Here is a 144,179-nt window from a genome sequence, read left to right on the forward strand (position 1 = left end):
GTTATTAATGAATATATTTTTAAAAAGATCAGCTGTTGTGTAGTACCAATCCTTGCAGCATTCCATGGTTAACTTTTTGGCATGTTGGACATTGATCACTTATTCCTACTTTTTATTTTCTGTCTCTTAGCCAGTTTCTAATCCATGACAGAAGTTTACCTCTCAATCCCTGACTATGACAGTTTCCTTAGTAGCGTCTAGCAAGGGCCTTTATCATAGCTTTCTTAAAAGTCTTAGTAAATTATATCTACTGGTTCTTCTTGATCTACAATTTTGTTGGCATTCTCAAAAAAATCTAACGGATTAGAGACCCACAGTTCTTCTTTTGAGAAGTCAGGCTGGTTTGTTTCTTTCAGGCCACATTCATATAGGTCAGGGGTCAGCAACCTCAGGCATGCGGCTCACCAGGGTAAGTACCCTGGCGGGCCGGGCCAGTTTGTTTACCGGGCACATCGGCAGGTTCAGCCGACCGCGGCTCCCACTGGGCGTGGTTCACTGTCCCAGGGCAATAGGGGTAGCGGGAAGCTGTGGCCAGCACATCCCTCGGCCTGCACCGCTTTCCGCAGCCCCCATTGGCCTGGGACAGTGAACCATAGCCAGTGGGAGCCGCAGTCGGCCGAACCTGCCAACGTGGCAGATAAACAAACTGGCCCAGCCCACCAGGGTGCTTACCCTGGCGAGCCGTGTGCCAGAGGTTGCCGACTCCTGATCTAGGTGTTACAGAATGCTGTATTTCAGTTATTGTTTCAAATAGTTTTCTTGGTGATGAAGTGAGGTTCACTGGACTATAATTACCAGGATCAGCCCCAAACTGTTTAAATATAGACACAACATTTCCTACCCTCCAGTCCTGGGGTGGTTCTAATGAGAGATTGTATATTGTTGTTAACAGCTCAGAGGCTTCATTTTTAAATTCCTAATAACTCTTAAGTGAATAGTATCAGAGGGGTAGCCCTGTTAGTCTGGATCTGTAAAAGCAATAAAGAATCCTGTGGCACCTTATAGACTAACAGACGTTTCCCAGGATAGAAGACTATGGAGATCTGTTGTTGGCGGCCCATACCCCGGTTGGGGTGACGGGCATGAATGATGAATGATGAATGATTTCGTGGGTGAATACCCACTTCTTTGGATGCAAGTCTTGCATCCGAAGAAGTGGGTATTCACCCACGAAAGCTCATGCTGCAAAACGTCTGTTAGTCTATAAGGTGCCACAGGATTCTTTATTGCTTCTTAAGTGAATAACATCCGATCCTAGTGACATGTTGCTATTTAATTAAGCAGTTTGTTCTAGCACTTCCTCATTTGATACTACAATCTTCAACAATGCCTCATTATTACATGGAAAAAGGTAGGAATCTCCTCAGCTTTCTTTGTGCAAATAAATCATTGGATTTCTCCACAGTGTCCTTATCTCCTGATCTGTTGTTACTCAGTGTCACCCAGCAGACCTACCAATCTCTCTCACGCTTCCTGCAGCTCATATTAGCTCTTTAAGTAAAAGAGAAAAATATGGTCAGATCTGACTGCAGAGGCCATCAGCAATAATGCTGCTTTCAGTATCTCTAGACATTACAGTAGCTAAAAAATATGCCTGAAAATTGACTGTGTGCATATTTATCAGCAGATACTTAACTATAGGCAACTGTCTGTCACTGTAGTGGATTAGGGTGGGGATAAAAGAACTAGCACCACTCCCTTTTAAGAATAGATCCTAAAAGGTACTAGGGACTATGTTTATAGAGTAAAGATTTCAAATGTGTCTAATGGTCACATGTTATAGATTCCAAGGATAGAAGGTTATTGTGCTCATGAATTGGACTTCGTGCATCAGACGGGCCATACCACTTCCCCAAAATAATTCCTCGAGTGTATCTTTAAAAAAACCCAAACAAACAAACAAAAAAACTCAATATTGATTTAAAAATTGCCAGTGACTGAGAAAGCACCATGACCTTTGGTAAGTTGATCCAATAGTTCATGACTCTCACTGTTAAAAACTTGTTTTTTAATTAATCACATTTAATTTCCAGTATGAATTTGTCAACCTCCATCCATTGGATCTTGTTTAAAAGTATTTAGGTGCATCAAGATGTGGATAGATACCCTCTGGGATTTTCAAAAGTACCTAAGCAAGTTAGCTGCCTAACTGCTCTGAATACCTTTGAAAATCTGGCTCTAAGTCACTTTTGAAAGTGGGACTTAGGCTCCAGAGTCACGTCATCTCTTGAAAATTTGACTCCTGGTGAGCCAAAGGATTTCTTTCTTCAAAGGGTATGTTTGTGCTGGGAAAAAAAAAAAAAGGTGCACTCTTAACTTAGTTCAGCTAACCCACATTAGCTAACTCTGGTTAAAAGAGCAACCCATAAAATGAGGCCTCTGAGGAGTTAAAAAGGGAATGACTACTCAGATCCTAGAATCGTACTGTTATAGTGTATGGGACCTGCTCAGCTCCCTCTGTTACCTTAAGATTTGACATTAAACAGAACATATACATATATTTCTCTCAAAATATTACTTATTTCATTGAAACCTTTTCAAAATAGGTAATTAAACTGGTCTTTACTTAGATTTATAACATTAGTAGGTGCATTTACGAAGGGCATGTCTACCCTACAAAATTAAGTCAACTTAAGTCAGGTCAACCTACAGCCACCACAGTAATTAAATTAGCTCTTTGTGTGCACACTATGTTCCTTCTGTTGACGGTTTGCATCCTCACCAGGAGCACTTGCAATGACTTAAGTGGAGTATTATGGGTCACTGACAGCCAGAACCCAGCTGTTCTGGGGCTGACAGCTGGTGCCTCGCCACCCTGGGCGGACAGCTCGGGCTATTAGCCCCCAGGCGGCAAGGTTCCCGCTGTCAGCCCCGGGGCAGCGGGGCTAGGCTGTCAAAGGCAGCAACGGGAGATGTAAGCAATGCAATAGCTACATGGACACTGCATTGACCTAACTGCATTGACCTAACCACTATGGCTCTCACGGAGGTGGAGTTATTAGGTTGGCGTAGCAGGTGAGTTAAATCAGTGGGAGGAACATTGCAGTGTAGACACTTACATAGTTAGCTTGACATAAGCTGCCTTACGTCGACCTAACTCTGTACTGTAGACCAGGCCTAAGTTAGGCACTCATTTACTCTGATTATACAACAACTACAGGGTATAGTAGATTATAGCCAGCAAAATGTGCCCATTTATAGTCATAAGAACATAAAATGGCCATACTGGATCAGACCAATGGTTCATCTTCCAACAGTGGCTGGTGCAAGATGCTTCAGAGGGAATGAATAGAACATGGCAATTTACTGAGTGATCCATCCCTTGTCATCCAGTGTCAGATTCTGGCAGTGAGAGATTTGGGGACAGTGAGCACATGGGGTTGCATTCCTGACCATCTTGGTTAATAGCCATTGATAGACCAATTCTCCATGAAGAATTTCTGTTTTTAACCTAGCTGTATTTTTGGCCTTTACAACATCCCCTGGCAATGAGTTCCACAGGTTGACGCTGTGTTGTATAAAGAAGTACTTTATGTTTGTTTTAAATCTGCTGCCTATTAATTTCATTGGGTAACCCCTGATTGTGTTATTTGAAGGGATAAATAGCACTTCCTTATTCACTTTCTTCATACCATTCTTGATTTTATAGCCCATTATTATATCCCTCCTTAGTCATCTCTTTTCCAAGCTGAAATGTCCCAGTCTTTTTAATCCTCCTTTCCGAAAAGATTCCCAGTTCCTAATAAACCTAAATCTCCCTTCTGAACGCCATTGTTTCATCTATCCATTGAAACACTGCAGTTCTGCCTGTCTAACTTGCCCTGCATGTGGAACTGGAAGCTTTTCAGAGAATGCTACCATGCAGGTCCTGGACTTTAATTCTTACCTCGCAGGCTAAATTTGGCCTTTAGGACCTTTCTCCTACCTTTTCCTATGTCACTGGTACTTACATGCATCACAAACATTGGTTCCACTCCAGCATTGCACATAAGTCTGTTCAGCTGTTTTGAGAGGTCTGCAACCTTTTCACCCACCAGGCAATTTACCATACAGTTCTCCAGGTCATCACAAACGTAATTATCTATATTTCTAATAAGTACATTCCCCATTACTGTTACCTGTCTCTTCCTAATAACAAAGAGGTATCCTCAGTGTGAGAGAATGCCGTGACTTCTGGAAAGCAACTATGGGACCATTTCCCTTCACTCCAGCTCAATGTTTTCTTTGCCCAAGGCTGTCAGCAACACAACATAGAGGCTGTCACACTCTACTGTGTCCCAGAAAGGCTCATCTATTTACCTCTGTCTCCCTTAGCTCCTCCAGCTCAGCCACTCTGGTCTCAAGAGCCTGTATTCTGTCTCTGAGGGCCATGAGCTGCTTGCACTGAATGCACACACATGTTACCTGCTCAGAAGGCAGGTAATTATACATGCTGCATTCATTGCAATAAACTGGATAGCCCCCACTCTGCTGCTGGACTTCTGCCTGCATTATTATTTACTCTTGCAGGGGTTTTATTTGTTCTCTCTCTCTCTCTGTGTGGGGGGCGGGGGGAGAGGAATGCAAGTGCCCTAAATTTAGAAAATGTTTATTAGGCATACTTGGCTCTCCCGCTCCCTCTATAAATCCCCTTCCAAAAATCCTGTTTGCTACTCATCTGGTTATTACAAACTGGCCTTTTAAACCCCTGTTCTCCCTGAGTTAGCCTCGCCCATTTGTCAAGAGATCCTAAAGGGATTAGGGATCAAAGCACAGCAAGCTAGAACCTCCTTAAGAATCTCTCAGCGTTGCCTAGCAGGCCACTAGACTCAGCAAATAGACCCTCCAAAACAGACCACACTATAAACTTCAAGCAAGCAAACACATGGCAAGCAAGCACGCAACAAGAAACAAACTAATCGACAAACCCCAAGGTTCACGTAGTTGTTCCTTCTTCTCCCGCAAAACTCTCCTGTTTCCTGCTCCTGTTTGCTAGCTCAATGTGCTTATCGACAATACTGCTAGCCAGAAAGTATTACAGAGTAATTATTGAATTAAGTTTCTTCACTATCTTTCATTTTTTGGTATTTAGTGTAATAAATGACCCAGCTGATACTCTTTTAATATTGCATTCACTTCTGGCTACTTAATATAGTGGGAAAAGTGATTAGCTTTAATTAGCCTTCATTAAATTCATTCTACAGCCTCAATCTCCAGTCATTATAAATCCTCTTCTGCAATTATGTTTAAATCACAGTTACATTTGAATGTAAATGATAGAATTTTATTTTATAAAAAGAATATTTCATTAACCCAATAAGCTGGAATGTGTGGGTTGCTATTTTGGCAAAGTAGCACAGTGCACCACCACACAAAAGTTAAATAAAGAATTATTTCTAAATATATATTTATGATAGCACCTACCATGTATTAGGCATTTCCCAAACAATGAAGGGATGGTTTCTGCTCTGAAGAGGCCCCAGTTTAAGGACAGACAGACAAGTAGACGGGTTGGAATGACAAAAGGCAATTTATATTCAAATTAAATCAATTCACTATAATCAACATGGCAATAGTAGTTCTGTAAGAGAGGCTTCAAGGGGACCCACCTCTGTGGTACCATTGCTACCTGCTCCATACCCTGCAGAGGAGCATCTGTGACTCCAGCAATCCATGCATGGTAGGGGAAGGGAGACATGCATCGTCCATCATTGCCAACGCTCAGCAGGAAATCTCTATGTTAAGTTTTGTACTGTTGAGACCTCTCTGTGGTGGGGAGTCCTACCTAAGAGGGACCCCGATGTGAGGCAAATGGAGATGTGGGAAGTCCTGTCAACAAGGGTCCAATGAAGCAGGAAGTCTCGGGCACCAACGTGACTTCCACATAGATGGACCAATGTATGTCTCTGGCAGTCTTCCTGAGTACTGCAAGCTCTGTTGAATACCCATCTCCATTGTTGGAGGACCACGGGAGGTGTAGGCCCCATGTTCCACAACTTCCCATCCCCTCACTCCTCCAGGATAACTGTAGTAGATCTCCTCACGGATGATCTTTTAAGGGTTCTGTCACAGGAGTGGAAAATTCTCTTTGCTACTTTAGATGGAATTACTCTGGATTTACAAAGCACAGTTTGGCCAACATTTTTATTTCTTTGCCAAATTCTATAAAGCCATGGCTTGGAAATTGCTTCTAAAATAAAGCAAGGTATAGAGGTGTGAAGTCTGGTGCAATCATTGTCACAACAATTGCTATTCATTACTGTAAAATGAATGCAGTTCTGCTGTTAGGCAACATCCTGGTCAATGGATTGGTGGGTTTGCACTAGCAGCCACAAATTCAGCAAACAAAGAACCACATCTATGTATTACTGGGAAGGGGTACAGAGGTAGCCCTCCTCCTGCTGCAAGCATTGCTATTAAAAATCTGTTTGCCTCTCTCCAAGAGGCAGGAAGGACGGACACATCTGTAAACTTCACCCTGGAATGACTTTCTGGGACAAGGAAGCTGCCCTACCTTTCATGGGCTGTTCACTGGTATGCCGAAAAGCACCCACACACTGCACATAACAACTTTGTTACACTCTGTTACAAGAGAAGAGTTAAGGAATGATTTTTTCTCCTTTGTTCTGTTTCCCCCACCACCCCATCAGTGGAGGGGTGTTAACAGGCCACTTCAACTTGAATGATTCCTTGAAATATATGTTAACTACCTATGCTAAACAAACTGCTCCACCTTGTTTTTAGCCCTGACACTCAGATTACATTTCCCAGACCAAAAACTTGTCTCTCACCAACAGAAGTTGGTCCAATAAAAGATATTACCTCACCCATCTTGTCGCCCAGAAAGGAAACATTTTTATCCACCACTAAAAATTTAAATAACTTATTTTAAGTAATTATAAATAATAGATTTCTTTGAGTGAGGCCAACAGCATCCCACTAACATCTGTCACTGTGCCATAGCCAAGATCTGTGTCAAAAATACATATTTCTTTGGTTCTTTCTATCTTTTTGTTGACCTTATACATTTCATCTACTAAAAGTGTTGAATTAATAGACAAAAGCATAACCTACCTGCTTTCCATAATTGGTACAACGTAGCCAAACCATAGTACCTTTTCAATCTGACATTATCAAACAAAAGATATGCATTGACGTCACTTGTTACTGCAGAGCACGGGAGGCTGAACGACAGGAGGGAGAGAAACAGATATGACAATTGCACCATCATAAAAATATTGCAGCAGGAGAGAAAGGAAGGCAAGTATGCAGACTTAACCTGGCACCACTAAAATGACTCAATCCTACCCCACAGTTTTGAGCAGATGAAAAGTTTTAGCCCAAGTCATCCTGCAAAGTTTAATTCGTAATATGTGACACTTTGGTACTACTGCAAGACAGAGAGTTATGCAGGGAAAAGTGGCGCTAAGGAGAAAAAATAGTCACACTGCAGAATTCATTTGCCATCACATACTATTACAATGTACTAGTCTAGCATTGTAAGGCAGTTTGCTTTGATTTATTTACCTGGCAACTACTAACTCATAAGAATGCTGAAACTTGTGATTTATTCTGATCACAGGAAGTTACTCCATATCTTCAGGCAGTGAGATGACTCTGGGCTTGGCTACACTTACAAGTTGCAGCGCTGGGAGTTACAGCGCTGCTCATGCTGCAGCTGTGGGGCCAGCAGCGCTGGAGTGGTGGCACACAGCAGCAGCCAGCGCTGCAGTGTGGCCACACTTGCAGCACTTTCCAGAGGTGCATTTGGGGCATGCAGGGCAGCACAGAACACCCCACACCCTTTTTTTTTTGCTGCTGGTGCTGGGGGAAGAAGGAAGGAAGAAGAAGGGGGGTGGTCATTCCTTCCTGTTCCTGTTTGCTGCGCCCGTGGTGCATCCCCAGCATTCATTCGGCCATTGTTTGCGCCATTGTGAGTGTCTTTCTGTCTTTCTGTCTCTCTGAATGATCTGTGGCAAATGGGCATTCTGAGCTGAGTGCTGAGTGCTGCTGACACGTGCTGAACACGTCAGGCAGAGCAAGCAGCTCCTCAGTGCTTCTGTGAGTCCGTGAGAGTCGACGAATGTGATGATATGGGATGATATCATTATGGACGTGGCGAGTGCCGCGTGCGGCACTCAGCACGGCACTGCAGCACCGCGCACGCCGCTGCAACAAGCGGAACAACTGGGTGAGCAAGCATCGTCTGGAGGGATGGAGTGGCTGCAGTGGCTGATGGAATGGCATGAGAACTTTGTCTTTTCAGCCTTTTTCATTTCTGCCTGTTCTGGCTTCTTCGCTGCACTCACACCTCTGCGAAGATTGAGGAAAGTGGGGGTGATTGCGGGGTGTGGGGAAAAATCTAGGGGGCAAATCAAACAGGAAGATGTCGGTCGGTGTGGGGTGGTGTGGAATGGGAAGTGGTGGAAGGGAAGGGAAATGATGCAATGTTAAGCGGCAATTGCTAAGAAGACATAGCAATCTGGGCGTGCAGAACACTTGGGGATGGGGGTGCACATGGGGTTTGGGGTGGTGGGCTTGGAGTATGGGTGGGCTGGGAATATGGGGGACGCCCTGGGCATTTGCATCAGATCTGGTTGCGTTAATGGATGGCTTTCTCTCCTCGGGTCTCTAGGCGCTTGTTCTGCACAGTTCATTGTGGATTTACACAGGCTGGCCTGGAAGGTGCATGATGCGGCATCTTTCCATTACAGCAGTGAGAGGAATGAACAGTGGCGACAGAAGGAAGAGGCAGGAAGATTTTCAGACAGGGCAGGATGACCACTGTGGGGGATGATAATACCACCCTCACGTACCCACTTTGCTCCTTGGAACCCTATACAGGAAGCTGCTTTGAGGCTACACAGGGAGCACAGGGAAGCACTACAGGAAGAGCCTGTGCAGTGTGACTGTGGGCGTTTGCTTTGCGGGCTTGGTTGTTGTTGGCTTAAGCTGCTTTTGGGAAAAGCAGGATCCCCTTGGGAAGCTAGACTTGGGGAAAGCATCATCCCGCGGTTATAAGAAGGGTTGGAAGAATATGTGAGGCATTGGAGAAGGGGTTGTGAGTCCTGGAGGCTGAATATGCACAGCCAGAGCAGAGGAGGGAGCTTATAGGCAGAGGAGAGGCAGAGGGAAGGAAGGAGGGGGAGCAGGGGGGGGAAGAGAATGGTGAAAGCTTGAGGGAAGAAATGCTTGCTGAATGCCGTGAGTATGCTGCTCTGCCTGTTATTAATATTATTAATAATATTATATCTTGCTTATTAATACTGGTTCTTAATTCTTTATTTGTCTTAACTTTCTTCTTATTTGTTATCAAAAAGACTGTTTTAGAAGAAAAAAATTGTGAAAGAAAAAACAAAGACACAGAACATTTCAACACAAGACACAGAGACACACACAGACAGCAACACACAGGTTGGTGACACATACAGTCACAGGTGGTGCATGTTTGTGTCTGGATTGCTGTTTACTGATTTGGCATGCATGGTGCATGCACTTGTGGGTGGATGGGGGCAGTGGTGGGGGGGGGGGTGGTGGTAGGGGTGGGGGGGGGTGGTAGGGGCAGGTGGTGGTGGGGGGTCAGGGGTGGTGGGGGGGGAAAAGGGTGGTGGAGGGAGGGAGGGGGGGTGGAGGTGGGGGCACAAGGCGGGTGGGGGTACACGGGGTGGTGGGGAGGGCCACGCACTGGCTCTGGGGCGTGGCTCTCGAGACTCGCTCCAGGCTCAGGACTCAGCAGGCAGCTCTTTCTTCTTCTCTTCTCCAGCCTCTTTTCTTTTTCTTCTTTCTTTCTCTTCTCTCTTTTCTTTCTTTCTTTCTCTCTTCTCTTTCTCTTTTCTCTCTCTCTTTTTTCTCTTTCTTCTTTTTCTCTTTTTTCTTTTCTTTTTTTTTCTTTTGAAAACTTTTGTGAACATCTTGGCAGTCAGTCAAGGTCAGTCAAGACACATCACACACAGACAGTCACACATTTACAACACCACTCACTTCACTCAGACAACATGTACACTCTTGTCTCACTATCCAGAAAACTCTTGCAGTTCTTCTTGCTTTCTAAGAAAAAAAAGGAAAGAACACAGAAAATGGTGAATGGGTGAGTGGGAGTGGGGGAGTGAGAGAGGAAGGGGTTGGGGTTGGGGAGTGATAGAGCTGTAGAGGTTGGTGGTGATGCAGGCATGATCTAGGGTTCTATCTCTTCTCAGATGCAGGGAAACTCTCTCCCTTTTCTTTTCACTCTTAGATGTTTCCCCATTCCTTCCACTGGATCACTGCCAGCGGGGCAGCGGGGCCATGTTTCATAGGGCGGGACGGGGCCCTCCCCTGGCGCGGTTCAATGTGCAGTGGACGGGAAGGCTGGCGGCGGTGGGCGCGTGGTGGCCACACCTACCGGCCACAGCCGGGCTATGACTCGACCTTGGCACTCATGGCCTGTGCGCTCAATGAAGCTGCTGAAGCTAATATAACTGCATGATTACCATGGCGTGATAGCCCATGAAACATGCATCCACATCCCCTTCCTCTCCCACATGCTCCATCCATCCCCCATAACCTTCTCCCCCACCATAACCTTCCTGCCGCCTTCTGCAAAGCTCCTGTGCTGCTGCCTGCTGCTGCTGCTGCTGCTGCTGCTGCTGCTCTCTGCTGCTCCCTCTGCACCTGCTGGCTGCCTCCTGGCATGCCTCCCTCCCCTCCCGCTCTTCCTCCTCTCCTCTCCCCCCCCCTCCCCTCTCCCTCTCCCCCTCCTCTCTCCTCCTCCCTCCCTCCTCCTCCTCTCCCCCAGTGCCCATCCTGCTCCCCATGGCCCCTCCTGGGGGGGGCCCCCCAAGGTAGTTGTCCTCGGATCTCAGGGATTAGTCTCCCGATTAAGTGTGGGGCTCCGTCCATTACTCTCCTCTCCCTTTCAGGCAGTGCTCTGCCATTTTCAGCATGGCCTGCCCTGTCCTGCATGTCCACTGATATCCAGCCAAACCATGATGAGATCCTCTTGATAGGAGCCAGGCGCCTGCTGTGTGCCGCCACCTGAACCTCACCCCAAACACTGAAGATTCCTGAGCTTCACCTGTGCCTGCACTGATGAGCCTGTGCACCCAAGTGACTGATGCCTGTAACTGACTAACACTGCTGCAACTGACACTTAGACTGTAACTTGCTGCACTGATGCAACAGGAGCAACATTTAAGGCTGCAAGGCAAGAGAGGCTGAGGAGGAGCAGGCAGGAGCAGAGTGAGGGGCAAGGGCAGTTGAGTCCAAACTGAACCTGCTGATGGCGCTGAGGGTCAGTGGTGAGGCTGGCTGCCTGGGTGACAGCTGCAGCTGCTGAGTGCCTGGGCGCTGCTGTTGCCGCTGCTGCGCTGTGCACAGCCTGCAGCAGGCTCTGCAGCAGCGCTGGTGTGCCCAGCCAGCTGCTGCAACGCAGGGTTGCCAAGCCTGGTTGCAGGAAGCTGCAGCGCTGCCGCAGGTGTTAATTGCAGTAGTGCCTCTGTTATCAATAACTATAATCATCAGGAGCACCAAGAATATTCTCTGAATGCACACTTGCAGATGAGCAGCTCAAATAATAGAAAATTGTCTTGGTGAGTTTTGGCCAAATCACTCACTTTTTTCTCCAGCAAGATACAGGATATAGAATATAAGCCATATTTAGTTTAAAGAGAGAGGTGTATTTTATAGATTATGTGTTCAGCTGCCCAGTTCATTTGTCAGGTGGTTCAGAGGAGACAAAATGTTTTGCTTGCCCTGAAAGGTAGATTGGTATTGAGAAGAGCTACTTGTTTATCTGCAGCCTTATAACTGTAAAGACCAAAACCCAGACTGACCCCTCCAGGGAGTAACAATAACTGTCAGCAAGAGAGACAGGAAACATCTGTCAGGATACACTCAAGGGGGGTGGTTTGGGGACAGCTGAAAATTCCCATGAATGGGGCCTCCCAGATTCTGAGGATCCATGGGAAATGGATCATGTATACATGGATGGTTCCTGTCCATACTCTTCTCCACTAACCCTCTGTCTTCTATCATAACATGTCTCCCATTGTCACTGTATCTCTCCATCTGCTCAGTAGCAGCCACTAAGGAGGCTCAGAGGGAATGAATATTCCCTCAGACACTCTAACCTTCTCCTTGAATATCCACTGGGCAATCTGTGATGTTAGCACTGGACTGCGACATGTAGAAAATGAGACTGACTATACTCTTCCAAGTTACCTCCAAAATCATGGGGAACCCCTTCTGCATAGAAATTCACTGGAGTGGCATTCACCAAGTTCTGCTGATTCTGTTGATACAGCACTTTCCACTTGATTGGTGAGATGAGCCCATTGCAGGTAGATATTGAAGAGGCACCAGAACTCCAATAAATATCTGTTTGACAAGTGAAAACAGATTTAAAAAATAATGCATTATATGTACAGTTTAGCAGGTAGAAGAGCTGAGTGGCTTGTCCTGTGATGTCTGTAGCACCAATCTGCCTCTCTAAAGTTCTGTGGATACCACTCTGAAGGAGCTCCATAGAAAAACATTGCAAGAATTTGGGGAGTGAGACGTGGGGTGGAGCAGGGAATATGTTTATGTTGCACACTTCTAAGCTGCTGGATATTCCCCAGTGAATATTAAAGTATGAGTTACAACTGATTAAAGTTCTTCTGAGTCTCTTCCATGGTTGCCAGTGAGCAGCTGCAGGGGTACCTAGCCAACATCAGCCTGGCTGCAGCAGTAACTTTACTGCTGAGAGGAACATAGAAACAGTGGAGAACTGAGAAGGCAAGATCCTATTTCGTAGACATGATATAAGGAGACCGTACCCCTGCAAATTCCACAGCACCAAAACTCTTCCTCTTTGACAACTTGACTGCCAGGATATATGTCGTGGAATAGACAGGCATTTATTTAATCAACTACCCACATACATTCAAAACATTTAAAAAGAAACAAGAATGTAAGAGAGCATTTATTAGGAGCCTAATCTCGTACCTTAGTTTTCTGAAAACTATTTTACTAGACTTTCCACGAGGAGTGCATATGTGTATTATTTGCTTTATAACACTTTTCCCTTAGGCTGACAAGTTGCTTTAGGAATCTATGAGAAAGATGAGAGGCTCTTAAGTACTAGCATTGTTAACAGATCCACTGAAAAGGACTGGAAGCTATGACAAAAAGGACTGGAAGCTATGACAGATGTTTTTCCATTATTACCAATAGCAACATGCTAATGTTACACTCTGATCGACTATGTGTTCTAAACATGAAATTGTATGATACCTTCTTCCATCCTACTAGAATTTAGCCTACCATATTGCCTATCTTGATAGCATGTGTTGATATTTATTTATTTCATAGAGTTCTAAAATACATCTATCCATCCATGTAGAGAATAAAACTAAGAATAAATGATATGTCAGCTATAAGATCTGGCTGAGGCAAAAGTGTCTAATATAAGCTACAATTATTATTACTGCTTTACTGGAGGCCTTAAGCAAAAGATCTATGAGGCTAGTGTATTAATCTATTAAGAATTCACAGCAGAATGTACAAGCAATGGGCAAATACAGATATGTAGAAACAAGTCTCCACAATTACCATCTTTTCCTATATTTTCTGAAATTGCTACACTTCCAAAACCATTATTTCAAAATGCTTTTTGGCACTCAAATAAATACATTGGGAAGGAAACAGTACAAAAAACACCCCTCACGGCACTTTTCAATGCAAAGTTAATTTAAAGGAGTGTCACACAAACGTTACAAATTCAATTTTTAAATCAGACTTTAAGTGTTAATAATGGGCACGATTCACTGGTCCACTCTGGCTGCTTTTGGTTCTCCAGTGATGCAAAGTGGCCGTAAATGCACTTTATGCAGCCAATTAGCCTGGGGTTATGGTTGATTTACATCATCGGAGCAGCACAAAAGAGCCAGAACACCCCCACTGAATCTGAACTTTTGATTATAAGTGGTTTTTATACCATGAAGCATAAATACCACATCTTCTAAGACTACTACTATTTTGCTATTCCACTCCTCATCAAGAAAGGTACCTTTACTAAGGGAAAACCGGGACATAGAGAGGTGAAACAACTTGCCTCAGGTCATATGCATGACAAGGTACAGAACCTAGGTCTCTTGACTTCTATTCTGGTGACTTAGCAACTGGATCACACTGACTCTTACAGCAACTGGGCCAAATTCTGCTCCATTTACACCCTTACTTTCCTACTTCTAGCTCTGACATTTTCAGCAGATTCAAATATGAGTGAATGATTTCTGGCACAAAAGTAATAGGTCAGAAATATAGGCTGGCCTGTTACAAACAAATAATACCATCTTACAAAGGTACTGTGAATCTTTACTGGCAGCTAAAGAAGAGATTTTAAAACAGGAATTAGTATTAAACACCTCTGTAATCTCATATCTTTGCACGGTACTTTGTAGTGATTAACCAAAGAGATGCAGTCACTGTCTTGAGGAGTCAGACAAACATGAACATGGAGATAGACAAAGGAAGGTGTTACAGAAAGGAAGGGGAGGGTATGGTGATAGGAGCTATTTTACTCCTAGTAAGGAATAAAATAGCTTTATGGTGTAACGGGTCAGACTCACCCCTGCGGCACCTCCTGCTGGTGACTCTGGGAATTAGCTCATTCCAGCACTGGAGCGCCCTCTGCAGGCTAGTGATCCACCTGTCTTCAGGCCCCCTGTGTCTCTCCTTGGACCCGGTGCCCTTTTACATGGGGGTGCTGCCCCCTGGCAGTAACCCCTTTTCTCTCTGGGTTTCCCCTGCCTTGGGAACCCCCCACCCTACTATCCCCACTTCGCCTCAGTAGTGGCTACTGCCCAGTCTCTATCTAGCCCCCATTCGCTGGGGCAGACTGCAGTATCCAGTACTCATCATCGGCAAAGGGGGTTTGGACCTGCTGCCTTTGCTTACCCCTAGGTTGCCCCTTGCAACCCCCCAGTACCTTTAGCCCTCTGCTAGGCCGCAGCCTGGGGTTTTCTAGGCTGGAGCTTCCCCAGCTCCTCAGCCTTTCCCCAGCCCTGCTTCACCCTAGGTACCTTGTTTAGCTACTAAGCAGCCAGGCCCATCTCTCTCTGAAGGCAGAGAGAGACTGTCTGGGCCTCTGGCTTCCAGCCTCTTATAGGGGCCAGCTGGGCCTCAGTTTGGGGCGTGGCCTCACCTGTCACCACTTTCCCCAATCAGCCCAGCCTTTAGAGCCACAGCTCTCAAGCCCTGCCAGGCCACTTTTAAACCCCTCACAGCAGGAGCAGGGTCCACCCTGCTACAATGGTTTCATGAATGTGCTGCCAGGGAGCCAAGAGGGGACTGGAGACCTTTCTGGTGCAGAGGCACTGGGCTTTTTCAGACATGACCCTGGCCTCCCATTGATCCCTAGGGAGCCACAAGATTGAGGGTGGTCCCTGTGGTGGTGGCATATGTGTGTGTGTAGAGAACACTGTATTCCCAAATGATGTGTGTGAGTAGCTCCATGAGGAGAAGCTTGCAGACATGTCTTAATCCAAAGCTCGTTCTGAGGGGCTCTGGAAAGGGTTGATCTGGGTTTAGGTATAGTTGTTGCTGGAACACCTCACAACATTTTCTGGCTTCTATTATTATTCAGAAGTCACATCATTACGCTGTTACCCTATACTGAAAGAACACAGAATTTGTCACAGTTGGGATGCATGGGATTCAAGATCCTCATTCTGCATAGTCCCTCAATGCATGCTGAAATAAAACGTGACTTGAAAGTGGTCAGCACTGTTCAATCAGAGGCCTTCAGTCAACACAGGATTTGTCACAAATTCTGGTGAACTCATCAACTGTATTAAAAGTGCTACTCCCCATTATCACTCTGTTGCATAAAGAACTGTGATGGCACAACGGCGGAACAACCAGTACTGTTCATTGTGTGATATGAGAATTTTTCCTATATACATTCTATTTTCTTTGGGTATGTCTAAACTACCCGCCGGATCGGTGGGTAGCGATCGGTTTATCAGGGATTGATATATCGTGTCTCATCTAGACACGATATATCGATCCCCGAACATGCTCCCGTCGACTCTGAAACTCCACCAGGGCGAGTGGTGGTAGCGGAGTCGACAGAGGGAGCTGCGGCCGTCGATCCCGCGCCATGAGGACAGGAAGTAAGTCGAAAGAAGATACTTCGACTTCAGCTACGCTATTCCCGTAGTTGAAGTTGCGTATCTTACATCGACCCCGCTCCCTAGTGTAGACCAGGCCTCTTAGGATTTATTGCTGAAAATCATAGCTCTGAGCTAGAGTTAGTCTAAGTAGAGTAGAATAATTATCCTATGGAATTTGGCCTCCCTCTTTCAACAAACTGACCAAGGCTAATGAAACCTAATATTCAGTGAAAATTGTTCTGGCCCCATGTCAGATGTCATTAGCTGCTTCAATTGGTATTGTAAAATCACTCAGGTCTTATTTTGTATTTGAGAGATATGGCACCAATGGCCAACTTATTGTCTCTCAACTTGGTATGTATCAGTATGTGGCATGTACTGATTTCATAGCATAGAAAAATAAAATGAAGAGGTCCGTATCTCTCTTCAGCAATACAGCATAATAAATATAAAATAAAATGAGAAAAATAAATCCAGTGACTGGTGAAAACTATAAAACCTATATTTATGGTGAAATGGAGCATATAGAAGTACTAGAATGAATAACTCTATTCCCTGCCCCTACTTAGGGACTGCTTGACTTTTTGTAGGACATTTTCAGACCTTTTTGTGCAACTTCTGTGGGAAAATATTTCCATGATGGTATTTGCTAGCAAAGACTCTATACAGTCATGATATGCAACTCTTTCAATGATGGGAAAAGGCGGGAGGTCTACTACAATCATTTCTGCTGTGCAATAATTTAGAAACTATTGTCTTTAGATGGCTTGGAAGAAATTTGCTTTTCTTTCTCTATTGCTTCCCACAGAGAGAGTTCTTCTATAGTACATGATGTTAATGTTGTGGCCCATAATGTTAAGAAATCAGTATTGCAAAAAGCAGAACTGATGAGTTCAGCAGAAATTTTTTTTAACTGTGTGAATATAGTGCTCATGAAAGGGGACAGTTGCACAGTCCTAGAAACTGAGGTCTTTTATTTATCCATAGAATAAGTGTTACCCGGGGTTCTTTCAACCCAAAGCTCTTGGTAACTTTACTCTGTGCAAGGAAGTGTCAGGAAATAAATCAGGGGAGACACGGCCATCTGACCGATAGATGGCTTGCACAAACAGGACAACGCGAGAGTGCTTTCACTCACTTAAAGCTATACTTTACTAGTCTCAAGCACTTACACACGTTCGCAATGAGATTAGTAAAACACCCCCAACCCTTGATAATTACCAAAGTTGAGTGTGGCTTTCAAGTGATACAACGGCAGCCTGTCTGCCGCTGGGGAACACAAGATGCAATCAGAGGGAGAGGCCAGTCCCGAAACGAGTTCAAGCTGTCTCAAGCTTTTTCCTCTTATTTATACATTAGTAATTAAAGAAACCTTGTTAAGTAAGCAGTTTCAAGCAAGACGGTCCTTCTGATTATTGATTAACCAGGTGCGGTTTTTCCAGAACTTGCAGCCTTGAGACCTCAATAGACATTCCTGGGGCACATCCTACCCTTTGAAAACGCATGTATCAGCAATTTTAACACAATTCTTACCAGGAAGGATGCGGGATCAAGCTGCCTTTTCGGTGGCAACCTAAATCCCCCTCCCCTCCTGCCTTGGTCAAGCTGAGACTTGTTTTTAACAGCTTGCTGACTAGGCTGTCTTTAACAATAAGCCATAGTGGTTTCACGCACTTTATTGATTTGCCAAAGTCTCCCCGTACATAGGAAGCAGTGAAAGCTTCTTCATCATGCCCCACCACTACATCTCAGCTCTGATCTGGAGATACCTAGCCTAGAAGTGAGAGGATAGTTCAGTCTCCATGACTATTTTTATATCTCCAAAGATCTGGTCTATCTATTGAGTGCCACCGAGGGCCTATTTTTGATGTCATTGTCCACTAGGAACTGGATTCAATTCATCTTGCTTTTACTTAAAAGTGATCAAATGATAAAAGCTTATAAATAATCTTACTTGGATTGGAATCAGTGACCTAGAGGTGAAAACTGATCTGTGTCCTGTTTCCAGCCCCCTGGAGAACATTGGGCATTATCTTATTCCTGTTAAAATCATTGTCGAAATTCATATTTACTTCAATAAGTGCATAACTGGACTCACAGTGCTCAACCAGTATGTGTACATAATTTTTTTATATATGTGGGTATAGAAGTGTGGGCTCATCTTTCTAGTTTCTAAACTATGGCTTACTTCTTTGATACGTCATCACCTCAAGTTGGACAAAATATACTCAGAGAATATTCTTGGGGTGTAGTCTTTGAGGTTTTATTCCCTGCCTCTTTTATTTCAGTCAGATATCTCTCTTTGTAAGTATAGTGTCAATGTACAATTCCTTTTCTGTGGAGCAGGACTGCTCAAATTATGTGAGGACTGCACTTAGAAACTTGAAAGTTATCTAATTTAAATGTTAAAACAAAAGTATATGAAGACAATTAAAGTATGTTCTCAGACTTTGTATTCTTTGATAAATGAATATACACACTATTTTATGGCTAACTTATGCTTCAGCTACCTTATAGGATACTGTAGGTTTCTTACAATACAGCTGAATACAATGAAAGCAGCTAAATATAATGAATACAAGGCAGTGAATATAGTAAAGGCAAGCTAGCCCTATGGGTACAAATGGAGCTATTATTCAGAAGAGGGACAATATCCATTAAAGCAAAATCCCTTCTTCCTCCGTTGCTACCAGATAACACTGACCCTCAAATCTCCCATACAAACTGTACTGATTTTTTTGTTTTTTTTAAACACACTTTGAGATCCATCCTGGTCTCTTTTTCTTCCACTTAGGAACCTCTATGGGTGTGATTGGTGGAGTGAGCATTAGAGAGAAGGAACACATGGAGAGCCTTTAAGGAGGATGTCTCCATCCCAATCAGTTCATGGATCACAGAGGATGGAGAGCCTCTTTGTCCCTCTTCTACCCCCAGCCTGGCTGCCTTCAGTACTGGTGGAGTTCAGGTACTTTAGAAATCCAGCCAGCCAGCAAAAGTTTTCCACCCCTCCCCACATCTCTTACAAGCATATGAGAGGCTCAGATTTCAGCTAGTCTATAGTACATAGCAACATACCTACATGGAGAGTAAGTGTGACACCTTTACTATAAATTCAGCCCCTAGGAATGGAGGAGAAACTGAATTCAGAAGCTGCTTCCTAACATGCAATACATCCATAAATGGGTCAGTTGTCCTGTCAGATGTATCACTACTTTGGAATTACTTAGGGTACAAAGTGTTGTCTACTAGACAGCCCCGTGATTCTGTCAGTCTGTGGTATTGGCCCTATGTTTTTCTCATTTAAAAGGAGACAGAAAAGCTGCAGGACCACAGTGAAATAAGCTGCACATGAGCAGTACTGTTTTGCAGATGTCAGTGTATTCAGTGCACTGGCTGGTATCCAACTTTGCCCCAAACCCTACAGGGTTTATCCATATCACTACCTTCCTATAGATCAGATTGTTATACAGGATCTCTGAAGATTGTGGATCTGAAAACAGACTTCCTCAGTAGTGACTTTAAGATGACAGTGTAGTACATTAGTGGAATTCACAGTTCATAATGCTGTACATTTGCCAGGTTAAGTAATAACGTACAATACATGTCTCCGGGGAATCATCCCAATACTCACAGTAAACTCCACATCCCATTTTGGGGCTTTTGTCCAATTAACATGCATCTCTTCAGTGCAAATGGTCAGTCTGTTTTTGGCTCAGTTCTATCCAGGGTGCTATCATGTTGTTCATCAAAGAGAACTCACCATTTCTGAGCAGTGATGGGGAACTTATTGATTCGCAAACAAGTGTAAATATACAAGTCCCATGATTCTTTTTAATGAATCAGAACTTAAATGCTTACAGCTGCATTGAATTTGATGCTCTCCCTTTACAACACTCTGCATGCATATTCTAAAAATGGATGCTAATTAGTCCTCTACCAGAAAAAAAATACAAATAATTGTTACTCAAAAATAAAACCTTATTTTAATTATACTATTCAAAAATACAGTAGTGTGGACATTTAATCAAAAACCACATATATACATTTTGATATATTAAAAAATATAGGCCAGACACATCCTTCAGTTCCCATTAAAGGCCCCTGTGGAGGCGATTTACTTTAACCTCTGAATTCATTTCCTGTGTGCTATCTGCAGATTTTGCCTGCATTACTTCTCTTCTAGAAATTGTGTCAGAACTCTGTACATAAGCAATGGAAAGGATCAGCCACAGTGGAGAGATGAGATCAACTGCATGTATTATAGTCACACCAGTACGTTAAGCTTCTGTCAGCAATTCCCTTCTCTCACCCCACCACTATTTTTTTTTTTAAACCAGTGTTTTGGAATTGGCCATAACTAATTCATTCTAAACTGAAACTAAGCATGTAAGGTCAAAAGTCAGAAGCAATTCCTTTCAGTTAAATTTTCAGAACAATCCCATTTGATTGACTGTTGTTAATAGGGATATTTTAAGTCACTTATTTTAAGTGCTTTCTTTTGAAATCCTTTTGCTAAAATATATGGGCTTATTTATTTAAAATGAAATATTATAGATTGCTACTTTGTATTGTGGACCAGGGGATCTATTCTCCTCTCCCAGTATTTTTGATGGAATTCACACAATCATAACAAGGAAACAGTAGTCCCATGTGTCATTTAGAGGAGTCATCAGCAGATGCAAGTTTTGGCAAAATTGTGGAGATTACAGTTTCCATAAGTGCTCTGCTGAGCACCTTTGAAAATTCCCTGGCTAGTGCTTTCTCCAAGCCATGCACCCTTTGCCTGGTGAAGCTTCTGGCTTGCACAACTAAAAGAACCCCTATTATGTCCTCCCTTGAAATGCTCAACAGGCACAAACATGATAGCAGCCTGCTATTGCAGGTGCAAATATCCAGTTTAATGGAGCAAAACCTATGAAAATAGGTTTCATACTTTTATGCTCACATTTGAAAAAAAAATCAACCACTATGTAGGCAACTTCTTTCAAAATGGGTCAGATCCACCAGTATGCACCAGTTGTTTCTGGAAGCATCCAGTGCAGTCCACTGTCAGAGATGGACATTGGACTAGACGGACCTACAGTCTGATCCAGCATGGCAATTCTTACATTCCTACGCTTTTCATTGTTGAAATGCCACAAAGCAACAAGGATGAACAGGTGAGTGGCCCACGTTTTCTAGGGTGCATTTCCATAGAGTGGGACAGATCTCTCCTACTCACTGATACAAAATGGATATGATATTACCTAGAACAGAATAAGTCCTAAAAAGGTAAATCCAGAGTCTGCTTTGAAGCCACTACTAAGTGCCTGTGTTTGAAGTCAGTGCTAATGAATGGAGGTATTGTGGACTTACACTAAAGGTGCCTATGATTAAAATCTGGCCAGGAAGCTGAGTTACTTTCACATCCTTCAGGAGGGGTGCTCCCCAGTAGGGCTAGGGTACACTGGTCGTATGAGGGAACTCACATTGATGTGGTCTGTGCTGGACCTATTCTATATATAATGTAGGACATCTATTCCATTGCTGTAAATCCAGTTCTATTCACTTGTTGTTTTCTCGTTCAATTGCCAGTGTAGACATAGCCTAAGGGATAGTCTTCTCTGCAGATCAATCATTTCCTTCAGCAATAGGAGTATGTTGGTTCTTGCTGTCTGGAATGGTAAAGGATGGGATTATAATACTCAATAGGAGCAATAAGAGCAATGTTATCATTCACAAGTACACATCAGAATGTGGACTAAAGCTGGGTGAAGTGTGAAGAAACATGCTAATATTTCATATGCATGTCAGAGTGAAATTTGCTTCATTCATATTCACAACTAGAACTAGACACACAATGGAAAAAAAAGATAATTGTTGAGCAAATTCATAGTTGAACAAATTATCAAAGGATGTTTACGAACAATTCACCCAACACTAATGCAGACTAAGATACAACCTTGTAAGTGTTCATTTGCCTGAAAAATACCAGTGATGTAACGATTAATGCCACCAAGCATCTCCTTTGGCAGCACTGAACTGAGACCCACAAGAAAAGAAGGTACAGATTGTGTCAAATATCCTGAACAAATCTTATGGAATTAAGATTAACTTTATTGGATGAAATTAAACTTAATTGAAATTAGGGTTAATACCTTTGGGGTACGTTGTATTATAAATGCAATTATGTATGTGTTGTTGTGGCATTGGATGTACCATCTCTAGTAGGGAGAAGGGATGTTAATGAACTTCCCCTGTTATACCCCAGGGGAGAAATGCTAGTTCAAACTGGATTCTCTAGAGACCCGCAGACAAAGAAAAGACACTTGGAAAAAAGCCTGAATTTTAAATTGAGTCAGGACCTTCTTTCTGATCCATCAAACAGACAGGATCTCTGGTCCATGGAGATTACCAATCCTTAGGGGAAGATTGGAAGGACTTGACCTACTGAGGTTGAATAAAACCGTTTCTTTGTTCTGAGCTGAAGCTTTGATGAACTTGTAACCACAAAGAAATCCCTGGGGTGGGGTGATGCCTGGTAAATTTATTAGCATGCATGTAGGTTCTTTTGTTTTCTCTGTAATACTTTTTACCTTAAGAATAATGGTAAAGACTTGCTTAGAAAGAACTATGTGCTAACTCATATCTGTAGCAATCACTCTTATCAGTCTCTGAAGAGAAAGCAATCAAGTCTGTTTAGGCAGATTATCTTTGTTGGGAAATACACAGTGAAGACAGGAAACTGTGCAGCCTCCATCCAGAAAAGCAAGAACTGGGGACCTGGAAGGTGAGAATAGTGGTGGAACAACTGAGGGGAAATACAGGTGCAGTTGCCCTGAAGTTTGACATGGATTACTTCAGTGGTATTAAAAAAAATCAGAAGTCATGTGCACCACGTGAAAGACCTGGCTGTAATATGTAAGAATCAGACCACCACTGGTGTGACCAACCAAGAGAAACACTTCAGTGTAAGAGTTCCTTACGTGGCATACCCAGAAGTGAAAGTAAGCCGGTACAGTCCAGTACATTGTGCTGGACAGGACTGGCTTCTCCGGCCGCGCTTTAAAGGGCCCGGGGCTCCCCGGAGCAGCCAAAGCCCTGCGCTCTTTAAATCACTGCCGGAGCCCTGCTGCCGCTACCCCAGTGGCAGCAGGGCTCCAGAGGAAATTTAAAGGGCCCAGGGCTCCCCGCAGTGGCTGGAGCCCTGAGCCCTTTAAATCGCCTTCGGAGCCCTGCCGCCACTACCCCAGCCCTAGCCTGAGCCCTGCCGCCCCGGGGTAGCGGTGGCAGGGCTCCCACGGTGATTTAAAGGGCCTGGAGCTCTGTGGCGGCTGGAGCCCCAGGCCCTTTAATTCGCCCCTGAGCCCCGGGGTTCCCAGCCACCTCTGCAGCTGGTAGCTCCGGGGTGATTTACCTTTCAATTTAGAAAGTCCCTGCCTCTTCCGGTTGAGGCCACACCCTCTCAGGACTCCGGTGTACCGGTAAGTCCTTTAAGTTACTTTCACCCCTGGGCGTACCGCTGGTATTGTGGCTACTATGCCACCTCCCAGGGCCATCTCTAGCAGGATGTGGGGCCTGGGACAACCCCCCATCCAACTCAAGCCCCCCCCCCCCCCTTCTACCTCAGCTCCACCACTGCCCTGTCTCTTTCTGGCTTCCGCTCCCTTCCCCAAGTGACACTGAGAGCTAGCGGGGTGGGCTGGAATTGCTGCTGCTGCCTGAGTGCGGGCTTGACCCCCACTGCTGGGACTAGGCCCCCCGCTAACTCCCCATGTCAGCCTGCCCCCCCCCCCCGCCTTAACCCCACTCCCCCTGGGCCAACCTAGTGTCTCCTGCATGACATGCACACAGAGCCATCCCCAGGGTATAGCAATTTGGGGTGGCTGTTGCAAGGCCCCCAAAGTGCAGTGCCCACGGTGGCTGCTCCAATTCGTCGTACCCTAGGGACAGCTCTGCCACCTCCCCTCCCTGTAGCCAGCATAGGGGGCATAGCTAGAGAAAAGGGCAGTGGCCAGCAATTCAGACTCTGGCCTTCTCTAATTTATACCTGGGACCAGTCTGACACACAGCGACTCATGGTTCAGGGGGTGCAAATGTGAGCTTCATGGCTCCTTTCATCCTCCTGCCCCTCAACTTAAGATGTTTGCTCCTCAGCCATTAGGGCGACCAGACAGCAAGTGTGAAAAATCAGAATGGGGGTGTTGGTAATAGGAGCCTATATGAGACAAAGACCCCAAAATCAGGACTGTCCCTATAAAATTGGGACATCTGGTCACCCTATCAGCCATAGTTTAGGATCTGGCTTTAGTTTTCACTCACCTGTGTAGAAGGTTCATATATTTAGATGTTTTAAGAATTAGGATATAAACACCTAAAATATGACATTTTCCAGCACTCCAAACAACCCTACCATTGCATGTGTGTACATAAATGCAAGGGACAGATGCAGCAGAAAAAGGAGGATGCAGGCTAATTTGTGCAAAGGAAGACATTACTGTCAAAGAAATAAATGGTGTTAACTTCAGCTGCCATTGCACAAACATGAACAAGCTGTAAGACAGTTATAAGTTCTTCCAATAATGGTTTGAATGGCAATTATGAAATGGCCAAAATATATGTATATTTATAGACAGGGTATATATTTTTTCTTACATTGTTTATTGATCAAAGGAGGGAGAGAGAGAAATATGTTAGAACTACACTGTCATTGATCATTTGGTTTCATTTTCTGAAAATCTTTCCATGAAACGAAAGGGAGGATGAAGAAATAAAGGATATAACGCAATGGGCCAAATCCTGCTCAATTTATTCTTTCAAGTAGTCTGAAGGGTATGCTTGTGTTCATTTTGGATAAAATGTGGTTTGCAGGATGCTTATGCATAGGGAAGCATGCTGTGGCTCACCACTCTAGGAACATTCTAGAGAAGGCCAGGGGGAGAGGGTTGAGCTCAGCATGTGGAATGGAGAACTATGAGCATGTGATAAACAAATCCATATATGGAAAGGTTAAATCTGATTGGTTAGAGGTTTGTGTTATGTAACTTGTTATGTAAGTGCCATAAAATAGCAAGGGGAGGGAGGGAATCTGCCTGATTTTTGAACCAGGGGCTCTCCCTTTGTGCAGATTGAATAAAACCTTGTTGAATTGAACTGAATCGCATTACCTTGATTCTACCCAGCATCTGACTCATTGGGAACCACAAAATCCCAACAAGTCTCAGCAACATCCATGGGGTTACTCCCATGACTGTGGGCCTGGTCTAAAGCAAGTAGGATTTACCCACAATCACATTGTAAGGCCACATTGTGAAATAAACATCACAACAGAGTGTGATGTTGTTATTCTTTGACACGCTCCATTCCCATCCTGTAAAGTGGCTGTTCAGTACAAATTACCACTGACATGAAAAGCCTTTCAACTGAGATAGGAAACCAAGATCCTGATCTGTAGCATTCCAGTGCATTTTTCACAAGTAGGGATATTAGTGTAGCTCACAGGTGTGTGTGTTTCAGGGCCCCTTTTGTTCTGTTCACAGATGGTATGAGTTGTTACCAGCCCCAGCTATACAGCTTTAGCTCTAGATGCAGCAGCTTATGCTTCTAGCTGCAGAAGGCCCCTGGTTCAATCCCCACTATACAGACCTGAGGCTGGAGGGTTTAACAACAATTCAGGTCCTCCGATCAGCACAGAGGAGCACATGTAACACATTTTCACCAAAGATTACAGAAACACCACTTCCCCTGACAAATTTTAATTTGGGTACTTACAGGCTGACTAAATTCCCCCTTGAGTTTTAATTGGACACTATTTTTCTAATCTTTTGGACCTAAACTGTTGTGGTTCTGTATGCTCTTAACAGCTGTTGCCTTTTACCTCAAAAGTGGCTGCATTTCAGTGAAGGGCAAAGTGATTCACTGTTTGAGAACTTCTGGGATGAAAAGTCAGACAATTCTGCACTTGCTACTCTATGCCTCTTTGGGAAACTGCTGAGTGAACTGTTCCTAAAACATTTCATCTGTTCAGGGCAGGAAGGGTTAGCAGGGGCTGTACACAAAGGGGTTCCCCAATAGAGCTGCAAAAAGATAGCATGAGGTTCTGTCAAAGCCTGCGGCTGACTGGGGACAAGGGGTCCCATCCTTTTACTCAAGGTAGTACCATGATATTTTACTGCACCAGGAGAAATAGACTGTGCTCTCAGCACATCCACACAAAATAGGGCATACTTGATAATTATCCTTTAAAGATAGTTAAGAGCCTGATCTAAAGCCTATTATAATCAATGGGAGTCTTTCTGCTGACTATGAGATTCTGCCTTGCAGTTGTATCCCTTCCCTCTGTATTTTTCTGATGACCTAAGCACCTTTATAAAAAAGTAATTTCCATGCCATTTTTAGTATTTTATAGTATATTAAGTGTTAATACAGTATCAGAATAACTATACATTGACTTTTCTGATCCTTAATTCTTGTTGTCCTGTGTAACTACAGGTTTATTTTCCAACCAGTAACTACAGGACAAGGCTGCCTGTGGCGCTACTAACTCCACACCTTAAATTGGCTAGTAGAAATCACTGCTGAGCAATCATCATGCGCCAGGCCTTTCCTACAAGAGGTAGGTATTTGATTTCTTTATTTAGTTCTCAAAATGTAAATATAAAAATACTTTCCCCATGTTTTAGGTGCCCTTAATTAAAAATGTAGATCATCAAAGCAGTAGTAAACCAAAAGCATTTGTGTGTGTGTAAAGACAGCCAGTCCTCAAACCAACATTTCCAACCTCAGCGCCTACAAAATCTTAGTTGTCCACATAAAATCCACACTCAAATCTCCACTTTTCTAAAATGCCTGTCCAGACAGTAGGGCACATTGCAAAGCCCATAAGTTCAGAGTTGGGATCTTTCAGAGCAAGGTGGTGGATGGGGAGTAAATTTGAAAGTCAAGGAACTCTTCCAGAAGCTCCCTCTTTTATGTGTCCAAGGAACACTAGCTTGAGCAGTTCTAGTGTTCTCATCTGCAGCTAGAGACAGTCTGAAAATTTTCAACAGAACAATTTTCCATTGAGAAATGCAGTTTTGTCAAAATCGAAATATTTTCCAGGAATATTGATTTCAACCACCATTGAAAAATGTTAGGGTGCCAAAATATTTCATTTTGACTGTCAAATTATTTTGTTTTAGCTTTTCTATTATATTAAAAGAGTAATTTTATTATATAGAGAGATAACTAGATTGAGCTATATGAATAGATTTTAAGGTCAGAAGGAACCATGACATCATTCAGTTTGATCTCCTGTATTGTATATCATAATTATGTTTCATATTTGAATAGCTTAAATATATACATTCTATTTAATATTAAATAAGAGTCAAAACAAAGGGAACTGTAACATTTCAACACTATGAAAGCCAAATGTTTTCATGGTCCCAAATCAAATTCTTTTGAAATTTTCACTGTCATGGGAAATTTCTTAATTTTGATTTTTTGTTCCAATTTCAAAAGAATTCCCCCCCCCCCCTTCCCCTCGCAGGTGCTGTAATTGCCCATGGAATGGAAATTCTTTTTCCTGACCAGCTCTGTCTATGGCAGAGTTGCAGAGTGTTGAGACAGTCAAGCAGATAGGCAGATCCTAAGACATTTAGTGCCTTATAGGTGAGAACAAACACCTTCAACATCACCTTGAAATCAACTGGCCTTGAATGTAGAACCAGAGCACTAGTGTCATGTGTTCACAGTGAGACACATCACTTAACAACTGAGCCTTTGCCTCCTATAGGCGTCTTCAGCTTGGTTTAAGTTCTAGCCCCATAACAAGCATATTGCAATAGTCTTGAATTAGAGACCCACATACCAGAAAATGGATTGAAACCTACTGACTAGACACAAATAGGAAAAAAGCCATCCCGGTCACTGGTGTTATATCTGGGGTTCTCAAACTGGGGGTTGTGACCCTTCAGGGGGTCATGAGTTTATTATGTGGGGGTCACGAGCTGTCAGCCTCCACCTCCAAGCCCTGCTTTGCCTCCAGCATTTATAATATTGTTAAATATATTTTTAAAAATATTTTTAATTTACAGGCGGAGAGGGTTGCACTCAGAGGCTTGCTGTGTGAAAGGGGTCACCAATACAAAAGTTTGAGAACCACTGTGCTATGTGATGGTCTAAGAGCAGCTGGGAGTCTAACAATTTGTTAACTCAAGTGACATACGATGGGCATATACCCTCAGCCAATATTTGCTATAACCCCAGTTACTTCCTGTAACCTAACATCACCACCTAAGTCTTTTCTTGACTGAGCCTCAGCCAAATCCATTCATGCCCCAGGCACTATCATATATTGACAGACACTCACCTGTACTATCTAGATGGAGGAAATGAAAAGACAATTCTGAGTGTCATTGGTATATTGAAAACATTTCAATCCCTGTTTCCTCTCTATGGCTCTGTATACTTACACCAAAAAGGAGGGGTGATAAGATGGAACATTGTGCATATTACACAAGTGTCCTTGAGGCAAAAAATCAATTACTTAAACCCACCCTCTGGGATCTCTCCAACAGGGGGGAAAATAAGTTATCACAAGGCAGTTCAGTCTACTTCTGTTCCAGCCCGTAAACAAATCAACAATACCTTATGATCAATGGCTCTGAAGGCAGCTGATAGAACTAATATTTTTTCCTGGCTGGGTGTTTGATCTCTTTCCATCACTATAAGGAGTTTTAAATTGTGCCAGGGGCTGCAATGAGCCACAGCCCAGTCCCAGATTTGGGAGGCACAAACTTTGGGATAAAGCCACTTTCCACCCATTCCTTCCTGTACTGCCCCTCTTGGACACCTGAGTTTCTGGAGAGGCATTGGTAAGAATCTCATCTAGGGCATGTGGACATGTACTTTGTACAAGTAAGAAATCTAGATGAATTGATGCAGAAAACTCTGGATTGTTGTCCCCGAGTTCTGGCTTTACTGGCAAGGGTACTGTGGGGTAAAGTGCTGCAATTGGTTTTCCTAACCTCAAGTGTGTTCACTCATGTAACATCTATATTTGGTAATATGGCACCTATTATGTATGGGACTGTAGCACAAATCCTAGTCTTCCAGAGAGCAGAACATGGACAGTGAACTCCATCAGCCAAAACGAGACCTGTGGGGGGATGGACAGACGGACAAAGAGTGCTGCCCCAGGGTCCTTGCCACTGGTCAGCTGCTGAAGCCCTGTCTCAGAAGTAGTCACAGAGGTCCCAGAAAGTCACGGAATCCATGAAAGAATCGTAGACTTACATATGATCTATATAAGGATGTTATAACCTTTAAAACTGATATCTTGCTTCAAGCCACTGATACTGACATTACTCATATCATTCACACTAGCAATTTGAAAGAAGACAGATTAAACAGCTACTACGTAATATGACTGCATACTGCAGAATCTATTTTTCCCCATTCATTTGGATTTAATTAATATAAATACTTTCATTTGTAGCAGCAAGGAGTCTCATCATGGAGATGTGGTGCTATCTGGTTATAATGATATTAAAAAGCCAGAAACAAAAAACAGCATTATCTGGATGAATAGACTGTCTCAATGAGCAAATATGTCATGCTGACCAATCTTACTGGCCTATGGAAGAGGAGGAGTTAATTAGTTTATTACTACAACAGACTGAAAGAAAACCTGTTGTGTTAATTGGCTTCTTGGATAAGAATCAATGTCTCATTAATCTTAACCACATCAGCCTGCTAACACTATTTAATGTCTGATGGAATAATGACAAGTGACATTACAGGGAATGCTGCATACCACATACAGAAATGCTTTCACCCCTTATTAACTCTGCTAACTGCACACTACTACTTGCACTGTGGGATTTAGAAAGTTAGAGTATCCTTATGAGTGAGGGAAAAATACCACTATATACAGAGAAATGGACAGTGTGTGTCTTACTGTATGCTGAAATTCCATGTGAATTTTATATTGACTTTCTTCAACCAAATCCCATCCACACAACCTACAAAACATTAGTCAGAGTTTTGTTTAAAAATCAGTTATGGTTATTGGGTATTTTATTATCCTGGTGTAACTAAAAGCAGAATTTGGCAGATGTTTCCTGATTATGAGGCAAGATGTAAGACTAAAAAGCTGGAAAAAAAATCTTTCCCCTCCCTTTGTTAGTGTGGGGGGTTTTTTTGTTTTGTTTTTTGCTTTCTAAAAGGGCTGTTGATTAATTGCAGTTAACTCATGCAATTAACTCAAAAACATTAATTGTGACGAGTTGCACTTTTAAACAATAGAATACCAACTGAAATTTGGATGTTTTTCTACATTTTCAAATATATTGATTTCAGTTACAACACAATGCTTACTTTATATTATTTTTTATTGCAAATATTTGTACTGTAAAAATGATAAATAAAAGAAATAGTATTTTTCAATTCACCTCATACAAGTACTGCAGTGCAAACTCTTTATCATGAATGTGCAACTTACAAATGTAGATTTTTTTTTGTTACATAACTACATTCAAAAACAAAGTAAAAATTTAGAGCCTACAAGTTCACTCAGTTCTAAGACTTTTTTTCAGCCAATCACTCAGACAAACGAGTTCACCTTTGCAGGAGATAATGTTGGCCACTTATTTACAATGTCACCTGAAAGTGAGAACAGGCATTCACATGGCACATTGCAAGGTATTTACATGCCAGATATGCGAAACATTTGTATGTCCCTTCATTCTTCTGCCACCATTCCAGAGGACATGCGTCCATGTTGATGATGCTTGTGAAAAAAAAAATGTGTTAATTAAATTTGTGACTGAACTCCTTGGGGGACAATTCTATGTCTCCAGTTCTGTTTTACCCACATTCTGCCATATATTTCGTGTTATAGCAGTCTCGGATGATGACCCAGCATATTGTTCATTTTAAGAACACTTTCACTGCAGAATTGACAAAACAGAAAGAAGGTACCAATGTGAGATTTCTAAAGATAGCTACAGCACTCGATCCAAGGTTTAAGACTCTGAAGTGCCTTCCAAAATCTGAGCGGGAGGAGGTGTGGAACATGTTTTCAGAGGAGTTAAAAGAGCAACACTCCAATGTGGAAACTTCAGAACCCGAACCACCAAAAATCAACCCTCTCCTGATGGCATATGACTCAGATAATGAAAATGAACATGCATTGGTCTGCACCAGTTTGGATTGTTATCGAGCAGAACCAGTCATCAGCTCAGACGCATGTCCTCTGGAATGGTGGTTGAAGCATGAAGGGACATTTGAATCTTTAGTGCATCTGGCACGTAAATATGTTGTGATGCCAGCTACAACAGTGCCATGCGAATGCCTGTTCTTACTTTCAGCTGACATTGTAAACAAGAAGCAGGCAGCATTATCTCCCATAAATGTGAGCAAACTTGTTTTTCTGAGCAATTGGCTGAACAAGAAATAGGATGGAGTGGACTTGTAGGCTCTAAAGTTTTACTTTGTTTTATTTTTGAGTGCAGTTATTTTTTGTACATAATTCTACATTTGTAAATTCAACTTTCATGATAAAATATTGCACTACAGTACTTGTATAAGGTGAATTGAAAAATACTATTTATTTGTTTTTATGGTGCAAACATTTGTAATAAAAAATAATATAAAGTGAGCACTGTACACGTTGAATGCTGTGTTGTAATTGAAATCAATGTATTTGAAAATGTAGAAAATATCCAAAAATATTTAAATAAATGGTATTCTATTGTTTAACAGTGTGATTAATTGAGCGATTAATCATGATTCATTTTTTTAAAATCACTTGACACCCTACTTTCTAGGTATTTATACTGGGCTCATTGTTGTAGTATACAAATGAAGTTGGTCTTAGCTGCAGAATTGAATAATTTACTGAGAAATACCAGAGACTATATTGTGCTAATTATTTGGTAACCAAACGGTCACTGTTTTGGAAGCATGGAATGCAATTAACTAAGGAACTTGGGTCTATATGTCATCAGTGAATGACATATTGGTACACATATTAACACTTACTGGTCCACAACATGTCAAGGATGACTGAGGTGGGAAACTTCCATAAAGGCACTTTGTACTGTGACTAAAGGTAGGTGATGTTGAATAGACCAATCTACCACTTTGCACAATAAACAAGACTTCATATGCAAAACTAAAAAAAAAGTGAAGTTCAACCCTGTTGCAAGAGTCAACATAAGGTTTCTGCTCCTATTTTGTGGGTTGAAATGGCTCTTGAGATCTTGTATTAGTCTTCTATATAGTGGTGGATTTCACCCCAACCGCAGCTTTAAGTGCTTCCAACGTCTATAGCCATTGCTATGTAGCCCACTAGTCCAAAGCTCATTGGAATTAACTGGCTTTGAGAGGCTTTATTCCAATTAGAGCAGAACACATTTATGTTCCGGCCGTTTGGTCTCACAGTACTCAAATTATGACAATTGCACATAGTTCATCATAGTTGTTGTAAATGTAGCCCAGAGCCACGTTATCGTGAGTGATTGTTGTTCTACAAATTGTGCTGTCACCTTTTGATGAATTATTGTCTCAGATTTTGAAAAAATACCCACACCAGGCTCTCTCCTTTCTGGCATACAGCTGTCCTTCAGAAATGTAGTTCTCTGTGAAAGCTGGTATGACTGGCTTTGCATGCTGACTGTCTCATTGCTCTTGCATCCACCTGCCATACAATAAATGCTATGGTACCAGGATACTCAGTGAAAATGTTGGTTAGATATGTTTCATAAGGTTTTATTTAAGAAAACCAACTCACTACAAAACTGTACTTATCTGTACTCTGGTACTAATAATGTGCTATATAAAATAGCAAGTAATAACAGAAAAGGAAAACGGAGCCAAGTTTCAAAGAATATAAACAAGAGAACCAACACAGACATGCCACACAAAGTTTATACTGAATTGTAAATGATAACCAGGTCCACAGCTAAAATAAAAAACACTAGAGCCCTGATCCTGCAATTTATTCCACAGTGATGCCCCCTAAGCCTCTTGTGGAGTCCTTCTGATTTCAGTTGGGGTTCAGCAGGGACACAAGAGTCCATCTGAACAGAATAACTTGCTGGATTGGGGCCTGATTTCTCCTGCCCCCAATCCATGCATTGAGGATGCACTACACTCAATCTGTTAATTAATCCACAACAAATGTTCTCTGGCAAAGGCCTATCAAACTCCACAATTGAGCCTTACTTGGAAGGAAGTCACAAACATATGCTTGGAAGTAGTACAGGGAAGAACAATCCTCGCTCAAGAAGGCCTTCCCTCCCATCTGTCATAGAAGACTATGTGTAAGGATGGCCAAAAGTTCCAAACATCAATTGTGATTAGACAGGGGTGAGGTGGCTTTTCCTTTACCCACAAATAAGTTTGCGTTCCAGCATCACCTAGAGAGCCCCAACCAAGATTAAGACCCTATTTGCTAGGCACTGTAGAAACAGTGAACAAGAGTCCCTGTCCTGAAGAGTTTACAATTTAAAAGAAAATAGGGAGGAAGAGGATGCAGGGGCAGAGAGGTAAAGTGACCAAGGTCACCCAGCAGGTCAGTGGAGATCCAGGAATATAACCCAGATCGCCTGACTCCCAGTCCAGTGCCTCATCCACATTACCACCCCCAGTTTCCTGCCTCTTCTAGTGCAACAGTGATAGAATTCACAAAATTTTCTTTGTGTTTTAAGCATCTGAGGCTAACAATTATGTAGATAATACATTTCACTTTTCAGCATTCAAGGCAGACAGGAGAGGGGTAGTGGGAGAAACTTTCAGCAGACTTGTTCACAAGATTGCTTATTAAAGAGAGCTTCCAGAGCAGAGAAATAGTGACTATCTGAACCGTTATCTGAAATAGCTTTGGAATGAACTGTAATTAATAGGGCAAAGTGTCCTAAGAGCTATTTTAAGATATTAAATAGAGGAACATTTAGATTAACCCAAATTGACTTAAAGGACACAAAATTCTTCTTGATCCTAAAATAGACTCCACGTGGGTGTATGCTACTAAGCTTATCACAGGATCAAGGGCATAATGATTTGATTTGTAATTATGAGGTATTACAATTTACACATAAGGATATGTAGTGACGGGTAGAGCTGGTTGATAAATGATTTTCCCATCTCATGACAATTTGAGAGTTGAAAAAAAAATGTCTATCCCAAATCAGGACAAAGTCAAAATCTCAAATATTTTCACAAACAGAAAATTGGAAAAAAATAGGTTGGGTCAATTGAAATGTTCCATTGTGATTGACTTTATTCTTACTTTTTAATAATACCATAGCTCAAGTTTTAAAAGGAAATGAACTTTTGTTTTTAAAATGTCAAAATGAGATGTTAACAATTTCAAAACTTTTAAAAATAATTTAAAAAAAAGGAAACTTCATCAAATCTGATCCTGTCTTGCAAACAATTTTAGTTTCAACAAATTGGCATTTTGACAAAAAACGTTTGGTCCAAATATTTGACTATTTGACCATCTCTAGTGATCAGGCATATTGAATAGCTAAATTCTGAAAAAGTAAGACCTGAAGTCTGAGAGATGTGTATATAATTATTTGCCTATACTGTGCATATCATTTTGCAGTCATGCATACAAGATGGACAGTTGTGCATATGTGTATTTAAATGTATGAATGTTGTGGGGCTTGGGTTTTCAAAGTTTTTAGACTTCACTACTATATATAAAAAAACCTCCTTTCAGGTATGTTTACTAGTTCTTAAGCCCTACCTTTGCCCTTTCCAAACAGTCTAGAAATCATGCTAGACTACAAGCCTCCCACTAAGTTCAGGCCACAATGACCAATGGAAAAAAAAATCAGGCCAAATTAAGTTTCACCATAAACTGTGCACCTGGGGTTCCTCCAGTTAACCAAAAGTCATGCAGAGTAAGAAAACTGTTCCCCAATTCTCTCAGTATATCAATATGTATTTTTGGATGCAGGAGCTGGTCCAAGAGGTAACTATAGCGGGACCGCTTGGAAATAGTGACCATAATACAATAGCATTCAACATCGCTGTGGTGGGAAGAACATCTCAACTGCCCAACACTGTGGCCTTTAATTTCAAAAGGGGGAACTATACAAAAATGAGGGGGTTAGTTAGACAAAAGTTACAAGGTACAGTGACTAAAGTGAAATCCCTGCAAGTTGCATGGGCCCTTTTTAAAGACACCATAATAGAGGCCCAACTTCAATGTATACCCCAAATTAAGAAAAACAGTAAAAGAACTAAAAAAGAGCCACTGTGGCGTAACAACCATGTAAAAGAAGCAGTGAGAGATAAAAAGACTTCCTTTAAAAAGTGGAAGTCAAATCCTAGTGAGGCAAATAGAAAGGAGCACAAACACTGCCAACTTAAGTGCAAGAGTGTAATAAGAAAAGCCAAAGAGGAGTTTGAAGAACGGCTAGCCAAAAACTCCAAAGGTAATAACAAAATGTTTTTAAGTACATCAGAAGCAGGAAGCTTGCTAAACAACCAGTGGGGCCCCTTGACGATGAAAATACAAAAGGAGTGCTTAAAGATGATAAAGTCATTGCGGAGAAACTAAATGGATTCTTTGCTTCAGTCTTCACGGCTGAGGATGTTAGGGAGATTCCCAAATCTGAGCTGGCTTTTGTAGGTGACAAATCTGAGGAACTGTCACAGATTGAAGTGTCACTAGAGGAGGTTTTGGAATTAATTGATAAACTCAACATTAACAAGTCACCGGGACCAGATGGCATTCACCCAAGAGTTCTGAAAGAACTCAAATGTGAAGTTGCGGAACTATTAACTAAGGTTTGTCCTTTAAATCGGCTTCGGTACCCAATGACTGGAAGTTAGCTAATGTAACGCCAATACTTAAAAAGGGCTCTAGGGGTGATCCCGGCAATTACAGACCGGTAAGTCTAACGTCGGTACCGGGCAAATTAGTTGAAACAATAGTAAAGAATAAAATTGTCAGACACATAGAAAAACATAAACTCTTGAGCAATAGTCAACATGGTTTCTGTAAAGGGAAATCGTGTCTTACTAATCTATTAGAGTTCTTCGAAGGGGTCAACAAACATGTGGACAAGGGGGATCCGGTGGACATAGTGTACTTAGATTTCCAGAAAGCCTTTGACAAGGTCCCTCACCAAAGGCTCTTATGTAAATTAAGCTGTCATGGGATAAAAGGAAAGGTCCTTTCATGGATTGAGAACTGGTTAAAGGACAGGGAACAAAGGGTAGGAATTAATGGTAAATTCTCAGAATGGAGAGGGGTAACTAGTGGTGTTCCCCAAGGGTCAGTCCGAGGACCAATCCTATTCAATTTATTAATAAATGATCTGGAGAAAGGGGTAAACAGTGAGGTGGCAAAGTTTGCAGATGACACTAAACTACTCAAGATAGTTAAGACCAAAGCAGATTGTGAAGAACTTCAAAAAGATCTCACAAAACTAAGTGATTGGGCAACAAAATGGCAAATGAAATTTAATATGGATAAATGTAAAGTAATGCACATTGGAAAAAATAACCCCAACTATACATACAACATGATGGGGGCTAATTTAGCTACAACGAGTCAGGAAAAAGATCTTAGAGTTATCGTGGATAGTTCTCTGAAGATGTCCACGCAGTGTGCAGAGGCGGTCAAAAAAGCAAACAGGATGTTAGGAATCATTAAAAAGGGGATAGAGTATAAGACTGAGAATATATTATTGCCCTTATATAAATCCATGGTACACCCACATCTCGAATGCTGTGTACAGATGTGGTCTCCTCACCTCAAAAAAGATATTCTAGCACTAGAAAAGGTTCAGAAAAGAGCAACTAAAATGATTAGGGGTTTAGAGAGGGTCCCATATGAGGAAAGATTAAAGAGGCTAGGACTCTTCAGTTTGGAAAAGAGAAGACTAAGGGGAGACATGATAGAGGTATATAAAATCATGAGTAATGTGGAGAAAGTGAATAAGGAAAAGTTATTTACTTATTCCCAAATACAAGAACTAGGGGTCACCAAATGAAATTAATAGGCAGCAGGTTTAAAACAAATAAAAGGAAGTTCTTCTTCACGCAGCGCACAGTCAACTTGTGGAACTCCTTACCTGAGGAGGTTGTGAAGGCTAGGACTATAACAATGTTTAAAAGGGGACTGGATAAATTCATGGTGGCTAAGTCCATAAATGGCTATTAGCCAGGATGGGTAAGAATGGTGTCCCTAGCCTCTGTTCGTCAGAGGATGGAGATGGATGGCAGGAGAGAGATCACTTGATTGTTGCCTGTTAGGTTCACTCCCTCAGGGGCACCTGGCATTGGCCACTGTCGGTAGACAGATACTGGGCTAGATGGACCTTTGGTCTGACCCGGTACGGCCTTTCTTATGTTCTTATGTTATGTTCTTATGGATTAAAAAATCTTCTGTTTGCGGTGTTTTTCCCTCTTTCTCCACAGTATATAATTCACGATAGCATTCACAGTGTAACCTAAAATATGTTTAGCAGACATTTGGCTTTGGCCTAATGTTAGCCTAAGAGCGGAGGAGTATAGGAATTGAGTCTGCTAGGGCTGGTCCACACTAAGAAGCGGGGTCGAACTAGGGTACGCAAATTCAGCTACATGAATAGCGTAGCTGAATTCGAAGTACCCTAGTTCAAACTACTCACCCGTCCAGACGCCGCGGAATCGAAGTCCGTGGCTCCAGGGTCGACTCCGCCACCGCCTTTTGCAGTGGTGGAGTACCGGAGTCGACCGCGGCGCTTCCGGAGTTCGAACTATTGCGTCCAGATTAGACGCGATAGTTCGAACTCCGAGAAGTCGAACTCACCGCGTTGACCCGGCTCGTAAGTGTAGACTAGCCCCTAGTGTGAGTAGAAGTTATAGAAGTTGGAGACAGCAAAGCAGGAAAATAGAAGGTAGCAAGGACAGGACCCAGGTCTGTGTTGTGGCTACATTTTGGTTATAATTGGTTTTAGCAGGGTTTTTAATAAGGGTTTTGAGACTTTGGGAATGTTTTATTAAAATGCTATCTATATTGATAGCATAGGGCAGATGTTAATTTAAATAATGTGAATGTAAAGAACAATAAGGGGGTGACAAATATAATTATGATAAAGGGTAGTTTAATGCTAATTGGTATTATAATAGGTTATAAAAAGAGTAACCTTTACTAAATTATAAGAGAGCTGTAATTAATATAAAAAAGTTACCATTAGGTTCTAGCATTAAAAGGCTGTATTTCACTCTGCTGTCAGTGGACTAGTGACCAATTGATATGCTTGGACTCAAAGATGAAATAGTGTAACTATAGTATCATGCAATTACCACTTGCACAATGTTTGCTTAACTAATCATTTTCCTTTCTAATAAAGTTTGGTTTAGAAATAGATTTTCTGTAACCGACCTAGAGGCTTGAACCTGAAAACTAAGGTAGGCTTTACTGCACCCTTATCTTTAAGAATTTAATATTAATTGGGAACATTTTGACATAAAGGTTACAAAATATTACATTGTAATCTACCACTAGTATTGCAATGTCATAGATTGCTTAAATCAGCCTCTATATCAGACAACTGTAGGATTGTTAATGTAAGACAGATTTTTAAGAAAGGCTCCAGAGATAATCCTGGCAATTCTAGGCTGTTAAACCTAATTTAAGTACCAAGCAAATTGACAAAATATAGTAGAGAACAGAATTATCAGACATAGATGAACACAATATGTTGGGGAAGAGTGACTCTGGCTTTTGTAAGGGGAACTCTTGCTTCACCAATACTCTTTGGATGTCAAACAAACGTGGACAAGGGTGATCCAGTCAATATAGTGTACTTTGACTTTCAGAAAGCCTTTGACAAGATCCCTCACCACAGCAAGCAGTCATGGAGTAAGAAGAAAGGTCCCCTCATGGATAAGTAACGGGATAAAAGATAGGGAACAAAAGATAGAAATGAAGGCTCAGTTTTCATAGTTGAGAGGTAAATAGCAGGGTCCCCCAAAGATCTGTATTGGGACCAGTGCTGTTCAACATAGTCATAAATGATCTGGAAAAGGGGGTAAACAGTGAGGTGGCAAAGCTTTTAGATAATACAAAATGGCCCAAGAGAGTTAAGCCCAAAGCTGTCTTCGAAGAGATACAAAGGGATCTCACAAAACTGGGTGACTGGGCAGCAAAATGGTAGATACATTTGATGGTGATAAGTACAAAGTAATGCACATTGGAAAACAACTACACATACAAAATGATGGAGTCTAAATTAGCTGTTACCGTTCAAGAAAGATCTTGGAGTCATTGTGACTAGTTCTCTGAAAACATCTGATCAGTGTTATTTACCCCTTCAAATAACTCAATGAAATTGATAGGCAGCAGATTTAAAACAAATGTAAGGACGTACTTCACACAACCCACAATCAACCTGTGGAACTCACTGCCGGTGATCAGAGTGAAGGTCAAAAGCATGCAGAAAAAAAACCCAGGTGGTTTAGCAGCTGGAAACAAGGAGGAGTGTGAGTGATAAACAATCACATTGATAAGGGAAGCACCAGGGAGCCAAAAATAGGATCCTGCTTTTACATAAAGTAGCTATTGTATACTTTGATATTTCAGCATGATTTGCTATTTTTAAATAAACTAATTATATCCCTGAATGCTGCACAAACATAGTCACTGTTGACTGCAATACTCATAGGCACTACAACCCAGGTTTTTAAAAAGGTATTTCAGCATTACTGTGCTCAGTGTTGCAATGCTTAACTGATTTAGGGGACTAAATCTTATTTTCAAAAGGGATTTAGGTAGTTAGGAGCCAAAATCCCATTAATTGCCTAAATCCCTTTTGAAAATGAGATTTAGTCCCCTAAATCAGTTAGGCATTGCAACACTGAGCAGAACAATGCCTAAATACCTTTAAAAACCTGGGACTAGATCTTATCTACCACTAAATCTAGACTCATCTAGAGTAAAACAAAGGTAAGTCTCTCAAACAACATGTTTTTGAAATACGGCTGTACAGAAAATGTTCTTCTATTTAATTCACTTCTCAGAATTTACCTGTCTAATTAGCATCAAAATGTCCCCCAAATATGTAGCAGTTACTATGTCTTTGCCAAGTACCGCATCCAAATGGGTGCTGGTCTTGTCCCCAGCTCAACCATCTCGGTCTCCTGCATATTTTAAGGCTCCTGATCCCTCTCAGCCTGCTCTTCATCTTTCTCGACGGATTCATCATTAAATATGTCTGCCCCACTGGGCAAAGGTATACCATGTCCCATTGCAATGCTGTGAAGCATACAACATATTAGGAATATTCTGTTAACCTTTTCAAGTGTATATTGTAATATGTCACCAGCAAGATACAGACACTTTTTCTTATGGTCAGAAGACCAAATACCCTCTCTGGCCATATTAGTGGATTTGAAGGCACCAATATACTCATGCTATGTGTTTGAGGTCTCATGAAGGTCATGACAAGCCAGGGTCTCAGAAGTTACCCTCTGTTGTGTCTCCTGAGAGAAGTAAGCAGACAACTGATCACCACCACACCATATTAAACAGAACAATCCTGTTAAGTGCTCCTGTGATTTGAGTGCAACTAAGAAGCTGTTCTGGAAAATCCTTTGATCACTTAAAATATGTGCCAAAAACCCTTTTAGAGTATGCAGGTCTCTTGTACTCATTAAAAAAGTTAGAAAATTCTGGCTTAATGCCCCCTTCTTCAGGGTCCTGCTCTTTCAACAGAAGGTGGCTGGTTGTGGACTCTCAATTTTTGTGGGGAATTTGCTCAAGACAAGTGATTGTGAAGGACACCCTATGCACTGTGTTTTACTGTTGATAATGGACTGGTAGAGAGTCCAGTTATTTATCTTGGGCAAGTTTCTGCTACAATTTAACCAAACATCAGATCTATATTGATTCTTCATTTATCTTTCTTTTCCTGGAATCATCATTGCCCATTTTTTCTTGTCAAACAGGAATCACTATATATGGTAGAATAGTAGAATGCTGTAGCCAACATTGTATTTTTATCTGACTTGCCTTAAAAAGTAGAACATTCATTTTTCATATATGCACACACAGAGCTATCCGCAGTCTAGCAGCTTTTAATTCCAATGGCAGTTTAATTTTTTCAAATTATATATGTGTATCTCCATGTTTGTCTGGTAAAACACACCAAATTCCATTTAGACAAATAGATTTCTTTCAAATATTCAGTATCTGGGTGTGTTTAAATGCTTTATTAGCTTTAGCAGTACAATGCATTGTGGGTACAAAATCATTTGCATAAAGAGCTATATAAATGGAAGACCAGAGGTTAAAACATGACTATATTTGGTTTGACTAGTAAAATGCTTGGTTTGGAAACTTAACCCACAAAACCTGAACTTCAGAGAAGTAGGAGAAGATACTGACCTTGTCCAATGCAGACAAAAGCAAAAACAAAAGCAACAAAAAAAACACCAACCAAACAACATCCCTCCCACCCCCTTCCACCTTCTGTAAGCAGATCTTCGAAAAGCTCAGAACTCATTTGCACACAATAATTAGGCCACATACACCTGGAAAAAAATCCAGTTGCTTACAGCCTTTTACTTCTAATTTGTATTTTTTTTAAGCACATAAGAAACTCCAGTATATATGCAAGTTCAGTATTTTAAATGCAAGATGCAGAGAAAATCTGTACTAGGTTCTACAAATTATGCTCATTAAAATGATTATTCCCAGGCTGGATTCTGCAAGGTACAACATTCCCCATCAGAGGAGCTAAGTACCCTTGTCTCCAACTGACTCCAATGAGATCTGAGGATGCTCAGGGTTTAACAGAATCAGGCCCTTAGTGATTGAGCAGATGCTTCAGGGATCGATATTAGATGTAGCAAAGGGCAACCACACTGTTGAATATTCAGAATATTTTGTAAAAATAGCACCAGTAAAGGTTTCCAGGACAGCACTCATTATTTATCATTAGTATTGGGAATCTAGATTTCCAACTGCTGCCCACTAATGCACATGCCCTACTGGTTAGAGCCAGACTGTCCTTGTGTCTGTAGGTTAATTGAAAAATTTAGCACATAATCTGGAATAATAATCACCTAAGAAACATGACCGATCACTTACCCGGGTAAGCAGGTTGTAATTGCAATTTAGTGCAGATAAGTGCAACATAGATGGAAAGTAAATGCAAAGTAGCAAGTGGGAGTTTCTTAAAGAGGAATTGTATACTTTTGCACTTATCAGAAAAGTTATCTTTAATTAATACATACCTGCAGTGCATGAGACAAATACATGTACTAGAGCCCATACCAGAAAATCCCCCTACACACACACACACACACACACACACACACCTTTTACAATCAGGTGGACAGTACTGTAGGTATGGGTCAAACCTTCCAAAGATAATTCAGGTGAAATATACCTGAGCACACTAACAAAAGGCACCATTTTAAAATCTACCATGTCACAATACTACTTAATATGGTGCCAAATATGAAATAAAGTGAAGTTGTGGAACTATGACTTTAAAAAAATTGAGACACTGTCATAAGTAACTCATCATATCCTTAACCAAGCACTGATCCTGCATTGAGAGCCTGCGCAGAACTTCACTGACTTCAGTGGGGTTCTGCATGAGCACAGTGCTCCTTGCCGAATCAGGAACCTATGTAGTGTTCCAGGGGAAAGAGCAGAAATTCCACCCATGGAGACATTTAAAAGTAAATTGGTAAAGTACAAGTTGAAGCTACCTCGCTACTATAAACCTGAACCTCAACCCTGCCTTCCTCAAAAAGAAACCACTCCCCTTATCTGAGAGTCAGGAGAGCTGGGTTCAGTTCCCAGTTCTGCTATAGAGTTCCTGAGTTACTTGGTCCTGTCTCAATGGTGAGAACTCAACTAGATGACCTTTTGAGATCCCTTCCAACCCTATGATTCTATGATTTTGGGAAAGTCACTTATAGCCAGATTTTCAAGAGTGCTCAGCACCTGCAACCAGGGCCAGGTTTTACATAGAGCTCAGCTTCCATTTAGGCAGCAAAATAAGTGGCCAGCTTTTCAAAGATCTGACTCTGCACATTATGTGCTGCAAATCAGGCCATAAGTGTCACAATGAGAGCTTTTGGATGCTGAGTACTTCTGTAAATCTGTCCCCAATTGCAGGTATTGAGCACTTGAAAATCTATCCCTGAGCTCATTTGTAAATCTGGGCCCAAATTTCCATGTTTCAGTTTGCTAACTGTAAAATGAGGTCAATAGTAATATTATATCTCAAAAGAGTGTTGTGAAGATGAATTCACTCGGATACGATCAGTGATGGAGCTACATAAATATAACCTTAATGTCACTCTGAAAATTTGTAAAGATATACATTAGTCAAAATAAATTACTAGGGCAGTGGTTCCCAAATTTGTTCCCCCACTTGTGCAGGGAAAGCCCCGGTGGGCCGGGCTGATTTGTATACCTGCCGCATCCGCAGGTTCGGCCAATCGTGGCTCCCAGTAACCGCGGTTCGCTGCTCCAGGCCAATGGGAGCTGCTGGAAGCAGCGGCCAGTACGTCCCTCAGCCCGTGCCACTTCCAACAGCTCCAATTGGCCTGGAGCAGTGAACCACAGCCACTGGGAGCCACGATTGGCCGAACCTACGGACATGGCAGGTACACAAACTGGCCCAGCCCGCCAGGGGCTTTCCCTGCACAAGCAGTGGAACAAGTTTGGGAACCACTGTACTAGGGGATTATAAAATCCTATTTCCTATTCAAAGAATCCATTTACAACAAATAATAACACTAAACTACAATATTAATAAAAAATCCACACTAGTTGCTACAATATACAGTTATAATACAGCAGGTGAAAATAAAACCTTGTTAGGACTACATACACTAATAAAAATCTACAACACTATGTCAAGATATTTCATGACAGATTAATCATTCCAATTCCATTAATAAAAATATTTACTCTTCCAACACATCACACTACTTAGAAGTCTGATATAATTCAAGGCACACTGGGACTATATCCCTTGCATAATGTTTACTATGCATTTAACAAACTATATGCAATATTGGATGGAGTGTTCTTTTTATTGAATGATAATTTGTTTTTATGACTGTTGTGCAACACCCAGAATACTTTTGTGGGGCAGGCAAGTGCTTTAAAAATAAAAATTAATACATCAACAGCATATTTCAAATACTGAATTCAAGTGGGCAGGTTGTATGGGTGATGAGAGATGGTTGGAATGAGCGGTGAAGGATTATATGTCTGAGGAGTACTGACTAGGTACCTTAACTGTTCATTTTCAGAGTTTTTAATGTTTGAGTTTTTAAGGATGTGATTTTGTTTTTAAATGCAAGATGGAAATCATTTAAACACATTTCCTACCTCTACTATATTTTTAACAAAGTCCCTTTTCTGGTGGAAAGATGGGACTGCTTGACCTAATAGTTTTTAATCTTCTTATTTTATGGTTCTATGAAGCTATGATTGGCTAGATGGGGTAAGTTTGTAAAGTATATTCTTCTTAAACAATGGAAAAGTTAGTGGAAATAAAATTTAAATCTGAAAAGGAAACTTCATACAAAGTACACTCAGAGAAAGGCACTCCTTTAACACAGATGAATTTTTCCAAATAGAAAAGGCAGAATAATCCTTGCACCGAAGAGCTCACAAACTAAAGACACAAAGAAACACCAGAAAGCAGCTAGAAGGAATTGGAAAACACATATTTGTCAAAGAAAAAAATCAAGTCTATTTTAAGTGGGGCTTATATCCCTGCCTATTAAGTTTGCCTGACACACCCCATTGGAGAACCCTGTTTTTCAGTTGCTTATAACTTTGCCAAACTAATGGTTGAGGCTGACTTTTTGCCTGCTTGCTATCTGCCTCGGCTGAATGTTCTGGAAAATTTCAGCCAAAACAGTTCAACCATTTCTGAGAAAGAGGCTATGGAAATACATTGTTTTGCCCTTGTTAAAAAATTCTGGTGAGCTTTCCTCTGAGAGGGTCTAATGCCTCCATGTTTTGAAGCAGGCACTTGAGGAAGAGTTGCCTCTGCATCAGGGATATGCTTCTTGTCAGAGGCAAAATCTGGTCCAGTTACAAGCCTTTGAAAAACCAGTTTGAACATTCTCAGTAGAAATTTGCTAGCCCTCACCTATCTTCCCTGAAGATTCCATATGCACTGGGCATGCTCCAGCCACAGCTGAGAATGCTCATCCTTGCAGTTGCAGTTCTTAGCTGTTCCAGGCTATGCCAGGTCTGGGCACTGCAACTGAGCACAGGAAGCCTGCCTGCTGTGCTCTCAGTGCTTCCCCTGAGGTAGTCAAGGAACAAAAAGGAGGGAAGTTGCTGGATACAAATGCAGACTGGCAAGAGCCAGACTTGGTGCAGGCAACCTTAATTCTGCCATTTCCTAACTTGAGTTTTTGTCTTGCAACCCTAATAATGTTTTTGGCATTTTTTTGCATGCAACATACATTTTAGGGGAAATCTGAATACAACTTCAATTATGGAGTAGCTATCAGTGCATCTATCTGTTTTAAATAAAGCATTTAAATTATTCCTCAATGACTCCTCATGCTTGCCACCAGCCAGCAAGTTTTCCCATAAGCTTCATGGCAATGGTGGATCTTCAGGTGGTACAGGAAGGTAGAGTGGACAAGGTGTCTTACAGATGCGCTTTGGAAGGGTGTTCCATGCACAAAGAACAGCAAAGTATTTGCATTATTGTGACATTAAAAATGCACTTGAATACAGCATTATATTCCATATTTACTTTTAGAGGCTGCCAGAGAAGTCTATTAATGGTGGGGATTTTAATTCGCTCCTACCTACAGTGCTGTGAAACAACCATTATGATACAGTGGTAAAAATTTGGCTAAAATAAAAAAGGTTGATGTACATTCATCTTACTTCAAGTTAATAATAAATAAATCATGCTAAGAAGCCATGTTGTCAATGCATGTACCCAGCACACTTCGGAAAAGCCATGCCAAATATCAGACATGCTAACTACAACAAGGCCCTTGTTAAACTAGGAATATGAGGAGTGCTTTAGCAAATGTGCTAGCAAACACATTAGTTAGCATGTTGTTAAATGCTGCATAGCTCCTAGTGTTAATTAATACGGTGGTATTCAAAAAATTGTTAATGTTCATAGTCAACTCAGGGGAAGGAAAATTACAATTTAAAGGCCTGGATGGAGAAAGACATTACAGATAAGACAAGAATGTGGGTTTCGCTGTTTGAGTGTGCATGCTTCATGGAAAAGGTAGGTTTTGAGCAGTTTCTTGATGGAGGGAGTTAAGTGTGTATTAGGGGGAGGTTAATTCAGACAGTAGGGCCTTGTATGCACAAGAAACAAGGGGGTGTTCTTAACACATTAACTAACATGAGGTAAAATCTTAGTGAAACTGAGGTACTTTAAAATGAGTTAGCAGGTCAAGGTATACCTTAGATTCTCCCTTAGTCTTTGCCTGGACCTGCTTACATGTGAAAGCTACAAAATTCCTTGTCTTCAAAATGATTACCACAAAGGAAAGAACAATTTTTCTCAGTGAAGACAGACCCAAAGAGGCCAGTAAGGAAGAGAGGGTGGAGATGGGAATGGGAAGAGAGCAGCGATGTCACCAGAAAGGTAAGGAGTGAAGCAGAGTTGAAAGAAATGAAGGAAAAGAGATTCATAGACAAGTCACATACTTTATAATCTTATTAGCCTTTATTATGTTATATGGTAAAAGAAATGGAGAACTCACTGTTTATTAGACAAGGCATTCAAAACCTCTTAACTTGTATTTTTGATTCTCTTGCTTCAGGACCAAAGCAAATTGCTTTTTGAAGTCAGAAAGGAATATTTCTTCACCCTCAATCACTGCAGTAAAATATTTCACATTTGCCTGGTTGCATTTTGGCTTTTTTTTTTTAACCACTTCAGCCATTGTCCAATGACAGGAATACCACCAATTTGATAAGCCATTTGGTGTGTTGCAGTTCACGTAGTCCTAAACATTTTATATCTTATAAAAAAAAGTTTCAGACAGTATTGATTTTGACATAACAGGAATCCTTAAAAAGCTGAATCAGTTTGAAAGATTCTACCCATTTTAACTAAATCTCTAACATATCCACATGAAAGAATAGAATGTGTTGAAGCTTTAAAAACATCACTTTTTAGGTATGCCTACTGTAATGTGACTTTCCCATGTAGTTATTAACATTCAGACACAGAACAGGCAGAAAATTAAAAGGTTGTATGGGTGCAGGTGGTGGGAAGGAGGGGGTCAATAGAACTATTCAAAAGCAATTGCAAAAATGAAAGTGGAAATTGCTCCATTTGCATGTAGCTCTTAAGATTTTAAGGATCAGCAACAATAGCAAAAAATTATTTAACAGGGTTTTCCATATGGCTTCTCTTATTTTCTATAAATTAGCTCATGAACTAAGTAGATAGGAAGTCAATGCTGATTGATTTCAATCACAAAAGGAATTGCAGGTCTAAATCTGATCTAGAAAATTGCAGTTGTAATAGGGCACAGAACAGTCATTTTGTCCTTACCACTAAATATTCTCATTGGTGTCAGTTTATTTCAGAATATAAATGGCATAGTATGCACAGTGGTTTACAACGGATATGAACAGAGGCCAAAGGAGTCATTTTTAATTAATTCATCAATTGTACCTTCTGTTAAGCAATGGGAGGAGATATTGCTATTTTAGACCCAGTTTCAGGAAAGCATTCCTATTCAGGAAGAGTGTTTAAGCACATGTATAGCTCTAAGCTTGTAAATAAGGGCTTTGAGTAGGGCTGGCCTTAAACATGTGTTTAAGTGCTTTCCTGAATTGGGGCCATAATTTGTTTCTTTGTTAAATTGACCGGCTACGTTATTTTAATCATGTTGTTACCAATAATTGCTAGAACTAAGTAAATAATAATTTGCTAAAGTTTTGTTTTGTTGAGACCACATACAATATCTAACAGCTAAAACATCTTGAGTATACCAGTGGTTCAGGCCCCTAGAACTTGAGGCCCAGGGTCAATTCCCTGCTCTGTCACAGACTTTCTATGCCAATGTGGGCAAGTCACTTAGCCTTTCTGTGCCTCAAGTCCTCATCTGAAAAATGGGGATAATAGTACTTCACTAGCTCTTATGGGTATTGTGAGGATAAACACATTAAAGATTGTGAGATGTTCAGATACTTATGACCCCCATCACAGTAGTAAATAAAATATATAGATTATGTCAATGCTGGATCATTGATTGTAACAGGTCTCTTCTGTCCCACGTAATACTTGGCTAATAGTTTATAACCAGGAGTATTTTTGCATAAATCATTTAAGTAATTTCAAAGAATGAACAGATTTTTTTAAAAAAAAAGTTATTTTCTGGGGGGAAAAATAGAAAAATGGGTTACATTTGTTGAATATATTGTTCACTGACCATAGTTCAGCCAGCTGTATTACTGATTGTTTTATGGCTAACAAACCACATTAGCCTCTCAGTAGTTCAGTTTCTCTGTTTGTAAAGTGGGAATAATAGTACTTCTGTCATTCAGTGATGTGAGCCTCATTTTATTAATGTTTGTAATGCACTTAAAGATCCTTGGATGGGAAGGTGCAAAATATTTTTATTGCTTTAGTTAAGCTATAGCCTCTACCACCTCAGATAGTTGTTCCCTCTGCTCCAGAGAAGGCCTGTAAAGACAGAATTGCAATAATTTAGAGACAAGAGAAACTAAAGGCTAGTTAAATGTCATTCATACACCTTTGTTATCACAGACATTTGTATGCATGCACATATGCACAAAAGAGAAAAGGCACTGAAAGAAGAATCAAGACAAAATGGGAGTTTCCTCAGAACCTCAAGGAGGAAGAAACAGGGCTAATTTCTAAAAGAAAAAGAAAAAATGAAGTGTCAAGAAACCCTTGTGTAATTCCATTTATATGAAGAGTTTTACACCTAGGATACATTTGTTCTTTGCAATGAAAGTTCCATATGAGCCCATCCTCCCTAGCCCATCAGAAGACTAAGGGTAAAGTCCTGGCTCTATTAAATAGAATGGTAGATTTGCCACAGACTTAAGTAGAGCAGAATTTCACCCCAAGTATCGGAGAACAGTATTAACTAAAAGAGGCAGACTATTAGAGTAAAATCTTTTCTTCTACAATATTGGTTTGATTTCATTAATGAATTCCCTTTGTACTTGTTCAGGCCCATTTGTGATTCACTGGCAAAATATTCATGAAAACAAATTTCAAAGTCATGGGTACAAGTATTCGTAGAAACAATTTTAAAATTGTAGGGAAAAGTAGTCATGTCAGACTTACCTGTGCATTCATCTAGTCAGAGAACAAAAGAAAGTGATTATTCAGAAGTCAGCGTAATGGAGCAGAATAGTTCAAATTTCAATTATCAGCAATAAATCAATAGAGTAGAAAATGAACATGCAACCTTAACTATTTCACCGTGGCTGGGTGATTAAAACAGTTTGAGCTACCATCATTCTGTTCATGCTATGAATCTGAAAGCTTTTAGTACAGTCGCAAAACTGCGCAACTCCCCTTCATTCTCTGATAATTTAGTGATGGAGTCAACAATGTGGATAATTGGACTTTAAAATCTTTGAGGTTCAGATTCATGAGTCTCAGTGAAGATAGGTAAAGGATTTCTATTCCACAATGGTGAGCACCCATGGTACCTGCTATCTATTTTAAAAATGGTTAATATATGTAAAGCAACCATCCAAACAGTTGAACAGTTCACTTGTTCCTGAAGGTCTCATTGTGACATTTCATAAATTAACCATGATATGATTTCAGGGGCCAGGAAGGATTCCAGGTACTATATCAAGAATTCCGCTTGCAGGTTATACCTTTCAATCTGCACACTGAGGGGGTACTATAGGAAGCTTTGTCTTTGCAGAGTCTTGTATAGTGTGTGGTGAGGCATGAGCATACAAATATAGAGTAAGTGCACTCATTAGTTAATTTTGCAAAGGGAAAGGTATCCTGCAGTATCATAGATTACATACATATAATGCTGTGAATGCTGCTGAGCATTAAAAAGTTGCCTATAAACAATCAAGTGTCAATTGAAGTAGAGTTGACTGAATTATCCATTAAGAGATCAGACAACTCTAACTGTATTCTAACCTCTTCTCTTCATCTATTATCCATAAACAGGTCTTTTTATATGGAATTTGTTATTCTGAGAACTACTGCAAATAATTTGTGGAAACAATATTGATCATGAATGGGTCACTATAACTAGTCACACTGTAAATAGTCTAATACAATAATTAGACTAGACATGACATTGTTTCTAATCCATGACTGAAATACTTGAATGTTTAAAACAGTAAAAATCCATTTTTCTTGTGTGATTTTTACTAATTAGTTTCTTGTTCATAAATTGTGCAAATAAAAACAAGAGACCTTTTCAAAGTAGTTATTGGAGCACTTCATATGTGAGTTCTCCATGAATATTTATGCTTATTTGCCATGCTTTTGCTTGTACATAAACATTTGCAAGCATTTGTGAATAAATACAAATAAAAAGTGTTGTGAATAGAGCTGGCCAGAAAACAGAATTTCCATCCCACTGATAAAGTCAAGCTTTCAGGGGGAAAATTCATAACAAATTGTAAAAAACAAAGTTTTTGTGGGTCAGAAATTCCCAAACATTCCTTTTCACAAGTAAAACTGGCAAAAGCCTTCCACAGGGCAGCTGGAGTGCTATTATTTTGATTGTCCTGATGGAAAGACAAAGTTTTCTGACAAAACTGAAATTTTGACAGAAAATTTTGATTTTGCAAAAAGGACATTTTCCATTGGAATATCATTTTTATGGAAAAATTCCTGGCCAGTTGTAATTGTCGGTATCAGTGCAGCAGATCAGTGGATTTCAGTCAGATACTTTGTCTTATTTATTCAGCTCCAAGTGGGGAAAAAAGTCAGGAAAAATATCTGAAGATTTATAACACTACTGAATATTCTCTCAAGGGATGAGTTGGAAACCTTATAGCTTGGGAAGTGGAACTGGAATTTAAAAACACAGCAAAATAAATAAGGAAAAAGTCACACGTACGGTGGTCTCAATATAATATAGTACAGCTTTTTCCATTGCTTATTTCTATTATGCTATAAATTAGAGAATGATAGGAAATAAAATGTGTTGAAAGTTTAATACTTCTTTGCAAGACATCGTCTGTTAATGTAACACAGCACAAGTCAGTGGGGAAGTTCTCAGATAAACAGTATGTAGTTCATTTATAGTGGAACTTGAGTCACAAGAAAATTACAAGGGACAACGATAAAGTTTCATCAATTATTCTTTGGAATCAGTGGAGATCAACGATAGACAAAATAGAGTTTGGACTATTTTCAGAACAAATTTGTGCTCTGCTTTTATAGATACTAATCATGGGGATAGAAAAGGCTGAAAAAAAATATCAGTCAAGGATAGAAGTAAATAAAGGTTACAAATAGGCAATTGGATATAGTCTCTGCTCATAAAACTCACAGCTATGTCCAGAAAAACTATCAAATGGGGATCTATCTAACCCATGTCTCCGCTGCTGATTCCAATGAAGCATTTCAAACAAATCAGCCTCTCAAAAATGGCTCCGGGTTCCAATGCATTAAAAAAAAATGCAGTGAGTTTTCTACTGGATGAACTAAGGCCAACTTTCTCTTCAAAAAGTGACTTGATGTACCTTTGACCAACATTCAGAAGGTGGCCATTAATACTAGTATCAACTAATGACCTTGCTTGAAACATTATAAGTAATTCCTAAGGAGAGTTAAGACAATAAACACACTTAAAGTGGGGCACAGAGAAGGTATAGGTATATTGTTTCAAAATTCTCAGGTCCATTTCCAACAAAAAATAATGCAGTCCAGTACTTTATTAGAATACAAACTGTGATGTATTTAAACACAAACACTATGTTTAATGGAATTCCTAGCATCTCTGTTTAGTATTTATGGCTTCTTGTTCAGGACTTTGGGAAAGGTGGGGGACAAGAGGACTCGAGGGAGAAGATGGGACTCTTCATGAATGGCAGGGTAACCACATTCCAGTGGTCAGTGCCCCAAAGCATGCTCCTCCAGACCCCTCCTCCAAGTCAGGAGCTGGTGGGTGGATGGAACAAGAGGACTGAGGTCACCAGCATGGATGCCTCATGCTTGGCAACATTCACCTTCAGACTTTTTAGCCAGTGGTTGCATCAGTAATGTCATCCTTGAGGACTTTTGGCATCTGCCCATGTAATAAAATAATCATTAATAAAAATTCTTAGGATCTCTAGTTTTCAAAGTATCCGTGTGTTGACATCTGGCTTTTATGGTATAACTGTTGCTGGGTGGGGACTGATGGTAATACATTAAATCAGCATCCATGAACTAACCACTGGGAACTATTTGGAGAAATTAAGTAGCTTGGTATTCCATGATTCAGGAGTAGCTGTACTATATGCATCTGATTTCAGACATAGGAATGTCCCAGCCAAAAAGGGTGTTGATTTGAATGTATCCAGTTCTTGTATGCATCCTGGGACAAAAATGTATGACTCATGAATGTGTACAGTATTCTAATCTGGGCTGAGCTGTTGAGCCTGATGTTAGAGATTCCAAAACGTATTGCTATTGGTAACTTAAAACATTAATACAGACAGTAACTGAGTATTGATTCGGAATTTTATGGACTTCCCTACAACCCATATGTGGCCACTGTCCAGATATGATTTTAAACATGCTATGTCTACACTACAAGCTAGGAGTGCAATTTCCCTGCTTGTGTACACATACTCGTGCTAGCTGTCCTCAAGCTAGTGCAAGTATAAATAACAGTGTAGCCACTGTAGCACAGGTAGTGGCAGTGGAGACACTGCTCAGCCATGCTGAGTATATACCCATCGGTTTCAGGTAGGTTTGTTCTTGGCATGGCTGTGCTGTGCCTCTGCTGCTGCTACCTATGCTACCATGGCTACACTGCTATTTATACTCATCTTAGTTTGATGACAGCTAGCACAAGTATGTGTACATGAGCAGGGGAATCACATCCCTAGACTGTACTGTAGACATAGCCCTAGTGTGGGAGGTAGAGAGTACCTTTACAGAGGGTAGAGTAAGCAAAACATCATAGTTGGTTCATACTCTCCTCATGGCTAATGATTTCCCACTGTCTGAGAATAGGTGACCCTGGACTTGTCAAATGATCCAGTGTGCGAATAGCTTAATGGGTCATTGTAACCATCTCTGGTCCATAACTATGTTCTGCCCCCTGTATTTTCCTTTCATGGTACACAGATGGCTCCACATAGGTGACAACTGGACCATGGTAGCAAAGAACATTCTCTAAGCTTAATCATTTGCAAGAGAGAAGTTCTTTATGTGCTAAATGGTTGGTTGTGGAGGCAGAGTTTATTCTTTTCCTCCACTTCCCATCTGTTGAGTCTAGATCAGCAGACCTGTTCTAAGTGGTAAGTTGTCTGTTTAAGTTGTCCTGACCATCTTTACATGAACACCAGGGGGTGGGCAACAGGGCTGTCTCAGTGCAGAGTTCTCTATTCTGTGAATTTCTCCTTCCCCACACTCTGATAGAGTTCACTTTGACAATTTTTAGGGTACAGCACAAGCAGCATTTAGTCATTCTGGCTTTTTCTTAACAGAGGCCTGCACAGAGGGAATTTATCTGAACAATGAACAGGGTGGCAGAGATCTGAGGATTTGAATTATGCTGGTCATTGGCAACAATTTTTCATTGTAATTTTTCTAATGCACCAGGATATACTTCTATGTGCAACATATATAATATTAAAAGGTTTATACCTACAGTATATTTTCTCCTAGTATCTGTTTCTGAGTGTTGCATGTGAAACTCAGCATGAGTATTTTTAATCATAAAAACCTGTAGGGATTCATGAAGACTTCTACCCCTTCATTGTTTTTAAAGTATTTATTATTTTTCATACTTCTGAGTATGGGTATTGTGTTTTGAGTGAAGTATTCAATCCATCAGTAGGATTAAACTGGATTCTCTTCAAGTGCTTATTGGATTTAATCACTCCTGTTCTATTCAATTGGTATTAGATGTCACAGGTTACTTAGTGACTAGACAATTGGTCATGAAGTTTACATTAATGTTTTATATATTTTAATTACAAGAATGGTTTCAGAATTTCTATTGCATGGATGAACCTCCTCCTGCAATGCCACAGTTATCATGCCATGACACCACTAAAAGATATTTTTAAATACATACTGTTTTAACTGATTTTTTTAAAAAGTATCCATATGAAAAGCAAAGTCTTCATACTCCCCAGAGAGAGTAGTTCAATAGTATGGCAGTTATTGATCCATAGGTATGAATATCATCTATTTAAGGAAAAAGGGATATGGGAGAACCTGCTTCATGGAGCACAGTCAGCAATGGACATAAGTATCAAGCAAGAATTACATTTAATGTATTTTCCAAGGCACACACCAATGTGAGATGGTCTATTTGTTATAGGTTAAGTTCCCCAGACCTGGGAACCAGATCACTAGAATGTTGCATTACAGAACTTAGTAGGTACAGTGCTAGGCTGACATTAATTCAATAGATCACCAATATTTTATTTTGTTTTTCCCCCCGTCATAGTTCCACATAAAGTCATTCTATAGTTGGGTAGTATTTATTAATATTCTTTGGGAGAGATCTGCATTTGCTTCATTACTTAAATATAAGAGACACATTGTGTTACAGAGGGATTTGCTTACTGATAATTTGACAGAGGTGTGGTGGTTTTCCTTTCAATATTCTGTTAAACCAGAACATGTGTAGGAGGCTGTCATTACGGATGTGGCATATCTGAAACACAGGATTTGTGTTTTTGTAATAGCATGCCAACTTTTGATGGGTTACAGTAAGTATGTTCTGTACCACATCAAAAATATTTATCTTTTCTATGTCCAATATTAATATATTGTCATTTCTGATTCCATTTTTCCTATTTACACAACTGATATCCATATCTAATGGCTGTGTTATTTTGAAAATGTGTGAAGAGTGTTGAGAGTGATAATGAGATTTTCAACTGATCCTTTTCAGGGCCTGATCACTTAATTTTTATACAAGAAATACTCCATTGACAAAGGAAGTGTTTCCAGTTTAACAAATACAGGATCAGACCATCAGGTACTAAGAACCAAATATTGTTTAACGCCAACAACATGAGTAAACAGGTACAATTTAGGTTTTTTAGATGAGAATGTACCCAATTGTGCCTGCAAAACAGATTAAGAGGCCCAATTGACCTAAGTTTTGATCATAGTGATTTATACCAGTAAATGTGCAGGGGTAAAAAGGGTGTCTGAGTTAACAACCATCTCTTGAATGGAAGGTTTCATCAATTAAAAGAAGCTTGTTTCAGCCAGAATTTGTTTTATGTTATAATAATTAAAATGCCTGAATTTACCGTGTAAATATTTTATTGTTTTTCTCTCAACTGTAATAATATTTCATATTTTGTACAAAACCGTTACACCTCATTGTTCAGTGGCATCCACATTGATACATAGTTATAGTAAGCTAAAACAACATATGCTTTGTTACCAACACTACCAAAAACTGCATTGTACATACCTCTCTAAATTTTGAGGGAATATTGAAGTTCCTATAGTGGATTGTTCACCTAATATTTGGTTCCTCTGGTGGCATCACTATTTCTGGGTCAAACTGAAAGGACAAAGATCATTTGAACACAGAAATAGTGATTTTACTATGTAGAAGAAATAGGACAGGACTTCACTCAGGATGAAGATACAAGGGGAAAAGCAAGGGCAATGTTATAGTAGGGGTCTCCTATAGACTACCAGATCATGCAGGAGAAGCTGAATGAGGCATTTCTAGAACAAACAGAAATATCCAAAAACAGAAGACCAGGGAGTAATGGGGGATTTTAACTACTGACACATCTGTTGGAAAAGTAACGTGGCAAAACACAAAATGTTCAGTAAGTTCTTGAATTGTACTGGGGACAAGTTTTTGTTTCAGAACGTGGAGGAAGTAATCAGGGCGACATCCATTTTAGATATCATTCTGACTAATGGGGAGAAATTGGTTATGAATCTGAAGCTTGAAGGCAATTGGTCTGAAAATGATTGTGGAATGACAGATTTCATTATTATAAGGAGAGGAGGGAATGAGAGCAGCAGAATAAGGATAATGGACTTTAAAAAAAGCAGACTTTAACAAATGCAGAACTGGTAGTTAAGGTCCCATGGGAAGAAAATCTACAGGAAAAAGGAGTTCAGGAGAGCTGGCAGTTCCCCAAACAGACAATATTAAAGGCACAACTGCAAAGGAAAGTTAGGAAGAACAGTAAGAGGCCAATATAGCTCCACCAGGAGTTCTTTAGTGACTCAGTCAAAAAGGAATCAAACAAAAAAATGCAAACATGGACAAATTGCTAATGATGAATGCAAAAGAATAGCACAAGCATGCAGGGACACAATCAGAGAGCCTACAGCACAAAATGAGTTAAACTTATCAAGGGACATAAAAGGCAATAAGGTTCTTCAAATACATTAGGAGCAAGAAAAAGATGAAGGAAAGTACAGGCTCTCTACTTAGAGGGAAAGGAGAACTAATAGTGGACATCAAGAAAGCTGAAGTGTTTGACCTTTGAAGTGAAGAATGAAGCAAAATAGGCATTAAAAATGACCAGATACTTAACACAATTCATATTAACAAGAAAGAGGAAGAAACATAAGCCAAAACAGGGAAAGAACATGTTAAAGAATATTTAGGTAAGTTAGATGTATTCAGGTAGTTGACAGGGCATGATGAAATGCATGCTAGGTTACTTATGGAACTAGTTCCAAATAACTTTTTGGGTTTCTGGAACTCTGAATAACTGGATCCAGTATTATTCAATATTTTCAATTATCTTTGAATTATCTTTGAGAACTCATGGAGGATGGGTGAGGTCACAGAGGACTGAAAAAGGGCAAAGATAGGTACTAACTTTATAAAGAGGAACAAAGCAGACCTGATGAATTATAGACCCATCAACTTAACTAAAGATACTCGAACAAATTATTAAACAATAAATTTGTAAGCACCTAGAGGATCATAATAGCCAGCATTGATTTGTCAAGAACAAATCACATCAAACCAACCCAATTTCCTTCTTTGACAGGATTATTGGCATAGTGGGTGGGGGCTGGAGGGGAAAGCTGTAGATATAATATATCTTGATTTTAGAAAGAATTGACACAGACCCCACATGACTTAAGCAAGTGTGGGAAATGTGGTCTAGATGAAATCACTATAAGATGGTTGCAAAACAAGTTGAAAGACCATACTCAAAGAGTAGTTACCAATGGTTTGCTGTCAAACTGAGTGGATATAGCAAATGGGGTCCCTCATGGGTCTGTCCTGGGTCCAGTACTATTCAGTATTTTAATTAATTACTTGGATAATGGACTGGAGTGTATGCCTATAAAATGTGTGGATGACTCCAAGCTAGGACTCTGGAGGATAGAATTGGAATTCAAAGTGACCTTGACAGATAGAAGAATTGGTCTGAAACCACCAAGGTGAAATTCAATAACTACAAGCACAAAGTACTACCCTTAAGAAGGAAAAATAAATGAACTACAAACAGGGGAGTAACTAGCAAGACAATAGTACTTCTGAATAGGACCTGGGAGTTATGGTGGATCACAAATTCAATATCAGTCAGTATCAGTTCAATATCAGTCAACAATGTGATGCAGTTGCAATAAATTGGGGTGAATTAAACAGGAGTGTCATATGAAAGACACTGGAGGTAACTATCCTGCCTTCCTGGCACTAGTGAGGTCTCAGTTGGAGTGCTGTGTCCAGTTTTGGGTGCCACACTTTAGGAAACATGTGGATGAATTGGAGAGAGTTCAGAGGAGAGCAACAAAAATGAAAAAAAAATTTAGAAAACCTGACCCATGAGGAAAAGTTAAAAAACAGAAATGTTTAGCCTTAGAAAATAAAGACTGGGGCAGGGCACGGGGTAGGACAAGCAGGAATGGGCTTATTCTGCAGCTAGAGAGATTTAGGGTAGATATTAGAAAAAAAACCTTTCCAACTATAAGGCTAGTTAAGATCAGTAATAAACTTCTAAGAGAAGCTGTGGAATCCCTATCATTGGAGGTTGTTAAGAACAGATTGGACAAACATCTGTCAGGTCTAGTCTAGGATTACTTGGTCCTGCCTCAGCACAGGTGGCTGAATTGAAGGACCTTTTGAGATCCCTTCTAGCCCTACATGTCTGTGATTCTTAACTTTACACATATAAATGGTCTGATGGATTTCAATGGGATTATTCAAATAAGTAAAGTCAAGAACATCCATAGGTGTCTGTGTCTTAACTGTCTAGGTTTGGTGTATAAAATCCTCTCAAGGTTCCTTCCAGCTCTACATTACTATGATTCACATTGGGAAAGTGTGACAGAGTTCACTCACCAGATCAGTACCTTCTGCTGGTGTTCTCAGGGATTAGCTCTCTCAGCTAGCACACTCTCTCCTGGTGGTACCTCTCCCGTAATCATCTCCACCTACAGATTTGCCTCAATCCAAGTCCTGCAGCATCCTCTTCATGACTCAGCCCTCTGGCCAGGGAGGGGGATTAGTAGCACAGTCCAAATCCTGCCACTTTCCCAGTGGCCAGCCAAGGGAACCTGTGGATAGCAGTCTCTTGCTGCAACTCTCTAATTTCCTTCTCTGTCGCTTAAGTTCCCTGGGCCACTTCCCCATGGTCCTAGCACCTTCTTCACTCTCTTCTCAGGGCCTTGAGCCAGGTAGTCCTAGCAGTCAGCCAAGAGCTCCCTCTTGCTCCCCCCATCCCTGCTAGCAGCTGCTCTGTCCAAGGAACTACTGTCCTCCAGCCCACTAAGAACACAGTCCTTTCTCTTTGGGCTCCCTGTAGAAACTGACTCACGCTGGCCTGGAAGTTCCTTTTATGTGAGCCTGCTGGGCCCTGATTGCTTGTTCCATGCAGCCTCCCTCCAGTTGGCTGCTCCCTGCATAGCATCCTTAGCCTGCTTTTAACCCCTTCCTTTCCAGTATGAGGTGAACACCCAATCACAGAAAGTCAGAGATTTGCAAAAAAAATTGTTTGTGTGTGTAGATAAGCTGATGCTCTAGTCATTTTAAGTACATTTAGTTTACTGAGAATAGGAATAAAATGTTAAGAAAAAGGCAATTAATTTTGGGCATTTTGGCAGTGAATGCGGGACACCTCTTCCTTGGGTTGGTGCAAGGATGTAGAAGAAAAGGATATTCCCAAGCCATCCCAGTGTCCTGGCAATCCTTAGCTGCTGTAATTGGATTTAGGATTTATGGCAGCCAGCATCTAAATTAGAACAGCCACCATGCTTAAAGCCACCTTTGCATCCCCTGTGCTGAGTGCTTTTTTTCTTTCATTTATATTATTAATGACATGGTATTTCAATATATTAAGAGATGTTTTAAAAAAATCAGATTTCTGAGAGAGTAATATAAGAAGATGAACTGGGCTGGACTTCATCACCCTCTCCCCGACCTGGCACATGACCCCAGCAGCCCATCCCCCCTCTGAGGGCATCACATAGAGCAGGAGTTCACCTCACCTTTTAGGCCAGAGGTGGTAAACCTGCGACCCATCAGGGTAATCCACTGGCAGGCTGCAAGACAGTTTGTTTACATTGACCATCCCCAGGCACAGCCGCCATTGGCACGTTCCCGGCCAATGGGAGCTGCAAGAAGTGGCGTGGGCCACAGGGATGTGCTGGCCGCTGTTTCCTGCAGCTCTCATTGGCTGGGAATGGTGAACTGCAGCCACTGAGAGCTGCGGGTGCTGTGCCTGCAGATGGTCAATGTAAACAAAATGTCTCGTGGCCCGCCAGTGGATTATCCTGATGGGCTGCGTGCAGCCCACAGGCCGCAGGCTGCCCACCACTGTTTTAGGGTATTCCTAAACCTTCTATTGCCAGAAGCTGGGACTGGACAATGGGATGAATCATTCAAAATTATCCTGTTCTACTCATTCCCTCTGAAATATCTGGCATGAGCCACTGTCAGAAGCAGGATACTGGACTAGATAGACCATTGGTTTGACCCAATTCAACTATTCTTATGTTCTTACATTCACCTTTCCAGGGACTGGGGAGAGAGAACGTTGCCAGGCCCCTCTGACAACTCCTAAGACTCAGCACATTGGCCCTAACAGCCCATCTCCCACCAGGAAAGCAGCCTTCTCCTGCTAATATAGCTAGTCCTGTAGCTCAAGGGGTAAAAGTCTGTACTGCAATGATGAAGGTTGAGAGTTGAAACTCTGAGGATGCAAAAATGGGGAGTTTTTACACTTATACATAAAATAATGTTTCCCCCCCTTAAAATCATACAAACTCCTTGCTCCCCACCTCCCACCCAACCCCCCCCCACACTTGAAGTTAAAAGAATGTCATTTATGCTGCAAAGGCAAGCACTTTAAAGTTAGAAAATGCCTGATTTATGGTTGCTTGTGCTATCTAAAGTCAGCCTCCTTGTTCATATGCATCATGATACAGTCTTTACTGTACACATACATGATCACATACTATGTTTTCCACAAGACTTCTGCCTCATTCAGTGCACAGAATGGACACACAAGGGGGCAGAATTAAGATTGCCCAGGCAAACATAACGGTAGCACTTCCTAACTTGAGTGCTCCACATGAGTGCTTTGAATGCTTGACTTTGCAATCTAAATGATGTTCTTTTAATGTAGTTTTATTTTGTACGTGTTGTAAATGGAACAGAGGATAAAAGACACCTGCAGAGCTTATGTTTATGTGGGGGAGCAAGTATCACCAATATTTACAAAGTCCCCAAGGATAGATGTACATAGTCATTTTACCTTGTTTATATAGCTGAGACCAACAATAATTTTGTTTACAATGATAGAAAACAAATATTTAGAATGTAATTCACTTCTTTGGAAACAAAGAGCACAAGACCTGCATTCCCCTGAAACCCTAACATAAGATCTGATTGTTGCGTAAGACCTTGTGCTGTCCCTGGGCACATCAGTGAATTCCACACTTTCTCTTGTGGGGCTCCCACCCCTTATGTCATGGGCAGGGCTAGCTCTAACTTTTTTGCCGCCCCAAGCCAAAAAAAACCAAACGCCCCGCCATAACAACCCTCCCCGCAGCGCTGCCCTATTGAACCTAAAACAAAACAAAGCAAAACAAGAAAACCCAGTGCCGCCCTGCCAAACCAAAAACAAAAATACCCCCCCGAGCACTGCCCCGCTGAACCAAAAACAACCCCCCCGAGCGCCACCCCGCCGAACCAAAAAAAACCCCAAACCCCGAGTGCCGCCCCTCCACCCCAAGATTGACCGCCCCTTACAAGGTGCTGCCCCAAGCACGTGCTTGCTCGGCTGGTGTCTGAAGCTGGCATGGTCATGGGGCATAAAATGACTCAGACCAAAATGGGATTGTTCTGAGTGAATTAGTTTAGGAATTTGGGTGATCAAGCAGAGATCTTTCCTGTTCTTTGTGCGGAAAAGTATGTGCAAGAGAGTAAGGAGGCCATTTTGAGGTGCTTTGTTAGGCTTGTAAAATAATGAGATGAGTGTCATATTAAGCGACTGAATAATCCCCCTGGCTGCAGCACATAATTGAACATATCCACCAGAGAGTGATAATATTGCTTCATTTCTATTTCTCTCCAGCTGGGCTGTTCCCAGCCCTCTAGAAGACAGAAATATAATTTATTCCAAAATTCTCCTAGTTGGGGATTAGCTGTATAAAAGGTTTTGTAATCTGGAAGAAAACATTAATTTTCAGGGTGCCCAGAGAGACTTTGCTTCCCTCACATCCCTCACCTTGTTTCTAGCTCTGTTTCTTAGATTATCCTAATTGTTTCTTTCAGTTTTATTAACCAAGTCTCTGATTCAGAGAGGCACTGAAACTTGTGCTTAACTTTAGACATGTGCATACTTCCCTACACAGTACATAAGCATATGCTTAACTTTTAAGACAATAGGAACTTGAAGTCAAGCACATGCTTAAACGCTTGTTAAATCAGAACCCAAGCTATAAGATGGCTATTCTCATCCTCCTACTCACTCCAATGTTGCTTTGCTATGAGAACAAAACTTGCTAATGAAGTTGCGTCTAAGGCTCCAATCTGGCATCAGTATCTGCTAACATAGAGCTCTGTACCTGTGTGGAGTCTCCTGCAAGGATCCTATTGCAGGGTCCATGCTAGCAAGCCCCAGCTAGAGCTGGCTGAATAGCTGATTTTGCAGTTCTCTGACAGTTCTGGGAAAAACAAACACCCCACCTCAGGTCAAACCCAAACTGAAAATTCCAAAAAAATTTCTACAAATCAAAAAGGTGAATAAAAATTTCATTTCTGGTCAAATGAAATGTGTAGTTCAACACGCAATTAAATGTTGGGGTTTGGGACATTGTTTAAATAAAAAGCAAAGGAATCAAAGAGTTTGAGTTACAAACCAGACCTTTAGCACAGCAGTTAGGGGACTCACCAGGAATGGGGGAGACCAAGGGTTCAATTTCCTCTGTTGCCTGATGTAGAGCAGGGATTTTGATTTGAGTGTTGCTTCTCCCAGCTTGACACCTATGTACCAAGCTACCCTATAGCCTGATGTTTAGGGAACTCACCTGAGAGTAGGAGAAGACCCATTTCATGTTCCTTCTCCAATGAGTGTTCCTTCTCCACACAGTGGAGCAGCTTCAACAGGAGAGAAAACCATGCTCCCGAACTTCCCATAGCCTGGTGGTTAGAGAATGCTCCTACAATGTAGGACTAAAATTCAGATCCCTGGTCCAAAGCCCATATGAATGCCCCACTCATTAGATTAAAGGTTATAAAAGGAGATTCCCCTGTCTCCATTTTGTGAACGTTGCTTAAGGCCCCTTACAAAACCAACCTGAAAAATTTGGGGGGAGTCAAAACTATTTGGTGAATTTGTGTCAAATTTGCAAATAGTTTTAGGTCAACCAAAACTGCATAAACTGTTTAGCTGACAAATTTTGCCCAAATTTATTCCCAAAGCAGGACCAAGAATTGTGGCCCAGATCCTATTGGCTATGTGATTAAGTTCTAATTTAACTTCTGCTATTATTCGAAATTACCCAGGGTCTTACTGAAAATGTTTTGCTCTACTAAGTTTACCATCCTTGTTTCCATTCTTCACTGCTCATTTAGCACTTCTTGTAAAAGCTACAGTGTGGTCATGGATCATTTCCTTAAATGATTCCCCACCAGTAATCCAAGGTAGTCTCCCTTTGTTTGTAGCAGAGATGCTCTAATATTTTTATTTTAATTAAGCTAATGCATTTAAAATTGTAGGGCTATATTCCCACCTGTGTAACGGTTTCTCTGTCCCATCCAGTCATATGAACTTTAATTATCAATAATGGAAAAATGTTCTGAATAGCCTTGAGAGTCTCAATTACACTTCATTACTTTGCCTTCAAGTTCATTACTTTGCCTTCAAGAGAAAAATACATTAATGCAGAATTAATCACACTAAGCAGAACAGTAAGAACATTGTTTTTATTGGGTTCCTATTGCAACTGCTTTCAGATACTGTACTTAGGCAGGAGGTAAGTTTTTTCACTTGTAATTTATTTGTAGGTGAAAAATGAAAGCAAATTTTATGTTTCAGGCACCAAATTTCATCTGCACAAGGGAGGTTAGATGGAGGGAGGGATTTTCAGAAGAGTTTAGTGTTGGTCTTACTCCGTTCTCATTGGAGTAAGTGGTAAAATGTCAAATCTGTGCACTTTTGAAAATACCACTCTACAAGTTTACTCCTTATTCCTTTAGGGGTGAAGAGCTGTTCATAAATTATTTAATTCACATATTTGCCAGGATACATGTTTAAAATTATTCTGTTTAGTTTCCATCCTTGGTCCATATGACTAAATACTATGGTGGTGGGTGCACTAGAAATGCCACAGACGAAATAGATATATACAGATCAGAACAACAGAGTAGTACTTTACCAATGTTTAGCAAAGAAAGGAAAACCTATTGCAGATTAGTTAATTTTGTAAATTGGCAAAAAAAAACATGGCAAAAGAATCAAGGATGAAGCACTGAAAAATGTTTTGTACTGTAAGTTTAATGAAACACGGTAACACTGCACAGATTATTAGGTGTCCTCTGGCATTTGGGTGCCCTTCATATTGCAAATATATTTTGCAACATCTGAGATTCCAGGATGGCCTTCCCCTTTAAATGCCGGAGGACTGGAGCCAGCCACTGTACAAGTGCTCCTTTCATGTGGATGTTAGGAGCTGCATGAAAAATACTTAGTGTAAATGGAGGAAGCAGACAACAATTCTCTGTGATAAGAATATGATGCATAAGACAATAACTGCATCACTTGCATCCGAAGAAGTGGGTATTCACCCACGAAAGCTCATGCTGCAAAACGTCTGTTAGTCTATAAGGTGCCACAGTATTCTTTGTTGCTTTTACAGATCCAGACTAACACGGCTACCCCTCTGATACAAGACAATAACTGGTACACACAAGACTTAAATTCTCCCCGAGTATTTCTGGAGCCCCAGAGCTTGGGGCTTCAGCCCCATGGGAAGCACCAGGGTTCGGGGTTTCTGACCCATGGGAAGTACCAGGCTCAGGGCTTAAGCCCTGTGAGGCGTGCCAGGCCTCCTGTGAGTTAAAAATATTTACCCAAGCTCTGCTCCGGTCGGCTCTGGCTGAATTTAAGCCTTGGGTACAAGCCATGATGCAGGTAGCTCCTCATCATGGAAAAGCTGAGGCAGCATCGACTGAAATGGCTGGGTCATATGAGAAGATGAGGTATGGGATATGTTGGCCAGAAAGTAAAAGATCTAGCACTCACAGTACAAAGACCATGAAGAAAGCCTAGAAAAAGGTGGTTCAAGATGCTGAAGGAGGACACAAAGAAGGCTGGTGTCAGCTTGGAAGATGCTCTTGACAAGAACACTTCGAGATGAAGAACAAGAACTGACAACCCCAAATGATGGGACAAGGCTAAGGTGAAGAAGGAGACAAATGCTCTTTTCAGAAAGCTAAATAGTGATACAGATACATTGAAGTTAAGTAGAGTATTTGTTTTCTCATTGACCTGACTGGTAAAGTGATTTCATTGAGGGGAAACTGATGCAAATCACAGCAGAGCAACACTCAGCCACAAGGGCCCGCTCAGTGGGAGATGGTGCCCCTTTTACACCAACGTGACACCACTGATGAGTTTTATGAGAATGTGAAGTTTATGGATTGGAAAAGTGAGAAATACCCAAATCCTCTTGTATGTTTACCTCCTTTAAATTTTCTGTTTATTAGGTTTCCTAGAATTTTTACCTTTCTCCCTTTCTTGGAAACCTAAACTGAAACACTGTACATTTAATTTAACAGCAATAATGATGAAAACATATAAACCATATGCGATATTAACATAGACATTAAAGTAGTGTCAGTAAACTGTTAGGGTTTATTGTTTCCAGTCTTGTCTTCAAGTTGCTCACACTATTCTTGTCTTCTATGGGTTAGGTGATAGGGAATTGTTTCAACATTTGATTACATTTTGTCCATTTTCCCACTGAAGTCAACCAACCTCTTTGTTAATTCTTTAAAGCTTCTTTGAACAGTTTTATAAATTCCCCAGCTATAGGTCCCTCAGATTTTTTGCCTGATTTCTCCTCCTATTACCACAGCAGTAAACAAAGGTCCTGATCCAATGTAAATTGAAGTCAATAGAAAAAATCCTATTGATTTCAGTGGGCATCTATCAAGCTTAAAGATTGCACATCAGTTGTAGAATGCACTTTTCCAAAAATCTGTTTCCCACTCCTTGTACCTGGTTACATCGTCTTCAAGATGACTTTCTCTTGGAAAAATCACTATTTTTTCTCTGAGCCTTAGCAGTTATGAAAATATCTTTACATAACAACAAGTGCAGTATACTTGAATGGAAATCAGCTTTTAAAGTTGCATTGCTATTTTGTCCAGCTCATCCACATAACTACATGTAAGCAGGTATTAGAAGGGCACCCAAATAAATCTGGAAATTAAATGCATTTGGAAAGCATTTTCCCCTGTGAAGCACTCATGCACAAATCTGAAGAGATAGTGCACAAGATACTGACAAGGTTATGCAGGACAACAATATAAACTTGAATTGTGCCAATATGCTTTTAAGAAAATTTTGCAAAAAAGCGACCACAGTATCCATTTCACTTGTACACAGCTGAACAGACATTTCAACAGGGATTATGTCTGTTTACAGAAGCTGAGGATCCAGCCCATAATTATTTGGACTGGTGCAACAGCAAAGCTTCTGCTCTTACTGGAGATTATTTTTTATCAACAAAATAGATACGACTTTGGAAATACTTTGCAGAAAATGCCTGTGAATAATCATCTTGAATATCTTACATATTAAGATGTCATAACAGAAGGTCATCCTCAACTTCTAAGTGCATAAAGTCCTGCACTACTCCTTCAGCCAGAGAGCTAGGAGCTGAAGCTCAAAAACAAGTGTTGGTATCATACATGAATCTAAAACAATTGGTGTTTGGTGGACTTCTTGCTTCCTTAAGGACAACACACAGTTCCAGGAGAGGATGGATTTGATTTGTAATCCAGCAGAATACTTTGATACAAACTTCATAAAAGAAAAAAAGAATGACAGCTTCTGGCAGCCAGATAACCTGAGAGGACTGAGAACAAATTCCTACCCCAATTCCAGATACAAGGAACTCAGCCAATATACCATCAACTGAATCATAATTTATGAGTAATCTGGGGGAATTTTGAATATACTGTATTTTGAACAGGAGTTATAGCTTTATATTACTATCTGCAATATAAGGAAAGGGATTTATTTATAAATTGAAAATCTTAGTTTGTTTCAAAACAAAACAATCTTACTTGAAATGTATGTCATTACTAAACTGGCAACCATCATGGTTTTCTGTTTATTCTGTTAGCACATGGCCTAGAGATATGGTCCCTGCCACCATTGCCGGTATGGTAAATACACATGCAGTTATTTTGTTTTGTTTCATTTTCCTCACAGCTGATATGGAAACATCTGGAATAACATTTGGCCATAATCTTTACACAGAGTACCTTTTCTGGTTGAAACACATCACAAATGCTTGTTAAACATTTAAAAGGAAGGCCTTTAGAAGACACTATCTAGAATTCAAGGCTACCACTGAAGTTCCAGCCAGATGACTATCCAACTAAAGCAAATTAATTGATCCCAGATCTGGAATGAGATTGTGAAATCAAAAAACTGAATCTTTCATTGACATTTATGTTAACAGTACCCAGAAGCCATTTAATCTAGCAGGTGGGAACAGTTAAAACAGCTTCTGGGGAGACTGAGTGTATGATATATGTTGCATATGCTGTAGGGAGAAAGCAGTTTATGCTTAAGCAATAGGTTTATCACACACACAAACTCTCCAAGGCTGATGGTATTTTCCATTAAGGTAAATGCATTGTAATATCATTTGTATTCTGAAAAAAAATCTTAAATTCATTTGTGAAGGTCACATGGACTAGAAAATTGTGAAAGGAAGGCACAATAAATATATCGGTCAGACACGAACAAGACATCACTGATATGGTAAATGCTTGTGCCAAATTTATGGGCCAGCTAATCCAAAGGACACAGACAAAAGGAGTAATGGACAAAGTGGCACTGAATGTTTTAACTCTAGAGGACAGACTATTTGGCTGTCACTAATGTATGTTCATACTGTCTGCAAGCCGTCACATCAGCACAAGTCATCAGAAAGATTAATGTTTTTTATGCTAAATATGAGATTACAAAAATAGTGAAGGCTGACAATGGACTGATTTAATTTTCTTGTAGAGACTTCATAAGGACAATTACTCTTGATGTCCATATTGGAAAGGGTCAATTATATAAGGAAAACTGGGATGTGTCAGCTATTTTTGAGGCCAAATATAATTTAAAAGGTAAGACACATTAGATTTTCTAGCTCACATTCTAGGAAAGGCAGCTCAGTTATTCAGAGAGAAGTAATAAAATAGCAATAGCAATTCAACTTCCTTTTCCAGGATTAGCCATTAAGGGATATCTTAACTAACTGTACAGCAAGAGAGACATCAAAAGTTCAATAATATTTTAATTAATTTGTTAATTACCAATGTGATCACTAGAACTAGCATTTCATTGCTTTGTTAAAGCACTTCTATAGTTAATGTTAAAAAAAAAAGTCTGTATTTCTCAGATACACTAATGTTCAGGGGTGAATACTTATGCAGCTTGGAAATCTGTTTTAGTAAACATGATTCCAATATACTTATCAGAATGGGACATGTATTTGCCCTATCATTTACTGAGTAGGGGCCTAGACAGAGCATCACTTTATAGATGGCCAATAAGGGAAATTATTTTAGAATCAATAGACTAAAGACTTAGTTATGCTCTTTAAGGACTTCTGAAACTATTAAGAAATTGGGCTCTGACAAGAGCAGTTATTAATTAATACTGTTTCTGGTCTCTTGAAGGTAAGAATGACTGTTCCCCCTGGAAACAGGTGTCTGATTATTACTGACTGAGAATGCTATTTACAATAAATGCTATCAGGAGATATTTCCATGATGAGCTTTCCAGAGGCTTATCTTTAGAGTAGTAAGAATGGGAACTTCTAGTAGATGACTGGACTTCAGTTTGCAGTGCTCTTTTATTACACTACTGATTTCCACGAAAATTGTAATTCAACCCTATGGCAGCCCACCCAGAGGAGGACAACTTCTGCAGTGATCTTGGTGCCAGTCTTTAAATAGTTAATAAACAGATAGACTTTGGCTGGCTTTATCTTTAAACTAGTAAACACAACCGGTAACTGCTTGGTTGCCCCACTTTAAAAAAAGGCCCTGACCTGGCCCCAGGGTTATGGGTTAGGACAGAAGACAAACTCCATGCTCTAGCTCCATCCAACATTCCCTTTGAGATGAAGGAGGTAAGCCTTCTTATTGCCTGCTATTTCCTGATTGATTATTATTTCTTCCCAGACCTTCTAGGCCCCTGCAGGACTAAATGGGTTTTTCCTAGAGTCCCAATGCCTCCAACAGAGGCAAAGTCCCTCCTGGGTGCTGTATCTAAGGAATGAGTGAATTAATTGGTTCCACACTTTCTTGGAATGTCAAAAACTGGTGGTATAATTTCAGGAACCTTTGCTACTAGAAGAGTTTTCACACCATGCCAGATTAAAAGTATTGAAGTTACATGTATTCATGATCATCACCACACATGCTTTCAGCACATTAAAACCTCAAAGACCTTAAGATGTCTCCCAGGTTCATTCTTCTCTCTTATCTTTTGAAGGAGAAAAATAGTAGGAGGAAGTTGTCTTTGTTTAACATATTTGTTCAGCTTTCATTTGTAGAGTTAAAACTATTTTGCGAACAAAGAAATAAAATAGAATAAATTTGATGAGGCTGTTCCAATCTGCTGTTTCTGGCAATATTTGCTATACCAAACGAAACAAGGATGGGTAGTCTGAGGCAATGGCCATTGATCCCCTCCTACACGTTGGCCAGAAAAAGCTGGCACAGTGCAGGAGGTGTGGCAGGGACACCCTTTGAAAGGGCAGGGGAGTTGCCACATCTCAAGCATGTGCTCCCACAGAGTTCCAGGGAAAATTCCAGTTGAGTCATGCAGAATTACTCCAGCTACAGCACTGCTTACTTGCAGTTACCCAAACACAAAAGCCACAAGTTCATTCTATTTGTAAGAACAAATTGAAAGATGAGCAATTATGAATCAACATATTACCCAAGATGGCAGTTGGAAGGTCTCCTTTTTTAAACTGTCTTAATTTTCATATTAATTTAAAACAAGATTTCTTTTAGTAGTCTGTGCTAACAATGCAACTCCAAGTCCACCCTGAGTATCCAGCCACTGGACTAAAGGTTAAAAAGGTCTCCTCTCCCTCACCTCCCCAGTGGTTTTGTGAGGAATTAGGCAACCTATAAGCACACCTGTCAGATTGGGCTCTTCAGACAAGATAGGCATGGAAAAACCTATCTTCCCCCAGTTTGTGGATTGCACTGGGTATTAGGCAGGAGATAGGTGCCTGATGCCAAAAGGAAGGCAGTAGTGTGCATGCCCAGAAGCAGAAACATAGGCGCTTAGGGAAATTTTACAGTGGATATTTAGGCACTGAGTGAGTTGCAGACGAGTGTGGGTTTTGTGGATCAAAGTGATGCCTAAAACTGGGACTTAGGTTCCTAAGTCCCTAAGTCATTTCTGAAGATGGATCTTAGACTCCTAAATCACTCCAGTCCTTTGAAAATTGTACCCATAGAGCTTTTCTGAGGCACAATGTAGCTCTAGAGCTCCTTGTAGTCCCAACATGGGCTTCAACAATTCCAACACAGGCTGGTGCCTTAACGGAACAATCAACCCCATCAACAACTATTATGCTATAGTACTTCCAACAGGTAGAAAGGCTGAAAGCAATATGATGGCCATATGCAAAAAATGATGACAAGATCTTTCATGCTGTTGTTATGCTCCTATTTCTCTGAAAATTTACCTTCAAGTTGCCCAGAAGTCTATATATTTATCCATGGAGAAGATGTAGTAAGTAATCTTTTCCACCATTAATGTGTTCCTCATGTGAGCATGCTATTTTCTCATGATAGTTATTTGATTATATATATTGTAAGGGGTACAGTGGGTATTGGAGTGAGAAAACATATGTCTGTTAGCCCCACCTCTACTCTACTTCCCTTCTTTTTTCCTCTGGCTTCTGTATATTATATAACTGAGACATAAGTAGGTATTAGTGTCTAAATCCCGCAGAAGTCTCAAAACCATGAAGCAGATTGAATTTTTTCCTGGGTGAGTGCTACTGATTTTGAGTGCCAATAGCATGTAAGTAACATATTTGAGAATTTGTCTCATTACCTCTAAGGCCTTGTCTACACTACAAGACTATTTCGAATCAACTTAGTTCGAATTTGTGGATTCGACCTTATGAAGTCGAATTTGTGTATCCATACTAAATACACTAATTCGAATTTCTGAGTCCACATTAACGGGGCCAGCGTCGACTTTGGAAGCGGTGCACTGTGGGAAGCTATCCCACAGTTCCCGCAGTCCCCGCTGCCCATTGGAATGCTGGGTAGAGCCCCCAATGCCTGCTGGGGGAAAAAATGTGTCGAGGGTGGTTTTGGGTAACTGTCGTCATTGAACCATCAATCACGCCCTCACTCCCTCCCTCCCTGAAAGCGCCTGCGGGCAATCTGTTCGTGCACTTTTCTGGTCAGTGACAGCGTGGACGCCACAGCACTGCAAGCATGGAGCCCGCTGCGATCCTCGTCGTTTTTTCCTCCTCGCACTTTATCGTCCACCTCTTCCACATTCAGCTGCTGAGAAATTGGGCTACTTTTCAATGGTTCTGCAAGCACTGGGGGACCATAGGGGACGTTTTACCAACATGAACGTCGGATGGCCGGGCAAGGTTCCTGATGCGTGTGTTCTCAGGAACTGTGGGCTGCTCAGATGCCTGCTGGAAGGTAGTTTCTTCCCGTACCACAAAATAACTGTTGTGGATGTGCATTTGCCTATAGTGATCCTCGGTGACCCAGCCTGCCCGCTAATGCACTTGCTCATGAAGCCCTATACAGGCGCCTGGGACAGCGACAAGGAACTCTTTAAATACCAGCGAGCAGCGAGCAGCGTGACCTGTGACTGTTCACTTTCTTTACAGAGAAGTTGAACCTGCCCCTGTTTCTTTACCCAGTTACTGTTGACTCTCCTCTTCGGTTAAATACCCCGTTCTCCCCGTTTCCCCCACTTCCAAGACACGTGTAAAAATAAAATACATGTCACACTGTTACTGAGGAGAGGTTTCTTTATTCATGACTTTTCGTTAAAGGGTTGAAACTGGAACGCAGACTGTGGTGGGTAGGGTGTGCGCTGATGTAAAGACCGCCTCTAAACTCAAGGAATGACAGGCTCCTGCTCCTATAGCGGTCCGCATTGCCGGACTGCTTGTTTCAACGGAGCCTGCCATCCCTCCTTTTTGGGATTCTGTGTGCGGGGGACTATGTGGCCTTGTGGCGGAGGAGGACGGATACAGATTCCTCTGCTGCGTGACTCAGCGGTCCAGGACAAGGACCGCTGTATAAGATCTGTAACTGCCCTCCCCCGCTAAAAAGTCACATCCCCACCGCCCACACAGAACCTGGAAACCACCTCCCATACCGACCACGGTGCCTACTGACTGCACTGTGTGTGTGACCTGCTGCTGATCCGGCCCCCGTGTCTGTACCCTGGGAAAGGTGCCTGTCCTATGCAATTAGCAACGCACTTCCCCACGCACCCCATTCAAACACAGTCTTCAGTGAAAAAACATGACGGAAACAGTACTTAACAGCAAAGTATTTTTATTACTTAAGTACACAGTTATGGGATGGGACTGGGATTGGGACTTGTTTGAGTCCGGAAGGGAAGGACTTATGCAAACGTAGGGTATGAGAGCTTTTGGTTACTTGAGCACTCTGCTGGGGTGCAGTGACAGTATTCACGGCCCAGGGCGGGCATCCTCCTGGTTATTTAGGGTGAGGGGGGTATGTGACTTTGTGGCGGGGGAGGGCGGTTGCACAGATACTGCCGGGGGCTCTGTCCTGCAGAACATACACAAGTCGCCGGAGCGTGTCCGTTTGCTCCCTCACTAGTACAAGCATTGCTTGAGTCGCCTGCTTGTGTTCCTCACGCCACCTCTCCTCCCATTCGCTGTGTGAGCGCTGGTACAGAGAGACTTTCTCCCTCCACTGCCTCTGCTGGTCCGCCTCGGCTAGGTAGCAGCCCACACATTCATCGAAAATCGTGTCCCTTGTCTTTTTCTTTCGCCGCCTAATCTTTGCCAGCCTCTGCGAGGGGGATGCTGTGGAAGGTCTGGAGACAGTGGAAGCTGTGAGATGGGAAACAGTTAGTGAATTCCTTGCAAAGATACTTTTTTGTGAACAATTAACTGAGTCTAGGCTGTCTCTGTGAATTTTTTGTTGAGACCCCTGTGCCTGCTGTTGCACAAATCATTTGCGCGGTGGATTCTGGGTAAATGTCGCCAGTCATTCCTTCCTCCGGGAAAGCAACGGCAGACAATCATTTCGAGCACGTTTTCCATGAAATGCCCTGGCACACACCATAGCGTGGCAACAATGGACCCTATTTTGCCTTTTGTGTATGTCACCGTATGTGTACGAGATTCCACTGACAGAGGCGGACCAGCAGCGCTACACAGCAGCATGCTTTTGCTTTTGCATGACAGCAGCGATGGTTACCAGGCATACTGTACCGTCTACCATACCATGAACTGGTAAGAAGACGGTAATAAGATGGTCATGGTTACCTGTCCTTTTGCACTGCGCCATTTGGTGCTGTCATAAGTGCCCCTGGCCGATCAGCCAGGGGCGCAAAAGCAAAATTTGGGAATGACTCCCCGAGTCAATCCCTCCTTTTTGGGTATCTAAAAATAGAATCAGTCCTGCCTAGAATATGGGCAACTGTACTAGAGAACCACTGTATCATAGAACCAGAGAGCACAGCTGCTCTCTGTCCAATCATGCATAAATTTTGAGCTGAATGCTATTCACAGGGTGTGCTCCTGAAACAACCCCAGCTGTTCATTCCGTTCTTCCCCCAGCCTTCCTGGGTTCCAATACCATTGTCCCCCCACTTGTGTGATGAAGTAATATAGAATGCATGAATAAGACACAGGTAGTCGTTTGTGAGAAATGAGTGGAAGGAAGCCTCCAGCTGCAATGATAGTCCAGAGATGACATTAAGGGGTGTGGAGGAGGGAGCCAATCATCTCTCTGCTAGTCCAGGGGCAATTGAATCTTTTCTTTACAATGAAGGGTGGGGGCTGATGGAGCTCAGCCCCCTGTTGCAATGATGAGGACGGTTACCAGCCATACTGCACCATCTACCATGAAAAATTAGGACCAGGCGACCTTGATCGACCTGTCCCAAGCAAGTTGGTATGGTTACCAGTCCTTTTGCACTGCCCCATGTGCCAATAGGCTGATGATGAGGACGGGTAGCAGTCCTATTGTACCATCAGCCACCCATGGCGGGGTGGGAGGAAGGATGTTGTTGTTGAGTGCTGCAGCAGCGCGTCTATATGCAGCATTCAGTACAGATACGGTGACATGTAAAAGAGTCAACAGAGGATTGTTTTCCCTTTAACTTCTGGAGGTCGGGGGGGGTGCGTAAATTGCCGAGCTATGCCCCGACCCACCGCGGACACTGTGTTTGACCCTAGAAGCATTTGGAGATCAGCCAAGAATGCAAATGCTTTTCGGAGACAGCAGGAACTGTGGGATACCTTGCGTCCTTGTTCCCCCCTCCCTCCATGTGCGTTCATTTGATTCTTTGGCTTTCCGTTACGCTCGTCACGCAGCTGCGTGCTGAGTCTGTGCTATGCCGTCTGTCCGTTTATTTATTAAAAATACTTTGGACCAGGCGTAACGTAACAGTTCTTCCCCTACTTAGATGCAGGAGTCTCCGAGCGAGATAACCGTGAGGACGGGCACTGAAGGAGATAGAGAGCGCATGCTGCGTGAAATCTAGCACGAACCATGGACCTATGCAGCCGTGCTCTGGGAGGCAGTGCTCCCTGAATACTGCATGAAAGCCTCGCGCGGAAAAGTGTGCTATCACGGAGCACCCAATAAGGCAGCTCTCCCCAGGAACCTCCTGCTGATGCTTATCGATTAACGGCAGGAGAGCTTCGTGGAGATCTCCCAGGAGGATTTCTGTTCTATCACCATATATACAGAGACCTCCTTTTCACACACTTCAGATTCCTGTTATATTAAGAATAAAAGTTAACATGGTTAAAGCACTTACCGACTGCTCCTACCCCTGATTCAGGATCCGGGTTCATGGCCGGGGAGAGTTGGTAGGGGATCTCCGTGACGGTGATGAAGAGATCCTGGCTGTCGGGGAAAGCAGTATTGTAAGCGCTGTCGCCTGCCTCGTCCTCCACAAACCCTTCCTCATCTTCCCCGTCCGTGAACATCGTCGAGGAACTGTCCGTCGACACTGTCCCATCATCAGAGTCCATGGTCACTGGTGGGGCAGTGGTGGCAGGCTCTGTAGCATCCGTTGGCCGCTTTGATTTTTTGGTAGGCTTGTCTGGGGTCCTTGATTTTCACGCGGCACTGCGTTGCATGACGGCTGTATCCTCTGTCTGTATCATGGCTTTGGAGACCTTCTCGTAGGTCTTTGCATTCCGTTTGTTGGAGCACAGCTCCGAAAGCACAGACTACTCGCCCCCCACACCGATCAGATCGAAGAGTTCCCGGTCAGTCTATGCCGGGTCCCTCTTTCTATTCAGAGATTACATGAACTCCTCTGCTGGAGAGCTCTGCATTGCTGCCGGTGCTGCTGAGCTCGCCCCGATGTCCAACCAGAAAATGAGATTCTAACTGTCCAGAAAGGAAAAGGAATTCAAATTTTCCCGGGTCGTTTCCTGTGTGGCTGGTCAGAGCATCGAAGCTCGGACTGCTGTCCAGAGCGTCAACAGAGTGGTGCACTGTGGGATAGCTCCCGGAGCTACTAAGTTTGATTTCCATCCACACCTAGCCTAATTCGAACTAGCCATGTCGAATTTAGCGTTACTCCACCTGTCGGGGTGGAGTACCAAATTCGAACTAAAGAGCCCTCTAGTTCGAATTAAATGGCTTCCTGGTGTGGACGGTTGAGCGGTTAGTTCGAATTAACGCTGCTAAATTCGATTTAAAGTCCTAGTGTAGACCAGGCCTAAGACGCTTTAAGGAAGCTATGATGAAAAAAAAAAGTTCTCCTTTCCCCCCCCCACAATTAAGTATGAAACTTGATAAGAAAATGTCAGTGCTGGTAATGAGACGATTCCACTCAGTGATCTTTTCTGAATACTTGTTAGAGGGAAAATTTTACCATTTAAAGAGCTGATTGTGATGGGGACGGAATTCAGAGTTGGTATAATCTGAGAGTGAAAAAAATGTAAGAAAAATTATTGCTTAAACTAGCAGGGAGGAAACAAGCAGATATCTGGGTATATCATCTAGATTTATTGACATCATATGCATAAAACCAGCTTTTGAAATATAAAAAGCTTCCGAGTAGGTAGGTATTTTGTCTGCAGCACAAATATGTAACAGTACACTTGTGGGAATATCAGAAATCTGCCCAGTCTCAGAAATGGTTGTTTCCTTCTAATGCCGTTTTGAATTCTTATGTATCTTCACTATGTTCAAAAATGCAATGTATTTTTATCCAAGAAGTCAGATGCAGGTTATAAAATGCTGAAACTAATACTGCCTTCACTAAAAGAGATCATTTTATTTATTATGAAGTTTTTTACGGCAGTGTACAAGAATGAGGAAATACAGGAAAAATAGAAGGAAAGATGGTCTTTACCTAATGGTTATCACTTTTGGAAGAAAAGCACTACACCAACTGTGAACTCAGAATGTATATTTTGAATGATGAATCAGTTAATTTTCTACTTGATATTGCTTTTTCTCTTTTTTTAAAGTAGCCTAAACCAATTCCCTAAATCCAAATACACTGGAGGATTAGTTTCTACCACCCTTGTTCATGTAAATTATCACCTTAACCCTTAAGTAATCCCATTCTGTGATTTCAAAGGGTCTTCTTGCAGAGTAAAGTGACTCTCAATAGGACTTAAGCATTTTTTTTAAATTTTACCCAGAAAGACCTAAAAAGTCATGTAGTGCTTTCCTTTGCCAAGATATGATAATTTTCCACAATATAATTTCTACTGCTTAGCTATGTCTAATTTTAAATGTAATTATTTAAATGTTAGCTTTCTCCTCCCCACTCAGTAGTGTTATATTCACAGCATACAAACAAAAAGAGTTTAGATTAAAAACATAAAATACACTTTCTGGAAGGCTGCAATGTAACATTACTTTATTTCCTAGAATCTAGAACACACAGGAATCAAAAACACAGACAGAGAGAAAGCAGGCTGCTCCATAAGGCAGATGCACAACTCATCCCACCTTGCTCTAGGTAGGCTCTTTGCAAACCCAGACCCAGATTGCATACTTTCCTACAGTGCTCTTAGCCTGCAAGCAGGATCTAGAAAACTCCAGAGCATTAAAAAAAGATAACTTCTAATTTTAACACCTACACCATATACAGTATAGGAAGCACTCTGAAATATTCACGTGATAATGAAGCTCCCTTGTTACTTATGAACATGTTCTTAGGGTTTCTATGATGGTTAGCCAAGAAGAAATTCACTTGCTGATCATCTAAAATAGAACTACACCTTCAACAGAGCATCAAAGTGGGATATTGAACATCAGTGGAGGGTCAGGAATTCTCCTATAGAACTGCAGGAAAGGAAGGAGCTAATAGTGTAGTGAAAGGATGAGGCACTATGTTGTGAGTTATTGAAAGGAAACGGGAATGGTCCTTACAGAGGCTGATCTAAACCTGAATCTCTGTTGGGAAATAGATGAAGGCTTTGGGCTGATTTTTATCTTGTGGGAACTGGTTCATCTATTCCTACTTAAGAACCACTTGTTTTAAATAGTGACATAGGAATGATTTAAGTATTTTGGTAAAATACGTGTTGAGAGCCAGAATTACAAATTTGAAATACATACAGATTTAAAGAGCACCGTTGTCTCTAACTCAAGACAATGAAAACAGCTCCTGTTGCAGCAGGCATTCAACACCACAGGTTCAGATCAAGCACCAAGGGTCTCAAAGCTGGACACCCAAAAAGTGAGGTATCTGAAATTCATGGGCACATGGAAGTTCTTGTCTTAAATTACTCCACATATCTGAGATCCAAGGTGCAAATCTGAAGGCAGAATTCAGCTCTAAGACAAAGGGTGCATTAAACAGAAATGTAAGTTCACTATATATTGAAGCCCACAACATCGCAGATAATAACCATGACCTTCCTTTAACATGTATAGCAAGATTTTAATTTTATTGCTCTGGCACTATATCTGAATGAATGAAAAACAGCCATTTTGGTTTTCTGTTTCAAATGGACCCAAGCTGACATCTTCAGTAGCTATTTCAGCCCTATAACATTTTAAACAGCTATGAAATCTACAGATCACACATAATTACACAGTTGTGTATTACTATAGGATTTCTTAAAAAGTACTGAGTGCAGACAGTCAGCTATATACATTCTAGTAGTGTCCACTACCTATGTATCAGTCCAAATATTTCTTTTCCATGACTCTACTTGTTCAAGGAAATCAACAAGGGATATACTTTACTTTTCCCACACAATTTATTAATAGAACTGATTTTGAGGTTATGTTCCTTTTGTAAGTTGCTTTGCTAAGTAAGACTTTTATAAGGGGCTCTGTGTATGTAGGAAGAGGGGCATTACAAGCTGTTGATTAATAATATTGGTAACTGGAATCAAATAATTAAGTGGGCATTAGAATCTCATTAATGTCTTTAATTAAATTGACAAAATTGAAATATTATACACTGTATAATCTGAAGTAGACTGTAATGAAACTGCTGAGACCTGTTTTCAGGAATTAATATGTAGCCCTGCAGAATAAATGATGAATTTTTCTTTCCTGCATATTAAAAAGTAATAAGATTTTTAAAGATTGAGAAACAGGATGGTCTTTCTATTAAACATAGAAACTTGATTATTTAAAAAGGTCAATATTTTCCTGACAGAGAACATGAGAAAATGTAAAATGCCATATATTAAAAACGAGGATTACAAAATATTTATAATTTATACAAACTATTTCATTTACAAAAGACACTAGTACATTAGTAGGATAAAGCATCTTAAAGACCTCTTGAGTGAATATTCAGAAATAACTAAAATCTGTATATTGTCATTTAGATCATGACTACAAAACTCTAAAACAATATGCAGTGAGCAACTAATAGAATCCTTTTAATAGCTAGAGGAACTCTGTACCTTTTTTTTCTTGTAATTGTCTCTTGACAAAAAGATGAGCAAAAAGAGTAATTTTTACTTACCTTTATTAAAAGAAGTGTGTATTCAGTCATTTTCTTTTTATTGCTTTCCAGTTGGGGCTTTGTTAGGACTAAATTATTTCTTTACACGGTCACTAGGAAATCATCAGAGTATTTGGCAGAAATTGTGGTTACACAAATTCTAACCTAGAAGTATAGGCTGAAATCCTTTTGATTTCACACCTTAGAGGCTGGAATGACAGAAATGGGATGAAATTCAGTAGGAGAAAGTGCAAGGTTAGGCATATAGGGTCTAATAAGAAATTCTGCTACAAGCTGAGGGCTCATCAGTTGGAAGCAACAGGAGAGGAGAGAGACCTGGTTGTGCAGGTTGATCACAGGAGGACTATAAGCCAACAAAGTGATGTGGCCGTGAAAAAGACAAATGTGATCCGAGGATGTATTAGGCGAGTCATGTCCAAGAGAGATAGAGAACTATTAATGCCATTATACAAGGCACTTGTCACCCATATTCTAGAAAGATTCATTTAAACTGGTGCAGAGAAGAGCTACCAGTATGATCAGGGGAATGGAGGGCATATCCTATGAGAAGCGACTGGAAGCACTTGGCTTGTTTAGTCTAGCAAAAAGAAGGCTGAGAGGGGATATTATTGCTCTCTATAACACATTAATGCAGTAAAAACAGAGAGGGTGAAGAGCTATTTAAGCTAACTGACAATGTTGGCACAAGAACAAATGAGCTTAAACTAGCCATGAACAAATTCAGGCTGGAAATCAGAAGATTTCTAACCATCAAAAGGGTGGGGTTATGGAACAGCCTCCCAATAGGAGTTGTGGGGGAAAAGGACTTAATTATTTTATGAAAGAGCTGAACAATTTATAAGTTCAATTGTATGGCAGGTTGCTTGTGATAGTGGGGGTTAGGGCTTACCAGTCTTGGGACTCATTTCCAGTTTAGTCTTATGTTCCTAAAATTCATGCTTCAGGGTTTCAGCAGGCCACCAGCAGATGTCAAGGATGGATTCTCCACTCTCAAAATGTATTCTTCTGAATCATCAGGGTTGGCTACATCTGGAGATGGGACATTGGGCACGGTGAGCCAGGGCTCTGAGTTTGCACTGATAATTCTCTTTCAGGTGCTTGGCTGGCTAGTTCTTGCTGACTGAGTCAGGGTCTAACTGATCACCATTGTTCTAGATCTACTGCTTTCAATGCTCTCCACTGATAATATCTAAAAATTCAAGCAGCTATGTATTAGCGAAAGGAATGAGGAAAGTTTTGCCCATAATATTTCCAGAGATATCTGCTCTTTGGAACTGCCTGTCTAGTACTGGAGACAATATGTTTTCTCATTTTAGCATCTGACTTGAAAAGAGAGTAAAAGTCCTACTTGCTACTACTACTGACAATTCATGGAACTGAAGGTCATGACTTTGGTACTCTGTGTTGCCTTAATGGTGGGTTCGGTATCCTGTTTGGTTTATTTTGCGAATTTACAAAAGCTGAATTACTGTGCCTAATTGCTTCCAGTGGTGTATGAGGAGAAGAGCATGTGATAATATTAACAGTATCACATTTCCTCCCTACATGTGCAAATAATGTGTTACCATTTAATTAATCCATACCCCTGAAGGGCAGTTATTTAAAATTACCTTTTCTTTTTTTATAAGAATTCTGCATGAGACTCTTTCTTTCTAAGGTACATAGTATCTGAGACCCTCACAGTCCTTTACTTGTGTTTATTCTTACTACACCCCCATAAAATAGGAAAGTTTTACAGCTGGGGAAAGGGAGACACAGGGAAGCTAAGTATAGCCATCTAATAAACTCCCAACTTTCTTTCACATTTTTCTGTCTAAATTTTCTCTCCCAGCTAATTTTCCTCAGTTCTGGGAAATTTGAAGCACCAAGTGTATGTATTACTGGTTGGGACAGTCCTCTGTTTGCCCATACTGAATTATCAGGTCATGATCACAGGTCTACAGGCAATCACCAACTTCCAACCCACTGATTAATTCATCTTTATTCACCATAATGAGATCCAGAATAGATTTACCTGTGTTCAGTGTAATATCTTATGTTAGAAAATAATCATCAATAATTTTAGAAACTCTACTGATGCTTTACTACTGGCTGCATGACACCCACAAAAACAGTTTTGGTTTTCACACCTTACAGACAGGTGTTTAAGGAGTAACTTCTCCTGTTCTTTCCTTTGATTCAGTAGTCATCTGTAAGAGACTCCCACCAGTAACCCATCTTGGGCTTTATTTGTTGTCACATTGAATGATATGCATTAAAGATCCTGTGGTCATGAGTTATCTAATCTCTAAAACAGATATCAGTGTCTTGAATGTAGAGTGCCATCCCCCCACCACATGCACACCTCTTATACCCACTCTGTCCTTCTGAAATAGTATATAAGCAGTGATTTTACTGGTTTAATCATATGAATCATCCCACCAGATTTCAATAATACTTGTTTTCTTATCAATGAGAACCTGAAATTCCTCTTGCTTGTTACCCAGACTACTAGCTGTGGTATATAAGCAATTGAACATTTTTTCTCTTCACATTCTTTGCCCCAGTGGTTTAATTTGGTGGCAATCCAGTGAGTCTGAGTTTGTACTGTATTTGCAGTCTTAGCATCCTCTGATTGTGCTGTTTAACACCCTCTTGGCTGCTCCAGCTTGTCTCCAACTAAGATTAGTCTCATTAGGCTCACAAGCTGTCTCATTTGTACAGTCCCCTATTTTACTGGAAAGTAGCCCCGTGTTCCAGAAAACCAAAACTTTCAGCTTCACACCAGTTGTTTAGCCACCAATTCACCCGCAGTATTTTCTGCCTTATACTTTCTGCCTATACTATTTGCTGTGCACTTTTATTCACATTCTATGACTACATCTGCTGGCAATTTTAACAAATAATATTGATTGAACCTCTTTGTGGGTTTCCTCCAGCTCTCACTGAAATACAAAACATCATTATTTACTACCAGGCTATAACTCTGAACTTAATTACCGTAACATGTCTATTGGTCTTCAATTATCTTGTTTTCTAATCTTTCCCCAGAACACTGGAAAACATACAGTAATCACGCATCTAATGAATATAATCCATCTGAATACACATAATGGAAAACTAAATAAAGTGTACTCTTCAAGCTCTTCTTTCAGACCACAGTTACTTCAGCACATTAACAACTGACCCAAGAAAGGGAGATAATGGTTTTGTTTGTTTTAAAATTGCTGCTGAATCTGCAAGTTGCCATGTGAGAAAATTGTGAAACCTATTAGCAGAAGGTCAAATGTATATTTGCAGAAACCACGCAACACCACAGTAAACACCATGTTTTTCGGGGGAAAATGAGTAAAAAGGAATTGTTAGGGCAACTTTTGTGGTAATTCAAACAGAAAAGTGAATAGTGCAAAAGTAAACAAATGATAAGAAATAAATTGTAACGTACAATACAGCAGCAAGCTTTCTAGGAAAGATCATTGAACAACATTATGAAAAAACTACTTTTCTTAGAACTAACCTTATGCATTCAGCACCTCTCAGGTATCATAACTAAGCCAAGATTAAAAGGGTCAAACAGTTACATGTTTACTAACAGTTACAAGTTGTGAACCCCTTTAAAGTCCTATAAGTCAAGAACAAAAAATCATTCTGCAACCCTTAGAAAGAAAATAGCTCTTGAATATAAATTGGGAGAGACTGTCCAGTATTATTCACACCTATGCAGTTGCAAATTGCACAAAGTGACACCCAACATTTTGGAACAATGCTTTGAACTCATGATAGGATTTATCAATTGTAAACTCCTGTTAATAGGCAATCAATATACTGATGTTTATTTGCTTTTTTAGGAATGAGCTACTGACAAAGTGAGCTAACTGAAAAGGGTACTACTGAAAGAGGCTATGACCAAGTTGCCATTGCTGGTAAGACATCTGTTCGCATGGTTGAAAAACAAACAAAAAGACCCTACTTCTCCAACTGCTTATGTACAGCATTGTATTTTTCCTATTGCATTATTTATAGACTACCTACAATTGATCTGTGCTATACAGGCTGACAGACTGGATGGTCCCTTCTGGCCTTAGAAGTTATGAATCTATGAATGATACAATAAACTGTATATTATGAAACAATTATTCAGACATTATTGACAATGATGGTAAAGTACAGGACGATGGCAAATTTTGAAATTTTTGTTGTGTTTCCCCTCCCCAACTACCTAAAAACAAACAAACAAAGCAAGAAACCTTATTCGTGATGAGTGTATCATCATGCCTGAGTCATGCTCAGAAAATGTCATGCACTTCAGTTTAAATGTTGGGAGACACTGAGCTTAAAAATGTGTTGCAGTTCTGCACTGCTTTCCTTGAACATCTTTCCTTGAATATCTTTTCTCCTCAGTTTTCTTACAAGAAAGGCAATAAGGTAGAGTCCTAAAAGATGCCCTCCCCCTTAGGCAAAATTCTTACTTTGATGGGAGTATTCTCTGAATAAGGACTGCAGGATTTGACAACTTTGTATTCTTTACATATATTTGTAGGCAAACTATTTGATCAATTCTCATCACAATACTCATCACTTTTCTTCCTCTCTCCTCATAGGGAAACAGCTGTTTGACATTTGTTAGCTTCCCCCCCCCACATATATCTTCATAAGCATACCATCTGTACAGTGCTTAGCTTTTATTGTTCATCTCCATAAGACAACTTTGGATGCTCAGGATTCACTGAGTTCCTCCTTACCTGTTCATCACAAAAATCTGCGACAGGAAATAGAAATTCAATCTTATATACTTCTTTATGAGTAAAGCAAAAAAGTCTGCTTGATTCTTACCAGTTTTCTCTACATGTCTTTGTAAGAGGACCAGACAGTACTTGTCAGCTTTCTTGTATTCTCATTGTAAGAAATACATCCATGAGGTAGTATTCATCAGTTTCTCCTTGCAACATTTGCAGTGAGTATTTCTTGACATATGGAATGCCATCTGGTGACAGAAGTGGGGATATGCATTTCAGAACAAAGAGATTTCCTATGCAAAGTTAATGTATATCTCTCATGGATCTAACCAGTCATCTTGTTAGTTTTTTGAATCTCTTTTCTTCTTCCACTACTTTCCTAACCTCTTTAAATTCCCTTTAAATTGTTAGTCTAACCTTCTCATCTTTCCTATTATAGATTTATTTTCCTCATATGATTTCCTCTTTTCACTTGAGTTTGTTATGTCTGTTCCTCTTCCTCCCTTCAAGTATTTTCCTTCAAATCTTTTAAACCTATTTGCTTAATGTCTCTTCTTTCCATTCTGCTCTGTCCATTTGGTCTTATGCTCATTTTATCTCATTTCCAAATCTTTTTCTCTGTTCCCCATTTGATCTACACTACACTCTCTCCACATCATTCAGACTTTCCCTCCATCACTCTATTTTCTTCCTCTTCTCCCTCAGCTCCAGAATGTTCTCAGTCTGCTTCTGCATAACACCTAATTAGCCTCAGTTTCCAGCTTCCTGTGTCACCCTCTTCCACATTTCACACAAACAATCATCCCCCTCCAGGTTTGTCCCAGATTTCTCCTTGTCTCCAAGATATGCCCCATCCCCCAGATTCCCCCATAGCCTACCTTAACCTTGCAGAGAATGCTGTTGCCATATGGGCTATGCTGCTTCCCCCACCCCAACTGGCAAGAGGGAGGTAAAGCAGCACATGTAACTGTGATTATAGTGCTCAGGCAGAAGTAACTGAACGTTATTCAGAGGATTCCCTGCTATGAATGAGTTGAGGAATTCTGTGAGCACTGACTTCCAAGTAGAAAAGCACCAGATACCTGGATAAAACAACAGATTCATGATCACAGTGTGTTTCTGGTAAGCTGAGAGCTCTGCCATACAATTTGCTGTGTATTTATGTTGCGATTTTTGGTTTTCAGTCAGACTCTGTCTGAAGTGAGATGTTAATAGAGCCAAATTGTCTACAGTTTGCCATGTTCTAGCTATGACAGCTAAAAGAGGTTTTTCTGTCAATACACAAAGACATAAATGCAGATTTTTTATTTTTGAAAAATACAGCAGAGTAGGACAAGATTTTTAATCGTCACCAGAGTACATCATCTTATCCCATTATTACTCAGACCATATACTTGAAACACTATATAGACTTTTATTTGAGAAGGGAATGATAATGCTACTGCCTCTGGAATACCTAATGATTTTAAAAAGAGAGAGCGAGAGACGTTAGGACAGAAAATGAAACCTGATAGGCTCATAGCAAAAAAATAGAGTAAAAATAAGATGTATTATCCTCTAGCTCAAACTTTGTATTCCTTCATGTTCCATAGGAATGAGGTGATGTTTTGCCTATGTCTCAATCTGAAAATGTAGATTGATGAGTCAATTAATTGTTTTCAGCTCACACAACTTATTTGTTATGTGAAATTATTCATGTGCTGTCATCTAGTTTGTAAAGTATGAAATGTCTCCAGGTGGCTTCTACTAAGAATGATCTAGGTCAGTCAATACAGACTTTTCTTGCTCCTGGTGCAGAATTCTAAAAAGGTTAAACTTATGCCATTCATATTGAATTTCTTATGAGGGCTCTTTACTGCAGAATGTCATACAGTATCACTTGTTAGCATTTTTTTAAAACTACTTAGTACTGAAATACATTTTCTTTAATTTTTACCACCCCCACCCCCCAAATGTGATACAGAATAGAAAATGTGGAGAAAAATTCTAAATTTGGCAAACTGTTAATCTAAACCAGGACTGGGATACATAGCAGGCACTGTGATGGAAGTCAGGGAAGGCATTAAGTACAGGCTGCATAGCTGGCCTCTTTGGGTACCAATTCTATAATGAGCCTCCTGCCCAATAACCTTCTCACCTTATGCCATTGGTGCAACTACATCTATGCCCCTTTAAGAGTGTGCTGCCACCTTGAAATAGCATTAACTGAGAGCTGACAGATTGTAGCAGCTCCAGATTGGCTGATAATTAGCACACCTGTTGGGATGACTATGTTCAGATAATGGGGCTGTGTTAGGGAGTCTGGTGCCCACTCAATGTAACCATCCAATCCCCACTTTACTAGCAGCATCCAAGGATGGGAGGCATCACATCAGTATAGCACTGGTCTATTCTCCTCCCCCTCTCGCCTCCCCAAATATGAAAGGGAGTGGGATACCTAAGGCAGAAAAAAAATCTTTCAGCTGGCCTGCTGGAAGGTTAGAGAGATAAAATTATTTTCTCCCTCCATTCCTCTTGTGTCACTCCCTATAAATTCAAAATCTAAATACTGAGTGGGGCTATCAGGTGTAGAAGGGGAAACTGAAGGTGAGCAGGGTGCAGGGGCAATGCCGGTGGTAGAAGAGGGAGGGCTTGGTAAGGACGAGGGTTATATGCAGAGAGACCTGTATTGAAAAGTCCCAGGCAGTATACTGGACAGAAGTCTGAGGTGGGTTGCCTAGCCCCTCTGTGCCATGGCATCAATGTTTGAAAGGCTCCCCACAGCACTGCTGCCTCAGCAACATTGTGCACTGAAGCAGGAGCACAGAAGTAGTCCTTACAGGAGGGAGAGAGACATCAGTACTCAGGGACCAGGACCCCACACCATAGGCCTCTGATTTGAATAGCCCCAATCAACCTAACAATCCCCCTTTCCTGCACAAAGCACCTCTCAAGTCTCTCACAAATCCTTGTTTTCCCAGACTCTTCCACATTCCCCCTCTCTGCCCTTGTTCCCATATCTCCTGCAACAACAGAAAGCAGCATGGTAGGGAGTAGCCATGTGTGAGGTGGAGAGCACGCACAAGTCCCATAATGATAGCTTGGGGAAAAAAAGCCATTTAATCAATCCAAATAAGTAAGTCTAATTATCTTCAGGAAGGCAAAGCACTGCGGAGTGGAAATTTCAACAGAGTAAATATCTCAGACTTGTGCCAAGTTTCTGTAAGGCAGAAACATTTAAAGTGATAAGGAAACAAACTGTTAAGAGTTGGTGACTGCCAGGATTTTTTAGATTAATTCTAACATCACTTTATGTACAGCATTAGAGAACAGTACTTCCTTACATTGCAAGAAATTCTCCAAGTAAAGCGCCAATGTAGCAATGGTGTACACACAATACAGCAAATGTGCTCTTAATTTTCATGTCCCTTCCAGAATATAGAAATGTTTGTGTTGGTGTTAAAGATTCATTCTTTCTATAAGAATAATGTTATTAGTCTCCTACTTATGGAGGTTGCTGCTAAAATTCATAGACTGCCTATAGGTGCATTTGCATTGTTAAATTACCACACACAGAGCAATCATTATAAGGTTCATACTACAGAGCAAGAAAACAATGCCTGGCTCAATGCATTACAGAAACCCACATTACTGTGGCTCATTGTCAAAATGCTCATTTAAAGCCTCCCTGATTCGAATATTCCTCCAGTGAGTCTCTCTACCAGCCCTGGTATCTGGCGGCTCAAAAGCAGCAGCCAGCTTATCCATGTCCACGCCCCAGCCCTGCGGAAACTTCTCCACTTTAGCTTCACAAATGTTATACAGAGCACAGCAGGCCACTATGACCATGGGAATATTTTCCTCATTGAGGTCTAACCTACCAAAAGGCAGCACCAGTGCCCCTTTTCACATCCCCAATGGGAATCTTCAGGTTTTTTTAAGAAAATCCCTGCTTGCAGCTTTCTGTACAGGCCAGTGTTCCTGAAGATGAGTGGTTCATGCACCTTCCCTGATCAGTCTGAGTTGATGTCTATGAAATGGCCCTGGTGATTGACCAGTGCTTGCAAAAGCAAGGTGGTCTGGGACAAAAATGGGGATGTGTGTTTCTTTCTATGGCACACAGGAGGACAGACACCACAGATTCCTGTTCAGATACTGCAGGATCAGTTGCGTTATGTTCATAATGCTTATCACAGGACAAGTGAGCAATGCAGGATCTAAGCTTTCAGGCAGAGATGGCAGGCATAACGTTTACAGGGGCAGTTGAAAACCAGTGTGAAAGACAGTCGGAAGGCCTTGGAATCATGGATGATGAAAACTGCATCATGGGGCGGTGATCCCGCACACATGATGCACTGAGATCCATTCCTAGAACTCCTACTGGGAGAAGGTGGCAGTTTGCACAGTGGGATAACTATCCATTGTGCACTTCTCTCTCTGTCTGTGCTAAAGCACCAACTACAGATGTGCTCCACCAACACAAGGAACATTGTGTAAATGTGCACAAATGAAATCTCTGTATGATCATTGACATAACTTAAATCGACTTACCTCTGTAGACCTTGCCTTAGAGATTACAAAGTCTTTACTTTTGTAGTAACTAGGACAGTATTCCAACAAAATACAAACCCATAATAAAAGCCAACTATAATCACCAGTGACAAAAGCTGGGAGTGAGAGCACTATGTTATTAACTACCATGAGGATGTTATCGGAGAGCCCTTTGCCATCTCCTCAAACACCTGTCTAATCAATGGCAAATTTAATTAATAAGCCAAAAGAGTTTCAGAGAATTTGTGCATTTGCATGAAAATAGTTATGAAGTGGATGTGTGAATTAATTCATTCATTTTTATTCTAGATGAACAAGAAATAGTTCTAGCACGATTAGCTTTTCCATTAATGCATTTTGTGAGAATAATTGGAAGTAAATAGCTGTTAAGAAATTTCTCAGTTTAAAAGTAATTAAGCTTTTATAATTTTGTTTACTTTTGCCAAAAACTAGTAAGTGCAAAGAATTCCAGTTTGTTTCTTCATAACTCATTGAAATTAAATGAAAACTTCTGGGCCATAGCAGAATCTTAGTCCAGCATCAGAACAGAGTCAGTTCTAGGTATCTACCAAGTGTGTGGCAGCACAATTGTGATGGTGTGACAGGTTGGGTCATTGAAACCCCCTTGGGAACTGCCAACTGATGTGCCAAGACTACTTCTGCCCCTGTTTTACCTGCCAGCTTGGGACTCCAGCACCCTGTCTTGTTGAGCCAGACACACCAGTCTGCTCCAACACAGACCTAAGGTCTGAACCATGTGCCCCAAATCTGCAGACTTAACTGAAAGCAACTTACAGAAGTGTTCTTGTCTTTAACACTCAGACGCCCAACTCCCAATGGGTCTAAACCCCAAATAAATCTGCTTTACCCTGTATAAAGCTTACACAGGGTAAACTCAAATTGTTTGCCCTCTGTAACACTGATAGAGAGATATGCACAGCTGTTTGCCCCTCCAGGTATTAATACATACTCTGGGTTAATTAATAAGTAAAAAGTGATTTTATTAAATATAGAAAGTAGGATTTAAGTGGTTCCAAGTAGTAACAGACAGAACAAAGTGAATTACCAAGTAAAATAAAATAAAACACACAAGTCTAAGCCTAGTACAATAATAAAACTGAATACAGATAAAATCTAACCCTTGAGATGTTTAAATAAGTTTATTTCACAGACTGGATGCCTTCCTAGTCTGGGCACAATCTCTTCCCCTGGTACAGCCCTTGTTCTAGCTCAGGTGGTAGCTAGGGGATTCTCATGATGGCTCTCCCCTTTGTTCTGTTCCACCCACTTATATATCTTTTGCATAAGGCAGAAATCCTTTGTCCCTCTGGGTTCCCACCCCTCCTTCTCAATGGAAAAACACCAGGTTAAAGACGGATTCCAGTTCAGGTGACATGATCACTGTAAGACCCCAAGCCTTCATTCCTCCCAGCCTGACTCACAGGAAGGCCTGCCTGCAAACAGAGCCATCCACAGTCATTTGTCCTGGTTGATAGGAGCCATCAAGATTCCAAACCACGATCAGTGGCCCACACTTTGCATAATTACAATAGGCCTTCAGAATTATATTTCATATTTCTAATTTATCATACAAGAGTGATACATTTATACAAATAGGATGACCACACTCAGTAGATTATAAGCTTTGTAATGATACCTTACAAGAGACCTTTTGCATGAAGCATATTTTAGTTATATTATATTCACACTCATCAGCATACTTTCATAAAATCATATAAAGTGCAATGTCACAGGTAGTTGCTGGATCTCTTAGTTAATATCCTTCTTAGCTGGCCTGTACTCCTGCCAGTTTGCACATCATATTCTCCCCCTCCCTGAAAGATAAATAATAGGACCCATTTCCCTCCCAGTGGCTGACATCCTCTATAGCCCCAGTTCTAACAGATGAGCTCATTTTTACTGCTAAGTAGTCAGAAGGTTCCTGATCCTTCTCCTCTCACAATCACTAGAACCTTCCAGCATCCCCAAATGACACTGTCCTGCTCTGCTCAGCTTCCAAATCCACCTGCTTCCAGATGTGCTTAAGCAAGTTACCAAGTATTCTTGAGGCCCAGCCTCTCATACCTCTTAGCAACTCCGGCAGGCCCTATGGTCATGCCTAGTAGAATGCCTCTCTCTGTTTATATGAAAACTGATGACTGACTCTGTGGCAATTATACATGTAAGTCTATAGATTTGGTTTTTGTATTGTGTATACAGTACTTATTGAATTTCATTTTGGTTGGACTGGCTCCTGAAATCCTTACTCAGGCAGCTCCTATTAAAGTCAATGGGGAATTTTTGCCTGAGCAAGGATGCAGGGCAAAATTCTCACATGTGCCTAACGTTAAGCTGATAAATCCATATTTAAGTGTCTAAATAGGCTGATTTACAGAAGTGCTGAGTATAAATGGAGTAACGACTTCATTATTTTTACAATAGTATGGCTATTTGCCCCATTAATTGGATTATATTGGTGTTTCAAGCTTCATTATTTCTGAAAAAACATCAGTCTTCACCAGTTTCAGTCATTGCTGTTTACTAAAGCCATGCCTATGCTATGAAGTTAAGTTGACCGAAGTTACATCAACGTTCATCCACTGCTGTAATTAAAGGGCTGTTGTACATCCACACAACACTTCTTGTGATGGCGGATTGTGTCCACAGTTCATGCTCTTTCATCAACAGAGAAAGCAGTGCATCATGAGTAGCTATCCCACTGTGACGCTTGTTACCATCTGCTACTGGGTATTCTGGGAAGACTTCGCAGTGCCTCAGGAGGGCGGGCTCAGCATCCCATGATGCAGTTTTCTTGGTGCCATCTTTCTATGGGCTTCCTTCTACATTTTGTGCTGCTTTTCAGGAGCCCCTATAAACTTCACACCCGCCATCTCTGTCTGAAAGCATGAATCCTGCCCTGCTATCCAGCCTTGTGATGAGCATTATGAAGACAATGAGGCTGAATCTGCAGTATTTTATGAGCTGCAAATATGATGATGACACTGTGGTGTCTACCCTGCTGTGTGCTATGGACAGAAAAAAAAATCAAGATTGCTGTTGGCGTTCACAGTAACTGCACATGGTGGATCATCAGTTCTGGGTGCAAGAAACAATGGCCCTGCACACTTGCATCACTGCACCATCCAACTCCAAACTGATTCGCAACTGACTGATAGCAGTTTGGCATTGCCAGCTTCCACAACGATCACCACTTGCTTCTCCACTGTTAGGACAGCTCTCATTTTGGTGTCCTTGTGCCACAAGGTGGGGGAAAGCTACACACTGAGTTCAAGGAAGATGGCTTTGTGCATATGAAAGTTCCTCAGCCACTGCTCGTCATCCCATACCTGCATCACGAACTGATCCCACCACTTGATGCTTGTTCCCAAGCCCAATAGCGATGATCCACTGTGTGCAGCTGCTCTGTGAATGCCAATAGCAATCTTGAATTGTTTCCTTCCATGGCACACAGCAGGGCAGGCATCACATATTCTTGTTCAGATTCACAGATAATGAAATACTGCAAGATAAGCCGCATTGTGTTCATACTTATCACAAGACTGGTGAGCAGTGTAGGATCCATGCTTTCAGGCAGAGATGGCAAAGTTTACAGGGGCAGTTGAAAAACAGCATGAAAGACAGTCGGAAGCCCTTGGAATCAGGATATGGAGAAAACTGCGTCATGAGGCAGTAATTCCACCTCCATGATGCACTGTAATCCACTCCCAGAACTCCTAGCAGGAGACAATGGTGATAGCTACCCACGATGCACTGTCTCTGTCAGCGCTGGAGCACAACTGGGGATGTGCTTCGCTGACACAAGAAGTGTTTTGTGAACACGCACAAGCGATGTAATTCCAGCAGTTTATGATCGTCAACGTAACTTAAGTCGGCTTAACTCTGTGGTGTAGACTTCGCCTAAGTATAAACATACAACCACCAAAATCAAAATGTTAGTCTTTCCTCCTTAAACTTCAACTAGAGTCTCTGGGAGACAGCCTAGGTGTAGTATGATCGTCAGATTGTATCTGCAGAATAATGCTGTACAAAAGATGTTTGAAATTTTTGCAGTGAATGACACAAAATTCATATGTGGGTCTGTGTTTCATTACATATTCAATTCAGGTTTGTAAAAAAAAAAATACCATGGTTCACAAAACTTTTTTGTGAAGCTGGATTGATTTAGGGTTTACTAATACTATCTATTTGAGCCCTGACAGTATGAGTATTCTGGTCCTTGCCCTAAAGGACTAACAGTCTGAAAAGATGGTATGTCACCACTATGTGAAATTGTTTTCGGGATGAATGTAAAAGCAAGCAAATCAACAGTTTTTCATGTAGGGTTTTTTTGCGGGGGAGCTGTTTCAAAGTCTAAAAGTCAGGGTATTCAAACTCATATAATTCAAAGCAAGAGAAAAAGTCTACATGAAACTCTGCAGACTGAAACCTAGGAGTTTTGCACAGCTCTAGCTTCAAGGCTTTGATTCAGAAATCTCCCCTAATCCATGTTGTGGTTCTCTATTATCACATATTCTTCATTCAGATTGCATGAACTGCAAGAATTTTGCATTTCAGGAGACTAGGAAGCCTGAGACATATGGTGGGGCAAATTCTGCTCTTTCTTATAGCAGTGTAAACAATGAAATCAATGGAGTTACTGTGGACTAACACTGCTGTAACTAGAAGCAGAATCTCTCTCTCATCATTTTTGAGCACTATGAGTGTTCTGTGTGAATTTAAGGATGCTCCTATTTCAATATCACATAATTTAAAGAAAAAGGTAGTTACAGCATATTGGGGAATTATCATTCAAACCTACAAGCCATTAAACCAATTAGATGGCAATGATACATAATGTAGAAACTCAGTCAGAAATCCAAGAGGAAGAAAGGTAGGAAATGTTAATAAAAAGCATGCTCAGGGCAACCAAGAAATCTCCACTATTTAGGTAAATATTTAGGAATCTTGATAAATTGCAAAATTGGGATTATTAACAATTCTGTGGGTGTAAATAATTCTTTATAAAGACAGGACAGAAGATATAACAAGAACAGAATAATTATCATTATACAAAGGCACTATAAAAGAAAAAATAGCTTTTTGGTGACTGATTAAGAAATATGTGAAAAAAGTAATGAAGATAAAGATACGTTTGTCTAAACACTGCAATGACAAAATAAATATATTTAAACAAAGTCATATTTAAGATACATAAATATTAGAATGGATGCTTTTTAAAATCAGGACAAATTCAGTAACATAACTGTAGAGCACTGGCTGTGTTAAGGCTCAGTTGAATTGATCTTTGGGTAGGAAATCTACAGTGTTAAGAAAAAATAAAGGGATTTTGTCTTTTCCTCAGTAATGAAGCCACTGTTCATAAAATGACTAAGCCTCAGGTTGAAAAGGAAGAAAATCTAAAAATGATTTTAAAGAACCACAGCAGTGATAACATTGCAGGGAAAGGTCATTTGCAGCTCCCCATGCATACAGGCAACTAAGCTACGTTTGTTCCATGATTTGGGCACAGAGACCAGATTTCCAAATTTGGGCACCTAAAGTTAGATGTGTACATCCACATTTATTTACCTAACTATGTATTTACCTGGGACTGATAATGAAATCAATGGGAGCTGTGGCTGTTCAGCACCTTTGAAAATCAGGCCCAATATTACCAGCCCTGGACAACAGAAAAATTATGAATCAGGCCCCTGAAATCCTGAGACTAAATTTAAAATCATGAGATTTTAAAAAATAAATTGGGGTTCTTTATATTTAGCATTAAAGTTGACATGTTTCTCTCTCCAACCACTAAGCTAGAAAATTTCTTAAAAAAATAAAATAAAATGAAAGTTGAAAGCATTACCTAATCACCTATCTCCAGGAGTCGGGATTTTAAGGAAAAAAACACACTAAATTGTGTGAGGTTTGTGATAAGAGTGTGAGAGTTGGCAATAGTGAAGGCTATATATCAATTTAAGTGCCTAAAGACATGCTGTTTAGAAAGTTTTGGTTTTGGGGCCCAGTCTTGCAAGTCTCTTTCACACTTTTCTGTTTGACTGTAATAAGACTATTTAAGTGACTAACAGTTTGTTGATCAGACCCCTGTCCAGCGATAGATCAGACATATGAACCCTCTGCAGTCTGCTGAGAATGTATACAATATGGAAATGCCTTTTAGGAATATTATTAGTGCCTATTATCTTTGTAAGAGCTTAGTAAGATAACTGTATGATATGAAGCCCCCAGATATGGCATTAAAAAACAAACCAACCTTGAGCTGTCAGAAGGAATGAAGGACTCTATGTTTTGCAAAATAATTTACCCCAAAATTCTCTCTCCTTGTGGAATTATCTGGTGTATAAAATAGTGGAAATATTGATTGCATACATTTACTGGATTAATAAAATATTGGGAAAACATGGTCAGGAGACAGGAAATTTTGTAGTAGCCATCATATAAAACAGCAGATTGAGCAAATCTTCTAATGATTTGAAATATTATTTGTAAAATCAAATTAAATAAGCAGGCTATATACAAGAAATAGAATAGATAGTTTTTGTAATATTTAGAAGCTACATACACATTGATAGCAAATTGATTCTATACCATTTTTGCTTTACAATTACAATCAAACACATTGGCATGTTGAAGAGTCTTGAATGGCATTGTAAGCAGTGAAGTGCCAAAAAATAAAATAAAAAATGAGGAGCTAAATTTGTTTGAGGAAGTTATTATTCCTATACCATAAAGCCTTTTTCAGATCAGTGAACACTAAAATGGGCAATCTTTCTTTAAAATAGCTGGTCAGAGCATTGAAGAATGAAGCAGTATATCTTCCACTACCACTTGAGGAAGCTAAATCTACTTTGTCTATCCAGAGCTGACCTGATAATACTGTAATTTAATAATATTCTTAAATGGCATTCTATAAAAAAGATCATCAAATCTGGTAGGATCCTTCAACTAAGGTAAAATAAGAGCTGTTACAAGTCTGAAAACTCATTAACCCATATTATGAGTATGTAAATATTGCCTAGTTGAAAAGGAACACTTTTTAATAAAAGAAAGGAAAACAGCAGAATATAGAAACCATGAAAAACTATAAATAAAACAAAAACATTATGAATGTATTTTACACCTAGATACTAAATAGCAGTAGAAGAATAGCAAAAGATAGCTAGAGATAGGTAGATTGCTAGAAACAGTGGCTGCCACTCACTGAAACTATCACAGTACTGTAAGATGCCATGATATGTCTGATTCTCAGTATAATTTGTCTACCATTAGCAGCAGGTTCCACACTTGCTATGGGAAAGCAAGTTGTATTTTCTATCAGCTAGCATTACTCGTGCTCTGAAAACCAGTAACAGTTCCAGAATTCTGCTGCTAGACATACACTGGATAATTATCTCAAAAAGTTGAATCTTCAGGCATTAATTTTGAGGGCATCCAAACCATTCTTGAATTCTGTTGCAGCAAGAGTTTTGAAATGATATGTTGACTTAACATGAGCCAGTTCTGAAAGTATTCAGCAAGCAGAACTTTATGCCCATGTGGAGTCCTATGAACTCAGTGAGAATTGGCATGGGTAAAAATCTTTGTATTATTAGGGCCATAGTGTGCAAACATGGAGTTCTTGAATTTTAATGAATGCTGAGAAAAAAAAAGTTCAAAATTTCATGTGCCTAAAAATATTTGAATACACATTGTACGACTGGTTCCAAGCACAATTCATCACTGAGAGTGGTGGACAATTTATTAGGCAAGGCAGAACACCAACTTATGTTCACTTAATGAATTAAGGGGCTTCTAATATCATTTTTTCAAAGTAAGAGACAATATTATTTTAGCCTGCATATGTGGAAATATCTTGTATGCAACGAGCATGGAATATAATTCACTGGAGGCTTCAGTGGTTGCTATTGCTTATCAAGAAACATTTACCCAACAAATACTGAAAATACAAAGTGAAAGGCCTTTTTTGACCAATTCTACTTGTAGAATATTATTCAGACACTAGGTGTCTGTGTGCTTTTTAGAGTTCCATACAGAACAGGGTAAACAAAAAGTAGACAAAGCAAGAACTTATGCTGCGTGGAAGCATCTTTGTGTTTCCAGTTTGTTATTTTTTGTCTAATATATGTTCCCTATTTAAGAAAGACTAACAATAGTAGCCCAAAATAAAGATTTATTTTGGAGGATGAGGAAAGAAAGTGACACTGGCAGCAGCTGCATCATTCTCCAGGACAGCAACAGATTTCACTAGGTACCTCATGCAAGCTGGTATGTTTCTCTTCCCCACTTCCCTCTGCATAACAGTTAAGTATTTGAGATCTTCAGACTTTTGAGGAATGTAATACTGTTTTAAATTCTCATTGCAGACTGACTAAACTCCCTAGAAACATTTACATTACGTCAAAAAGAAATAGTTCTGTAGTGCATGTGATGCAGAATATGGTTGCAAGTCTCTTACTGTTAAATATGCAGGGTAGTACCTGGCCAATAGTGGGATTTGAAAAGTCAGGCAACAAATTATTTTGGCAGTAACATTTTGGATTAGCTGGAAAGGGGACAAGGTGGGTACCATGAAGATCAGAGAAGAGAGGATTAAAATTAAAGATTTCAAAAAGTAGGCTTTGTAAAGTGTAGCAACAGAAGAATCTATAGATAGGAGAAAGATTTAAAAAGAGCCACAGCTTGCAAGCCCAGGTGTCAAGATGTCTGGTGTTGTCAACAGCAATGGAAAATAGATATGGAGGTTTTGAGAGGGAAAAAATAGCTTTATTTAAAACGGTACATTGGGAGTAATCAGTAGTTGTAAAAGTCATCAGCGATGTCTATTAATAGGGAAATATATAATGTATCCCAAAGTATAAAAGTCTAGCACCATCTATCTGTGATACACATAGTAGACAGAGTTGCACACACAGATGTACAGACAGATATGTCTCACTTAATATAGATACATTTTATATTAAATAGCAATCTGCAATGAATTATTCAACAGAGAAAATATTTATTTTGTTATACTGTCAAGGGAAATGCATTTCTTTATATCACCATAAATATATATTTAAATGTAGCAATATTTTGCAAAGATCTCAATAGTATTAAAATAGGTCTGTTAAAATAAGGTTAATAAATATTTGACAGATCTCATTAATAAAAGCCTATAGCCCTAGCAGCACTGTCCACTGTACTGAATATTCTGTGAATGTTTCCTTTGTTAGGGTCTTTTAAATGAGCTATAGAATATTCTCTGGGTTTAAACTTGACATAAAATACCTATCCTTTTAAGACATTTTTTAAAGCTGCTGTCATGCAAAAAAATATGTACTAGTTTTAAAGCTTTGGACAATTCTGCCCTCAACTAATCCTTCCCTCAAGTCTTCCAAACTTTCTCTCCCAACTGTCCTTTCTGTCATCATCATGTACTTATGCCTTCTTTATTGAAGGGGTGTATACCACTAATCCCTTTTTCTGAACCCTCCCCCACCTCTGGAATTTGGCATTTAGGATAAAATCAACCAGGGTCCAAATCAGCTCTTGGGTTTGGTTTTGCAAAACAAAACATAGGTTGAGGAGGTTTTGAAAAACCAAATTTGACGTATATACACTTAGTTGTCTCTATTTCATTCATGGGGCCTCCTTACTCAGGACTACCTTTCCTTTCTAGTGCTCTAAGCAACCTCCCTTTTCTCCTTCACATCCCTCATCAAAACACACTTATGAAGATTAGCTACAACGATGTCTCCAACTTTGTCTGTGACCCTTTGTCAGAATGGATAGAGAAACAGTCTTCTTGGAGCAGGACACTGTGTGTGTGCATGTGTGCGCACACGCGTGCACTGCGTACACTTGAGGTACTCTACAAATAAATCAACATCGCTTGACAGAACATTCATTTAGCATACTCCAATAGCATTATGGGTGGCCATGTCTTTGGAGCCCATTTTAAATAAAAACTGAAATTTAATTTTACATGGGATGGAGTCACTTTTTTCAAGTCAGAACTCTAATGTCTTGACTTGATTACTCTCCTATTAATAAAGAAGTGTTAGCAGCTTATGAGCAGGGAAATGAGACTTATATGTGAATCCCAAAACCTTACACTAGATTTGAAAGGCAAACCATTCCACACCCCTTGAACATTGTACAATAAAGAGCACTAATGTTTTCCCTTGCAAGCCCATTGATTTCAGTGGGATTGTGTGCAATGTAAGTCAGGACAGCAATTAGCTCAAGGAGTATATACACATGGTACAGCAAATTTCAAAGATCAGAAGACAGCTTAGGCGTAAAAGGCCTGTAAAGTGGTCACACATCTGTGGTGCTCAGTTTAAAAACAATAATAATAGGGCATATTTTTAGTATTTGTCTATCTTATTAAAGGCATAGTTCTAACAAGGGGAGTTACATTTTGTCAAATCCATTGCACACAGCACTGCAAGTTTGCCCTTTAGCAACAGCATCTTGTTAGCCAGAAGCACAACTACACACGTCAGTAATTCAAACCTAAAGTCATTTGGAATACTGAAAACCTCAGATAAACTCTAAGGATCTTAGCTGGAGTAGTTTTGAATGTGGATAATGCAGTTGCTTCAATTTATGCTTTTCATTTTTTTTAAATTTGGGTAAATAGATCTCTAATAAAAATGTATGTGTAAATAAAAAAATCACTGCTTGCTTGACTTTGAATGTGTTCATATAACCATGTATTCAGAAATTTCTGGTTGGCTGATCTGAGAGTTTGAAACTTTGAAACTTATTAAAGAAGAATTCTAGCACATTGCCAAAAATGGCACAGTTAATTAGTATCCATAAAATTATTAGCAGTGTAATCAAATTTATAATATAACTTCAAGAAATCTTTCTGTCAATCTCTATCAGGTTATGAAGAGCCCCAGCACAAAAGCAGTAGCTCATGTAATGTTTGATTAGTGGTATGTAGCTGCTAGTTGTGTTGGTTTTCCTTATTCAAATATCTAGCTCCAACCCTTCAAAATTTCCTGTAATTTACAGACATGTGTATCTGGTTTATGTGTGCTGCAGTGATTAATGCTAAGTCTAGGATAACAGCAATGTAAATATCTACTTAAATGTCTTTCTTATAACAATATAATAAGTATCACTTTTTTAAATTCTGGATGAGTTGAATTACACAAATTATTCCTGTGTAGTGCAGGTCTGCATGCATATCTTTTAATTTATCCAGTCCCATCTTTGGTTATTCACATGTTAACTCCACATCTGTCCCCTATCTCTCTCCCCAGTACTAATGCCTGGCTTTGTTCAAATCTCCTGTAGATGAACACCTCTCAAAAGGAACATTTTCAAAGTAGTGCAGCATTTTGTTTAGCGGCTTATCTTCCAGTGAAATTTAATGGGAGTTGTAGAGATAAAACCCCACACAGCTCTCTGAAAAATTAGGCAGAAGGCAAAGTTCTTTCCCCAGGCAAGAATGCATCCTCAATCACTCCTTCATTCCTGCTGTGCTGATCTCTTATTTGGCATGTGCCCTGGAGTCAAGCTTGAACCTCAGCTACCCTTTAACCATTATATCTTCAAGACCTGTCTCAACTGCACTACTGCCCATATCCCAACTGACTATCTAGCCTCACTCACTCTTATCCTTAAGAGTCTTAATTTGATTATTGCAACTCTCTCCTTGCTGTTCTAATGGCTGTATAACTAGACTCCATCATACTACAGTCCACATTTTAAGTACAAATATATAACTGCTGTAAAATTACTCAACTCTTCTCAAATGAATACATTTCAGTATCTATTTGATTTCAAACCCTTGCAAAAACAGATCAACTCCCTACTCCTTGGTTTGCAACTTTTGTTCAGGCAGTTTAGGGTTACACATAATTTTCCTGTCCTCTCCACTAATATTGTCAGGGCTTTTAGCACTTTGGTTGCATTCTACAGAACAGCTTTCCCCATGTGTTGCACACAAGTGATTCTTCAAATTCACCTAAAAGCATATTCCTTTTTTGAGTCTTTACTGACCATTGGTGGCTCCCGACTCTCACTTTACCCTTCATCTTCAAGACCTATATATTCTGGACATCTTTTACCATCAAGTTATTACTAGAGCATTTAGTGACTCTTGGAATCATAGAACTGGAAGGGATCTCGAGAGGTCATCTAGTCCAGTCCCCTGCACTCATGGACGGACTAAGTGTTATCTAGACCATCCCTGACAGGTGCTTGTCTAACTGCTCTTAAAAATCTCCAATGATGGAGATTTCACAACCTCCCTTGGCAATTTATTCCAGTGCTTAACCACCCTGACAGTTAGGAACTTTTTCCTAATGTCCAACCTAAACCTCCCTTGCTGCAATTTAAGCCCATTGCTTCTTGTCCTATCCTCAGAGGTTAAGAAGAACAATTTTTCTCCCTCCTCCTTGTCATAACCTTTCCTAGAGGAAAAATGCTGCTCGGGAGCTGGAGAAGAGGGTTGAGGGCCCAGGACCATTGTGGATGCAAGTGCATCTGCACAGATGGACCTGGCCTCCTGCAGATCCTGTGAAATCATAAACCAAGGTTTTTGTTGCTCTCAGTGCATGACCAGTCAATATTTATCTTTTTTTATTTACAGACACTGAAGGGATCATTATTGGAGTGTCTGAACTCCTCAGAACAATTAAAGCAGCATCAAAATTATTTCTGAAAAGTAGAGCTCCTCCACTAAATCCTTTAGGGGTGTAATACTCTACAGCAGTCTATATAGAGGAAACAGGGTACATAAGTCACCCTTCATCAGCTCTCGTGGCTGCTTTTTCCAGCCAGAGTAGCCACATCCCCTCCATGCCCTTTCTGTAGAGATTTTCAGCCATTGGATCTGAATGAGTGTGTATCTAATCATTCCAGCAACCATCACCCAATAGCTCTCTCGAGAACACTTCATTTTATAGGTACATTTCTTCATAGCTGTTAAGGGTTATTCATTCTTAATAGTTGTATTCATAAGTATGTTCCAATTATGAACAGGATGTGTTATAGATGGATATAACTACATCAATAAAGGTATTGTTGATGATTATAAACCATGTTAATAAACAGCCTGTTGACAGGCTGGACCCTACACCAGTTGATTAACCATTTGTTAGAACATCTATTATTAACCCTTTATGACTTATTTATAAATGTACCCATAATAGAAATTATGTTCACCCCTCTCTGCCAGGCTTCTTCAGTAGCATGCAGGAGCAACCTGCTGCAGCCTCTCCAGCCTCACTTTCTCTGAACGGAAGGGTACATTTTCTGACCCCTAGCTTGTGTACGCATGAGTTGCTCAAGCCCAACTCATGGCCCAGTACAGGCCCTTTTGAAAATCTGCCCTTTGCAGTGTAATTCAGAAAAGATGATTTATTATAGGTGCGTGTCTGCACATAAGCCAGTCCTAGAGTTGTGCCAAGAGTACACAACCAAGATTGGGACCCCATTGTGCTAACCACAGTACATACGCATAGGTAAAACACAGTCTGTGCCCCAGAGAGCTTACATTTTCAATAGACAAGACAGACAAAGGGCAGGAGAAAGGAAGTATCATTATCCTGATTTCACAAATGGGGAAATGAGGCACAGAGATCGGGGACACAGTCTATGGCAAAGCCAGGAATTAAACTCAAATCTTGAAGATGGATTGGAAGATGGATTATAACATGAGTTCTACATAGAAACATTTTTACAAAATGCAGGTTTTAAGAATATTAAATGGTCTGTGACTGCAATATTTCTTTAATTGTTGGCCACAGTTAGTGAAAGAGTGAGAGAATAATAATGCACTGGCTACAGCTAGGCATAATGAAGGCAGCAGCTTACGCTTTGAACTACTGAAGTGGTTTTGGAGGTTCAGATGGAGGGAAGCTGTAAGAGAGCTTGCAAAGTGTTGGTGGGACACTGTATACTCTAGAGTCACATGAGGGGCCTACCACACTTTTCAAGAGATGGCATTTGTTACAATAAAGTGGGGTAGCATTAATGCAAGTTATGTGATACTGATAATTTCATAATAGCTAACAGCTCTTGTTAAATACTCAAATTCATTTTGTTTTGACATTGCACAGTATTGTGATCTTATTGCAAACAGAGGTGACAATAGAAATATAACATTTTAATGCAAAGAGTTTGTCCCAAAGTACAAACTGCTAAAAGTAGAAAACACTACTGCAAGTTCATAGTTCAGGCCAAGGAACACTGACATAAAATAAATGTTTGCAGCATGAATAGTGTCACTATGTAACTAAAACACATCTATTAGTCTGACACAGATCCTTGGTGTTAAGGAGGAGATAATCTAGGCCACTGTTAAAACTACACCTGAATAACTTGCCTTCAACAATTTTCTAGTGTGAGATGTAAAAATAAATAAATAAATCATGTATTTATTTCTTCTCTACGTGTCCTAATCTACATAAATCTATGCAAAATATTCATGAATACAGAACATTTTGCAGCATTTTAAAAATAGTCATTAAAATAAATGCAAAAAGATGTTGTAAATCATGGTTCCTCAGTGAAATGTAGGTTCTATCACATCCAAACTGAGCCATAAAATGACACTATCAGGGAATGTTATCTATTTACCCAAAGTACATTCTGAAAATTTAGCACATAGATTAAATGCAGGAACTTGCTGTGAAACCTGAATTACAATTTATTAAATTTAGTATTTCCCCAACAAAATACTGGAAAAGAAACTACATGTGCTTCTATGTCTGGTTTCACCCATACAGCAAATTAAATAGCAGGATGAACAGAATATTTGTAAACTAGTATATGTCAAAAAAAATTCTCACAGTGAAATACATATTCATAATGTAAACTGAAATGTAATGACCTGCTTTCATCACTTTGCTGTACATTTACATTAAAATAACATAATGCTTATAATCGCTGCTAGCCTGGAACGCTCAAACAGTTTACTAAGTAAAAGCAGAGACAATTACAAAAGCAAAGTTAGGACCATTTGTTTATTCCATTGTGAGTAGATTACAAACAGAGAAATAATAGATAAAGAAAAACAGACTAATCTACATCTTATCTGTATTGTTGGCTGGCTTTTTATTTATTACTTTTATCCTTTACCTATATTGATGCATTTACATAAAGGTACATCAAAGATATTAGTTTTGTACAAGGTCACTTCTAAATGAGAGACGCGCACAATAATGAATAGCCAAGCAGGGAGGTGTGTGTGTGTGTGTGTGTGTGTGTGTGTAAACACTAGAACGTTTGCAAAAGGGAGAAAACAATCACACACTTGCAGAAGAGCAATTTTTATTAAAAAAAAGTTTGCAAACATTATAGCCTCTACTGTGACTGTTAATGCCTAGCCTCCCTTAGTAGGGATGCTGATAGAATCTGCTATAGCAGCAAGCCTCAAAGGCATTTTGGTTGCCTCAGTGGTGAGGCACTCCAGGTGTCCTGAAAACGTCAGAGTGGCCACTGCTAAACCCTTTCACACTGTTCAGTGTATGCTTCTCTCTGCATTGGCCCTAGTCTTGAAGTTAATGAGAAGGAGGACTTGCCTGGCTGTCTTTGAACAGTCAAATGTGGTTGTCAACACTGTGACTAGCACCTGGAATTCTGGTTGTGCAATTCTATGGCACAACCAATTCTAGTTATTGAACACCTGTGCAAGGCAAACCACTCTAGCCCTATGTTTTTATCTGATTACAAACATATTTGGAATAAAATATTTTATTAATGAGGCAATTTTGTTCTTACTAGACCTCTCAGGATGATTGAGTCCATCAGCTTGAACACCACACAGGCTACTTCACAGGCTGAACAGGGGTCCCACATGTTAGTAATGTTTGTTGTCCAAGGAAAAGTCAAGGAATTTGAACTGATAAAGGTGAATGACAATGTGGTGAGAATGCCCCTTCAGATCACAAGAAGTGTCCCTTCTGGATTTCTTGCATTGGGGAGATACAAGAGCTTCTCCATGCAGATATTTTGTATGAAAAAGTGGGAGGAATTATTTCCATATGACAAATCAAATGGAAGGAGTAGAGGTGGTGGGAAAATGTTCAATTGAACAGTTTTCTGTCAAAAAATGCTTGTAACAGGGCCAGCTGCCACCTGACCACCCCCTTGGGTGCCTCCTTTTTCTTGCCCTCTCTGCTCTGACTGCTGACGAGGATGCCAATTAGTGTCAGTTTTGGAAGGTATCATGATATATTTAGCTGTCCACTAAGAAATTTAATCAGACCACCAAAGTAATTTTGCATTAAGCCATCAGTTGGAAATTACTTTTTGTCACGAACACCAGACCCAAAACAGATTTTTTAAAATCTTAATACCTTTTAAAAGTAAAATAAACCAAAGGCCATCTCTGGTGTGGAAGTAAATTATTTCATGCAGTTTTCCTATTGATTCAAATGAGACTGTCTTTTCAAAAGTAAGAAGTCTGTGATATGCTTGGACAGTTTGGGAATCTGTCTATATCAATCTGGAACTCATAGGTTTATATTACAAACTCTCTGTATGTTTATATCCTTCTGGTTGTCTTACACTGCATCTTCATAATATCTATTGTATTAAGGGAGAGGACTGGCACCTGGGTGCTGCATCCAAATGGGACAGACATTAAGGACCATCAGCAATTAAATAAACTTACCCTATTATCACAATGGAGACTCACTAGATGGACTATTGATTTACTAATGACCAATCCTCTGCTCCACCCCTCTGAAAGGGAGGAGGTTGTGTACATGAATGCATTATGAGGTCTCACACTAGGACTCAGGGCAGGTCAGTGGTGCTGTAGTGCTTTAATGAAGATGCTCTATGCTCTCCCGTCCATGTAGTTAATCCACCTCCCCAAGAGGTGGTAGCTATGTCAAGGAGAAAAGCTCTCCCGCTGTCATAGCGCTGTCTATACTAGGGGTTAGGTCAGCATAACTATGTCACTCAGGGGTGAGGGGGAGTGGATGTAAATCTGTAATGGAGACCAGACCTAAGGACCAAAACTTGGAGGGGGGAGGGAAGGAGTGTTGGGTGTGTTCTTAAACAGAGAGAGAGAGAGAGACCAGGATCAGGACCAGAACCACAAAACAAGGGTGGACAATAGGAGAGCATGTGAAAGAATTCTGGACTTTGACAGACATTAAGGCCCAGAATATTCCCAGGAAGAGGAAAAAAACAAACCTGAGGCAAGGTCTTACATGCAGTTGTTTGTTATTTTTCTTGGTATGAGTAAAGTGTGTGTGTGTGTGTTTAGAAATTTGTGGAAACAGAGAAGGAACTGACAGGAAGGGGATTGCAATGCATGACAGTTTGTTAGCAAGAGTCAGGCTAACTGTAACCCTAATAACGTGAGATTTGTAGAAGCGAGGATTGTGCGAGGCGAGTGGAAAAGAACTGTGTGAGAAGTTGTTTCAACCTTGTGTAGATAATACAAAATGTAGACTAAATAATTGAGAAAAACAAGATATCAGGATGACCTATGTATAAACAAAATGCAGCTGTTGCTTATTATTGTCTGTAACAAAAGGTATAAATGCTTGCTGTAATTGTTTACCTGTTGAGAGACCTGCCTAGGAAGGGGAGACCCTATGTTCTAGTGCACTCCCTCCCTGCTTTAGCTGCTAAACAGAATAAGGTATCCGACTTTGCTGTACCCAACCAAAAAGTGAGAACTCTGTTATTTTCTGATAAATTCCTTTGCAGACTGTGTGTTACTTGCTCACACAGATACATAGTTCTACAAGAGACAAACAGTAGACCCTAGAGGTCCAGAGCTTCTGTGGAATGCTGTGAGCAAGCAACAGCTATTGCAGAGGCTTAGGTGTGCCAGCAGTAGTTTCTGGCTGGGCAATCGATAGTGGGGATCCCATAGTCAAAGATGGGTGTCAGACATGGGTCTGTACCTCACGCATGTGCTTAATGGTCCAGATCCAGAAACAGTGCCTAATCTTTGCCAAGCCACAAGATACTGGTCCAGTATAGTGACCAGGTGAGTGTTCAGGAGTGGGAGATCATCCAGGATTTTAGTGCATGTATTACAAATAGAGAATGTCATTTAACACCTGCAAAAAAAATTCACATAAATGAATTTTTATCTTGCTTCTCTTTTTCATTGTCTATATATTTTTTGTTTCATGCGGTGTGCTTTCTACAGCCCCCCCCCCCACGCCCACCCCAACTGCCCCAGTATTTTCCCTTTGGAATTTTGTATCAGCCCTGTAAATTTTTTTCCTTTACAATAGCTATAAAATAGCATGTGAACTCCAATAATGGTTCTAGCCAAGCTCACAATGTTTGAGATTACTGTAGAATTACAAATAGTTATTTTATCATCATCAAAAAAGAAAAAAAAAAGGCTATTCTTCCCAACCTTTGTGTTTTCATTGATCTAGTTCTAATGTTCTTAACCAAGCTTGTAGACAAAGCAATACAGATAATTTGGACTTGGTCAACAAATCAATGTAAGAACTAAGTTAAAAGTTTTGATAAAATGGAATTGTTAGCAGAATTGAACCATGCTTTTCAAGGCTCTGTAACACTGGTTCTTCATATCACAAAGATTCCCATCCAGAAATCAATAGTTTTGAACAAGAGTTATATTGAGGCCTTCAACACTACATCAAGGCAATTCTGGACCCCATCATTAAGGGTCTTTTCATTACAGGTGTTTCAAAAGCTGTGTGTATTGAGTTTGCAGCATTGGCAGCTGGTAAGAAAGTACATCTTTATTCTGAAAGAAAACAACAAAACTAAGTGAGTTATACTAGTCAGTCCTCAAAAGGAGCTGCCCACAAATCAAATATGCCATTGACGTATAAAACCATATAGTGAACTAGTATAAACTTGTTAATTCCTAGGATTAATTAAGATAAGCTAATGAAGACAATTTTGAAGGTTACATATGGGATATACATTGTATAAAAGATGTATTGCTGAATTTGTTTCAAGTCAGAGGCTGTGTTTTCCTTTTCCAGTTTATCATCTTATATTACTATAATTGTGATTCTAGTGCTTAAAATAGCTACATTATATTTAAGACATCATCCATGACTGATTATTTCAGGTTCTGCATAAGAAGATTAGAGTTGAGTATTACTGATTGACCCTAACAAAAGCACTGTCTACAGTATGCTACATGTTTTGGATGTAATGAAAGCCGAAAAAAATTGTTTACCAAACAAAAACAAAATCCTGAAAACACTTCAACATCCTTCTCAACTGACATACTGAGAAACTGGAAAAAAAAAGTCAGTTGAGTTCAAATATAGATAGTTTCTTGTTAGTTGCATGTACGATCTAGGAGAGGGAAAGAGACACATACACGTGTAGCAAAAAGCCCAACCACACTATTTATAGGAGTACAACAAGAACAGAACCTGAAGACCGGAAAATACTATGTATGTTTGATTTTTTTGGGTGCACCTTTTGACAAAAGACATGTAATTCTTTTTTTCTCATCTTATTTAACTTTTGTCACAAAGATGAAGTATCTGAATTATCCTTCTTGATAACAGAATACAGTATCTTGCCCTTTGTTATTTTCTACTTTCATAGGCTGCCTGACTATTAGCCTGGTTTAATTTCAAACTAACAAAAGTGGGTTTAGCCAAATGAAATTCGGTAACATTATGACCTTTCAATTTTCTCTATGTGACTATCTCTTATATTATATTGGGCATTACATTCTGCTACACCACCTTCTTGGCCTCAGTTTTAACACATACAGGAAATGGCATAACCCATTGTTTTGTCTAAATTTTGACTTCAGATGCACATACATGTTAAATTAGTGGGAGCTATATAAGTCAACAGGAATCATGTTCATGTACATCCAGGGAGGAATGTGCCTCTTAGTGCTGAAGATTATGAAAAAAAATGGATTGATTACCACTGCCACAATAACTGTGGCTCTTCAGCAAGGCAGTGTGCATAGATCTAGATTCATACATATGTGATGCATATCTTGGTATGCAAGCACAGACCTTTCTGGATGGCCGTGTGCATTGAAACTGCCTGCACACACTGCCTATGTCCTAATATGTCCATCTGGTGATACAAAGGAGCACTGGCCCACATTTTCTTCCACTAAATCAAGAATCTACTTTGAGACTCCAAATAGCATAAAAAGATGGTGGGGAAGAGTGAATCCATACAGACCATCATATTGAAGAACAACAGTTACTATGATATGTAAGCAACTGTTCTTTCTTCTTTGAGAAGTGTCTGAATGGATCCCCACTCTGTGATTAACAAGAAGTCCCTAAATCCAACAGAGGTAGATGGGGGGGGGAATCTTAATTGAACAATGATTGTAGAACTACCCTTCTGAATTGAGCTCCCAATGGTGTTACATCAGTGTAGGTGAGCAGAATCCAGCCCTGACCATCAGGTTGAGAAGCTAAATCCAAAAAGTAATAATGGAATAGGCTTCCAAAGGAGGTGTGAAACCTCCCATCATTGGATGCTTTTAAAAACAAGTTGAACAAACACTTGTCAGGGGTGGTCTAAGTTTATTTGGTCCTGCCACAGCACAGGGGGTTGGACTTGATGACTTAAGGTCCCTTCCAGACCTACATTTCTATGATTCTATGAAAATGCATTAAAAATCACATGATAATATTTAGGCCAGTCTCATGATTTGGGGACCTGACTCATGATTTCTGAATGCTTGAGATTCACATTTATACAATGCACCCTAGTCTGACAATGAGTGAGCCTGGGGGAAAACAATGGTAAATTGCCTGATTGGCTGAAGTGAAGGGAGATCAACCATGGATAAAAGTTGGATGTGCTGGTAAAGAACTGCCTGACGCCTGACCCTTATGGAACACTGTCTGTGATGAGTAAGCTGCTAGGAGCTTGATCCTCTTCAAGCTGATCTGGCTGCTACTAGGAATGTGGTTTCCAATGATAGATGGTCCAGGGAACATTCTAACAAAGACTCACATAGTAGTTCCATCAATTTGAAGAGCTCCACACATTAAGTCTCACAGTAGGAGTAGCTTCCAATTGGGTAGTAGGCTTTTTAATAATCTCAGTAATAGCACCTACTTCTTTCCATGAGTAGATCTCAAAGCGCTTTATAAAGGAGGTCAGTATCACTATCCCCATTTTATAGATGAGGAAACTGAGGCCCAGATGGGGAAATGGCTTGCCCAAGGGCACCCAGCAGGCCATTGGCAGAGGTCAGGAATAGAACCCAGGAATCATGAGTTCAGGTCCAGTGCTCTATCCATGAGACAACACTGCCTTATCAGTATAAGTACAAGTGGGTAAAAGAGCTAAATTGCAGTCAAGGGTGCACAGACTAGGGTGCATAGAGATTAGGGAGAGGCTGTATTGCTTTAAATGAAGTAGGTAGTCCAAAATGGAAACACTAGTGAGGAACAGAGCCTGTTTTATCTTTCCCAGACATTGCAGAGGGAATATTTTGATTTCTTTTGAAGATGGAGAACCAGATGTGCACCGTGAGCTGATGCACAGCTGTGAAAGCACCAAAAAGGCCCAAAGCCATATTAATGGGAGTTGAAAATGCTCAGCACCTTGGAGAGGTTCCTATCATTTTGGAAGATCAGTCTCATGATTTGTACAATAACTCCTGCTCCCTGCACAGCAAAAACAGGATGGAAATTCTTCTGATTGCCAGAACATCCACTGCAAATGAGAGCTAAGAGTAAAACAAACAATCACACATTTTCATAATTTAGCATTATATATTCAAACGGGAAAACTTAATAGAAGTACAAACCAATTTACATTGTTAATTAGGCAATGATGCTATATAATTACATCTTCATTTCTCTGTTCATAGGTACCAGTAACAAAAAGCACCTGCAGCTCACTTGAGAGGTGAGTCTAGGTTCCAATTGCTGCATAGTGATTCACTCTGTAGCCTCATTTTACATTAGCCTCTGGGATTTAAAATATTAATGAGCTGCTTGACTCCAAATCATCAGTGTTCTTAAAAACTTCTATTAAATCAGTAAATTAATGTGGCATTTTCTCACAAAGTCCTTTATACTTAGCCATAACCCATTGTAGTTTCCAATTTTATAACAATTTAATCATTGCAGCATCTTACATGAATGTGTTCTGGACTCACATTGCAAAATGAGGATAAATTGCTGAGGCATTATAACAGTAGCATTTTTATATGTAGAGATCTGAAGGGCAGTGATAAACTATAAACCCACTTGAAAAAAGTGTAGATATGAAAGGTTATTTTTAAATATTTGTTGCTTCTAAGCACTTGGTATGGTTACCCATAATTACAAAATGCATTTAGAAAAAATCTTTTCATCAGGTTTAGGCATGCATCACTTGACGGCTCGAGGGCTCTCAGTGTCTTTGCCATTTATTAAAATGCAATCATAATAATTTGCTAAAAATGCAGCACACTCCCCATAACCAAAAGGAGGAACAAAAACCCATACACATATTCCCACCACTGATCCCAGCCCTCGATGCCAAGATTTCCATCTTCACTGCATCTCCACTTTTGAAAAGGGTCGGGAAAGAGATGGGCTTTGTGGCATGTCTTGAACGTCTTAAGACGTCAGTTATTTCAGACAAAGGGGAGAAGTGGATTTAAAGGTCAGACTCTATTCACAGAGAACAGCCTAATAGCACCTCCCCCTCTTAGACCTAGAAGGTTACAGCTCAGGGTGGTTGTGGTACTGAACAAATAAAGTCAGTAGGTTTACCAATGTACCCATTATACTGGTTATTTTGTTTTCACTCTTGTGTGCTTAAAGATACCCAATTTTGACCCATGGCTTTATGAATCATCTACAATTTGTGAAACTCTATATTCATAAATCAAGATGTCATGTATACTTTTCTGATAAAGTTTTTTTTTTCTATCACTAAAACCGAATGACTAATTCTAGTGGTTCCCAAACCCTGTTGGAGAGAGAACCCAAACTCCAACAGTCTAGCTGATGGGTGTCCCTGTTGTCTTCTCACTCCAGGCCCCATGACAGTTCCTACATCTCCTTCCTTCCTCCTCATGTGCTCTTTTTTGTTCTCTCCCTCCTGAACTTTCTCTTTGTTCTCTTTTTACTGTCTTAATCCTTCCCCCACTTTTTTCCTTCCTTTTTTGCATCCCTTCCTTATTTCCCATCCCCACCCTCCTAGAAATTATGTGCATCTTGGTCATGGTGTGAGAGTGAAACCACTAGTGGCTTTGTGCTATGTGTGGTCTTGCAGCTGAGTTGAGTACTCTGGGAAGAGAAAGTTGTGCCAGACAGCTGCTGCCTGAGCCTATAGCTAGATGAGCTGATGTGCTGTTGTTGCTATCTGCCTTAGAGCTGCTGGAGGAGGATGAAAAGAAGGCAGATGTCTTTTTACCATAGCTTCTAGAACACATTTGCAGCAGGGCAGGATGGATCTGAGATCATGCTGGTCTCTCAGCTTCTAGAGCTCCAGTTCATGCCCCAATGACCAGTCTTCCTCCCCTTCCATGCCTAGCTAGGGAAATGTAGCCTTATTTAATGAGCTAATTTCAATTTCATTTTACTCTGTTCATAATGTGATGCAAATTATTACACAAAATAATCACGTCATCATATATAGACTGAAATTTTAAAGCCAACATAAGTTAATAATTAGAGCTTGATTACTCATGTTACTTATTTTTCTCCTATAAAATTCATAGACTGATTTATTTGTTATGAGAAAAAAAATCTCCATATTCTTTTCAAGCTGCATGGATTTATGAACAGAATACATTTTAAAAAGTTCTTCTCTCTCATCAGCTATACCACATGTTGAGGAACGTACAGGCAAGTTCTTAAAGTGAAAATTATTGTAATGTTGAGGAAGGTAACAGGATAGAGATTGTTATTCCTTTTAAGAAGATAAATCTAAGAAAGGTGCTTGTAAATTTGGGTGGGATACATAGACTTGAGACTCTCTATTGACTGTGAAAAAATTATACAGACTATCATAAAATGCTCTCTGCTTTTGCATACGATTTGTACATTGCATTGGTAATAAAAAGCTTTACTGTACTTGTGTTTTCCACAGACAAATTTTCAAAGATACAATGAAAATGATGATACATGTTGTCTGAATGCACAATACTGTGATGTAAAGTTGTTGTGTCACCTCCTGTTACATGGCACTGGTGGAATACCAACACCATGGTAAAGATTGCCCCAAAACAAGGCTCCAGTTTCTAACAACCTCAGCCTTTTACAGGTTCAAAATCCAGCTTCTGATCTAAATTTGTAGTTTGAGCCAATATTTTACCCTACTGCCCAGAATGTTGCTTTGATGGCAAGACCTGGCAATGTTGTATTATTTACTATGTGTACTGGCTACTAGATATTGGTGGCCAGATCCTCAGCTAAACTGCTGCTTCAAATCCACTCTAAATTGGTGATTTTAGATATCCTGTCACTCCCAGTTGTCAGAGAGATTTATGCCAACTAAGGATCTCACCTTGGAAGTTAGAGTAAGCAACTGGGAATGAAAGTCAGTCTTGTCTGACATTGGCTCTGAGTGATTCAGACAAATCACTTAATTTGGAAGTAATTTGGTTTACTTATCTGTAAAATGGGTTAATAATACTGCATGTGTGTGCGCATAGTTATTTGATTTGTGTAATATTGGATTTAATTAATCTTGTATAAATTACACGTGCTTAGTAACCAGGATATGCTTCAAATTCATCTCAAATAATTAATAGAGGGTTGTGATGCTTGCAAAGTACTTTGAGACCTAGGAGAAAAGGTTTAGAAAACACTTTTATTTATACATTTTGATTGGCTGTTACATGGTCTTCTCTTTACAACAGTGTCTGAGCAACAGAATTAAAAGTTACTGTATTCTGTAGGATGATCCCCTCCCCTCTCTCCCCCAGTTCACTTACTGTGGCAACTCAACATATGGAATTCAGGGTTTTTTCCTGATAATATTAACAGAAAACGAGCAACTATACTAGAGGTGGTCTACTAACCTAATTGCTAAAAAAGTGCATATTGCATGTAAATCCTGCTGGTTGATAGACCCTAAGGATTGTGAAAACATTATTAGCAATGGATTATGAAAGTACCTAATATGAAGATAAAAATATGCTTATCTAAGTAACTCAAGAAGGATAAATTCAATAGGAAGTCAACTCAAAAGTTGAAGAAATGCCGTTTCAATATTCACTGCAGTTTTAACTCCCATCCCATTGAGCTCTGTAGCATAAAATATGTATCATTTTCTTTCAACCATGTTTGAATTTAAAGTATGACAAGTATTTGATTTTGCTGTTCATCTCTATGTATAATAGCTTGAGGCAATAGAAAAAGGATTGCCTTTGGTATTAAGAATGGGAAATTCTCTTTATTTGAAAAGAATAAAGACACATTAGACCCATTTCCAGATTGCAACATGAGCAACTGCTGCCTAATTTTTGTGCACAAGCACTATGACTGAGCAGTCAAATGGAATAGCTGTACATACAAATGGGGAATCAGACTCATAACTGACCATTTGTTTACATAATTATCCAGTTTACATGAGCAATTGTGGTTGTACACAAAGTAGGTGCAGAATGGAGCTCATTTTATTTTGAAAATTAGGTTCCTAATTTTTCCACTTATTTGCCCCGTAAATGTCTCCAGATGCTCCAAACTAAAATAATGTTGAGGGAGCAGCATATGAACAAGGCTTGCTTTTTCTCTTCAATGATTTTGATCCAGATGCTATGGAAAAGACTGGAATATAACAAATGTTTTAATACTCCTAACAGGGAAAATAAAAGAATATAATCTATTACCTTGTAAACTTATAAACACTCAGAGTAAGCATGTCATGTATATTAAATGAGAAGATATTTCTCTCCTACATAATCTCAATACGTAAAGTAACATTCTCTTAAACAAGTGTGCTAGAATAGAGTTATTGGGATATTGATTCTTCAGGAGAGTTAAAAATGGGAAATAAGAATTCAGTTTAAAAGTGTCCTGGGACATGGAGTAAAATAACCGGAAATGTCTCAGAGTAAAATGTCTATATTGAAGAATCTCTGAGGACATCAGTGGAGGCTTATAGGAAAATAAAGTGTTTTTTTGTTTTTGCTTTGCACATTTATTTTCTAAATATATCATTAATTGTTCTTTTTTCCTTTTCAAGTGTGGAGCCCACACTACACATATAACAGCAGTGAAAAGCGCAACCCCTGCTACCAGAGCCCTGGTTGGCTACAGAACTCATACAAAGCTGTGACTGTCTGTAGAAATTCAGCAAAATAAAAAAAAAGTCACTTAAATGTGATATATCAAGTGATGCTTATTTGTCTTCAATAATGTCCCCACCTCAATCTTCATAGATGTGATATTAATAAACTTCATACATGGATAACAGGTTTCTTAAGGCTTTAGCTGCCCCCTTTGTATAGCTCACGCTGCCTAGAGACAGAAAACGACAGACACGTTGTGTGAATGTCCAGAGTCTTCCACCCCTGCTAAAATGTCAAACAACAGCTGTGAGTGGGGATTAGAGGAGATAAATTCACGTGGAAACTAAGTGATTGTGTAGAGAGTATAATAACTGATTCTGAAAAGAGAGTAATAAGAATGTGTTGTCATTCCATTATGAGAGTCCAATTATACAAAAGGAAGCATCCCAGTCAGGTGTGGCCATGTATAGGCCTGAAGAACTCCAGGAACTTTGCACTCCTTAACCAGATGCAATTCAAGGTACATTCAATAAAATGGAAATATTCAATATATTTGTATAAGAGAAATTGCCCAGAGTATCTTCTGCAGAAGACTGACAATAGATAGACTGCCCACATTTAGATAGGAAAGCAATCCATAAAAGAATAAACGACAAGTCATATCTAGCCTTTCCAAACTCAGTGATGTAAGCTAAACACATGGAAACCCTATAAAGAATTCACATATATATATTTTATGTAGTAAAAGTAATTACCTGACTTTTCGCCACTCAGAAGCTCTAACAGACATTTAAACTACCTTTAATTATCATCTCACTTACTGCATGCTTGCTATGCACATGTAACTATAATATTTAAAAATGTCCTAGATATTAGAAACTATTTTCTTTTGAAGTACAACAGCAACAATATGCAGCTTGCTTGAGTATACTCATAGTGGATGGCTTCCACTTAATGACTGAGCCCCTGAAAACCTTTGTATTTAGGCAGTACAATGGGAGTTATTTATTGCCTCGATAGTCCCTCTGCTAAAACCAACAGACCAGAGCAATGTACAATGCTTCCATTGATTTGCATCTCTTAATTTAGTACACATCACCTTTGCAGATGGAGATATAAAAAGAAAGACCTCTAATGAGAATACCTTTAACCACTGCATTCTATCTATTCAGACAGCAGGCATTAGGCAGACATCACGCAGAAACTGAATATGATCTGTTTGCCATTTGTAGATCATGGTTTTCTTGGGTCTTTCTTAATATTGCAGGTCTTAGCCACACTGGATGAGCAAGCCCTCATGCATCTCTGCATTTATAGAGAAGTTTGTGAGGATGGAATTGATAATAAGGATGTCTGGAATGGATAGTTTAAGAGGAGGGCTTGGAGGGAAATAACTGAACTCTGGAGACATTCTGGATTGTAAGGTGGAAGAAGCAGAGTGAGAGTTGTGGTGAACTATGAATTAAATTTGGTCTCCAACTCAGAGCCATCACAAGGATTTTTTGCGCCCAAGGCAAGGGTCGGCTCCAGGCTCTTCAGCAGCAATTCGACGGCAGGTCCCTGAGTCCTTGTCCGAGGGAAAGACCTGCCGTCGAATTGCCGCCGCCGCCACTTCATTCATTGTTCAGCGGTAATTCGGTGGCGTCTCCCTTGCCTCGGGTGCACAAAGCAGAGGGGCACAGCTTTACTGCGATCAGCGGCGCTTTGGCGGCAGCTCTACTGCCGCCACTTCTTCGGTGGCAATTTGGCAGTGGGTCCTTCTCAGGGACCTGCTGCCAAATTGCCACTGAAGAATGAATGAAGCAGCGGCAGCAATTCGCTGGCAGGTCCTTCCCTCCAAGAGGGACTCAGGGACCCACTGCTGAATTGTCGCCAAAGAAGCGGCGGCAGCGCCACTGATCATGGTAAAGCTGCATCCCTCCGCTTTGCACACCTGAGGCAAGTGCCTCACTTGCCTCACCCTCGTTATGGCACTGCTCCAACTAACCAGTATATAACTCATGGCTATATTCAACCCTATTTATACTTCTGTGAAGATTTCTCTAATGCATAACTCTAACACACATCCATGGCAAACAGTTCAACTGGTTTAAGACTGACACCTGATTAAAAAACAAAACAAAACAAAACTGAATTGTCTCACTCATAAAGACCTGATTAATTGAGCCAGCTTAACTGGCCTGAAACCCCCCTTTAACTTTCAACACAATTCAACACATTTAGCTCAGTTTTAGCAGGCAGGTTTATAAACTAGTGTCTACACTGGTGTTAAGTGGGGGGTAACTCAATTGACTTAAGTGGGTTTTTTTCCAAATCCAATTATTTCAAAGTCTAATAAAGCCAGTAAGGGGAGGTAATTTAGAAGGCTATGTCTATACTTCAAGTGCTACAAGGGAACAGCTGTAGCACTGCAGCTGTGCCACTATGTAGTTTGGCAGTGTAGATACTCGCTATAGTGACAGGAGGAGTTCCCAACCATTGTAGTTAATTCACCTCCCCGACAGGCTGTAGCTAGGTTGACAGAAGAATTCTTCCATCAACCTAGCACTGTTTACACCAGGGCAGGGGCGGCTCTAGCCATTTCGCTGCCCCAAGCACGGCGGCACGCCGCGGGGGGGCGCTCTGCTGGTCGCCGGTCCCGCGGCTCCAGTGGACCTCCCGCAGACGTGCCTGCGGAGGGTCCGCTGGTCCTGCGGCTCCGGTGGACCTCGCGCAGGCGTGCCTGCGGATGCTCCACCGAAGCCGCAGGACCAGCGGCCCCTCCGCAGGCATGCCTGCGGGAGGTCCACCGGACCCGCCTGCCGCCCTCCCGGCGACTGGCAGAGTGCCCCCCGCGGCGTGCCACCCCAAGCACGCGCTTGGCGTGCTGGGGCCTGGAGCTGCCCTTGCACCAGGGGTTAGGTCGGCATAGCTACATCTCTCAGGGGTACAAGTTTCTCACACTCCTGAGAGATGTAACTATGCCCATATAAGTTTTCATTGTAGACCAGCCCTTAAAGTCATAAACTGGCAATAGAACTGGGAGCTGTTAGGAACTAAGGTTGGGCTGACTTGAGGAATGGAAGGTGGAGGCAATTGTGGTGTTTGGAGAACAGGTTTCTGAAAGCTTTACCTGCCTCTAGACAGAAAAATGACTATGAGTCAATGTCCACAATCCTCCACCCTATGACGAGGAGAGAGAGAGAGAGAAAGAGACACAAAACCATGCCCTAACTTTCATGTGGGTGATATCAAATGCATACAGCACAGCTGTATAACATTTTTCTTGTTTCTGTTGCAAAGTAGTATGTAAAAAAGATTCAGATACTCTGACAATCTCAAGTATCCCTGGGCGTTCATCCATCATCACATTTATTGTACTCAATGTCTGTGAGAACAAAATGAGCAGAAACTATTCAATGCTTCATTGAATTATTGCATGTCAGTGTTATCACAGTGTCCATTATATGAAATGAATGTTTTTATTTAATTTTATTTGCCTATTGGATCCTCTCAGCAAGTCAGAACATGAAGCTATAGTTAGGTTATCTGTTCACATAAAATTCCTGACAGCTCTTAAAATGTCAAGACATGGGACTCTTGCATTCTGTTGTCACTTGAATTAGAGCTGGAATGAACTAGTTCAAAAATTATTGGTATCTCTGAATATATCATACCTAGCTTATAGATAAAGATTTATACATATTTTGCATAGAGATTTGCCATATAGACAAAAAAAATTTAATATGGTAGTTAATGACAAATTCTGACTTTTTAATGGCAGTCACTGTATCACCACCAAGCAGGCAATATGTAGATAAAGTAATAAGATGTCCACACTACTCTTAGTATGTATGTGATATATGTTTTATAAGGATATATCTATTATAAACATAGTGCACACTTATATAGACATACTTTCCATCAATTTATCCAAACTTCCACATATGTGGTATTTATGTGTATGCTTGCATTTGAATTAGGGCTGTCAAGCAATTAAAACAATCACGATTAAGCGCACTGTTAAACAATAATAGAATACCATTTATTTAAATATTTTTTATGTTTTCTACATTTCCAAATATATTGATTTCAATTAAAACACAGAACAAAGTGTACAGTGCTCACTTTATATTTATTTTTTATTACAAATATTTGTGCTATAAAAAATAGTATTTCTCAATTCACCTAATACAAGTACTGTAATACAATCTCTTGATCATGAAAGTTGAAGTTACAAATGTAGAATTATGTACAAAAAATAACTGTATTCAAAAATAAAACAATGTAAAACTTTGTAACCAAAGTCCACTCAGTCCTACTTCTTGTTCAGTCAGTCACTCAGACAAACAAGTTTGTTTACATTCGTTTCTTGTTTACAGTGTCACCTGAAAGTGAGAATAAGTATTTGCATGGCACTGTTGTAACTGGCATAGCAAGATATTTACATGCCAGATGCGTTAAAGATTCATATATCCCTTCATGCTTCAACCACCATTCCAAAAGACATATGGCCATGCTAATGAGGGGTTCTGTTCAATAACAATCCAAAGCAGCTCAGACCGACGCATGTTCACTTTCATCATCTGAGTCAGATGCCACCAGCAGAAGGTTGGATTTTCTTTTTTGGTGGTTAGGGTTCTGCAGTTTCCACATCGGAGTGTTGCTCTTTTAAGACTTCTGAAAGCATGTTCCACAACTCATCCCAATCAGATTTTGGAAGGCACTTAAATCTTGGGTTGAGTGCTGTAGCTATCTTTAGAAATCTCACAGGGTACCTTCTTTGCATATTGCCAGATCTGAAGTGAAAGTGTTCTTAAAACAAACAACATGTGCTGGGTCATCATCTGAGACTGCTATAACAGGAAATATGGCTGAATGCAGGTAAAACTGAGCAGGAGACATACAATTCTCCCCCAAGGAGTTCAGTTACAAATTTAATTAACACTTTTTTTTAACGAGAGTCATCAGCATAGAAGCATGCCAGATGCGTTAAAGATTCATATATCCCTTCATGCTTCAACCACCATTCCAAAAGACATATGGCCATGCTAATGAGGGGTTCTGTTCAATAACAATCCAAAGCAGCTCAGACCGACGCATGTTCACTTTCATCATCTGAGTCAGATGCCACCAGCAGAAGGTTGGATTTTCTTTTTTGGTGGTTAGGGTTCTGCAGTTTCCACATCGGAGTGTTGCTCTTTTAAGACTTCTGAAAGCATGTTCCACAACTCATCCCAATCAGATTTTGGAAGGCACTTAAATCTTGGGTTGAGTGCTGTAGCTATCTTTAGAAATCTCACAGGGTACCTTCTTTGCATATTGCCAGATCTGAAGTGAAAGTGTTCTTAAAACAAACAACATGTGCTGGGTCATCATCTGAGACTGCTATAACAGGAAATATGGCTGAATGCAGGTAAAACTGAGCAGGAGACATACAATTCTCCCCCAAGGAGTTCAGTTACAAATTTAATTAACACTTTTTTTTTAATGAGAGTCATCAGCATAGAAGCATGTCCTCTGGAATGGTGGCCGAAGCATGAAAGGGCATACAAATATTTAGCATATCTGGCACATAAATACCTTGCAACACTGGCTACAAAAGTGCCATGCGAATGCCATGAGAACACTCGTTCTCACTGAAGCAGGCAGCAGCATCTCCTGTAAATGTAAACAAACTTGTTTCGCTTAGCGACTGGATGAACAAGAAGTAGGACTGAGTGCACTTGTAGGCTCTTAAGTTTTACACTGTTAAGTTTTTGAGTGCATTTACATTAAAAAAAATCTACCTTTGTAAGTTGCACTTTCATGATTAAGAGATAGCATTACAGTATTGTATGAGGAGAATTGAAAAATACTATTTATTTTGTTTATCATTTTTACAGTGCAAATATTATAAAATATAAAGTGAGCACTGTACCCTTTGTATTCTGTATTGTAATTGAAATCAATATATTTGAAAATATAGAAAAACATCCACAAATATTTAATAAATTTCAATTGGTAGTCTATTGTTTAACAGTACAATTAAAACTGCAATTAATTTTTTTTTTAGTTAATCTAGTGAGCTAACTGCGATTAATTGACAGACTTAGTTTGAATCTAAACAAATGGCATATATGTGGAGATGACATTCAGGCAATAAATTCAGTCCATATGATAAGTTGCAGAACCATGTGATAAATTCACTTATGTACCTTTTACCTGCTCACCTGCTGTGCCTCCTAATTTATTTCCACCTGGATTTATTCTAACATTTCAAGCCTCTAAGAAGTTCCAGAGAGCTGCCAAGTTTTTTTTTTAAATCAACCTGCTTTGAAATGATGTTTCTTCTTTCGCACAGAATATGGGATTTCCTCTCCTCACACAATTATATTGGGATAAGACTTAGACTGGACAATATTCCGTGCCAGAACAGTGACAGATTAAGGTCTGATACTGTATCTCATGACTAAAATCCTATACAGTGGTTACACCTAAAATGTCTACCTATTTCAAAGTTTTTACCAGTTTGAGAGATTTTCCATTCATAGAATGTGGAACACCAATAGAACTGGTAAAAATAATCATTCAAAAGAGTACAATGTATACAAGTGTGACCTCTGTAAATGGGAGCTTCCTATCACTTGGAATTCTCCCCTTTTCCAGAGAACCACTAGCACTGACTTATGGTTCTGGAAGCTCCAAGAGACTGGACTATAAAGTTGAGATAATTGTGTGTGTTTATATTTATTTTGAGGTCACTTGGATACATTTTTATATTTTCCTCTGATGTTGTTACAATTGTTCTAATGGTAATTAAGGCATCCTGTATTCCATATTGGAAACTTATTTTTTTCCTGTAACACATATGGAATATATAGAATACTTGCAGTGCCCATGATGAGGGCCCCATTGTTATAGGCACCATACAAAACACTCAGTAAGAGACAGTTCTGCCCCATAGTTTACAGTCTAAACCAGGGGTCGGCAACCTTTCAGAAGTGCTGTGCCGATTCTTCATTTATTCACTCTGATTTAAGGTTTCGCGTGCCAGTAATACATTTTAACGTTTTTAGAAGGTTTCTTTCTATAAGTCTATAATATAGAACTAAACTATTGTTGTATGTAAAGTAAATAAGGTTTTTAAAATGTTTAAGAAGCTTCATTTAAAATTAAATTAAAATGCAGAGCCCCCCGGACCAGTGTCCAGGACCCAGGCAGTGTGAGTGCCACTGACAATCAGCTCACATGCCGTCTTCGGCACACGTGCCATAGGTTGCCTACCCCTGGTCTAAACAAACAGGATAGACAAATAGTGGGTGAGGAAACAGGCACAGGAAGCTAAAACAACTTGCCCAAAAAAATCACAGAGTGAAAGCTTTAGGTCTCCTAATCTCCCTTTCCACCTGCATTTCTACTGTGGGTAAGACACTGAACATCCTAGATAAGTACTATGCAGCCAACCACCTTCCATGTGACAGGAATAAGTACAAGGATCATGTGACGGCAAGTATGTGGCTAAGAATCAGGCATGCTGGGTGAATGGACGTCAGCCTGAATTCAGTGAAGGGAGAGACTCCAGAAAGTGCTTAAAATGTGTGTGTTTGGGGGGGAAGGAGGTAGGGGAGTAGCATAAGTGTCACAAAGGGTTTCAGATGTGGCATTAAAAAAAATCAAGTTAGGTCTGAGGAGTGCACTTAAAACACTGTTTTACCAAAGCTTCTGTTCCCAGATTATGATAGATCCCCCCTGCCCTTTTTAAAGAGTATTTTAAAACACTGAGTCCAGGGAGAGCAGACCTAGGAGTGAGTTCTGTATTAAAGATTGGGAAGACAGCCAGAAAAGGGCCAGTGGGGGCCATCGCTGAGTAACTCTCCAGAACTTCTAGGCAGAGGGTCTGGGAGAGAAGCCTGAAGGGAGCAGAAACTAGCTAGGAGAAAAGCCTCAGCAGCTCCAGGGCTAAGAATGCTGCACTAAAGAGGTGAAGGCTGAGTGGAAGATTTGTGATATTTTGAACTTCACGTTAATAAACCAAACCTCCTAAAAAGGAGGAAGTTATTGAGAAAACACCCACAGTGTGAAGTCTGAATAATGGGGAAATGAAGGGGACACAGGGTCCTAAACCCAGACTGGGTACAGTGTAGGGAAAATATCAGGTGAAAGTATTTATTCAGAATCATACTACAACCTAAAAGGATGGAAACGGGAGCATCAATTGAAGAATAGGGGCAGCACTCCGACAACAAGGATTTTATACTGTGGCCTGTTGAGAGGAAAGAAAGAGTGTAATGTTTGTACAAAAGTGCCAGGTTATTAATCTTTCCCCTGCTCTTGTGTACACTATATTTGTACCAAGTCTCCTAAAAGGTCTGTACATGGAAAACACAGTCAGCACAAAATGAATAATAAATACAATCAGTAATGCCTTCTCCTTCTCCTCAGTTTCTGCTTGATCCTGCCATGCAGCCAGCATCACTTTGGCAATAACAGTTCTGTCACTAATTCACCATTGTGACATCACTGCAAAGGGCTGTAAGGATAAGCAATGAATCTGTCAATTAGGGAAACTAGCATAGAACTGGAAATCATGTAAATGACATGAAAAGTGAATATAATGGGGCAAATTCTGCACACCACTAGCATCTTGCTGATTTTCACTGAATAACCCCAGCCTGCATGGAGAGTAATCAAGAGTATAACCTGGCCCATTACATATCAAAATTAACCCTAGTGTGAAAGGCTTTCTTTGAACACATGGATTGTTGGGAAACATGAATAAGGGGTTTGCATGAAACTGACTGAATGGCTGCTTGAAAATGAAAGAGCAGAGCTCACCAGTTTGCAGTATGAAGAATAAGCTATACTGACAGATAGTGTTGCTATCTGTAGATTTCTGCAGTTCAAAGGAAAAGTCAGGGGTAACAAATCACACTAAGCAGCTCACTTTAAAAATGTAGCTTCAGTCATAGTGGCAGAATTACAGAGAGACAGAACAAAGACTTCACAGATCTCATAAGCATACAGAAGTCAAGAGAAGTCAATTCTGGAACAGCTGCTGGAGGTGGGGCCTAGAGATAAAAAGTAGAAAATTGACCAGCCTCAGCTCTTAAGGCATTCATGGTAGCAGATGAAAATATCAATTCCTCTGTAAGATTTGCTTTCTTTAGGTACAGCAGCCAGCCTCAGACAAGGAGACCGAGCTATTGACCAACGTTAAAAGCTAAATTAAAATAAAAATTAACTTGAGTGAATTTAGACCAGAACCAAAAATGATGGAACACAATGGTTTCACAGGCTTTACACTTTTAAAGTGGAAGAGGAAAAAAATTCACTTAAATAAGCACTTAAGAGGACTTCCGCCAAAAATGAAAAGTACTGCTTGCTGCAGATGAAATTAAAGAATACAGTTAACTAGATTAAAGTCTGAAAGAATTACACTAACAAATAGGATCACTAGAGCTAGAAAAAATTCTACTATATTTTTGTACATATAAAAGTTCAAATTTCCATGTTTCACACTACTAGTTGAGTTCATTTTACAGGTTGTAATTAATCAATCAAGTGTGCGATTTTCCTGCATTTTATTGTTGAGTGTGTGTTTTTGTACCTTTCCATGTCCTCACTGCCAGTTAAGGAGTTATTATTCCTGATTCACAGTTATTGTAAATTACATCTATTTCAACTGCAAGAATGAAATAGAATGAGGGAATCAACAGAAACACCCAATGCCTGCTAATGACCTCATCTCACCATCTAGGGATATGTTAAATAAATTTGTGCTCAGGCAAGTTGTGTCAAGCCAACAAATTTCCTTTCAATTAATTGATCAGGACACATAGGTGGATGAAAGACAGACACAGGAATGGATTTAAGTGGCAGGCCACAACTTTAATAACTCAACAATGGGGAGGAGTGCTATCAGCCCACCTCCTCTCATGTACCAGACATTTAAGTGGGTCCAGTGTCATGTTACAGGGCTCCCACCATAACCAATAACTCAGGCTTGACCCTCTGTCGCCTACCAAAAAAAGTTAGTCCAGCAAAAGAAATTACCTTACCACCATATCTCCCTAACCCCTAGGACTCAGCTCACATCTGAATGGCCTTGCCTGCTCTCTAAGAGGTAGGTAGAAGGTAACAGAGCATACTTCAGGTCTCCCCTTCTCCTTGCAAGGAAACATTCCCCAGAGAAATCCTGGGTTTCATTTGCTTCTGAGACCCGGCCCTTTTCTCCTTTCTCCACACAGAACACTAGCTACAAGTTGCCATGGGTGCAACATTCCTGTATTAGCTCCTAACAGTAAAATTCCTAATATTACTCATTGTAACCTGATCTCTACCTCCACAATGCTGTTGGGAAGGCAAACAAACAAACAAAAAACCAACCTCTGTCCCTCTGCCAATTTGGTTTCCTGATCCCCAAAAGCAGGCAAATGGTCAGACCCACAGCACCCTGAAAACACCTCAATATGTATCTCAGCCACAGAGAGGGAAGACAGGCAGGGCAACAATAGTGGGAAGATGATCCCCAGATACTTGGAGAGGCTTTCACTTCAGGGGAGGAAGCTGTGGGAGCCAATCAGCTCCTCTAATACCCCCTTTGCCTAGCTGGCCAATGAGAGGCAGAGAAGCCCCTTCCCCATGCACACCCCCACATGCACTCTGAGGTACAAAGAGAGTGCTAATGCTCAGGAATATTTGAGGCCATACTCTCCCCTCATCTTCCCAGGAGTTGGCCATCCCCATTCTGGTCTGACCAAACTCCACACTTCTGACACAGGGAGGGGCAGTTATACTGATGGCTCATGAGGGGTCCATTGCCCCCATTTCAGTCAGCTGAAAAACTTCCATTGAATTCAATAAGCATTGAATCAGGCCCCAGCTGAATGATTTAGAAAAAACAACAAAGCAAATATTGACATCTACAGACCACAAGCTTTCAAACTGGTGTGTGGCATGTACAGATGGAATCAGGAAGAAAAAAAAATCTATTGTACAACCAAGGGGATAAGAATATTATATAGATTAAAGTTTCCTCTTACGGCATCTGAATGTTTCTAAAACTTGTAATATTGTCAATGAAATCTATATTTCAAAAAAGTTATAACTTTAGCAATTAAGAAGGATAAGGATAATGGATCAGAAATAAGAAATTTAGACCTATCCCAAGGCTATTAAATAACAAAATCATTAACACTGAACCTGAAATTCTTCAAAAAGGACTGTGATCATCACAGTCAGGAGAGAAAGAGGGCAACTCAGACACAATGACTTAGCTACAATAATAATGTGATTGATTAAACACTAGCGTAACATTAAATACAGTATGCAGGAAACCAAATTATTTATGTGGACCTCTATGGTAAAATACTGTAGCAGATAGGCAATGAAAGCCACTGGCAGAGAATGTAGCAAGAGCAAAACTCTGCTTCTAGCAAAGCAGACCAGTTAAAAAAATCAGTGTTGCTATGCTGTAGAGGGAAAGATCTATAAAGACTTGGGTTATCTTTAGAGATAGCGACAGGCAGTATACTGCACGTACAACAAGGCCAGGTATTCCAGTAAAAGCATGTTCAGTCTAGCAGTTGTCTCATGTTTTATTATTTAGTCTTGTCAACCAGAATCAGGAGTAGACTAATGAGTAGATCTGGTCAGAAAATCTCCAACATAATGTTTTTCCAACAGACAATGCTGATTTGTCTAAATTGAAATGTTTTATACAGACTATTTGATTTTGACGAAGTTGCAATCTGCCTGTTTTTCTGCCAGCTCACCCACCTCTCTCCTCAGCAGAGCCCAGGCTTCTAGTCAGTCTGAACAGGACCTGAAAGCCTAGGAGCTCAGGGTCCCAAGCTCGTAAACTCTCAAAACATAATGGCAACACTGGCTCAGACCAATAGTCAGTCTAGCCCAGTACCCTGTCTGACAGTGGCCAATGCCAGGTGCTTCAGAAGGAAAGAACAGAACAGGGCAATTACCAAGTGATCCAGCCCCTGTGGTCCACTCCCATCTTCTGGTACTCAGAAAACTGGTGACACTTTGAGCAGAGGGTTTCATCATCATTTTGGCTAATCACCACTGATGGACCTCTTCTCCATGAACTTACCGAATTATTTTTTGAACCCACTTACACTTTTGGCCTTCACAACATCCCCTGGCAATGAGTTCCACAAGTTGATTGTGCATTGTATGAAGTAGTACTTCCTTGTGTTTGTTTTAAACCTTCTGTCTATTAATTTTATTGGGTGATCCCTGGTTCTTATGTTATGTGAAGGAGTAAATAACACTTCCTTATTTACTTTCTCCACACCATTATTGATTTTATAGACCTCTTTTCCTTACCCTTAATCATTTTTGTTGCCCTTTTCTCTACCTTTTCCAATTCAAATTTTTTTTTTGAGATGGGTCTTCTAGAACTGCATGCAATATTCAAGGTGTGGGCATTCCATGTATTTATATAGCAGTATTATGATAGTAATTGTCTATTCCTCTCCTAATGGTTCCTAACATTCCGTTAGCATTTGTGACTGCCGTTGGCCATTGAGCAGATGTTTTCAGAGAACTATCGACAATGATACCACTCAAGAAAGATCTTGGAAACAGTTAATTTAGAAACCATCATTTTGGTATGAATAGTTGGGATTCTGTTTTCCAATGTGCATTACTTTGCATTTATCACCATTGTATTTCATCTACCATTTTGTAACCTCTTCACAGTCAGCTTTGAACTTAACCATTTCAAGTAATTTTGTATCATCTGCAAAATGTTGCCACCTCATTTTTTACCCCTTTTTTCAGATCATTTATGAATATATTGAATAACACTGATCCCAGTACAGATCCCTAGGGGACACCACTGTTTACCTCTCTTCATCCTGAACTATCCTTTGTTTCCTATCTTTTAACCAGTTACTGATCCAGGAGAGGACCTTCCCTCTTACCCATGACTGCTTACTTTGCTTAAGAGCCTTTGGTGAGGGATGTTGTCAAAGGCTTTCTAACACTGTAAGTATACTATATCCAGTGGATCTCCCTTGCCCACAAGTTTGTTGACCCCCACCCAAAGAATTCGAATAGATTGGTGAGGCATGATTTCCCTTTACAAAGGCTGTGTTGACTCCTGCCCAACAAATCGAGTTCATCTATGTGTCCGATCATTCTGTTCTTTACTGTACTTTCAACTAATTTGCCTGGTATGAGGTGGGACTCTATTCCCTTTTAGAGAGAAATTCAAATATTTTTTATTTTGTTCTAAATCTGAATGAACTATATTTTGAAACATCAAATTCCTCTGCAAAATGGTATTACTTTTATCCGCACATCTCTCCTAATGAGTTGCCACAAACAAAAAGCCTCCCCTTTTTCAAACCAGCCACTATTTTTCATTAGTTTTGGTAGAGAAGTTTCTGTCCTGCTTTGTTTGCTGATGTTGTCTAATGGTATTGAGGTTTGAAATGAATGTTTTAGCTTTAAGTAGTAGGATGCTCTTTTCTAAGATGGTCATTTACTCTCAGAATTGATGCATTTGCCAAAATAAAACCCCAAAATAATCTAAAGTGTATTAAGTTCTTGACCCAGGTAGAGAAATAAATACACTGTTTTCAGTTTCAATTTCTCAAAGCTCGATGGCACAAGCCACATCTGATTAAACTCTGCTACAGCAGATAAAACATCCTATCTCTGGTGGCATTTTGCTGTGATAAATACTGTAAAGCTTGCTTTAAGTTCTCTTTTGTCTTGACATTATTAACCAAAATCTGGAGAGGTACCAGTAATGATGTTTCAGATGACACCTGCAATTGATCAGCAGTATATTGTCCTTACTAGTTGTACTGCTAAGGCATTAAACAGGTTTATAGGGCATACTGAAATAACCTGCATAAACTAGTAAATTCAGATAGGACATGGGTGTACAGTAAAAATAAAAGTTTCTGCTGAAGATTTTATTGAATAACACATTCAGCAACATCAGATTAAATCTCCTTGCATTTCTCTTCTGCTTTTAGCCATCCATCCCTGTACCCATCACCAATGTATTTGGGCATCTTTTCATCCCCTTAGGGGGTTCTTTAACTACTACACAACACATGGGAAGTGAGATATGGCAGAGCTCATTACAGTGGTGATAGTAGTTAGGACAGGACTATAAGCTACCCTGCTGCAGGATAAATAAGCCCCTTTGTTTTCAGTTTAAACTGATTTTTACTGAAAAAAATCCCAGGTTTTACAAAAATTATTATTTTTTCCCTCCGATTTTCACCCTACTTTTGTATCATTCCAATATATAAAAATAACTTGTTTTATTAAAAAATGCAATATATTGAACCACAGATATATATAATTACTATAATATATTAGTCTGTGTGTAGCTGCAAAGCTGCCTGTTGAGGGCTATGTGTTAGTCTGGAAGATACACAAAATAAACAAACAGGCATTCACACAAGCTTTGGAGAGTGGGCACATCTGAACATACTGATCAATCTCACGCCCACCGCATGCACATTTCAAGCTCTTAGCTGATTATGGTTTAAAGATTTGATACACTAAAATGGCAAGAAAATAAAAATCTGTATCGGAATATGTTTCCGAACATAAGAAACTATTTTCAAGTTTAAAAAAATAAATAAAACAAAACCAAAATAGGAGAAAAGGATGAAGCTGAGAGTATGCGCTGCAAATGATGTGGCACAATTATTACATGTAAATCTTTATAGGCTAATAGTTCTAAATCTGCAACAGTAAACTGTTTATTCAAACAAAAAGTTTTTTGGGGGAATTAGAGATATATTGTTTTTTTAAACTTAGAGGTGGCATTGTGTTTTGAGCTCTGTAGCAAACCTCATCGAATTCTGTTCAAAGCATTTCATCTACTGAATACTTTCCCCCTTGTCCTTCCATCCACCAAAATAAATCACCATATTTACCGAGGAAAAAATATTAGTTTTTTTGTACTGATTTTCACCTGTTTTAGTTGTTGTAGTAATAAACACTGATAAATTCTTGGGAAAAATTAAATAAAATAAAGTTCCCTAAGGATAAGGGAGGCAGAAGACCCCTCAAAAGATCTGAGTGAAGCTTGTAAAGCATGTAGTCTCAAAATAGCTTGATGGGAGAGTGGCCACTGAGCAGGACCTGTAATATCTGTGAAAGAAGGGAAAGGAACTGGAGCAAGAAGGAAGGGATTGAAGTCCACTAGATGTGAGGGGAACCCGTGTCAGAACAGTCTCTTACTTGCTTTTCTAATCCCCAAAGGAAGGGTTACAAAAAGCAGATGGGATAGTCTAATTATCAGATCACTGAACCTGCATATCAGACTTATGCCTAGTTAATCATTTCAGTAACCCCGGGATAAATTATAGGAACAATATTGGTTTATCTATATTAATGATCTAGAAGAAGAGTTGAGCAATAATGTGGCAAACTCTGCCAATGACATAAAAATGTTAGGTTAATTAATCTCAGGAAGCTTTGTAAGCAACTCCAGAAGGATTTGAAATTAGGTTACCAAACAACATCGTGTTGCCAGAGGAAATTCAACATAAAGGAATCCAAGGTACAGTAGAACCTCAGAGTTACGAACACCAGAGTTATGACCTAACCAGCCAACCACACACCTCATTTGGAAGCGGAAGTATGCAATTAGGCAGCAGAGAAAAAAAAAAAAAGCAAATACAGTACAGTACTGCGTTAAACAAACTACTAAAAAAAACCAAAGGGAAAGTTTAAAAAAGATTTGACAAAGTAAGGAAACTGTTTCTGTGCTTGTTTCATTTAAATTAAGATGGTTAAATTAAGATTTTTTTTTTCTCCATAGTAAAGTTTCAAGGACTTATTTAGTCATCATTCAGTTCTTTTGTAACAACAACCATAACGTTTTTTTCAGAGTTACAAAAAACTTCTATTTCTGAGGTGTTTGTAACTCTGAGGTTCTACAGAGTGTAATGCAGAGGAGAGGAAGCAATTTAAACTATTCATACATACTGATGAGTTCTGAAATAGTTGTATCCTCACAGGAAAATCAACTAGGAATCATTGTGGATAGCTCAATGACTATGTCTGCCTCAATACACAGTGCAAGCCAGAAAAACATGTAAGACGCTAATCTATGTTAGAGTAAATCTTGAGTGATTAGTTATAATACGTTCAATAAGGTAATTAAGTAAAAAAATGTTTACTAAAGAATAAATCCTGAAGTTACTACTTAGGCAACATTTTACTGACTTAAGGGGACTTCAATATTTAGCCCATTTGCAATGGTGACCCTTAAAAACTTGTCAATTGCCTTAGATTACTGAAAATGCTAAAGTAACATTATTTAGTTCTCTTCTTCCATTGTACAGTAGTAAATAATTTGCTAATTGTGATTTAAATAGATAAGGGATCTGTATTTGCAGTGTTCCTTATCATTTCCTAAGTATCCATATAAAGAAACTCCAGAACCGGTATAAAAGATGTTCTAATCCCTATGTCTAATTATGTTTCTTAATATTGTGATCACACTTAAAAAACTTGCAAATTTCACCTCTAAAGATTACTTCAGAAACTGCATTATTCCCAAGGATGTCAGTATAGGACGTATCCATCTAAGGCAAAACTCATTTTTAAGGCTGACCACTGTACATTAACAATAACCATTTTTCAAGATGCTTTTTTTAATAAAAGAAATATCTGACTCTTTCAGTGTGTCCATTCAAAGAAAGGGGTAGTTGTCATTCTTGGTGGAAAGAAGAAAGTTCAAAGCTGCATTGTTATAGTAAATAAATACAGTATGGCCAATGCCCAAAAGGCTGGCCCTTCCCACCCTGAATTAGCCCTTCCCATCAGTCATGAGTGTACCTCAAAAATGAGATTTTAAAAAATAATAAATTGCAGGGATTTTATTTGCCCTCTGTTTTTTGTACTTTTAGGATTCGTATTTTCCTCTTTTTCTCAACAAGCATGAAGGCTAGAAAAGTACTTTAAAAAATAATGAAAGCTGAAATTCTCACCTAAGCACATGCCTCAAGAAACTAGGGTTTAAGAAAAATACCAGATGCCACAAGACTAACAATAATATCAAAAGATTTGGCACCACTATTATTTTTAAGATAACAATGGTTCGGGGGCTGGAGGGGAATCCTAGAATTCACCTTCAAGAAACATTCAAACCTTCTGATTGGCAATAGTTTCCAAAAAGAAAACAGATACTTTAATCTTACTGTACTTTTCTTCAGATCTCAAGAAGCTTGTTTCCTGACTATTATTTACTCTTCTTTATAATTAGCAAGAAGAACATCTATTATAGTATATTGCAGTTGTTCTTTAAGAAAGGAATAAAGTATTCAGAAATCCTCAAATAAATCAATAGTACAGTCTCACCTTGAACACTGAATTCTGTTTCTGTGATCTGTGATCAGGCTCCACAGAATTTATAAAGGACCCTTGGAGATATGACAAGAAGCTCACACTGAGACAGATATGGCCTTAAAGACTTATTAAAATTAATACACCTCTACCCTGATATAACACTGTCCTCGGGAGCCAAACAATCTTACCGCGTTATAGGTGAAACCGCGTTATATTGAACTTGCTTTGATCCGCCGGAGTGCGCAGACCCGCCCCCCCCCGGAACACTGCTTTACGGCGTTATATCCAAATTCGCATTATATCGGGGTAGAGGTATAGTAAGTAAATGGTAAAATACCCAGAGTTACAAAGTTACAATTGCATTACTGCTATTCGAAAGACACATATGCTAATATAGTATTATATGCAACAAAGCTTTGGTTAATCTACTTACAACTTTCCTTGATAACCTGGTGGTAAAAGACACAGGTTCAGATTTCTCAATTCTTGAGTGAGGGATGCAGTGCTTAGAAAATGCTAAGAGCTATCAAAGCTGACTAGGGTTTACTTGACTAACTTAAACTTAAATTAAAACCTAATAAACAAACTAAGAATAAAATTTAGGGAAACCAAGCTTAGCCTAGTTCCTTTGAAACTTAAAGTTTAAGAAGAACAAGTACAGCCTACTAATAGTAGCAGTCATCATAGATAGATAGAATAGATAGAGTGGAGGAAGTAAGTGAGAATAGAGATGGAGTAAAATAAGACTGGAGTACTCTATTGAGGTGGGTTACCTCTTTTATAGGGCAAATGCTGGAAATCCTTCCTCTTATGCCCAAATTTCATTCCTCACCCACAGAAATGTTAGGGTATGCTTACCCAATAGGCTAGTATGTATGTGCAAATTGATGACAGATATGTACGCACATCAATCTCTTGTGGTATACTTGTGGGTACAACATTGAAAAAAACACTATGCCATTCTCCATTGTCTATTGGTCTAGATAAAAGGTCATAGACATAGGCATGGGTACTCATCTATTTAGATAACAAGCTATATATCAACTTTGCTTTCTGAGTAAAAGGTCTTAATATAGATATGCTAACTTTGCTTTAGCTTAACATACAGGATATGGCCTGTAGGTCTCTTGCATTACAGCCAAACTTACTTTAATATAAATCTATAAACCTATTCAATAAACCAAATACTTCAACTATAAGAAAAGATAGATAGATAGATATATACAAGCAAGCAGGTTAGTCCTATAGGCTACAACAGTAAGAGGAGTTAAGTTTACTATTCATTCTTTTCTATAAGAACAATGCAGTGCTCTAATTATAGAGGAGCAAGGGAACATTCCAAACCAAAAAGCAGCAAATTTACAGGCTGGCTGTAAAGTGAAACCTGAGGTTTGCACACATCTTTTTAAGAGCTTACCTTTGCATATGCATCTGCCACATTTGCCAGATGAGGCAAATTACATCCACAAGTGTTGAGACCCATTTGTCCATTCAAGTGCTTGCAAAAGTAAGAACATATTCTACATTGTCATTACTGAATATAAAATTTAAAGGGCAATCAATCCTTGTGTTGCACGGTGTAAACTGATCACTAGCAGGTGAAAGAAAAAAAAATCCTCCTTGTGCATCACAGTAACCACATATACTTGTGCATCACAGTAACCACAGTAACCGCATTGCATAAACATATACATCTTTTACTTGCCGTGCTATGGAAATAGTGCTTAATATTAATAAGAGGACACTTAGCTGCTACCCGGGCATTCATTTCAGTATCATACACCAGACCTGCCCATTTAGGTAGCTGATGAGACACATCAATGTAATTTATTAGCCAAGTCTATGTTGGTTGTGTCTTCAGGAAATCATTTTTTTTTTATATTCTCTGCTCCCACCCTCCCATGCCATCTCTAATAGTCATATCAAAAGATTAGTGTCTGCTGCTGCTTTGAGAGTAGATGTCTCATTTTAGGCTTAGAATTTACCTGTCAGTAGCAGACCATTATGTAGTCAAAACCTTTAATCCCATTAACGTTATTGCTTTATTAACCTTTTCTTCTGCTTAATTAGTCCTTTTCATATGCTGATTCAACTATTATTCTCTGTTTACCCTTTTAATCTCACATTAATACTTCTGCTCTGCTCCACCTAGCTTGCTTCATTTTTTTCAAAAGTCTAGTTTACTCCACGTAGTCCACTAATTCTGAAAAGAAATATGATTTGTTTAAAAATAAAACCTTAATGTAATCTATCACTTTTCATAGTACATTACTTTGGATATGGGAGCATTAAGTAACCTTATCTGGGGTTTATAATATATAAATACTCATTTTTGTGAATGTGTTCTCTGGAACTGTCATAATAAATTTTATCTGTTGACCAAAGAGGTATTTCTTTCATTCTTAACAGATATATGATCTTAATTCAGTTTCATTTGCTGCACTGGACACATATTAGAAATGAAAGAAACCTCTTGTTTGGTCAACATGTAAAATTTATCATGGTGAAGATTATCTGTCTTTTTTTGACATTTACTATGTTCAGCTAAATTTTGTTTATAAAATGAGAATTTTTATGAATAGCTTGTCTTGTACTTAAAAAAAAGAAATTTGGAGATTATATTTTCATTATGCCCAGAAGTATTATTGCAATCTGCTAGATGGGTGGATAGTTGCTATAAGAACTAGTTGGATATTTCATATTTGACAATTCATTCAACACATGTATATATTTCTCTGTTCACAGAACTGTCTGCTATTTGGATTTTTTTGCAGGATGTATTTGTTACCTGAAATAATATTCACACCAAATAAATTTTTAAAATGCCAAATGTTTTTCTGATTATTTCCTTGTCTGTATGTTGCAGTTTGATAAGAGTATTTGATAGTTAAAATTCAGGTTGCATTGACTGATTTAAGTTGGCTACATAAGGTATAGGGCTGTTTTTTTACCCAGGGGAGGCAAATAGTTATTATATGTAATATTTGTATCTAAGCAGTGGACCCACCAAATGAAATTAATACCAATATTTGTCACCATGCATAGATTTACAACTCTGCCATTTAGGCATGAATTAGAGAAGGTTTTCCTGAATTCATATCACTGCTTTGACACTAGGACTGATTCCTCCCTGCCTCCCCATATTACCTTATTCAGTTTCCACATGACATGCCCCCTTTCCTTCACATATCCCATCACTTTCTTGATGAAAGACTATTGTGATCTTTTGGCTTCTCATGGATTCTGCTATTGTATTTTACTAGCATTTCTTGCTGCTTTCATCTGTGCTCTTAGAATGTATATTTTTCTGGGTTTGATGATTCTTTGTTCATTTATTAACACAGCCAAAACAAGCTGACTATTTTTAAAGAAGAAATAATCTCTTAAGTTTTATCAACTCTGTTCAAAATGTTCTGGCTGTTAAATTATTCCTAAACATTTTTGGCAGAATTCTTTGTATTTTAAACGACATTACTGTGATTTATGCAGTTACGATTTGACAACAGTATGTAAATGTACGTAAGTGATATTTGAATACTAAGACTTTCTTAATCATACTATGCATAAGCAACTAGGAATCATTTTATTTAAATGCAGCTACTATGAATGCATTTAAAGTGCCCATAATTTGCAAATGAATACTTTTGAACATTGTTGTTGTTTTTTTGCTTTCCCTTTTAAGGTTGAATAATCAACTTTTTCCTCTCACAATATTTGTAAAATGCATTACTAGCTTACGGGGATTTTTTTTTCTTAATGGTATCTCCTTGCAAAACAATGAAATACCTGTTTAGCAATGTACAACAAGCTATACCATGTGAAATGTGTGTGAGTTTAGTAGATTACTATGAATGACTAATCATTTGAGACAAGAGGAGAGAGAGAGAGACACTACCTTATTCATAAAAGTAAATCTAACTGCAAAATCTGAATGCAATTTCTAAACTTGGGACTTGATCTTGAAAACTTGTATGCATTTGTTAACTTTACACATAAATGGTTGTGGGTTTTACTGATCTGAATAATCCCAGGAAAGTTAAAAACACCCATAGGTATTTGAAACCTTGGGTGTCCAAGTGCATAAGTCCTATGTTTAGATGCCTAAATATACATTTAATTTTTAATGACCACAATGCCAATGTGAGAGCCCAAATGTAAGATTTTGTTATTTATTTTGATAACAGGTAACCACATATGAAAACAAGGGTCTGCAAGTTTTGGGTTTGTTTTTGTTTAAATCAAAACATGCTTTAGTATTATCTACAACTCTGCTGAATTATTCTATAAATAAAATAACCATATTATCTCCCTCCCAAAGCTGTATATTATGAATTAGTAGGGTTTTTTTTTTTGGTAAGTCAAATCTTGTTGCTGAGAGAATTAAGATGCTGTTTTTCAGGGGAAAAAAATCTAGGTAAGTTCTGTATATATTTAATTCTGATGAGTTGATTTTCTCTCATTATACAGCAGTAGCAATAATGTCAATTAAATTAAGTATCTTAATGTGAAAATTGTTCTACCAATTTCAAACTAATGAAAGGGCTAATTAAGGTGAAGAAGGGGAACATATCAATTATTTTGTGTTTGACATTGAAACTAAACCTTATATAAATGCACAAACATAATGGGTCTGATTTCCACAATTGCTGAGCAAACAAAACTTCAAATTACAATTTCAATGGGAGCTGCAGGTTCTCAGCATCTCTAAAAATCAGGCCCAAGATGATGTTCCCCCTCATACACAACTGTTGGCTTTAATACCCAGTGTAAGATTAACAATGCCTTTTAATATAGTTTTCAAGGTATTTTCATTTTTAAGAACTTCACAGATGGACCCACACCAAAACCTGGGAGCTGGTGAGAGCAAGTAGAATATTGTTTTGTTCAGATTATGAAATTGTGTTTTGGGATTGTTTTATTTAGTTTATTTTAGAGGAGTTGGCATTTGTTGGGGTTGATGCAGGGAGGGGGATGATGGGAAGAAATTCAAGGGATGGACTGGGTAAAGGCAGACAAACTGGAGAGAGAGAGAGGTACAAAGGAAGGAAGGGAGGAAACAGAGCAAGCAGCCCAGGGGAGGAGGGTATCTGAAGGTTTGCTGGTGTAGAAAAGGATGGATTGAAAGTGAGATCAGCAGCCAATGGCAATACAGCAAATCGGAGGGTGGGGAGGGGGGAATCCAAAGTTTAAGTTACAGATTTGCATGAATAGGATGACATCAGGAGACTGGCCCCTCTAGTCTCAATGCCCTGAGGCAATTGTGTTTCTGGACCAAGGAAGGCTGTAATTTGCTCACTAACGTTGCCTCTAGCTGTTGCTGGCTGCTTTGAGGAAGAAGCCTGGAGAGTCTGGGTATTTCTAAAGCCTAACCCTTGCAAGCTCCTCATGGCTACAGAAGCTTACCTTGTGGAGGAGAAGACCGGGGACAGGTCCCCCTGGACCTGGTGAGGACAGCAGAACCTGGACTTTATCCAGTGCTGGCTGCTTTGGGGAAGGTACTCGTACTCAGACCTTCATAGGAATGATGTGGTATGTTCTTAGTGGGTCAAATTCTCAGCCTTATGCAATAAACAAGTTGGCACAGTAGGAGAGTAACCTTAAATAGAAATGAAAATATTGCACCAGCATTCAAGCCTGCAGGTACCAGAATCTGGAAACATGCAGAACCCATGGCATTGAACCACAACCACTTTCTCCTTCTGGCAGGCGCTTTTGAAACATCCCACAAACACTTCTGCTTCCAAGGGGTGTCTTCCAGCAACTAAATGTATTCACCAGAGTCCACTCTCATATTTTGGTTGCAAAGTGGTGTCCATTATGGTTGCAAAGTGAGTCATCCTGGCCTCATGATCATCTGCAATCTATTTACCCATAAAGCTAATGATTTCCACCTTCCCCACTCTCTGCTGGCCCTATTCTGACTCTGGAATGAGCTATTGCTATAACTGACATAACATTTCTTTGTGGGGGTATGGGAGAGGACTGCATTCAGACACCTTAACTATGGACATGTTTTCCATCTTGTCAGTGTGACCAAGGAGTCACAGAAAGTGTGTGAATACAGCCATCTGCTATACACTTCTGCCTATCTTCACAGCTCTGGAACTATGCCACTTTTCTGCATTGCATTCTAGTTTTTTGGTTGTTTTTTTTAAATCTTATACATGGGTGAACTACAGGTCAAAAATTTGGCCCAATAACTCTAATATTCTCCACTGATAAAATGCAACAATTCCTTATACAGACAAAAGCATTTCTTTAATAAAAACTCATATTTGCTTTTATTGAAAAGATTATGAAAATCTATCACTCATCTGAACATAGAACCAATTCTTGTCCCTACTGCATCTTTCGTTCAGGAATTAAATTTACACAAGGAATTCAGTCTGAGTTACAGCATATTTCCATCAACCGGACAATTAGTCTGTTGCAATTTAAAATGTCTCTCTTCAAACAATATCCAGACAAACCCAATCCTCAGTTTTTCCGGTACTTTAATTTGTTTAAAACATTGCAATGATTTCAAGAAATTATAAGGATCCGTAACACTTGATTGTGCAGACAATGAAATCACAAGTGTAATGAGCATCTATAACTTTAAAGTTTTCTGGGTTTAGGATGCAAATTAACATCTTATCTAAAAGAAAAAAATTAGCCTATCAAGTTAAAGAGCAATTTTCCAGAGTCGAAGCAGATATGAAGAATAAACAATGTTTATTCATTTGCTCTAGAGCACTACAGTATGTTGAATAGCTTTAGAAATAAAAGAAAAAGCATGACATGATAAGGAAGTTAGATTTTCATGGCACCTAAGTGGCTACACCAAAACAGATTAAAAACAACATATGAAAAAGGTTGAAACATTAGTGGAGACTGTTGAAGGAACAGAATATTGAATTATATAAATTATTTGCATACTTGATTGCTAGCTATTGCAGATGAAGAATTATTCATTTGAAATAACAGATTATTTCATTTTTACAGGGTGGGACTGAAAAGTTGTGACGTGTGTCAGGCATGTTATAAAACCAGTGAAATTCAAGATTGTCTAGATCTTGTAATCTAAAGCAAAAATAGATTGCTTTTAGAGTAGCTTCCCTCTAAGCCATTACAGGTGGACAGAGGATAATTTGCCCCAAAACACATCACTGTAAAATGTGGTCCCCACTGGCTAATGATAGATATGCCTATTATCATCAGTGCACAGGAATCTGTATGGAAGGGAATTAAAGACAATGTTTGAGGCGACATTTAATTAACAATGAAGAAAGTATTGTTAGATCAGGGGTTTTCAAAATGGGAGTCAGGACCCCCTGGGGGTCACAAGCTTATAACATGAGGGGTCACAAGCTGTCAGCCTTCACCCCAAACCCCACTTTGCATCCAGCATTTATAATGGTGTTATAAATTTAACACACTTTTTAATATGTAAGGGGGGTCGCACTCAGAGGTTTGCTATGTGAAAGGGGTCACCAGTACAAAAGTTTGAGAACCACTGTGTTAGATTATCTTGACACCATAATATCACTCCTGAAAACTGAAATAGATTGACATGTAAAGTCAATTGGTGTCTATTTGGCACTGAAGAACTCGCACAGTGTTACTTAAGGGCCTGATTGATCAAGGTGTTGAGCACACTCCAATTAAAGCCTTCAAGAAGGTGCAAAGCAGGTTCAGGCCTCATGAGTCTATCACGTTAAACCTATTTTATCACTTTGTCTGGATATCTGCATGTACTTCTTTGAACTGAGGTAATATGCAAAGTGGCTGTTTTAATAAAGAATGATACTTAAGCTTTTCACCTACATTTGACAAACAATCCTCACAAGGCTTCTAGGACATAGATGAGTACATACTGTTGGTAAATATCCCTAAAATCAGGTAAACCAGTAAAAATCCTAGGCATAGTGATTTTCCAGTTTGAACTAAGGAGACTGCCTATAGCAAACTATTGTATTATAAAGGCTGCATTTAGTATCTGTCCTGTTACAATCCATTAACTTGAGGAAATGTGGACAGAAAAAACAAAAACAAAGTCTTTTAAAGCCCATAGTCTCAAAAATCTTGACTGACATCTTCGTATACTGAAATCATTCCTGATAAAGGGAGATTAATTTAGTCTTGAGACTTGCTCTTCTTAGTTTCATATTGTAATAATGAAATAGCAACTACCACTGTGTCTTTTCTCATAATTTTGCTGCTGCTGCTGCTGCAATACTGTCACAGAAATGGTCCAAGTATCAATAACTATCTCCCTGAATTCCAATGAATTTCTGCATAACTTCCTTACTCCGAAGGAAATCACCATCTTTCTAGGTTAGACGCAGTAACTCTTTGGACTATAAAAGCGTAGGTGCTGGAACTAGGGGTGCTGTTGCACTCCTGGCTTGAAGTTGTTTCCATCATATACAGTTTAGTTCAGTAGGTCTCAGCACCCTTGGTATAAGGTAATACCCCTGGAAGATAAATAAATCTGTTTTGTCTGAGGCTCTATGTAAGAGTGATTATTTTAGAAATATCAACTACATAAACTCTAACTGTAAGCACCCTGAGACAGGGGAACAGGTCTACTTCTGTTTATACATTGCCTAGTGCACCAGGACCCCAGTCCTGGTCAAAGTCTCTGGGTGCTATCAAAGTATGACTACTAGTAGTCATTATAGGAATTATAACATCTCTGATAATAGCTGGAAGATTAAATTGGAAAGGTGAACTAGGTCCAGAAGGGAATCTCTCAAATGAAAGGCACTTGCTATAAAAAACACTGAGCCTGAGGAGGATCTGGAGTCCCTTGATAAACTCTGAAATACTGTACACAGCAATTAATAGAAATATTGGATTGCACAGTATCATTAGATATAAACTGCATGAAATTATTGATTCTAGTACTACGTAAGGGATTAGTGAGGCTAACAGAATAATATGACATTCCAGTCACCTTGCTGTAAGAGAACACACTGCTCAGAGCAACCAAAATGACAGAGTGCTACAGTGATATTAGCAATTCAGAAAGGTGGTGTGGGGGGGAAACCTACTAGCTCTTTGAAAAATAGAAAGCAAAGATCCTCAAGTAAAACTATGTTTAAGAGAACAGAGAGAATAGATGCTATATGGCTATTTTAAACAAAATAAAAATAGAAGAACAAGGAGACAAGAACAAGGAATTTAGGTTGAATTTCTGGTCACAGAAAGTGGAACAAACGTACAAGGGCAGAGAAGGAGACAATTATCATAATAGGGAACTATGTCAGTTTGGGGCTTAATGATCTACAGGTCTTTTGTTTTTCTAACGCCTACAATTCCATGATAGTTTTTAAAAAGGAATGGGTCACACTTGAATATGGAGGGGAAATTATTGTAGGATATGAATTCCTAACACTAAAGAAGTGACTTAGATAGAGAACATGATTTTCTTACAGTGTTCATCATTAAAACATCAACATTTACCAACAGTGTTTATGAGTTAGAGGTTTATGAGATAGAGGTCCATCTTTGTATAAAAGCGAAATAACTTGTATCTCACTTACAGTTGTGTAGAAACTAAATATTGATTTTTAATGGAAACCACAATCTTTGCAATTATATAAATTCTCCCTTTATTTCCCTATCTTATTCCTTACTCTAACCCCACCACTCACTGTTTGGCCCTACACCCAACCTCCGCTTTCTTATCACCTGAAACATCCATTTTCTGTTCTGTTTATTGATTTTTTCCACTTCAAGAGGAAAAAAAAGTGTCTAAGATTTTTTTTCTGTTTTGTAAGTACAAAAACAGTAACAATTCAAGAAAAAGAATATTGAGATTTTAAATGAAAGAATAATGTACAGTTTTCCAGAATGATTTTCCAAGGCTCATTCTAGGAGTCAGTAAAGGCTATCAAGGTAATCTGTTTAAAAACAGAAAATGATGTAGATCACCTCGTAGAAAAAAAATATTGTTCTTTACTTCACAGACCTCAAAAAGGTGTACCATAAAATAAAGCTACATTTACAAGTTGGGAGACCAGTTCCTTTTACTTAAAGCAAGTCGCTCTTAGTTTCCCATAGAAGCTTCTAGAAGTTCACTGGACTTCAACTCCTCATTCATAAGAGAATACTTCTGTGGCATGGGAAGTAACATCTGTTGTTAATACTTTCATGGTGTTTACAGCTTCTCAAAATATCAAGGGAACCAGCAAAATAGGTCAAAATACATTTTATAGGAGAGGACAAACACATTCTGAAATAACTCTGGGTCATTCCAGAAAAGTTGCTGTCTGTTAGGCACCATTGACTCAGGGGCGACTCTAGGAATTCCGCCGCCCCAAGCAGGGTGGCGCACCGCGGGTCGTGCTCTGGCGGTCGCCTGTCCCGCAGCTCTGGGGGACCTCCTGCAGACGTGCCTGTGGAGAGTCTGCTGGTCCCGTGGCTCTGGTGGACCTCCCGCAGGCATGCCTGCGGATGGTCCACCGGAGCCGCAGGACCAGCAGACCCTCCGCAGGCATTTCTGCGGGAGGTCCGCTGGAGCCGCCTGCCGCCCTCCCGGCAAAATGCCGCCCCAAGCATGCGCTTGGCATGCTGGGGTCTGGAGCCGGCCCTGCATTGACTAAACCAGGCACACAGAATCCCAGAATTCTGAAGGAAATAGCAAAGGAAGAAGGGGCTCCTTCATAATAGATGTTTAAAATTTCATTGAAAACAGGGATAAACTGAAGAATCAGAAAGAAATGACCTTGGAAATCACAGACCTGTAAGCAGTGGTGCAAGTAGGAATCATTTCTTGCCAGTACACTGCACTCATGAGAGGGACACAAAGGAGGGGCATGTGACCTCACCACATGACTCCTCCCTCCCCCGCCCCCAGTCCAGGGCTCCCGCTCTCTCCTCAGCTCCTTCCCATGAGCCACATCCATCCAAAGTTACCTAGGCAGGGTGAGTTCTGTCCTCCTCCTATTGCACTGGAGACTTCTGCTGTACAGACCCCAGGCAGGAGGGCTTAGGATACACAGCTGTGTGGAAGGGCTGGTGGCGATACAGCTGTGCTGGAAGAGCTGCCAGTGTGGGGCCCTGGTTCTGGGCTCTCTCGGGAGCCACAGTGGGGAGAGGAGCAGAACCCCCAGCACTGCCCCCTGTCTTCCATGGAGCTGCATCTCCTCTGTCTGTACAGCAGCCCCACCAGAGGACAGGGCTGTGGGTGGTACAGATCTCTCCCAGGAAGCACAGTGGGGAAAGAAACAGAACACTGGCAGTTCTTCTGGCATGGCTGCTGTACCACCCCCAGCCCTGTCGTCTGGCAGGGCTGCTGTACAGACAGAGGAGATGCAGCTTTGTGGAAGGGCTGGGGCGGGGCTGGGGGCGGGCTCCTCCTCTGGCTTTCCAGTACGCCATACCAGCTATAAATATCTTATTGGTACAGCGTACCAGACCATACCACTGTACTTGTACCACTGCCTGTAAGACTGCTTTTTAATAATGGAGAGAAATACCAGACGTCCTAATCAGAAATATGACTGAGAAACATTTAATAAAAAATAGTTTGATTAAAGAGAAGTCACAATATGGACACTCAAAAGAAAGAGCATACCTAATAAATCTGACAAACAGTTTTGAAGAGATAATACAAAGTTGGCGGGGCTGGGGGATGAGGACATAATTTACCAAGACTTCAAGAAAGCTTTCGATATTGTACAACACACAAGACTAATCTACAAGGTCAGCAAATCTGATATCAAGGAGCAAGCTGTTTGAGGGTAAAACTGTCTTGCAGATGGAAAATAAATGGTACTAGGGAGTGAAAATACTTGAGGATGGATAGCTGGTGGTGACAAGCCACGAAGGTGAGAAGTGAATTCTATTTAACTGATCTCTCATCGACTCAGAAAAAAAGAGGAATATTCAATAAGGTAACAAAATGTGCGGATGGCAGAACAGCGAAAGGAGGGATGAAGTATAGACCTAAATTCTTAAGTGTTAGAGTAGATCAGAGGCTAGCAGACTATGTTAATATGGTTACCTACTACCTACAGTTGGGGCCAGATTATGCCTGGTATGAAATATCCTTCCCTGGGGGGCAATGCAAATTTGCCCCATATCAGGGTTAGGCATACACACATTATATATATGCCTTGTATGTGTGGTCAGTTGCCTTACCACAAATTTTTTTCCATAATTAGTTTCTTGGCAGTGGCATTTCTCAACACTCCCCACTTAAGTCTGCCTAAGTGCATTTCACAAGGAGAACCAAAAAATTGCCCTGTTTTTCTTCCCTGGCACTGGAATTTCCATGGAATCCAGCAGCATTGGCTTCTTTCTGAATTCTGGCTGAGAAGGTAAAGACTCAACTTTCCACCTCCTATCTTCAACAATGC

The 144,179-nt window shown here is 40.0% G+C and overlaps 1 long non-coding RNA gene across 2 annotated transcripts; it reads left to right on the top strand.

The window, feature by feature from the left end:
• Nucleotides 1-23,459: 23,459 nt before the first annotated feature.
• Nucleotides 23,460-112,135, top strand: LOC120408234. 2 transcript variants are annotated; one of them, XR_005600554.1, is made up of 6 exons: nt 23,460-23,575; nt 26,583-26,706; nt 82,947-83,021; nt 107,017-107,061; nt 110,164-110,201; nt 112,109-112,135. It is a non-coding gene; the product is annotated as an uncharacterized LOC120408234 (long non-coding RNA). The 2 variants fall into 2 exon arrangements; XR_005600555.1 differs by lacking the exon at nt 23,460-23,575 and adding an exon at nt 25,269-25,387.
• Nucleotides 112,136-144,179: the final 32,044 nt, after the last annotated feature.

Source organism: Mauremys reevesii, linkage group 6 (genome assembly GCF_016161935.1).
Source record: "Mauremys reevesii isolate NIE-2019 linkage group 6, ASM1616193v1, whole genome shotgun sequence".
NCBI lineage: Eukaryota > Metazoa > Chordata > Testudines > Geoemydidae > Mauremys > Mauremys reevesii.